The 101,842-nt window shown below is 41.6% G+C and overlaps 2 protein-coding genes across 17 annotated transcripts; one reads left to right on the top strand and one right to left on the bottom strand.

The window, feature by feature from the left end:
* Nucleotides 1–35,264: 35,264 nt before the first annotated feature.
* On the bottom strand, nucleotides 35,265–75,660 carry ZNF207 (zinc finger protein 207). Of its 15 annotated transcripts, none has more exons than XR_008514938.2 (14): nucleotides 75,118–75,660; nucleotides 73,530–73,656; nucleotides 66,872–67,010; nucleotides 64,812–64,979; nucleotides 64,610–64,685; nucleotides 64,063–64,110; nucleotides 62,601–62,671; nucleotides 60,096–60,253; nucleotides 58,820–58,912; nucleotides 57,568–57,810; nucleotides 56,132–56,291; nucleotides 55,804–55,987; nucleotides 52,121–52,175; nucleotides 35,265–47,637 (listed from the first exon to the last, which is right to left on the bottom strand). XR_008514938.2 is itself a non-coding variant. In XM_054535307.2 (13 exons), the coding sequence occupies exons 1-12, from the start codon at nucleotides 75,156–75,158 to the stop codon at nucleotides 55,827–55,829; spliced, it is 1,485 nt and encodes a 494-aa protein (XP_054391282.1). In that variant the 5' UTR covers nucleotides 75,159–75,660; the 3' UTR covers nucleotides 55,245–55,586; nucleotides 55,804–55,826.
* Nucleotides 75,661–84,529: 8,869 nt separating this feature from the next.
* C19H17orf75 (chromosome 19 C17orf75 homolog) lies at nucleotides 84,530–98,403 on the top strand. Of its 2 annotated transcripts, none has more exons than XM_009251491.3 (10): nucleotides 84,530–84,717; nucleotides 85,418–85,498; nucleotides 86,768–86,893; nucleotides 88,369–88,512; nucleotides 88,766–88,823; nucleotides 91,299–91,418; nucleotides 91,901–91,965; nucleotides 92,135–92,271; nucleotides 93,314–93,417; nucleotides 94,858–97,291. In XM_009251491.3, exons 1-10 carry the CDS (start codon nucleotides 84,578–84,580, stop codon nucleotides 95,071–95,073), a joined length of 1,191 nt encoding a protein of 396 aa, XP_009249766.1. In that variant the 5' UTR covers nucleotides 84,530–84,577; the 3' UTR covers nucleotides 95,074–97,291.
* Nucleotides 98,404–101,842: the final 3,439 nt, after the last annotated feature.

Below are 101,842 nucleotides of genomic sequence, written 5' to 3'. Positions count from 1 at the left end.
GTCGTGGCGGGCCTTCTAAGTATTTAACATAATCAGAGATCATATTCACCGTAAGATACAAATGGGGTTATTTCTCACCAGCAGGAATATAATAATAAAAGAGGAGCTTGCTGCCACCAAATGAAATGATATAAATATATCTTTGATATAAATGATATAAATATATCTTAATATTTTTAAGTTGTAGATCTTTCATTCATCTTTGTTACCAGCTCTTAGGGCAAGGCTTGACACCTATTAGCATCTGTTGAGTAGGTAGATAGATAGTACAAGTTTACAACATCTGCCTTTTCTTATCTAATTTACCAGAGAACTGAATAGAAAGAAGTAAATATTATGGATGTTTTGTTAGAGATGTGGCAATATTCAGATAGGAATTAAAGTATCACAATTAGAGCTTGCCCATAAAACTCTATAGAACCAGCCCAATTCTAGTTGGAGTAGGGATAGTCTTAGGATAATCTCTCACTTTTCTACCTACTTTTATCACATTTATTTATTTATTTATTTATTTATTTATTTATTTATTTATTGAGATGGAGTTCTGCTCTTGTTGCCCAGGCTGGAGTGCAGTGGCGCGATCTTTGCTCACTGCAATCTCCACCTCGCAGGTTCAAGCGATTCTCCTGCCTCAGCCTCCTGAGTAGCTGGGATTACAGGCGCGTACCACCACACTCAGCTAATTTTTGTATTTTTAGTAGAGACAGGTTTTCATCATGTTGGCCAGGCTGGTCTCGAACTCCTGATCTCGTGATCTGCCCACCTCAGCCTCCCAAACCAAAGTGCTGGGATTACAGGAATAAGCCACTGCATCCATCCCGCCTATCACCTTTTTTACTTCTTCTTCTTCTTCTTCTTTTTTTTTTTTTAGATGTGGATCTCACTATGTTGCCCAGGCTGGTCTCAATCTCCTAGCCTCAAGTGATTCTCCTGCCTCAGCCTCCCAAAGTGCTGGATTACAGGCATAAGCCACTGTGTCCAGCTACTTTTCCTACTTCTTGACTAAATTTTGGTAATATACACCTTCCTAAAATATTTATTTCATTATGAGTTTCAGAATTATTAGCACAAGATTCTCTTGAGGCTGGGCATGGTGGCTCACACCTGTAATCCCAGCACTTTAGGAGGCCTAAGTGGGAGCATCTCTTGAGCCCAGGAGTTCAAGACCAGCCTGGGAAACGTAGCAAAACCTTTATTTTATTTTATTTTTTTATTTTATTTTATTTTATTTTATTTTATTTTATTTTATGACAGAGTCTCACTCGTCACCCAGGCTGTAGTGCAGTGGCATGATCTCGGCTCACTGCAATCCCCACCTCCCAAGCTCAAGCGATTCTCCTGTCTCAGCCTCCTGAGTAGCTAGGACTACAGGCGTGTGCCATCACACCCAGCTGATTTTGTATTTTTAGTAGAGACAGGGTTTTACCACTTTGGCCAGGCTAGTCTCAAACTCCCAACCTCGGGTGATCCACCTGCCTCGGCCTCCCAAAGTGCTGGGATTACAGGCGTGAGCCGCCACACCCAGCCAGACCTCATCTCTATAAAAAAAATTTAATAATAATAATAAAATAAAATTAAAAAGATTATCTTGAATGTTTTAAACCTCCGCGAAATCTGATCACATTCATTTGTCTCATTACTAATGCAATATATTTAATGCTTCTTTGTATTTAATTTGCTTCTTTATATTTATCTTAATAGAGATTTTTCTATTTCAATGCTATTTTAAAAGACAAGTTCTTAGATTTGTCATTAATTTGATTGTTTTCTGGGTTTTATTCACTAATTTCTGCTTTAATCTTTACTCTTTTTTTTTTTTTTCCAAGACAGGGTCCTGGTCTGTCACACAGGCTGGAATGCAGTGTGTGGTGGTGCGTTCTTGGCTCACTGCAACTTCCAACTCCCAGGTTCAAGCGATCCTCCCACCTCAGCCTCCCAAGTAGCTGTGACTGCAGGTATGCACCATCACACTCAGCTAATTTTTTTGATTTATTTTTTGTTATAGAGGCTGTTTCTCCCAGTGTTGCCCAAGCTTGCCTCAAAGTCCTGAGCTCAAGCAATCCTCTCACCTCAGCCTCCCAAAGTGGTAGCATGAGCCATCACACCCAGCTGATCTTTACTTCTTTTTCTTTTTTTTTCTGGGTTCACGCCATTAACCTGCCTCAGCCTCCCAAGTAGCTGGGACTACAGGCACCCACCACCACGCCTGGCTAATTTTTTGTATTTTTTAAGAGAGACAGGGTTTCACCATGTTAGCCAGGATGGTCTCGATCTCCTGACCTCGTGATCCACCTGCCTCGGCCTCCCAAAGTGCTGGGATTACAGGCGTGAGCCACCGTGCCTGGCCTTTACTTCTTTTTATTAATTTTCCTTTCATTTATTTTGTTATTCATTTTTCAGTTTCTCAAAAATGCTTAGTCCATTTAATTTTATTCTTTCTTAATCATAAAAGCTTCTGACTTTTTTGCACATCAGATAAGCAAAGATTAAAAAGAATGATCTGGCTGAGGGCGGTGGCTCAAGCCTGTAATCCTAACACTTTGGGAGGCCGAGGCAGGTGGATCACCTGAGGTCAGGAGTTCGAAACCAGCCTGACCAATATGGTGAAACCCCATCTCTATTGAAAATACAAAAAGTAGCCAGGCGTGGTGGCATGCGCCTGTAGTCCCAGCTACTCAGGAGGCTGAGACAGGAGAATTGCTTGAACCCAGGTGGTGGAGGTTTTAGTGAGCCGAGATCATGCCATTGCACTCCAGCCTGGGCAACAGAGCAAGACTCTGTCTCAGAAAAGAATGATCTGCCTGGATACAGTAGGTCTTCTAGAGTGAGTGCTGGCCCTAAGAGTGGGAACCTGTCTCATCTTGGAATTTCAGAGGACCTAACCTCCCAGACTGCTCCTTCTCTGTGCATTCTGTGCCTACTACTTGACATATACCACCCTTGTAGAAAGAAACCTGAGCCAGCTTACCCATCCTGGAGTGAGCCTATACTAGAGAAACAGATTACCTACAAGACAGTATAGATGGTCCATACTACATGCCTATATTCTTAAATAGGAATGGACAGCCAAGAACTCCCAGACATTTGAAGAAATAGCAAAGCAAACAGAGCAGAACCAAAGTAAACAAACAGAATTTAATGGAAAGGAACTATTTTGAAATTCCAAATTTCAGAAAGTATACTCAGAAAGTTTTTAGGAATATATTTAATCAGTTTAACAAAATACAGTCTGCTATAGAAAAGGAACAAGCAGAGAACAAGAAAGAGATCTTGGAAATAAAAAGTATGGTTGCTGAAAAATATCTATAAATATAATAAAAATTAAACTATTGTTTTCAGTGGCCGGGTGCAGTGGCTCATGCCTGCAGTCTCAGCACTTTAGGAGGCCAAGGCAAGCAGATTGCTTGAGCCCAGGAGTCCTAGACCAGCCTAGGCAACATGGTGAAAACCTGTCTCTACAAAAAATATAAAAATTAGCCGGGAATGGTGGCTTGTGCCTGTAGTCCCAGCTACTCAGGAGAGTGAGGTGGGAGGATCAATTGAGCCCAGGAAGTCAAGGCTGCAGTGAGCCGTGACTGTGCCGCTACACTACAGCTTCTGTACAGGATCTACAGAGTGAGACCCTGTCTCAAAAAAATAAATAAATAAAAATAAATAAAACTCTGTTTTCAGCTTAGAATTTGAACCTCTACCAGTCAGGCATGAGGGAAAATAAACACCTTTCCAAACCCGCAATAACCAACCTCATTCTGAAAGATAGCATAACTCAAGAAATGAAAGGAAATTACCACAAGTGATTCGTTTTATACAACAATCTAATAATAGAATGAATTATCTTTCTCTTTTTTTTTTTTTTTTTTTTTTTTTGAGATGGAGTCTCGCTCTGTCACCCAGGCTGGAGTGCAATGGCATGATCTCAGCTCACTGCAACCTCCGCCTCCAGGGTTCAAGTTATTCTCCTGCCTGCCTCAGCCTCCCGAGTAGCTGGGATTACAGGTGCCCACTGCCACGCCCAGCTAATTTTTGCATTTTTAGTAGAGATGGAGTTTCACCAGGTTTGCCAGGCTGGTCTCGAACTCCTGACCTCAGGTAATCCACCCACCTCGGCCTCCCAAAATGCCGGTATTACAGGCATGAGCCACCGCACCTGGCTATGAATTCTCTTTTTAAAAAAGGCCCAAAGACAATATGATAAGGCAACTTGAGATGAAGAGGAAGACTGAAGAGACAAGGAAACAGACAGGATCAAAACAGCATCACTAAAAAACTAATAAATAAGACAACTTAAGGAAACACATGAACATATCACAAAGGTTAAAGATAAAGACGATGAGAGCTGGGCACGGTGGCTCATGCCTGTAATCCCAGCACTTTGGGAGGCCGAGGCGGGCGGATCACGAGGTCAGGAGATTGAGGCCATCCTGGCTAATATGGTGAAACCCCATCTCTACTAAAAATACAATAAATTAGCCGGGCGTGGTGGCATGCGCCTGTAGTGCCAGCTACTCGGGAGGCTGAGGCAGGAGAATCGCTTGAACCCAGGAGGCAGAGGTTGCAGTGAGCCGAGATCGCACCACTGCACTCCAGCCTGGTAACAGAGCAAGACTCCGTCTCAAAAAAAAGAAAAAGAAAAAGATAAAAGATGATGAAAGCTGAGAAAGGAGATGATGAAAACAAAGGAATAAGAGAGAAGATAATAGGTATGAAGAACATGGCGTCTGTTATAAAGTTAACTAATGTCCCTGAAGTAAAGGACTTAATGAATAAAACAGGAAAATGAGAAAATTATTCACAGAAATAATCTTTCAAATTTCTCTTTAATAAATAAGGAAATTAGTTACAGATGGAAATAACACACCATGTTCCAAGAAAAAAAAAAATGTCACAGCATGGTAGCTACTGATCTCTATCCCAGTTAAGTCACTAAACATTAAAGTTAAAGAAAGAATTCCTTGAACACAACCAACCAGACAATAAAGCAAGTTGCCCAAAAGGGGTGAAGCAGAGTTGGGAATTGGACTTATCTCAGACCTCTCTGAGGCAAGGTTCAATGCCAGAAAAACATGAAACATGCCACAAATTGCAGAGACAAAATGTGGCCCAAGAAAATGATACCCAGTCAAGATGTTGTTCAAATATAAGAAAAAGAGACAGTCGCAACATGAAAAAATCCAAGGAATTTAAGACAAAGAGCTTTTCTAAAAAAAAAAAAAAAAAAAAAAAAAAAAAAAGAAAGAAACAATAAAATCTAATTTAATAATAAATCAATACAAATAAATCAGTAATGGGAAAGTACTTCTGGTGGTGAGCAGTGATTCCACCTGAATATAGAACTAAGACTACACAGGACCTAATGTAAATGCTATAAATCTCAACAGATAATATAACTACCAAAAAAAATGGGATGAGGAGAGAAGATAGGAAGCTGAGTGTCAACTTCAATTTCTTCATCTTTCCATAGTAAGATGTTAACAAAAGTGTCCAATAATAAAACATGTAGCTAAAATATATGATTCTACTACTTAGTGATTTTCATATCTTTTTTCTTAACTTTGAAGAGATAGACTGAGAAATAATAGCTCTTAGATGAAAATATTTACTAATGTTTAACCATTTCTTCCATTTTACTTTAATTTCCTTTTTTTTTTTTTAGTTGTCCATTTCCAAGAAAAAACATTAAAGGGAGAGAAGTAGTTGGAATTAGGTGGGGCAAAGTGGCTGTCACCTGTAATGCCAGCATTTGCGGAGGCCAAGTGTTCAAGACCAACCTGAACAACATAGCAAGATTCCATTTCTACAAAAAATAAAAAATTTTTTAAAAAAAAGGAAAATTTAAAAAAATATTAGCCAGGCATGGTGGCTATGCCTGTAGTCCCAACTACTTGAGAGGTCAAGGTGGGACGATCACTTGAGCCCAGGAGTTCAAGGCTGCAGTGAATTATGATCGTGCCACTGCACTCCAGCCTTGGCAAGAGAGCAAGACTCTGTCTCAAAAAAAAAAGTAGTAGGAATTATAAAATAAACACCTACATTCCCATCATTCAGAATTAACAATTATAAATATGTCTTTTTTTTTTTTTTTTTTTGAGAGAGAGTCTTGCTCTGTCACCCAGGCTGGAGTGCAGGGGCATGATCTCGGCTCACTGCAACCTCCACCTCCCTGGTTCCAGTGATTCCCCTACCTCAGCCTCCCAAGTAGCTGGGACTAGAGGCGCATGCCAGATGGGGTTTCACCGTGTTGGCCAGGTTGGTCTCAAACTCCTGACCTCAAGTGATCCGCCTGCCTCAGCCTCCCAAAGTGCTGAGATTTCAGGCATGAGCCATTATACTCAGCCAAATTTGATTTTTTTTAAAAACAAAATATTATAAAGAAAGCTAATATTCCCTTTAAACACCATTCCCACTCCCATCCCTCCAATGCAAAGCAAAACCTTTTCCATCTAGCTTTTTTGGTATTTAGAGATATATAGACAGATATTTATTATCAGCAATGATATATAGTATTGCTATGTGTGAATAATGCTTTTTTCTTTACACAATGGTACCATACCAAATATATTGTACTGCATCTTGCTTTTTTTCATTCCGTATTGTTGAGTGAACTGCATATAGAGCTAATTCATCCCTGTTAACTGTGTATATACCACTGTATGATTAGTCCGCATTTATCCATTCTATTAACGGACACTGAGATTATTACTCTTTGATTTTTTGCACTTTCAAACAATGCTACCATGATCATTCTTGTATGCATCTAAAAGTTTCTCAGTATACCTAGAAATATAATCATTTAATTATAAAAACACATTTGTTTTCTTTTTTATTTTTTGAGACAGAGTCTCGCTCTGTCACCCAGGTTGGAGTGCAGTGGCGCGATCTCGGCTCACTGCAACCTCCGCCTCCTGGGTTCAAGCGATTCTCCTTCCTCAGCCTCCTGAGTGGCTAGGATTTCAGGCACATGCCACCACACCTGGCTAATTTTTCTGTTTTTAGTAGAGACAATATTTCACCATGTTGGCCAGGCTGGTTTCGAACTCCTGGCCTCAAGTGATCTGCCTGCCTCGGCCTCCCAAAGTGCTGGGATTACAAGCGTGAGCCACTGCACCCAGGCATTCATTTTCATGAATGATACTGCCAAATTGCTCTTCCAAATGACTCTATATCAATATACCCTATCCCTATCTCAAGAGTTGTGAAAGCTTATCATTTTCTCCACATCTTTGCCCATACTTGACATTTTGGCCAATCTAAAGTGCAATAGTTAACAAAGTAGCTAAAAAAAAAAAGAAAGTGCAATAGTATCTTGTAGTTTTATGTTTCCTTAATACTAATAGTGTGAGACTATTTCTATGATTGCTAATTTTAGGTAGATTCTTCCTTTTATCAAAATAAAATGCTCCTTTAATTTTTTTTCACATCCTATTTTGTCTAGTATTCAATTGCCACTCCCAATGTCTTTTGGTTACTATTTGTCTGATATTATCATTTTTCATTTCTTAATATTTAGGTTTTCTATGTTGTTTTACATGTGTCTTTTATAAACATCATATAGCTGCACTTTGGTATATGTGTGTAATTTTAATCCAAGCTGAGCCTTTTAAAAATTACTGTTTTTACAGCCATAAAAAAAGAATGAAATTGGTTGGGCGTGGTGGCTCACACCTGTAATCCCAGCACTTTGGGAGGCTGAGGCAGGTGGATCGCTTGAGCCCAGAAGTTCAAGACCAGCCTAGGCAAACCCGCGAAACCCTGTCTCTACCAAAAATAAAAAAATTAGCTGGGTGTGGTGGGGAGTGCCTATGATCCTAGCTACTTGAAAGGTTGAAGTGGGAGGATAACTTGAGCCTGGGAGGTCGAGGCTGCAGTGAGCTGAAATCACACCATTGCACTTCAGTCTGGGTGACAGAGCGAGGCCACGTCTCAAAAAAAAAAAAAAAAAAAAAAAGCATCAATTGATTGATAACATATGTCTGTTATTCATTATTTAAGTTATAAATGGTCTCAATTACCTTACATATGCATTTCCTTTCATTTTCCCTCCAAAGTATAAATACTATGTCAAATTTCTGGGTAGAGACAGCAGTTCAATTTTCTTGTCTCCCTGCAGCTGCTGCTATCAGGCTTGAATTAAAGGTACCTCACGGGCAGGTGCAGTGATTCACACCTGCAATCCCAACACTTTGGGAGGACAAGGCAGGAGGATCACTTGAGCCCAAGAGTTTGCGAACAGCCTGGGCAACATGGCAAAAACCCATCTCTACAAAAATTACAAAAATTATCCAGGTGTGGTGGTGCATGCCTATAGTCCCAGATACTCAGGAGGCTGAAGTGGGAGGATCAATTGAGCCTGGGAGGTTGAGGCTGCAGTGAGCCATAATAGCACCACTGCACTCTAGCCTGGGCAACAGAGTGAGATCCTATCTCAAAAAACAAACAAATAAATAAAATAAAACAATAAAATATTCTACAATGTATATGAAGGAGAAAGGTTCATTGGTGGATTAGATAATCTTTAAAAACAAGGGTAAGGCTAGGTGTGGTGGCTCACACTTCTAATCCCAGTACTTTGGGAGACCAAGGCAGGAGGATCACTTGAACCCAGGAGTCCAAGACCAGCCTGGGCAACATAGTAAGACCACATTTCCACATAAAAATTAAAAATAACTTAAAATTTTGTTTTAGTGTAAATGGAGAAAGGGAGGCTTGCTCTATCAAATATTAAGACATACTGCAAGGCCATAATGATAAGGCATCAGTGCGACAGGCCAACGGAACAAAGTAGAGAATTCAGAGAAGGACTCATTTCTATATGGGAACTTGATATAAAATAAAGAAAGCATCACAAATCAATGGGGAAAGAAGAGATGATTTATTAGGTGATGCTGGAAAAACTGATTCACTATATGGAGGAAAATAAAACTAGAATGCGACCTAACATCTAAAAAGGTGAATTCCAGATGAAGTAAGGAGTGAAATGTGAAAGAAAAACTATAAAGTTAACTGAATAAAATGTAGGATGAACTTTGTGATTTAGGGACAAGGAAGAAATTTTTAAAACTTCTAAAGTACAAACCATACAGAAAAACAAATAAAAATTTGATTACATCAAAATTATTTCTACCCATGAAAGACATCACATATACAAATTTGCTAGGTAACACGAGAATCGAAGAAGGTATTTGCATTGTCAAATATCTAAAGTATATGAGGGCCAGGCGCCGTGGCTCACGCCTGTAATCCCAACACTTTAGGAGGCCGAGGCAAGCGGATCACTTGAGGTCAAGAGTTTGAGACCAGCCTGGCGAACATGGTGAAACCCCTGTCTCTACTAAAAAAACAAAATTATGGCCAGGTGCGGCAGCTCACGCCTGTAATCCCAGCACTTTGGGAGGCTGAGGCAAGTGGATCACCTGAGGTCAGGAGTTCGAGACCAGCCTGACCAATATGGTGAAACCCTGTCTCTACTAAAAATACACAAATTAGCTGGGCGTGCCAGCAGAAGCCTGTAATCCCAGTTACTCAGAAGGCTGAGGCAGGAGAATCACTTGATCCTGGGCGGCAGAGGTTGCAGTGAGCCGAGACTGCGCCATTGCTGCCTGCGCCATTGCACTCCAGCCTGGGCAACAAAGCGAGACTTTGTCTCAAAAAAAAAAAAAAAAAAAAGTATGTGAGGATTCAAGAATCATCTTTCTGTTCTGCCTTCTCAGAATTGCTTTTGTTCCCTTCAGGTTGCAAGATGGCCACTGCAGCTCCGGATAGCACATCCAAACACAGGGAAGCAGTTTTTCCTTGTGCTCCTCTTGGTATTGTGGAGAAGTACCTTTCATAGAAATCGCCTAGCAGAATTCCTGTCAGATCCCATTGATTGGGACTGGGTTATCCATCCATGCAGCAGCTACAAAGGTGGCTGGAAAAGCAATTTGTGGACATTTTCAGCCTCTATAGCAGGAGACAGGATGGCCAGCAAGGAAGAGGGGTTACAGAATGACAGTTGCAGAAGTAACAAGGAACACTGGCCATATCTCCCCTCCATTTTCTGCAATGTCTAGCACTCCTATTAGACTGATGTTGTTAGCATTTCTGGATCTTCCCTCCATGTCTCCTAAATTTTCCTTCATATGTCCATCCTTCTCCTTTCCTTTCCTACTGCATTCTGGGGGAATTTCCCTGTCCAAACATCTAGCTCACTAATTCACTTTTCAGTGTATCCACTTTGTAATCAACATTTATTATTTTATTTTAAAAATTACATTTTTCATTTTCAAGATCTCCAATTTGGTTCCTTTTTTTTATAATGCCTATTCTTGCTTCATGGATACAATATCTGTGCATCTCTTTGAGAGTATTATGCTTTTTCTTTTCTTTTTTGAGGTGGAGTTTCACTTTTGTTGCCCAGGCTGGAGTGCAATGGTGTGAACTCGGCTCACTGCAACCTCCGCCTCCCAGGTTCAAGCGACTCTCCTGCTTCAGCCTCCTGAGTAGCTGGGATTACAGGTGCCCGCCACCACGCCCGGCTAATTTTTTTTTTTTCTTTTTTTTTTTTTTTTGTAATTTTAGTAGAGAAGGGGTTTCACCATGTTGGCCAGGCTGGTCATGAACTCCTGACCTCAGGTGATCCATCTGCATCGGCCTCCCAAAGTGCTGGGATTACAGCGTGAACCACTGCACCCAGCCGACAGTATTATGCTATTTCTAAAGGTTTGTTCCAATTCTGTTAGCTGTTTCCTCAAGTGAAGATGTTTTCTTTAAATTCTGTTTCAAAGAGTACTCAAATATGTGAAAATTCTTTACCATACGTGCAGTTTTTTCCACTGAGATTCCTATTAGATTGAAACTTTCTTGACTTGAGAAAGTAACTGGCCTTGGAGTTAGGGTGTAGTTGAAGGAGGTACAGATTTGATTGTTGGAACTTACACTCCCATGTGTTTTTCAGTAAGACTGGAAGATGTGTAGAGTATGATACAAGAAAAGATGCCTCCACAGCTAGTTTTCCAGGCTTAAGTGCTCCTTATTTCTCCCTGGTATTCTCAGCCACTTGAGGCACTGCTCTACCTCTGAGACACTGCTCCTGTCTGGAGATAGTGGTTGTAGACGCATGACTTACAGATGGGAGGCCAGGGCGGGTACAGGGAGAATGGGTCTGCACTGTACCAGCTCCCATAATGAGTCTTCATCCTGCTTCCAGTTTCCACCACCGGCAATGTGAGAATAGAGCTCCCATTTCTTGAGGTAGTACTATGAGTTGAGTTCCCACATATACACTGGACTGCCATTACCCTCTTCAATTCACTCCCATCTAATTTTAGTAGAGAATTTCTCATAAGAGAATTCGTCTTGTTTCCAAATGCTTCTATGAATACATTAAATTCTTTCTTCCTGTCATTTCTAGAGTTTGGGGAAAAGGAGGAAAACTGCAAAACGTACTCAGATCACCACCAATAAAATATTATTTTTGTTAAAAATTATCATGTAAGCTTTCCAATTTGGGCCTGGCAGAATGGTTCCTGAAAAGGGTGGCAAAAAGAACGGGCCATTCTGCATCTACCAGGTGGTGACCCGAGAATACACCATCAGTATTCACAGGTGCCTCCGTGGAGTGGGCTTCAAAAAGCAAGCCCTGGGGCTGGACGCGGTGGCTCACGCCTGTAATCTCAGCACTTTGGGAGGCCAAGGTGGGCAGATCATGAGGTCAGGAGTTGGAGACCAGCCTGGCCAACATAGTGAAACTCCATCTCTAAAAAAAATTTTAAAAATTTTAGCTAGGCACAGTGGTGTGCACCTGTAGTCCCAGCTACTTGGGAGGCTGAGGCAGGAGAATCACTTGAACCCGGGAAGTGGAGGTTGCAGTGAGCTGAGATCACACTACTGCACTCCAGCCTGGGCAACAGAGTGAGACTCTGTCTCAAAAAAAAAAAAAAAAAAAAGCAAAGCAAGCCCCTCAGGAGGCACTTAGAGATCCAGAAATTCACCATGAAGGAGATGGGGACTCCAGATGTGCACATTGATACCAAGTTCAACATAGCTGTCTGGGCCAAAAGATAAAGACTATCCCATAGTGTATCCCTGTGTGGTAATCTAGAAAACATAATAAGGATGAAGATTCACCAAACAAGCTCTCTATACTTTGGTTACCTATGTATCTGTTACTACCTTCAAAAATCTACTGACAGTCTGTGGATGAGAGCTAACAGCTGATCTTCAAATACATCAAATACTTATAAAACTGTCCCTAAAATATATCATGTATGATTTCCTTTATATATTTTATTATTCATTCACCTCTCCATCCATCTGTCTTCCTATCTGTATATACACATAGAGGGAGAGATGTTTGGAATGTTTTCCTTTTTTAAATTGATACATTATATTTGTACATATTTTTGGGGTACATGTGATATTTTGACACCTGTATACAATGTATAATGATCAAATCAGGGTAATTGGAATATCCATTACCACAAACATTGTGCTAGAAACATTACAATTCTTTTCTAGCTATTCTGAAATATACAATAAATTATTTTTTATTTTGTTTTTTTAGAGACAGGGTCTTGCTCTGTCACCCAGGCTGGAGTGCAGTGGCACAATACAGTTATAGTTCACTGTAACCTCAAACTCCTGGGCCCAAGTGATCCTCCTGCCTCAGCCTCCCTACAGGTGTACACCAACACACCCAGCTAATTAAAAAAATTGTTTTTTGTAGAGACAGGGTCCTGCTATGTTGCCCAGTCTATACAATAAATTATTGTTAACTATAATTTCCCTACTGTACTATTTTTTTTTTAAGACAGAGTCTTGCTCTGTCACCCAAGTTGGAGTGCAGTGGCACAGTCTTGGCTAACTGCAACCTCTGCCTCCTGGGTTCAAGTGATTCTCCTGCCTCAGCCTCCTGAGTAGCTGGGATTACAGGCAAGTGACACCATGCCCGGCTAATTTTTATATTTTTAGTAGAGACGGGGTTTCACCACATTGGCCAGGCTGGTCTCAAACTCCTGAACTCAGGTGATCCACCTGCCTCAGCCTCCCAAAGTGCTGGGATTACAGGTGTGAACCACCGTGCCCAGGCTTTTACTTTTTTTTTTTTTTTTGAGACGGAGTTTCGCTCTTATCGCCCAGGCTGAAGTGCAGTTCAGTGAGTGAAGTGAAGTGCAGTGAGCAATCTTGGCTCACTGCAACCTCTGCCTCCCAAGTTCAAGTGATTCTCCTGCCTCAACCTCCCCAGTAGCTGGGATTACAGGTGCCTACCACCACGCCCGGCTAATTTTTTTTTTTTTTAATATTTTTAGTAGAGATGGGGTTTCACCATGTTGGCCACGCTGGTCTCAAACTCCTGACCTCGTGATCTGCCCACCTCGACCTCTCATAGTGCTGGGATTACAGGCATGAGCCACTGTGCCTGGTCTGTACTATTTTTAACTTAATATTAAAATAGTTATTTTGGCCAGGCACAGTGGCTTATGCCTGTAATCCTTGTGCTTTGGGAGGCTGAGGTGGGAGGATCCCTTGAACTCAGAAGTTCAAGACCAACCTGGGCAACACAGTGAGATTGCATCTCTATTATTAAAATAAAAGTTGGCTGGGCACGGTGGCTCACGCCTGTAATCCTAGCACTTACGGAGGCCGAGGCGGGCAGATCACTTGAAGTCAGGAGTTCGAGACCAGCCTGGCCAACATGGTGAAACCCTGTCTCTACTAAAAATATAAAAATTAGCTGGGCGTGGTGGCACATACCTGTATGTGTAATCCCAGCTACTTGGGAGGCTGAGTCAGGAGAATCACTTGAACTCAGGAGGCAGAGGTTGCAGTGAGCCGAGATCACGCCACTGCACTCCAACCTGGGTGACAGAGTGAGACTCAGTATCAAAAAAAATAAAAATAATAAAATAAAAAACAAAAATAAAATAGTTATTTTGGGGTTATTTGCTTTCTCTTTTTTATTTTTATATTTTTATTTACATAATTTTAGAGATGGGGGTCTCACTATGTTGCCCAAGGCTGGTCGCAAACTCCTGGGCTCAAGTGACCTTTCTGCTTTGGCCTCCCAAAGTGCTGGGATTACAGGTATGAGCCACCGTGCCTGGTCTCTCCTTGATTCTTTTTTTTTCCAGAGACAATTTTTTTTCCTGAACTTTTTAATACCTGGATTCATCTCAAGAGTATTTCATTGTCTCTTTTAGAGTTTTCTCAGTCAAATATTAATCTATCTTTATCTGATGGTTTGGTGCAAGCTAGTAAATTTCAGGGATCTCTTCTCTGCCTTGCTTTCTGAGGCCCTGATGAACATTTCTTTAAGACATGTCAACAAATAATTACTAGCATATTGTTAGATCTGTGAAGTCTGGCCAGGATCTTGTACATTTCAAGGTAGGCCTCTCAAACCCACATTTATTTTTAGGAATTATAGGAAGTCTGGGTTTGGTTTTAAGACAAGATCTCGCTCTGTCACCCAGGCTGGAGTACAGTGGTGCAGTCACGGCTGACTGCAGCCTCAAACTCCTGGGCTCAAGTGATCCTCCCATCTCCACCTCTTGAGTAGCTGGGACGCACATGCCATTGTGCCCTGCTAAGTTGTTTACTTTTATTGTAGAGACAGGGGTCTCACTATGTTGCCCAAGCTGGTCTCAAACTCCTGGCCTCAAGTGATCCTCCTGCCTCAGCTTCCCAAAGCACTGAGATTACAGGCATGAGTACTGTGCCCAGCTGGAAGTCTGGAATTTTTTTTTATAGATTAGGTTACTGATTCAGTCAGTTTTAACCGTCTTTAATAATTCACATCCTCCCATGTACTAATATACACAAAGTTGCAAGGTCTCATTGTACACAATGCTTCTGGCCAGTCTGTGTTTTACCATTACCTTTGCCACAGTAACACAGCCTATATAACAGGTGCCTGTTCTCGGATAACATCAGGATTTGCATCCAGTTCTGATTTCCACCCCAGGCTCACTTGGCATCAGTCCATACTACATCTTATGTCGATGGATTCTGACATTATGTACAAAGCCTTGATAGTGCTGTATGATTACTAAGCAAAGCAGTCTGCATCAAGTCAGGTAAATGACAAGCTACATGGTAAGGATTTTTCTCTTCTCATTTGGTTAACTCAACAATACAGATATCTGCCCAAATTTTAAATGAGAATTTTCTATTAAAATACATTTTCTCAATAGAAACTGTTTCTGGTGTAGACTGGATTAAGAAAATGTGGCACATATACACCATGGAATACAATGCAGCCATAAAAAATGATGAGTTCATGTCCTTTGTAGGGACATGGATGAAACTGGAAACCATCATTCTCAGCAAACTATCGCAAGGACAAAAAACCAAACACCACATGTTCTCACTCATAGGTGGGAATTGAACAATGAGAACACATGGACACAGGAAGGGGGGGAACATCACACACAGGGGACTGTTGTGGGGTGGGGGGAGGGGGGAGGGATAGCATTAGGAGATATACCTAATGCTAAATGACGAGTTAATGGGTGCAGCACACCAACATGGCACATGTATACGTATGTAACAAACCTGCACGTTGTGGACATGTACCCTAAAACTTAAAGTATAATAATAATAAAATTTAAAAAAAAAGAAACTGTTTCTGGTGTAAACAGTGGCAGGATTTCCATTATAAATGTATAAGGTAAATGTTATTATCATCTGAGTGACTGGCAGCTTTTCCTACTGTCCCATAGATTCTCCTGGTTCATCATTTTCATGAGGCAGATTAACAGACAGAGATCTTGCATATGACTCCTTATATACCTGGGTTTTGGATTTCATCTGGTATCTGTAAATTTCTCTTTCCAAACTACCTCCTTAGAATTCTTATCAAAGAGTACAGAACAAAAATTCTATAGCATTAGATTATGACCTGCAGATTAGCAGGTTATAAAAGGTACTTTACAGATATAATTTCATTTAATCCTCCCAACAACCCTATGAAAATAAACATTATATGACAAAAAGACACATTGTTGGAAAGGTCAGAGCTAGTACTCAAATCCAGATATTTCCAACCTGAGAACTCATTTTCTTCACACTATACCATGATTTAAGAGACAAATACATTCATGTAACAACACAAACTGTAACATAACATTTTATAAGTATAAATAAAATGCTACCCCAAACAACAGTTCCTTTTGTCTAAAGAGAAAATGGTTCTTGGCTAGGCGTGGTGGCTCATGCCTGTAATCCTGGCACTTTGGGAGGCCGAGGTGGGCGGATCACCTGAGGTCAGGGGTTCAAGACCAGCCTGGCCAAGATGGTGAAACCCCATCTCTACTAAAAAATACAAAAATTAGCCAGGTATGGTGGCACGCGCCTGTAATCCTAGCTACTCAGGAGGCTGAGGCAGAGAATTGCTTAAACCTGGAAGGCGGAGGTTGGGAGAGCCGACATCGCACCACTGCACTCCAGCCTGGGTGACAGAGAGAGACTCTGTCTAAAAAAAAAAAAGAAAAGAAAAAAAAGAGAGAGAAATGGATTCTTATTAGCTAGTAGAAAAACTGAGAAGACTTCAGGGGAAATGGCAACTGAAAGAGGCCTTTAAGGATGAATAAAATGTCAACAGGTCCTGAAAATATAGCCATCAAATAAATTCCCTATGCAGATGCATAGGAATTATCCCCTAGGCTTTTATACTCCTCCTGAAAATTGCTCAGTACTTTGGAACCCTGCTCGTTTTCCAACTTCTCTTTATCCCATCTGCAAGTGCTCCCTGACCTCTACCCCAAACCAAATTTACCTTTACAAATTTTTCAGGACATCTAAGGCTATATCTGTTTAAAAACAGACACTTAGCTCTGAGACATAAGGCTTTCCTTTTTTTTTTTTCAAGAGATGGGGGTCTCACTATGTTGCCTGGGCCAGTCTCAAACTCCTGGACTCTAGGGATCCTCCCACCTTGGCCTCCCAAAGTGCTGGGACTACAGGCATGAGCCACTGTGCCCAGCCAAGGCTTTTCAACAACACTTTGTATCCTACTCATCCTATGCATTCTGATGCTTTTGCATCTACCTAATACTGCCTAATCTTAGTTTATCTTTTATAAGATTTCTTTCACAACACTTACAAATATAGCCTGGTCTCTATTCTTCCTGAATAACAACTTCTAGTCTAAAAACAAAAAGGAATAGAAACAAGGATGCATTTGTTTAACTTTAATACAACATCGACTAAATAAAGAAATTTAACAATACTAAAAGATAGAATGCAATAATGCTTATATTTCCTTTGGTGATCAAATGTTAACACATAATTTTAATACCTTATACAGTAATGTTTTTATTGAAATGTGTCTGTTTTTTTTTTTTTTTTTTGGAGACACGGTCTCACTCTGTCACCCAGGCTAGAGTGCAGTGGTGCAATCTGGGCTCACTGCAAGCCTTTGCCTCCCAGGCTCAAGTGATCCTCCCACTTCAGCCTCCTGAGTAGCTGAGACTATAAGCGTGCGCCACCATACCCAACTAATTTTTGTATTTTTTACAGGAATGGGGTTTTGTCCAGGCTGGTCTCAAACTCCTGAGCTCAAGCAATCTGCCTGTCTTGGCCTCCCAAAGTGCTGGGATTGCAGGAATGAGCCACCGTGCCCACCCATGAGATACCTTTCATTCAAGCTTGATAGCAGCACCTGCAGGTAGAAAAGAAAATTGAACTGCTCTCTCTACCTGCTTCAGCCTCCCAAAGTGCTGAGATTACAGGCATGAACCACCACACCTGGACTATTTCTGTATTAGCAATGGAAACTTAATATTAAAAGAGAATGCATCTTTACTGAGTTACATACCTTTGAGGAGCAAATGAGCTAATAATCGCCCTCCATGTTTATATTATTGATAATAGAATAATTATATTTATTGTATGCTAGGCACCATGCTAATGCTTTATTTTCACAAGACCCTATAAAGTAGTATCGGTTTGTGGGCTTTTTTCTGAGACAGGGTCTCGCTCTGTTGCCCAGGCTGTGTGCAGTGGCGAAATCATGGCTCACTGCAGCCACAACCTCCCAGGCTCAAGCAATTCTCCCACCTCAGCCTCCCAAGTAGCTGGGACCATGAGCACACACCACCATGCTTGACTTATTTTTTACTTTTTTTAGAGAAGGGGTCTAGCTATGTTGCCCAGGCCGATCTTGAACTTCTGGGCTTAAGGGATCCTCCTGCCTTGGCCTCCCAAAGTGCTGGGATTACAGGTGTGAGCCACTGCACCTGGCCAATATTAGTTTCTTTTCACAAATAAAGAAACTGAAATTCAGAGAGGTCAAGTTACTCGCCCAGTGTTATTCTGCTAGAGACAGCACAAATCACTCTGCCAACAAAATTTCTGTTCTTTCAACTCCTGGCCACTTTCACCAGGAGCAGTGGTATGCTCCTATAGTTCTAGCTACTCAGAGGCCAAGGCAGGAAGACTGCTTGAGCGCAGGAGTCCGAGTCCAGCCAGGGCAACATAGCAAGATTCCAGATTTTAGAAGAAGAAGAAAAGAATGCCATTCTCATCCCCAAATCCTGCACAAAAAGGAAGTCGAATTACCCAGCCACTGTGAGATTTTCCAAAACTTACCAATTATCTTACAATGTCCCCACACGTCATGGTTAGTCACTGATAAAATCAGCATCTGAATTCCACAAAAGCAACCAGAGAAAATCACTAGGCCATGTAAACACATGCCTCCTTCCAGGTATTATTATGGAACGTTTATGTTATGCAAAGGCCAGTCCTGGTGAAAAATCTTGTCTTGGATTTGTAAGGTGACAGCAGAACCTCTGGATCACCCTGGAGGCTAGCTTTCCCTGATTTGATAGTAGAGTTGCTCCAAATCATTCCATTATCACATTGAGTAGAAGTCTTCTGTTAGAATCAATTATCAGAATAAAGGGATCCCATTCCAAAAGAAAATCAACCTGTAGCAAAGAAGTTTTTCTTATAATGTTCACAGGGTCAAGTTCATATGAGTAAGAAATTTTATTTTATTTTATTTATTTTATTTTATTTTATTTTTTGAGACGGAGTCTTGCTCTGTTGCCAGGCTGGAGTGCAGTGGTGTGATCTCAGCTCACTGCACTGCAAGTTCTGCCTCCCGGGTTCAAGTGAGTCCCCTGCCTCAGCCTCCCAAGTAGCTGGTATCACAGGCACGCGCCACCATGCCCAGCTAATTTTTTGTATTTTAGTAGAGACAGGGTTTCACCATGTTGGCCAAGATGGTCTCAATCTCCTGACCTTGTGATCCGCCTGCCTTGGCCTCCCAAAGTGCTGGGATTACAGGCGTGAGCCACCACACCCGGCCTGAAGTAAGAAATTCTACACAGCCTACAAAAGAATATGCAGTAAATGTGGATATTTTTCTTTGGTATACAGAATTGTATCCATGTAATTAATGCAAATGCACTATTTTTTTTTTTTTTAGATGGAGTCTCACTCTGTTGCCCAGGCTGGAGTGCAGTGGTGCAATCTCGATTCACTGCAACCTCTGCCTCCTGGGTTCAAGTGATTCTCCTGCCTCAGCTTCCCGAGTAGCTGGGACTACAGGTGTGCACCACCACGTCCGGCTTATTTTTTGTATTTCTAGTAGAAACAGGTTTTCACCATGTTGGCCAGGCTTGTCTCAAACTCCTGACCTTAGGTGATCTGTCTGCCTCAACCTCCCAAAGTGCTGGGATTGCAGGCATGAGCTACCACGCCCAGCCACAAATGCTCTATTTATTCATCGAGGTTTAACTTACAAAAGCAAGCTTTTCTGAGTACATAAGAGACATATCCTAAAGCAATGGTTTCCTTATTTCTCAAATTTTAAAAATATAATTCCACTTAATTATGTCATTGATATCCTGATCACTTCAACATCCCTGTAAAGCTAATAATGATAATAATCACAGATTTCCTGTTCTTCATCTCAAGGGCTTCTATTTTTGTCGATGCTTGATTTGTTTCACGCACTTCAAGCAGTGCCTCCCTCTCCACTTGCCATGTTTTATTCTTCTTCATCTTTTTCAGACCTAAAAATAACACAAAAATCCTACAAAGCATTATCTAAAATATTTCTAATAAACAAAATTGCATTTTGTATGCAAAGGACTAAATTATGCACATAAATTAATCATTCCTTCGACAAATACATTATCAAGGAGTGTAGCTTAGGTCAAATATTCTAACAGATCATCCAGATTTTTCAGAGGAAAGACAGTGTAACTGTAGAAAATGTAATATAATTTTCAAAAGTATATCATCAGGGCGTGATGGCTCACGCCTGTAATCCCAGCACATTGGGAGGCCGAGGAGGATGGATAACCTGAGGTCAGGAGTTTGAGACCAGCCTGGCCAACATGGTGAGACCCCGTCTCTACTGAAAATACAAAAATTTAGCCAGGTGTGGTGGTGCGTGTCTATAGATCCAGCTACTCAGAAGGCTGAGGCAGGAAAATCACTTGAACCCGGGAAGCGGAGGTTGCAGTGAGCTGAAATCACACCACTCCAACCTGGGCAACTGAGCAAGGCGTTGTCTCAAAAAAAAAAAAAAAAAGTATATCATCAGATGTTTGGGCGCAGTGGCTCATGACTGTAATCCCAGCACTTTGGGAGGCCAAAGCAGCAGATCACTTGAGGTAGGGAGTTTGAGATCAGCCTGGCCAACATGGTGAAACTCGTCTCTACTAAAAATACAAAAATTAGCCAGGCATGGTAGCACGCACCTATAGTCCCAGCTACTTGGGAGGCTGAGGCAGGAGAATCGCTTGAGCCCGGGAGGCAGAGATTGCAGTGAGCTGAGATGGTGCCACTGCACTGCAGCCTGGGCAAGAGAGCTAGAGTGCGTTAAAAAAAAAAAAGTATATTATCACCTATGTAATTGTGAAAGATAGTTTCAAAGTGGTGTAAAACACACAATTCTTCCTTGAAACAAAAAATATAACAAAGCCTAGGAAAGCCATCACAACCTACCATTACCACATCCTAATCATATGTGTCTCCCTCCTTAATTATTGTTTCCAAACTTAAACTCCTGGTTGTGCGTATATCCCAGTGTTACCTGTCTATGTTAACTTGGAGTCAAGTTCTTTGTCTTATTGCTGGTTTCCCAAGATCTAGTACAAAACTTGGCACAAAACCTGCTCAATAAATGATCACTGAATTGAAATAAACCTCCTTTAAATACCTTGGAGGTACAAATAACATAAGGTATACAAAAGTACTTTGGAAACTATCAAGCACCATACGAGAACTGGTTGTTACCAGAATGCCACCAGAGAACAGCATCTCACCATTGGCTGTCCTTTGTAAATTCTATTACTGGCATATATAAATCATTGGATCATTAATGCCCATGTCACATATGGCCAAATTTTACTCTAATAATTTTATTCTTCACCTGTCATTTCTAAACAACCTCTCCCAAACAAAAGATGTCCCCAATTTAAAATACTATTTCAATCATGAGATCCAAATAACTAAATCTATAGCAATATAACTGCATAATAGATAGCTCCAAAAATCATGGACTTCTTTCCCATGGAATAAAAGCTTTCCTACACTGCAGCCAATCTGACACCACACTTAATACTGAGTACATTCTTGTTAAAGGCTTGCTGAATTTTAAGCAAACACAAACCCCATACTCAAACTGTACAAGATAAAATTTGCTTAAGGGTTACGTGTAGACAAATGAAACAAATTAGTCAGCTGTCTGTCCCGCCCTTTCTCAGAACTCAACTTCCCTGGTCTTTGCAGTTCTGAGTAACCCTAATCTTCAGGTTCAACCCTTCCCACAACTACCACTTCCAGAGTTAATCCTGACCCCCAAGCAACTCGTTGTTCCACCCATCAGTCTACTGAGCAAACATTCACTGACTACTGTCTGTGTCAGGCGCTATACTAGGCTTGAGAACATCTATGGCTTTACGGTTAATTGTGGTCTCTATAAGGGTAAGTCTCACATTCTTCTTCTTCTTTAACGTTGTCTTAACCATTCCAGGCTCCTGCCTTTTCATATAAACTTTGGGTTAAGCTTTTCAAGTTCTAAGGAAAGTCATTAGGTATACCATTTAATTTATAATTTGGAGAGAATTAATTTTTTTCTTTTTTAAATTTTATAGTATTTATTACTGAAACATTGCATTTCCAAATCACAGTGGTTTCTACTGACAAAGTGCCTACAATTCATTTCTTTATTAATTACAAACATTTCAGAGTAATTACACAGCACTTTATCTTGTGCCAGCGAAACCTCACAACAATGCCAGGAGGTAAGCTGTCACACCTACCGTTTGTTTTTCCCTCTAAAGGAGAAGGCAGAGAAAGAAAGTCTTTTGCAGAATTATACAAATATTTGGCAAAATTCAGAACAAATCTGAGAGGGCTACTGATAAGCAGCTCTTTTCATTATAGACATTCATTCTATCCAAGACTGAGAGAGAAAAGAGAATGGAAGATTTATGCATTACTTCAACTGGAGAAATGAAATAGGAGAGTGGCTAACACAAAAATCCCTAAATATTGTTTTAGAAAGTATGAAAAGTGGACCGGGTGTGGTGGCTCATGCCTATAATCCCAGTACTTTGGGAGGTCGAAGTGGGCAGATCACCTGAAGTCAGGAGCTCCAGACCAGCCTGGCCAACATGGTGAAACCCCATCTCAAATAAAAATACAAAAAAATTAGCCGGGCATGGTGGCACATGCCTGTAATCCCAGCTACTCGAGAGGCTAGGGCAGAGGAATTGCTTGAAACTGGAAGGTGGAAGTTGCAATGAGCTGAGATCGCACCACCGCACTTCATCCTGGGCAATAAGAATAAAACTCTGTCTCAAAAAAATAAAAAAAAAAAAGTATGTAAAGTGGCATTTTTATCCCACTTTGTACACTGCTTATTATCTTACCTATGCGGCTTATCCAATATCTCATTGCATCTGACAATTATTTTTGACTATCTTTTAAAAAGATGGAAGGAACCAATTTCATAATTCATTTACTTATAAATACATCTTTACACAAAGGGGAAGGGCCTAAAAGACTTATTACAGAATCAATTGTTTTAAAAAATTGAAAATTACACATTACCACCAGATAGCATTTTCCCAGATAGGACTTTGAGTAGGCCGGGCGCAGTGGCTCACACCTGTAATCCAGGCACTTTGGGAGGCTGAGATGGGAGGATTGGTTGAGCCCAGGAGTGTGAGACCAGCCTGGGCAACAAGGTGAGACCCCGTCTCTACACAAAAATTTAAAACTTAGGCATGGTGGCACACGCCTGTAGTCCCAGCTACTGGGGAGGCTGAGGCAGGAGGATTACTTGAGTTCAGGAGTTTGAGGCTGCAGTGAGCTATGATGGGATGGCAACACTGCACTCTAGCCTGGATGACAGAGCAAGATCCTGTCTCTATGTTAAGTAAGTAAGTAAATAAATAAATAAATATTGGCTGGGCGCGGTGACTCACACCTGTAATCCCAACACTTTGGGGAGGCTAAGGTGGGTGGATCATGAGGTCAAGAGTTCGAGGCCAGCCTGGCCAACACAGTCTCTACTAAAAACACAAAAATTAGCCAGGCACGGGGGTGCGCGTCTGTAGTCCCAGCTACTCAGGAGGCTGAGGCAGGAGAATCGCTTGAACATGGGAGGCAGAGGTTGTAGTGAGCTGAGATCACTCCACTGCACTCAAGCCTGGGCAAAAGATTGAGACACCATCTCAAAAAAAAAAAATAAATAAATAGGCCTGACGTGGTGGCTCACGCCTATAATTCCAGCACTTTGGGAGGCCGAGGCCAGTGGATTACCTGAGGTCAGGAGTTCAAGACCAGCCTAGTCAACGTGGTGAAACCCCGTCACTACTAAAAATACAAAAAATTAGCTGGGTGTTGTGGTGGGCAACTGTAATCCCAGCTGCTCAGGAGGCTGAGGCAGGAGAATCACTTGAACCCAGGAGGCAGAGGTTGCAGTGAGCCAAGATCACGCCATTGCACTCCAGCCTGAGCAACAAGAGTGAAACTCCATCTCAAAATAAAATAAAATAAAAATAAATACTTCTACTTTGTTTATAACTAAGGTTGCAATAAAAGATGTATAAGGGCTGGGCATGGTGGCTCACGCCTGTAATCCCAGCACTTTGGGAGGCTGAGGTGGGTGAATCACCTGAGGTCAGGAGTTCGAGACCAGTCTGGCCAACACAGTGAAACCCTGTCTCTACTAAAAATACAAAAATTAACCAGGCATGGTAGTGCACGCCTGTAGTCCCAGCTACTTGGGAGGCTGAGGGAGGAGAATTGCTTGAATCCAGGAGGTGGAAATTGCAGTGAGCTGAGATCACACCACTGTACTCCAGCCTGGGCGACAGAGCAAGACTCCCAAAAGGAAAAAAAAAACAAAGTACACTTTGGGAGGCCGAGGCAGGTACATCACGAGGTCAGGAGATCGAGACCATCCTGGCTAACACAGTGAAAGCCCGTCTCTACCAAAAATACAAAAAATTAGCCAGGTGTGGTGGCATGTGGCTGTAGTCCCAGCTACTCGGGAGGCTGAGGCAGAATTGCTTGAACCTGGGAGGCAGAGGTTGCAGTGAGCCGAGATCACACCACTGCACTCCAACCTGGGCGACAGAGTGAGACTCCATCTCAAAAACAGATAGATAGATAGATAGATAGATAGATAGATAGATAGATAGATAGATGGATAGATAGGTAGGCTGGGCTCAGTGGCTCACTCCTGTAATCCCAGCACTTTGGGAGGCTGAAGTGGGTGGATCACCTGAGGTTACAAGTTGGAGATCAGCCTGGCCAATATAGTGAAACCCTGTCTCTACTAAAAATACAAAAATTAACCAGGCGTGGTGGTGCATGTATGTAGTCCCAGCTACTCGGGAGGCTGAGGCAGGAGAACTGTTTGAACCCAGGAGGTGAAGGTTGCAGTGAGCTGAGATCGCACCACTGCACTCCAGCCTGGGCAACAGAGCAAGACTCAAAAAAAAAAAAAAACAAAGTACAAGGTCAGGAATGGTGGTTCATGTGTGGTGTAATCCCAGCAATTTGGGAGGGTGAGGAAGGAGGATCACTTGAGTCTAGGAGTTCGAGGCTGCAATGAGCTGCGACTACACCACTGCACTCCAGCCTGGGTGACAGAATGAGAGTCTGTCTCTGAAAAAAAAAAAAAAACCATGCTAGGCTGAAGGAACCAGAGGTGCAAAGGCCCTCGGGGCAGAACTCTGTATTTTTGCCATAGGAGAATTTTGAGCAAAAAAGTGTAAATATTTTCAAAGAATTAAATTCTTGGACTGGGTGCAGTGGTTCATGCCTGTAATCCCAACACTTCCAGAAGCCAAGGCAAGAGGATCACTTGAGTCCAGGAATTCAAGACCAGCCTGGGTAACAAAGTGAGACCTTGTCTCTACAAAAAATTATACAAAAATTCAATAATTAGCCAGGTGATAATTGTTAGTGGGTGGTATGTGCCTGTAGTCCCAGCTCCTGGAGAGGCTGAGGTAGTGGGAGGATAGCTTGAGCCCAGGAGGTTGAGACTGCAGTAAGCAAAGGCCTTGCCACTGCATTCCAGCCTGGGCGATAGAGCAAGACTCTGCCCCTAAAAAAAAAAAAAAGAAATTATTGCATTCCAGAATAAATCCTCCTTGTCTATTGTATATTATTTTATTTTTATTATTTATTTATTTTGGGACAGAGTTTCGCTCTTCTTGCCCAGGCTGAAGTGCAATGGCACGATCTCGGCTCACTGCAATCTCCACCTCCTGGGTTCAAGCGATTGCTTCAGCCTCCCGAGTAGCTGGGATTATGCTCAGCCAATTTGTTGTATTTTTAGTAGAGATGAGGTTTTGTCATGTTGGCCAAGCTGGTATTGAACTCCAGACCTCAGATGATCCACCTGCCTTGGCCTCCCAAAGTGCTGGGATTACAGGTGTGAGTCACTGCACCCAGCCTCATACATTATTTTAGTACACTGCCAAATTTGTAAGAATTTTGCTTCTCTTCCTTTTTTTTAATATACTTATGAGATTGGTTTCTAATTTCCTTTCTTGAACTTCTTTTGCCCATTGTTTTATTAAAAAGAGACAAGGTCTCTGTCATCCAGGCTGGAATGTACTGGCACAATCACAGCTCATGGCAGCTTCAATCTCCTGGGCTCAAGCAATCCTCCCATCTCAGCCTCCCAAGCAGCTGGGACTTTAGGTGTGCACCAGCACATCTGGTTAATTTTTTATATTTTTTGTAGAGACAGGGTCTCACTATGTGTTGCCCAGGTCCTCCCACCTCAGCTGGGATTATAGGCATGAGCCATCACACCCAAGATATTATCCCTTTTTCTGAGTCTCTTCCTTCCTTCTATTGAATTGATTTCTATATTCCCTTTTTTAGCTGTGCTAATTTGAAAACTATAGATGTGTCTGGGTTTTTTAGTAGTTACTCTTGATTTTAAAGCGACACACTTAACTTTATGTCTACTCTAAATGTCTGCAGCTATGTCTCTCTTCCTGGGGAATGTGAAGAGATTCTTAGCACACCATTGGACAGGTCCTCTCTCACTATTACTATTTAGGGCAGCACTTCTCAGAGTATGTTCCCCAAGGCCTTTTCAAGGGTCTGAAAGGTTAAAGCTATTTTTATGATAATACTACAAATTGTTCTCAATTGATTGACATTTGCATTAATGGTACAAAACTGATGATGGGTAAAAGAGCTGGTGTCTTAGTATGAATCTAGGCAGTGTTATCAAACTGTCCCAGTAGTCACTGTATTCTTCATCATGCACTCACAGAAAAAGCCAGTTTCACTTAAGATTGCCCCAGATGAGAGAATAAAAATAGTTAATTTTATAACAATCCTTGACCCATGAATACACATCTTTTAAAAATTGTGAGTGATAACATGGGAAGCATGCATAAAACACTTCCACACACAAGTACAAGAGTTGTCTCAAGGAAAGACATTTGTGCAATTCTTTGAGTTGGGCTGAACTGGCTACTTTTCTCAGGGAGCACCATTTTTATTTGCAAGAACTGATAGACAACCACGGATCTACAGATGTGGGTATGTGGCAGACATTTTCTCAAAAATGAAGTAACCCTGTCACTTCAAGAAAAACTCAGTATTTGTTGTAACAGAAAACATTTAAGCTTTCAAGTGAAAAAGCTATTAAAATAATCCCTTTCCCAACTACTTGTCTGTGTGAGGTTGGATTTTCTTCGGGTACTTCAATCCAGAAAACACTGCGACATACTGAACACAAGCATATATGAGAATCCAGCTGACTTCTATTAAGACAAACATTAAACAGATCTGCAAAAATGTACAAATAACGCCACTCGTTACGTTTTTGTCTTGGTTTAAATTTTTATTTCGGGAAAAACAAAAACAAAAATAAATAAATTTTTATTTTGGGGCCAGGCACAGTGGTTCACACCTGTAATCCCAGCACTTTAGTAGGCCAAGTCAGATGGATCATTTGAGGTCAGGAGTTCAAGACCAGCTTGGCCAACATGGTGAGACCCCGTCTCTACTAAAAATACAAAAATTAGCCAGATGTGGTGGTGCACGCCTGTAATCCCAGCTACTTGAGAGGCTGAGGTAGGATAATCACTTGAACCCAGGAGGCAGAGGTTGCAGTGAGCCAATACCATGCCACTGCATGCCAGCCTGGGTGACAGAGTGAGACCCTGTCTCCAAAAAAAAAAAAAAAAATCATTTCAGGCCAGGCATAGTGGCTCACACCTCTAAACCCAGCACTTTGAGAGGCCAAAGCAGGAGGATTGCTTGAGGCCAGGAGTTTGAGACCAGCCTGGGCAACATGGCAAAACCCCATTTCTACCAAAAAGAAAAAAAAAAACAAAATTAGCCGGGTGTGGTGGAGCATGCCTGTAGTCCCAGTTACTCGGGAGGCTGAGGCAGGAGGATCACTCAAGCCCCAGAGGTTGAGGCTGCAGTGAGCCATGATCATGCCATTGCAGAGTGAGACCCTGTCTCAAAAAAAAAAAAAAATTATTTTGGCCTTCCATCACAAAAAAGGGTTTAGAGTCAATAAATAATTCAAACTTACTGACCTGTTAAATTAATTCCTATGGTCACATTACTTTATTTTAAGTCGACCACTCCTCCCACTATAGAAACTACCTTTTGCTTCTTGATGCCCACACTTTCCTTCTGGATTAACTTTTCTTCTTGCAGAGGCATATCCTTGAATAATTTTTTTTTTTTTTTTTTAAGACAGGGTCTCACTGTGTCACACAGGCCGGAGTGCAGTGGTGCAATCTTGGCTCACTGCAGCTTCAACCACCAGGCTTATGTGATCCTCCCACCTCAGCCTTCTGGATAGCTGGGACTACAGGCAAGCACCACAATATCCTGCTAATTTTTTGTAGAGATAGGGTTTTGTCATGTTGCCCAGGTTGGTCTCGAACTCCTGGGCACAAGCAATCCACCCGCCTTGACCTCCCAAAGTGCTGGGATTACAGGTGCGAGCCACCATCCCGGTCTGAAGTCTAGAAAATGTTCAGTGATTATCTTCTCAAATGTGATCTGTCATTCCTTTCTTAGCATTAAGTTTTTCAATATCTTTGAATGAAAAGTTAAGGTTTTGTCTTACTTTTTTTTTTTGAGATGGAGTTTCGCTCTGTTGCCCAGGTTGGAGTGCAGTGCCATGGTCTCGGCTCACTGCAAGCTCCGCCTCCTGGGTTCTCGCCATTCTCCTGCCTCAGCTTCCCAAGTAGCTGGGACTACAGGCGCTCGCCACCACGCCTGGCTAAATTTTTATATTTTTAGTAGAGATGGGGTTTCACCATGTTAGCCAGGATGGTCTCGATCTCCTGACCTAGTGATCCACCCACCTCGAGCCTCCCAAAGTGCTGGGATTACAGGCGTGAGCCACCATGCCCGGCCGCCTCCTTACTTTTTAAATCTCTCCCTTTTCTTTCTCTTACTCTATTTTATCTAGAAGATATGCAGTTGGCTCCACCTGTTCCTCCAGAGCCTTCAATCAAGATCTAGGACTTCATAGTATTTCAAACCTTCTGTGCTGATACACTAATATTACAGATTCAGTCACTTGAGCAGACAGCCTACTTTGCTGTTTTTGGTCAAAAAGTCATGTTTTTCTCCCTCGTCCTTACTAGGCCCACTTTCTTACAAAGCAACAGTCCCACACAGACAGTCAACCCTTTTATCAGCCTGCTTTCACAAGCTAACACCCATCCCAGGCCCCGGCTTTGAGGAATACTCCCAGCTCCAGGCATCTCTGCCATGGAGTTCTCCTAAGGATCTGTTTTACAGAAAGAGGTCAAAGTCCCAGCAAACACTGATTCTCCATTCAGAGCTGGAGTCTCACTGTGAGCCTCACTTGCCACTAGAGCTTTCTCTTTTTTTTTTTTTTTTTTTTTTTGAGATTGAGTCTCGCCCTGTCGCCCAGGCTCTAGTGCAGTGGCACAATCTCGGCTCACTGCAACCTCCGCCTCCTGGGTTCAAGCGATTCTCTTGCCTCAGCCTCCCGAGTAGCTGGGATTACATGTATGTGCCACCACGCCCAGCTAATTTTTAGTAGAGACGGGGTTTTGCCATGTTGGCCAGGCTGGTCTCAAACTCTTGACCTCAGGTGATCCACCTGCCTCAGCCTCCCAAGGTGCTAGGATTACAGGTGTGAGCCAATGTGCCTGGCCTCTCTTCTATTTTTAGTCACATGTTTTTCCTTTTTAAACATTTATTTATTTATTGCTACGTGTTTGAGGCAGAGGAATTGTGTTGAAGTTGAGCTCACTTTAACATCTCAATCAAAAGTCATATATCCTTTCTACATTTTATAAAAATAGGAATATATTTTATAATTTAATACGTTTTTTATTTTAAATTTGTTTTACTCCCTTTACTATATATGTATTATAACAGGGGCAAATAAATAGCAGAGTCGTGGAAGCAAGGAAGAGCCAAATTCTGATAGAGGAAATGAATTTCACAGAAGCTCTTGCCACATACAAAAAAAAAAAAGAAAAATAAAAGACTTCACATCATTTCAATCACTTGCTTGCCAGCATCCTAAAATTTTCTGTGGATTCACTCTAATGGGCAGATCACCTGAGCTCAGCAGTTCGAGACCAGCCTGGCAAAACACTGTCTCTACTAAAAATATAAAAATTAGCTGGGCGTGATGGTGGGCGCTTGTAATCTCAGCTATTCAGGAAGCTGAGGCAGGAGAATCGCCTGAACCCAGGAGGTGGAGGTTGTGGTGAGTCAAGATTGCGCCACTGCACTCCAGCCTTGGCGATAGAGCAAGACTCCGTCTCGAAAAAAATAAATAAATAAATAAATTTTTAAAAAATGATTAAGATGGTAAATTTTGTTATATGTATTTTACATAAACATAAGAAAAATATACCTGAAGATATCATCCGGGCAACCAACTTTTTTCTTTAGTAAGAAAAAAACACTTTTGATTTGGAATTTGTGAGGTGAAAGGACTAACAGTTAATGTTTAGACTTGTAAAGAAAAATAAGCATAGTAATAGTAATTGTGGCTACAAAGCAGAATGTAAATGTTACAATTCATGAATAAAGCCACAATAAACTTTCATACAACATTCACGTAGTATTATTTAATATTACTACAAAAAAGTAACCATGAATAAAATAAAATGACACCCTACCATTTAACTCACCAGAAAATAGGGGGAAATACCAAACATGCATAGAGAAACGTGTGCAAGAACTTGTGTCAGTGGCTGGGTATGGTGGCTCACGCCTGTAATCCCAGCACTTCGGGAGGCTGAGGCGGACGGATCATGAGGTAAGGAGTTGGAAACTAGCCTGGCCAACATGGTGAAACCCCGTCTCATATTAAGAATACAAAAATTAGCTGAGCGTGGCTGCACGCCTGTAATCCCAGCTACTCAGGAGGATTGCTTGAACCTGAGAGGTGGAGGTTGCAGTGAGCTCAGATCACACCACTGCAACTCTAGCCTGGGCAACAGAGCAAGAATCCCATTTCACAAAAAAAAAAAAAAGGAACTTGCATCAAAATGTTTACATGGTGGCCAGGCACAGTGGCTCACACCTGTAATCCCAGCACTTTGGGAGGTCAAGGCGGGCGGATCATGAAGTCAAGTGATTGAGACCATTCTGGCCAACACAGTGAAACCCGGACTCTACTAAAAATACAAAACATTCGCCGGGCGTGGTGGTGTGCATCTGTTTTGCTCGTTTCCCAGGCTGGAGTGCAATGGCATGATCTCGGCTCACTACAACCTCTGCCTCCCGGGTTCAAGCGATTCTCCTGCCTCAGCTTCCTGAGTAGCTGGGATTACAGGCATGCACCACCATGCCCGGCTAACTTTGTATTAGAGACGGGGTTTCTCCATGTTGGTCAGGCTGGTCTCCAACTCCCGACCTCAGGTAACCTGCCTGCCCCGGCCTCCCAAATTGCTGGAATTACAGGTGTGAGCCACCGCGCCTGGCCTGCTTTATTTTATATACATTTTTTCCTCTGAGACGGGATCTTGCTATGTTGCCCAGACTGGTCTTGACTCCTGGGCTTAAGTGATCCTCCCACCTCTGCCTCCCAAGTAACTGGGATTACAGGCATGCTCCAGTGTGCCTGCCTTGCTTTCTTCTTATTCTTTAATTTTGACCAGTTTGTTCTCCATCTCTTGACCTTTAGAATTTCTGCTCCTACTGCCTAAGACACTCGTCCTGTGCCTTCTTCACATGGCTGGCTCCTTTCAATCACTTAGATACAGTCACACATCATTCAATTCCTCAGAAAGGCCTTCCTTGATCATCTAACCTAAAGGAGTCCCAACTCCACCAACCACTATTATTTTACTCTGTTTTTTTGTCTTCATGGCACTTTATCAGTATCTGAAATTAAAAGTTATCTTCTTCGTTTAATGTTAATCTCCAAAACTAGAATGGAAGCTCTATGAGGGGAAGGGCTCGTCTGTTTTGTTTACCTAATGTATTTCCCTAGGACCCTGAAACATATTATAGCCCATAATATTGGTTGAAAATGAATATATTTGGCTAATTTTGTAATCAGAACAACAACAAAAAATAACTTTTTTTTTTGAGACAGGGTCTGGCTGTTTTGCACAGGCTGGAGTGCAGTGGTACAATCTTGGCTCACTGCAACCTTGACCTTCTGGGCTGAAGCCATCCTCCCACCTCAGCCTCCCCCATAGCTGGGACCACAGGCATGAACCACCACGCTAAGCTAATTTTTTTGTATTTTTTAATATAGATGGGTTTTCACCATGTTGCCCAGGCTGGTCTTGAACTCCTGAGCTCAAGTGATGCATCCATCTGAGTCTTCCAGTGCTGAGATGACAGGAGTGAGCCAACACGCCCAGCCCAAATTCTTTTTTTTTAATTTTGTCAATCTAAGTCTAAATATAAACCAAATTATTTTCAATAGAGAAAAATAAAAGCAGAAAGACTGAGTTAAAAAAACAGAAAGATTAAACCATAAGATACATTTTATGTACATTTCACTGGCAAAAAAATGTAAAAATGTGAGAAACCTAAATGTTGGAGAAGATATGGATCAATGAGAACTCTTTATACACTGCTGGTGGAGTATAACTTGATTCAACCACTTTGGAAAAGAATTTGACATTTTCTAATGTTTATTATTTACATATTATCCAGCAATTTCACTCCTAGAAAAATCCTTTCACATATGCATCAGGAGACACAGATAATAATAATTTTTACAGCAGCACTTCTCATAAAGCAAAAGACTGCAAATCCAAACATGCATCAAAAAGAGAGTGGATAAATTCTGGTACATCAGACAATGAAATACTATACAGTGGAAATGAATGCACTGCAGCCACAAAAAATAACATGAATGAACCTTAGTATAATTTTGTATTATTCCATTTTTTTTTTTCAGACAGATTATTGCTCTGTCCCCCATGCTGGAGTGCAGTGATACGATCTTGGATCACTGCAACCTCTGCCTCCGGGTTCAAGTGACTCTCCTGCCTCAGCCTCCAGAGTACCTGGGATTACAGGCACCCGCCCCCACACCCCGCTAATTTTTGTATTTTTAGTAGAGACAACATGAGGTTTCATCATGTTGGCCAGGCTGGTCTTGAACTCCTGACCTCAGGTAATCCTTCAGCCTCAACCTCCCAAAGTGCTGGGATTACAGGCGTGAACCACCTTGCCCAGAGCAATTTTTTTTTCTTTTTTTTTTTTGACAGAGTCTCATGCCAGGCGAGGTGGCTCATGCCTGTAATTCCAGCACTTCGAGAGGCTGACAGGGCAGATTACAGGGTCAGGAGATCGAGACCATCCTGGCCAACATGGTGAAACTCCATCTCTATTAATAATTTATAAAAAAAAAAAATTAGCTGGGAGTGGTGGCACATGCCCATAATCCCAGCTACTTGGGAGGCTGAGGCAGGAGAATCACTTGAACCAGGGAGTCGGAGGTTGCAATGAACCAAGATTGCGCCACTGCACTCCAGCCTGGCAACAGACTGAGACTCCATAACAAAACAAAACAAAAAAAGGCAGTCTCCCTCTGTTCACCCAGGCTGGAGTGCAGCAGCATGATCTCGGCTCACTGCAACCTCCGCCTCCCGGGTTCAAGCAATTCTTGTGCCTCAGCCTCCCGAGTAGCTGGGATTACAGGTGTGCACGAACACGCCCAGCTAATTTTTTTTTTTTTTTTTGTATTTTTAGTAGAGGTGGGGTTTCGCCATGTTGTTGGCCAAGCTGGTCTTGAACTCCTGAGCTAAGGTGATCCACCCACCTCGGCCTCCCAAAGTGCTGGGATTACAGGTGCTCCAGTGAGTAAACTGGAACAATTAAATTTAAATGAACAAAATCTTCAATACAATTCAAACTTTTAAGTTATGAGTATCACTTTTTTTTTCACATATTTAGATGTAGTCTGTCAGCAATAAAATTAAGGCAAATATATCAGCTGGGTTCACTTAAATTTTTAAAATTGTACCTGGTACCCTTTACTCATCTTCATTAACATCAAGAAAACATAAAAAGTACACTAGTTGTGCTGGAGAGAAGGAAATTACAAGGAAGACATTGGGTTAAATCTAACAACTTATTAGTAAATGAGTTGAAGATGTAAAGTATAATATATAGGCAAATAAGAGTTTTCAGAAGGACAGTACATTCTTGAGAAAACCCTAATGCATGAAAATTTAAGAAAAAGTTCTAAGATGAAATGGGATTAATAGTTGTCTTTGGGCCGGGCATGGTGGCTCACGCCTGTAATCCCAGCACTTTGGAAGGCTGAGGCAGGCAGATCACGAGGTCAGGAGATCGAGACCATCCTGGCTAACACGATGAAACCCCGTCTCTACTAACAATACAAAAAATTAGCTGGGCGTGGTGGCAGGTGCCTATTCGGTAGGCTGAGGCGGGAGAATGGTGTGAACCTGGGAGGCGGAGCTTGCAGTGAGCTGAAATCGCGCCACTGCACTCCAGCCTGGGCAACAGAGCAAGACTCTGTCTCAAAATAAATAAATAAATACATAAATAAATAATAATTGTCTTTGGCAGGGCACAGTGGCTCATGCCTGTAATCCCGGCACTTTGGGAGGCTGAGGCAGACAGATCACGAGGCCAGGAGTTCAAGACCAGCCTGGCCAACATAGTGAAACCTTGTCTCTACTAAAAATACAAACATTTGCTGGGCACGGTGGCACACGCCTGTAGTCCCTGTTACTCAGGAGGCTGAGGCAGGAGAATCACTTGAACCGGGGAGGTGGAGGTTGCAGTCAGCCAAGATCATGCCACTGCACTCCAACTTGGGCAACAGAGTGAGACTTCATCTCAAAAAAAAATTTAAAAAAAAGAAACAATTGTCTTTGATGATTAAAATATTTTAGAAATCTGAATTACAAATCCCCAGTATAAAGATGAAAAATGTCACTTCAGTAAAAAGAAATAAAAATAAAAATTGATTCATGTACATGAGTAGAAAAAAATAAAAATTAAGCCAGTCACCGTGGCTCATGCCTGTAATCCCAGCACTTCGGGAGGCTGAGGCGGGTGGATCACAATGTCAGGAGTTCAAGACCAGCCTGGCCAAGATGCTGAAACCCTGTCTCTACTAAAAATACAAAAAAGTAGCCGGGCTTGGTGGTAGGCGCCTGTAATCCCAGCTACTCGGGAGGCTGAGGCAGAGAATTGCTTGAACCCAGGAGGCGGAGGTTGTAGTGAGTCGAGATCGCACCTCTCCACTCCAGCCTGGGCGACAGAATGAGACTCCATCTCAAAAAAAAATAAAAAATTAAAATTAAAAGAAAAATGTCCCATCACCTTAGGATGCCTCTGTCCTGCACCTTTTTTCTCTTTTTTTTTTCCTATTTTGGCTGTCTCACTTTGTCGCCCAGGCTGAAGTTCAGTGGTGTGATCTCAGCTCACTACAGCCTCGACCTCCCAGGCTTAAGTGATCCTCTCATTCCAGCCTCCCAAGAAGCTGGAACTACAGATGCACGCCACCATGCCCAGCTAATTTTTGTATTTTTTTGTAGAGATGGAGTTTCGTCATGTTGCCCAGGCTGGTTTCAAACTCCTGAGCTCAAGCCATCCACCTGCCTGGGCCTCCCAATCTCCTCAACTTCTAAAAAGATTTTGAAGTAAATAAGACCAAAGAGTAAGAAACATATATAGCTAAGTTTATAAATAAGGAGAGAGAGAAAAAACAAAAACAAACAGTTCTATTGGTAAATAAACAGTAGCCTAAAATGTTGCACTTACGAAGAACTAAGCATTTTGCTGTTTTTGAGTTACACATTTTTGTTTGAAACAGCGTCTTACTCTGTTGCCCAGGCTGGGGTACAGTGGTGTGAACACAGCTCATTGTAGCCTCCATCTCCCCGGGGTTAAGATGATCCTCCCACCTCAGCCTCTCAAGTACCTGGGACTACAGTTGCGCACCACCATGCCTTGCTAATTTTTAATTTTGGTTTTTTTAGAGATGGGGTTTTGCCATGTTGGCCAGGCTGGTCTCAAACTCCTGGACTCAAGCAATCTGCCTGCCTGGGCCTCCCAAAGTGCTGGGATCACAGACATGAGCCAATGTGGCCAGGGTTACATGTTCTTCTTTGCCATATCCTACAGGTATTACAAGCAAATCTTCTCCCTACAAAATGAGATTAGACTGATTAGACTAGATCTTTAAGGCAACTTCTGGTTCTAATTTCGTACGGTTTTACAAAGACAGTAATTTTAAGTAGGTTTTAAAAATTCAACTCTTAGGCCCAGGTGCATGGCTCACACCTGTAATCCCAGCACTCTGGGAGGCTGAGAGAGGATTGCTTGAGTCCAGGAGGTCGAGGCTGCGGTGAGCTGTGATCACACCACTGCACTCCAGCCTGGGTGACAGAGCAAGACCCTGTCTAAAAAAATTTCAGTCTTCAAACCAGATGCAATCATTCTGATCCTAATGTAAAACTTTTAACCCGTAAACCAAAATACAAGCTAAAAGTGTCTCCCTCTCTTGAGGGGGAGTTGGGAAGAACCAATTCAGGCATCTTGGGTTTCCAGGACTAGGGTTTTTCCACTACTAGGGTAGGGAACAGGGATGTTTCTTACCAGAGCCTCATTCTAGAGGGAACATAACAAAGTGAGCCAGAGAAAGTCTTGTGCAAAGAGGCATTGCAAAACCAGCAATCTGGATAAAGATAGAAATAAACTTCCTGTAATCCCAGATGCTCAGGAGGCCGAGGCAGGAGAATTGCTTGAACCCGGGAGGTGGAGGTTACAGTGATCTAAGATCATGCCACTGCACTTCATCCTGGGGGACAGAGGGAGACTCCATCTCAAAAACCAAACAAAACAAAACAAAACTGAGGCTGCCTAGATGAGGTCAATAAAAAAGTGTCTGTACAGTAGTTCTCCCTTATTTGAGATTTGGCTTTCCATGGTTTCAGTTACCCATGGTCAGCTGCGGTCTGAAAATAGATGAGTACAGTACCATATTTTCAGAGAGGAAGAGAGCCCACATTCACATAACTTTTATTACAGTATGTTGTTATAACTGTTCCATTATTTGTTAGCTGTTGGTATCGGTCTATCTTATAAATTACATTATATTAGGCCAGGCGCAGTGGTTCATGCGTGTAATCCCAGCACTTTGAGAGGCCGAGGCAGGCGGATCACAAGGTCAAGAGATCAAGACCATCCTGGCCAACATGGTGAAACCCCATCTCAACTAAAAATACAAAAATTAGCCAAGCGTGGTGGCGCGTGCCTGTGTTCCCAGCTACGTGGGAAACTGAGGCAGGAGAACCGCTTGAACCTGGGAGATGGAGGTTGCAGTGAGCCGAGATCGCGCGACTGCACTCCAGCCTGGAGACAGAAAAAGACACCGTCTGGGAAAAAAAAAAAAAAAAGTATTATAGGGCTGGGTGTGGTGGCTGATGCCTGTAATCCCAGTACTTTGGGAGGCTGAGGCCGGCAGATCACTTAAGCCCAGGAGTTCGAGACCAGCCTTGGCACCATGGCAAAATCTCATTTTTACTAAAAATACAAAAAATTAGCCAGGCATGGTGGTGTGTGCCTGTAATTTCAGCTTCTCAGGCGGCTGACGTGGATCATCTGAGCCGGGAAGTCAAGGCCACAGTGAACTGTGAATAGGCCACTGCACTCCGGCCTGGGCCTGGATGATGGGTGTGAGACCCTGTCTCATCAAAAAAAAAAAAAAAAAAAAAAAAAAAAAATTTGTAGGTAATTTAGAGATGATTTGAAGTATATGGGAGGATGTGCATAGGTAATATCCACATACTATGTCATTTTCATATCAGGGACTTGAGAATCTGCAGATTTTAGTATCAAAGGGAAGTCCTGGAACCAGTCTTCGGATAACAAGGGGCAAATCTAGTTCTTCCTGGGGACTGCAGCCGGAGGTAGAGCAGAAAACAATTTCTTTTGTTTAATCCACATTAGATTTTTATTTATATTTATTTTGAGACAAGAGTCTCACTCTGTCACCCAGGCTAGAGTGCAGTAGAGCGATCTGGGCTCAAAGAGATTCTCCCACCTCAGCCTCCGCAGTAGCTGGGACCACAGGTACGCACCACCATGCCCGGCTAATTTTTGTATTTTTTAGTAAAGATGGGGTTTCACCATGTTGGTCAGGCTGGTCTTGGACTCCTGACCTCAAGTCATCCACCTGCCTCGGCCTCCCAAAGTGCTGGGGTTACAGGAATGAGCCACCACGCCTGGCCTTAGATTTTTAAAAGTAACATGCAACAATTTAAACATAAAGAAAATGTACTTTTAAGAAAAGGAACAGTATGGACTTTATACAAATTTCCAGAAAGCAACTAAAAGATTATATACTCTTGGTAATTATGAACTACTGGAGTTAAGTATTTTACCTTTTTGTCTCACCACTATTTACTGAGAAACTGAGGACTAAAGTATGCTTTGCCAACACCCTGACCGCTATCAGACATAGCTTTCTTTGATTTGAGGATGGTATCACAGAGATAAACCTACTCAATGTAACAAACACTTACTGCCCACTAGGTGCCAAGCACTATGAATCAGAGGTAAAATAACCTCTTTCAAATCCCACAGTAATAAACTTAGTCACCTATTATGACTATATCCAAGATAGGTCCCTCCCCATCCAAAAATGTTCATTGATTGTTCTGAAATTTTACTTTTGTGATCTCAGTCCCTTGGGATACTGCATTTCCCAAAAGCCCATCTAGGAACTGTAATATCGATGCCAAACAATTTATTTATTTATTTACACCGACAACCTGCAGCTCAATCACAATAGCCAATTACTGGTTCAACTGCACCAGTCTATTCAGTGGCTTATTCCCCAACATCATACTCCATCATCTACCTCTTGTCCATCATCAAACCTTCCTCTCTGGGATTATCTGGCTTTCCTCCTGTTCATGTAAATTTCCGCAAACATCAGCTCTCATCAAAAAAATCCCACACTGGTGATCTACAAGAAAAACTGTCCTGCAGGTGTGATTAGCACAGTGTTTAAATTCTCTTTAAATAACTATGACATCTAACTTCTCTAGAAAAAAACTGAAAGTTGGCCACTGTGGCCAAGCAATGCACCCAGCATGAGCCTCATTTGTAAGGGTCACGAGTTCCCCACTCACCAACTGGCTTCTTTCACTCATTTCTATAACCTATCTGGTTCTTGTAGGTGTTTCAGTTTGCAATCACTGGTCTAGCCTACCTCTATTCCAAACTAAAGCTATTCTTTCACCATAAATAAAATGAGAACCTTTTATTCTAGCAGACATGCCGCAGGAAAAGTTGCTTTTAAAAAATCCTTCTAATCTTAAACAAATACAGATTTCATTGTTTTGTTGTAACAGCTCTGTCCAAGAGACCTTTGCTATTGTCAGGGGTTATTCTTTAGCCAATCACAAGTATCTGTTCTAAAGATCCTGCTCAAAAGGACAGCATCACTGAGTCAGGTTTAAATTGCACAATATTCAAATAAAGGCACATCTCTCTAAACCTCTAGTCTGTTTTGATGAAATAAATTAACCCTGCGGGCATGGTGGCTCATGCCTGTAATCCCAGCACTTTGGGAGGCCGAGGCAGGCAGATCATGAGGTCAGGAGTTCGAGACCAGCCTGACCAAAATGGTGAAACCCCATCTCTACTAAAAAATTACAAAAATTGGCCCAGCATGGTGAGGTGTGCCTATAATCCCAGCTACTCGGGAGGCTGGGGCAGGAGAATCGCTTGAATCCAGGACGCGGAGGTTGCAGTGAGCCGAGATTGCGCCACTGCACTCTAGCCTGGGCAACAGGGCGAGACTCCATCTCAAAAACAACCAACCAACAAACCAATACAAAAATTAGCCAGATGTGGTGGTGTGCGCCTGTAATCCCAGCTACTGAAGAGACTGAGGCAGGAGAATCGCTTTAACCTGGGAGGTGGAGGTTGTGGTGAGCCGAGATTGCACCACTGCACTCCAGCCTGGGTGACAGAGCAAGACTCCATCTCAAAAAAAAAAAAAAAAAATTAATTAATTAACCCATTACTAGCAACTCAATTTAACCCTGCAATTATTAAGTGCCTCTTTTTAAGTGTCGTGCAATGTGCTAAGTTTTAGGAATGAAACGAACAAGACACAGTCCTCCCTCCGAGGTTGCAGTCCAATATAAACACACAAATTGATGGTAAGTACATAATGCAATGAAAGCACATATAAAGGTCATCACAGAGGATCAGGGATTTGGAAGAGGGCATTAACTCTAAACTCGTATTTGGCAGATGTGAGGAAGTGGAAGTTACACAAAAAGTACTACGGGGCAGACAGTGTGTTGAGAGTTTAAGCCAAGTACCAAGGGAAAACGGCAAGAAATTATTTTGGAAAGACAAGCAGGAGTCAGTTTATGAAGGGTCTTTGAGCCAAGAGTTTTCAGAGGTAAAACCTGAGCCTCATTCTTGACTCCTATTTTATCCAAATTTTATCCTAGGAAAGTCATTAAAAGAATGAGAAACAGGCCGGGTGCGGTGGCTCACGCCTGTAATCCCAGCACTTTGGTAGGCCGAGGCAGGCGGATCACAAGGTCAGGAGATCGAGACCCTCCTGACTAACACGGTGAAACCCCATCTCTACTAAACAAACAAAAAATTAGCCAGGCGTGGTGGCACGCACCTGTAGTCCCAACTACTCGAGAGCCTGAGGCAGGAGAATCGTTTGGACTCGGGAGGCGGAGGTTGCAGTGAGCTGAAATTGCGCCACTGCACTCCAGCCTGGGCATCAGAGCGAGACTCCGTCTCCCCCACCCCCCAAAAAAACAAAAACAAAAACAAAAAAAACAAAAACAGGATAGGAAGCTGAAGAAACACAAAAACGAACAAGGAGACCACTACAATGGCAAAAGTTGGATTCCAGAGCATAGCAAAAGAGGAGAGCTGTAAATGGATGCCTAGTACAATGTGATAAAAAAGGATGCAAATACAGATTTTATAGATATGGTAGGTATCTACAAGTTGAGGGCCTTGGCTTTTACCATCTTCATGGATCAGAAAGCCATCAGACCAATGTGTTTATGGCATCAACGGATGAGGAAAAGCAACGATGTGGAATAACCAGGGGAATAAGTGAAAAGGGTGACTATCAATTGCTTCATAGCATCATGATCCTAGCACATATTGAGACATATGGTTATACATTGCTCACTTTCATTGTACATCGTTATAATATATCCACAATGTATGAATATACATTGGTAGAGACTCAGAACCAGCTTTCAGGAAAGTTCCATGAAGAATTCAGAAAGAGGAGTATTCCATTACTACAAAATACAAGTTATGTGGTGATAACAAAGGTTTCTGAGCAGGGGAACAATGTCCTATAATTGTGGGGAATAGTAAAAAATTAAGAAACTTACAGTTTGTAAAGTGACCAAGAACAACAATGGCCTCAGGTATATAAGGCTTCCAAAACACTTTAAACTGGCCTCACTGAACATACGATAGTTCTAGTTTCAACTCACCAAGTCAATAGCTGTCAGGCCCAGTTAGTTTCTAAATTTTATTATTCCCTGTCACCCAGATGGTAGTGATATGGAAATATCTTGTGGTGCCAGGAAATAGTGGCAGCCTATAGTGATAACCTGGGTGCTTCTGAAGACACATTGGGTCCAAAACCACAGCCACTGCTCTACTCAATGTGTTTTTTTGTTGTTGTTGTTTTTTGAGACGGAGTCCCACTCCTTGTCCGGGCTGGAGTGCAGTGGCACGACCTTGGGTCACCGCAACCTCTGCCTTCCGGGTTCAAGCGATTCTCCTGCCTCAGCCTCCCAAGTAGCTGGGATTACAGGCACCTGCCACCACGCCGAGCTAACTTGTATTTTTAGTAGAGACAAGGTTTCACCATGCTGGCCAGGCTGGTCCTGAACTCCTGACCTCGTGATCTGCCCACCTAAGTCTCTTAAAGTGCTGGGATTACAGGTGTGAGCCACCACACCCGGGCAGTTAATGTTGTTTTTATGCCAAGAATCCCAAGACACCCCAACTCCTAGAGAAAATGTATATGCCTAATGTGGTATTCAAGGAACTTTACACTTTAGACTCCAATGACCTCATTCTTTACAACTTTCCTTCATAAGCCTCATACTGTTGGGTTTTCCCATCTTTTTTCTAACACGTTTTTTTCCAATTTGCCCAAATCCTAACAATCCAAGACCTACTTCAAATGCCACCATCCTGAGATCACACAGACGGAATTTGCTTTCTCCAAATTTTACGTCCTTTAAGGGCATTTTCACTTTGTTACTGATGTACCCTTCTTAGACCCTTGAAGAAACTTATTTTTTGCCTCTCAATGTCTTACTCGATCTCCAACAAACATTTCCTAAATAAGTCTTACAGATTAGGTGGAGCCTAAACGGCGTCCAAAAAAACAAATAACAACAACAACAAAAAAACCCCAAACCAACCCACTATATTTCCAATGTTTCCCTTTTTTGAGTTGGGGGTCTCACTGTTGCCCGGGCACCAGCGAGTGCAGTGGCACCATCATGGTTCACTGCAGCCTTGAACTCAAGGCCTGAAGCAATCCTCCCAACTCAGCCTCAGTTGCTGAGTTTACAGGCATAAGCCACTGTAGCCAGCATCAATATTTTGCTTTTTGCCTTTTCCTGTGTTTCACACATTCAAGGTTAGCATCTTCTAACTTCTCCCATGACTATTCAGTAAGTCATTACATCAGTTACTCTTGAGATGTTTGGGGCCAGGTTCTTCTTGCCTTCTAACTGACCCTCCTACTGCCCACCAACCCACCCTGCCCCACTGCCAACCAACTCAGGATAATCTGTTAATCATAAACCATGTATTACTCACCAGCTCCAAGTTCTTCAAAAGACTTCCATTAGAATGACATTCAAACCATGGTCCATTGTGTGACTTGGCCTATCTCTCTCTCCCATCTCCACTCACCTTACATGCACACACACCCATCCCACCCACCATTCAGACCTCATTCTTTGTTCAAGATGTTATGCTTTCCCATCTTATGGTTTCTGCACACCTACTACCCAAAACATTGTTACCCAATGAGACTTTGTGCAAAGGCTGGCTTCTTAAATCCTCAGTTCCAAAGTCTCTACTCAGATGCACTTCCTCTCTACTATGTGCAAAGGATAATATCAAAGCACACTGTGGGCATTCATATATATGTGCTAAATGAAATTTTTTGATTTGCAGTAACCGTCTGCTCCCACCATTTCCTGTGGTCTAACAAGGTTAGCACAAATGTATAGTGTGTTAGTTCTTTCAAGTAAACATACAGAAAATACTGAGCACTTACAAAGTGCCAGGCCAAATTCTTTTACACATATTAACTTGTTTCTCACAAACCTATGAAACTTATGACTACCATTTGAGAAGTAACTTGTTTCAGGTCATATAACTAATAAATAATAGAAAAGCAAGGATTTGGTTGCAAGCTCTAGTTTTATGCTCACTCTAAATCAGTTTCTTCTGGCTCATCTACCTATCCAACTTCAACACAGTATCACACACAAAATATGCACACTAAGCGTGCTCTTTTACCCCTTACTTTTCCCCGTAGACATTCTGTATTTAATAAAAATAATTATTCCTTACAGTTCCCAGGATACAACAAAAACTGCTCAGGACAACTGATGCATATCATAATATCTTCTTAATATATAACTGTTCTGGATACAAATTTAAAAAATGGGCTCAGACAAGTATCATAAATAATAAATGAAAGATTTTATTCATCTTGGTAGATAACAAGCACTCAAAGGTTAATGAGTGAAGGAGATAACCATCTCTCCAAACAAAGAGGCTCTTAATAATGCAGAAGCAAAAATCTTTCCACTTTTAGATGAAAACAAACTAAAAAATAACTTCAGGCTTCAGATATGGAAATAAAGCACCATTTTTCAAATGGCAGACTTGGCTTACTTAAAGTAAGTAAATAGCCCCAGACCATCTGAAAAATAAAAACATTTCGATGCCCCTTGTGAGTTCTAATTACATGGCTACATGTTAAGGAACATCTCTCTGTCTCTGAACCTACTAGTAAACAAAAATTATACAGATATACATACAAATGTAGTCTTCCATTTCATTTTTCATTTGCACAAGCTTCCAGCTATTTAACTAGGTGACAAATCAAAGTGACAAGATGCACTAATATTTGTGAGAACTTTAAATTTTAAAAGCTAGTATTTAATTACCCTTAGTGAGCTCGTTTACTTACATTAAAAATTATGCGATCGGTCATGATTTTTCTTTAGACCATTTAATAATACACATGGACTAACATTTATCATGCTTTGTTCAGGACCTCCTTACAATCATATCCCTTGTACGACCTACTCTTCACATAATCCCTTGCCAGTAAAAGTGAAGACTGAAGATTGACCTGACAGACAGGTCCCTTTACTAACCTTTGTGATCTTGTACCACTTCATAAAATAATGCTTACTCTAAACCACTACAGACTAGTTTGGAAATAAACGGACCTTTTCCTCAGAAATAATCAATCTTTCCTGGTGTAGCAATTGAACACTTCACTTTAACCTTCATTTATTATCACTTTATTATTAATACAACATCCCAGGGAATAGACTCCCAAATCTCATCACCCCCCCCCCCTTTTTTTTTGAGACGGAGTCTCGCTCTCTCACTCAGGCTGGAGTGCAATGGCGCCATCTCGGCTCACTGCAACCTCCTCCTCCCGGGTTCAAGTGATTTTCCTGCCTCAGCCTCCCGAGTAGCTGGGGTTACAGGCACGTCCCACCACACCTGGCTGATTTTTGTATTTTTAGTAGAGACGGAGTTTCACTATGTTGGCCAGGCTGGTCTCAAACTCCTGACCTCAGGAGATCCACCCGCCTCAGCTGGGCCCGGCCCCTTTTCTCTCAATTTAAAAACTGCTTTAAAAACTGCAAATCAGGTATTGGGTTAATACCACTTTACTATTATTAACTGATTCCTCTAATATTCCAGAAAGAGCACAAGATTTTTTCCATTTTTGATAGCTGCCTATTGTCAGTTTTAACTGGAGCTGAAAAACAGAAGACTTAAGTAAACTGAAAGCCATCAATGAGTTTTAAAAAGGGACACTGAAATAATTCTTCTTGAAGGTATTTTCTTTAACAGCCACTTATTTCTACCCTGTAAAAAGCTTGAAATATAAAATTAGTATTTAAAGCACCATACAAAATAAAAAAACCAGACAAAGGAGTAAGGTATGTTCCAATTTAATCTTTATGCACACAAATTTGTAAAAAATGTTAAACACATCTACATTAAGTCGCAAAAGAGATGCAATAATTATTGCTCACTTTTAAACATTATCTTATACTATGGAAATGCAGCTACTTACTCTCATCACTATTACATGCACTTAAAGTTAAATACTTACCAAATTTTCACTGTTTATTCCTGCTAGGAAAGGACACAGTTCCTTAGAAATTTACTTCACTTTAAATCTTAAAGACACAAATTGAGGTTCCATACTTTGTTTAGTGCTTATCTAGAAGAATGCATTGCCACATCACATACTCAGGTATTGATTTTCAGATTTTAGAAAACTATCATTGTTCATACTAAAAAGCATCAGAGTTGAATATTATTGGTTCTCAAAGATCACAGGAGGAAATAGAATGTAAAAACATTCTTAGCATATGCTGGTTTTAATCTAGGATGTAGTTAAAAACTAGAGGGAAAAAATAATCCATGTGTTACATATAGCGAGGCTAAATAAAGCAGGGCATAAATTAGAAATTTACTCAGAAGCTAATTTTCACTGGTATATGTGGTCTCAGAAATCAGTATTTCTAACTCCAATTTTTCATGCAGGGTTAGAGTGGCTTAAATAATACTTTTGAAATTTTTAAGCCTCTCAAAGAAACCCTGTAAGCAACTGGTCTGCATGAACAATTTTGGTAAATCCTTCTTCAACTCTTAACTCCAGCTTACTGCTCATGAATCACTGCAACAACAGCTTCAACAAGAACAGAATGAAGTTCTGGTATCTTAATTTTACACCTATGCAATGTCTCCAAAGCACTAAGAAAAATCTTTTGGCTGCCAACTAAAAAGAAAATGTTTAAGAACTTTCTTAAATACTAGTTTTAAACATTTATTCCATCTCACCAAAATGAAATAATTTATGTGTTAAAAGTTTTTGTATTTATAGTCTGTTATGTGAAGGTCAGAAAAAAGTGAACTAGCAAATTAAAAGGGAAATGCCAGGTGGTAAAATAATTTTCTAATATTCTTGATTCAAGTAATATCCAAAGATGTAGAAATTCAGAGTGCTCACCTCTTTAATCAAAGTGTCCTATTTCAGTTAATTTTAGAAGCTAAAATTATAATATATAAAAGTATAAAATAGTACTCACCAGAAAGGCAGCTTTAAAGAGATGGTTTTAAGGAAAACCATTTCCACTGTATCTACACCATTTCATATACAGATTAAACTGTGAAAGGCAATGAAACTTAAGCCCTTGTGCAATTTTACATTAAAAAACAAGTGGTTATCTTGTAAGATATATTTTATTATCAGCTGATAAATCCATGTTTTAAAATTTAGCAATATGCACAATTTCCATATAAAGATAATCTGTTTTCACAATGACTAATCACCATCCAGCTCAAGAGGAATTCAAGATTACTAGTTTTATGGCTAGATCGTCTCAAATTAAACATCTCACACAAGGTGAAAAGGAAGAAGCCATACATCCTACTATCAGATTAGGATGGTTCAGGCTTGCGAAAATTAGAAATTAACTTGTATGCTTTATTCCTCCCTCCTCAGTGCTTTACGTTTGTTATCAACCTAAAAGCACAACATTTAGAGGTTAAAGGAAATCTTTAGAGGATGGTTCAAACAACAATGAACTCGGGTAGAATAAAGAAAATAATAAAAATGTTAAAACACATCTTCCACAACCCATTATGTCCCCACTGCCCCTCAAAAGTGTTACATGAAGAATCTAGCTACATTTCTTGATGGGTAGTCAACTTTCAATATTAAAAAGGTATGTTATTCTTAGTTCACAGTATAATGAACTCACTGGTACACCAACAGGATACGTTATAGTTTACAAAAAAAGAACAAAAATAGCAGTACTTGTATTTACAAGTGTTGCTAAAAGAACAAAAAAGCATTATAAAAACATATTCTAGCTTATGACTGTACACCACTTATCATTTCTTGATGTGAGGAAACTCGCCTTTCTTAGGTTGATTCCTACTGTAAAAAGTTAAAAGGTGAATGAGAGAACCACCATGAAATAGCTTAAGTAGAAGACCCTGGACCCAAAGCCCTGGACTCCGTATCATCTATCAACAAGGGCATAGCCAACTGAAACTGTCTTTTCCTTTTATGTACAATGTATCTACTTAGGTTGAAGCACAAGGAGATAACAAAGGAGCAGTATTACACCTCTATTACAACTGGGGTTAGCAAACCTAGATCTACTTTGGCCCAAGTACTGAGCGTTTAAAGTGTCCAATGGATCTATTATTAGTTATACTGACATTTAAGTAACCGCACAGCTTTCTTCCTTGTGTGAGTTATATGGATATGTTTGAAAAAAATAGGAACATCAGGTACTTACAGATTAAACTAACCTGTACTGGCAGGGCTGTGGGATTTTTCTTCTCTACCAGTAAGTAGCAAATGCTGAAATTCTGCTGCTAGTTAACAAAAACACAAATTGTATTAAACTGAGGAGTTCAATCCATAGTTTAAAAAGTCAATGTGCATTAAATTTCCTCAGAGCCTGATACTAATACATTTAAAACTTTTCCCTATTTTTTTTTTAACAAAAGTTAAGTTACCTTATATTGTCTATTGAGAATGAGCTAATTAACACTGAAAATCTCTTGGACACATCTCAATTTTACTATGTATTCCAGTATGTGAATTGTGATAGAACTTTTGATTACTCTAAAAAGGGGATGGGCATATATCTTAAACATGTAGGAATTTCTAAATTTAAACGAATATGTAGACACACCCCCACAGACAAGCAATTTTTAAAAGTTTTTAATTCAACTTTCGTAAAAATTGATTTTGTCACATCAGAGATTCTCAATTTTAAAAACATGTACTGAGAAGCAAATTCCATTGTTTCTCCTTGAATAAGTGAACAGGTAAAAAGGGGCTTTGCTCAATAACTAGATGCTCTGTTTTTTTTCTAACTCAGACTTACAGTAACTGTAGTAACTCTTCCCTTGCTCCACTTGGGTACTTAAGCAGCCTCATTTTATTAGTAATGACTGGGATATGATAGTGCAAATCTTTTTTTTTTTTTTTTGACCTCTGTGATTGCTAAACTATTTATGAATAAAATTTTAATAAGAAGCTACATTAAAATACTATGTTGAGACCTCAGTAACAAACGCAAATCATGAGCAAGAATGCTGTTACTTTTCAATACATTTAAGGTTCTTAAGTCAAACAACACTACCCAGTGTTCTCTCCCAAATAACCACCATTGGTCCATGTGTAGTAAACTGGGAAAATATCATTCTTCATTTTTATCCAAGTTGGCCATCAATGAATTTCACTGTTAGTTCCTCAGACTTAACCAATGGTGAAGGAACACAGATTCAACCATAATAGTAAAATGCAAACCAACCAACCCAGACACTAACAATGTCAGAGGGCTTAGAAAATGCCAATAAAGGACTTGATCTTTTTACAAACACAGCACACATTACTGAAGCTGTGCCAGATTACTACCTTATAGACCATTACATCATTTAAATTAATGGGTGGGTTCCAAGTAATCAACCATTAAGACAGTTTACTCACATGTACCTCCTCTGAGGTTATTTTGATAAAAATTAAAATATAAACATTCTCATAACTGATTGTATGCCTCTTAAAGAACCTAACCATCAAAGTTTCCATCTAATTAGCCAGTCTGGATTTATAATAGTGTTCAATTTGCTTCAAATAGGAATAGTTCAAATTAGTTTCAGCGAAGATCTACCTCGTTTGGGCTACAAATTTCTGCCTCAATATGACTACTACTTCCGCTTAGTAAAATAAAGACATTTTCCCCTGAGAATACATGAGACTAATTGAACAGATTTAAAGAGAGATGATTCAGATTTCTCAAACTAATTTAGTTCCAAACTATTATTTTCCAGAGTTAAGAAAATGAAAAGCTTTTCAAGACTAAAATATTATGCAAAAATGTATAGAGCCAAGAGCAAGAAAAATATAGTACTTATTAAAAGCAATTATCTTACTGAAGAATTTTTTCTAATGTTACTTTAAAACTTAAATCTATGTTCTAACAAAAATGCCAGGTAAAAAAGAAAAGATAGATGTTTTAGGGCTTAAACACTTGGAAAAGGTGGATATATTTAAAGTTATTGGGAAGCTCAAACTGAAGTCCTACCTTCTCCATTTCCTACATACTGGTTTGAATTAGATCCATAATAGGGTGCCTAAGAGCTTAAGATACTAGTTTAGAAAATTCAGCACTAATCACAAAATTAATGAATATCTATTATGTACATGACCATACATCATTAAGTGCTTATTTTGCCAAGAAACATCACACAGAAAAGTCAGATGATTTCTTTGCTATAAAAACAAAAGGTTATTATTTAAATGATTCAGTGACAGAAATTAAAATACTGAGAAAGGGTTTTTAAAAAGGAGTAAACTTTACTGTCATGAGATAGTTAGCATAAGTGGAATTGGGGGAATGCTTACTTATAAAAATCTGCCCTATAGCCAAATAGCCTTATAATTGAATCCCCTTTTAAAGGACTTTTCCATAAAAGTTACAATGAAGAGCAAACAAATTTCAATTTGGAATAACGCAGAAAGATTATTCAATATTAGGTCAATAATGACAACCTTTTAAAAAAGACATTCATGTCTGTATAAATTTTAGAGTATCTACTTCTAGGGTACATGTCTACTTTCACCACCTTATTCAAACAAAATTTTGACTCAGTTAAAGTGATGACTTCACCATTTTCTTTCATTTGACAAGTTTTACCAGTGGATGTTACAGACACCTAAAAACTACATAATTCTCGAAATCTTATTTGTCTGAGTCACAGAACTACAAAAAAAAAAAAAAAAAAAAAGGAACTATCTTAGTTATCTATAGATATTACCTTCAACAGATTATGACATTACTAAATCGTTCCCACCCCCAGTACTCAAGCAGATAAGAGCCTGTATTTCCAGCACACTTTTTTCAATTATCACCATTAGAATTAAGATAAGCAACTTAGAAAGATTTCAGCATATTGGGGGATGGTAGGTAATAGAGAAAACAGATCTCCAATTAGGGACTCTTAAATGTTGATTAGTGAGGTTATAAAATAGTCCAATGGAATATTTTGTCATGGAAGCAACAAAATTCTTTAAATATAAAAATCCTATTAGTTATAGTGAAAAACATGTTATTTAACAAGTCAAAATTTGTAATTCATTTAATGCATATTTTGTCTTTATGCTTCCAAGAATGAAAACCATATACAAACAATTCCAGGTTTGCTAAATGCTATACTGTTTGTTCATTGTTACTACTCAGAGTAAACTGCTATCTGGATAGAATTGTGGCTCAAACACAAGAAACAAAAGTAATTCAGGTTTGTTTTTGGCCTCTCTTCCAATTCCCTAATTATTCCCTACAATAAACACACACACACAACTTTTCTCATCAAATAAAAGCAAATTTTAGTTGGAAACAAATGTGGATACTTTTCATATGTGCATAAAACACTGTTCAGTGAGGCTGAAAATGAACCTCAAAATAATCACTCCAAAACCATAGTTTAACATACTTTACCACAGGATCAGGTATCAAATTTCAGTTTTGATACCTGAAAATTAGTAATCCATCCATGCTGAAAGGTCTGTAACACCCAAATTCTGTTGTTATATCAACTATATGGTCTATACCCCCACATACACAAGCACACACATAGACACCACCTTCCCACCTTTACAGGGCTCTACATTAACATTTGCTCTAATGTGGTGAGGCTTGAAAACATTTTAAAATTTAAGCATTTCCAGATGACCTTTTAGCCTTAACATTCAATGCATAAGTTTGTGATTAAGAATGCAGATTTTGGACAAGCGTGGTGGCCCACGCCTTTAATCCCAGCACTTTGGGAGGTCGAGGCAGGGGGATCACAAAGTCAGGAGATCGAGACCATCCTGGCTAACATGGTGAAACCCTGTCTCTACTAAAAATACAAAAAATTAGCCAGGCATGGTGGCACACACCTGTAGTCCCAGCTACTCGGGAGGCTGGGACAGGAGAATCGCTTGAATCCAGGAGGTGGAGGTTGTAGTGAGCTGAGATCGTGCTACTACACTCCAGCCTGGGTGACAGAGCGAGACTCTGTCTCAAAAACAAACAAACAAACAAAAAAAACCCCACAAAACAGAATGCAGATTTTGGCCAGGCACGGTGGCTCACACTTGTTACTCCAGCACTTTCGGAGGCTGAGATAGGTGGATCACCTGAGGTCAGGAGTTTGAGACCAGCCTGGCCAACACGGCAAAACCCCATCCCTACTGAAAAAATAGCCAGATGTGGTGGCGGGAGCCTATAATCCCAGCTACTCGGGAGGCTGAGGCAGGAGAATCGCTTGAACCCGGGAGGCAGAGGTTGTAGTGAGCCGAGATCGCACCACTACACTCCAACCTGGGTGGTAAGAGTGAAACTCCGTCTCAAAAAAAAGAATGCAGATTTCAGTATCCAGTGGCATTTCCAATGATTAAACTTATCCTTGAGGTTAAATTTAATAGTTTATGGAGAAAATAAAACCAGTAAGATTTTCCTAGAAGTGAAAGTAAAAAATTTGAATGAAACATTTCTTGCCTCCAAATCAAAAATATCAAATTTTGTCAATTTACTGAAGTTCAATATAGTAACACAAGCTTTACTGAAGCTGTTAATTATGTAACACAAAGCAAATTACATAAAATTGCATACGAAATACTTATGTTAACACCACAGTCAAACGTGAATATTAATATAGAGCCTTCTCTGCCAAAAGAGTATAAAAATCCTAAGTTTAATTAAATTTAGGGGCCTTCACCAAACTTGCTGCAAGTTTGGGGACATAAATATCCAACAGCCATAAAGCTGTGAAAGCCCCTATAAGGAATAAAATAAATCCCACTTGCCTCAGACTGAACAGGGCAACACTGAGACTCAGCCTCAGCCTGTCCTATGGCAGGGCTATAGGAAGAAGAAAATTTTAATTTTAGAAAAACAGTTCCCAATTAATTTAAAAGACATGCATTAAGTTTTTTTTTTAAAAAATCCCAATGATCAAGCAAGCAAAAGGAGCAGCTTTGTTTTTAACTACTGTCCACTACAATTCCATTCTGAGCCCGTACTTCTTTTTGTTGGGGAATCACCCTCCCCAATTAATTAAGTTTAATTAAGGTGAGTCTAAGTTCAAAATGTAACTTGGTGGAATAGGAGTACAGTAGGAATATTTTATTCATACCTAATGGCAAATGTGTGAGACTACTAAAATACTAAGTATTCAAATCAAGTAATTCCAGCAGCCACTCAAAAATTAATCCTCACCTGCTGTAGTCTTGTTACTGTTACACAGTATGAAAACTTACACAACAGAAACTAGTGCCAGACAAAATGTTTTCTTATTTTTCTAAAAGGGGTGGATGTAAGGTAGAGCCAAAGCTGCCAGCCCTACTAACCTTACAGCTTCCTTAATTATGACAATCACAATGCTTGCCTGAATTATCAAGTCCCAAAAGTTGCCTTCTGTGAGGGCAATTGGCATCCACTTTGACTCAACTTCATCTATTACTTAAGGAAGGTTGAGTCAGAGTTAATTATATGAATACAATTTGCTCCACTCATAATTCAACCACACTATGGACCCCAGAAGCATTTAGATAAAAGGTATTTTCTAGAAGCTTACTTACGTTTGGATGCATGCAAAAATTACACTTCAAATATATTAAATGGGTACACCACCTCTGAGCCTATAGCTACAGACTCAGGAACTCATGAGCTTAAGTTTTATGTGCCAATGCCTAACACTTTGAATTAATTTTTAATTAGAATTATATCCCATATTTAAAAGTTCCATTTTTGCCCATCAGACCTACACAAAGAGCAAAAAACCTTGCTACAAAGTATCAACCTTCTTTGCATAAAATGCAAATAAAGCTTCACATAATTTCTGAAACAGGCCTACTAACCCTATTGCAGTTTGTCAATAACCGTACAAATGAAATTCTTGAGAATTTAGGAAAGCATCCCTTACTTAATTATTCTAAATTTAATCACACCATTTTTTTTTTTTTGAGACGGAGTCTCGATCTGTCGCCCAGGCTAGAGTGCAGTGGTGCGATCTCTGCTCACTGCAAGCTCCGCCTCCCGGGTTCACACCATTCTCCTGCCTCAGCCTCCAGAGTAGCTGGGACTACAGGCGTCCGCCACTACGCCCGGCTAATTTTTTGTATTTTTAGTAGAGACGGGGTTTCACCATGTTAGCCAGGATGGTCTCGATCTCCTGACCTCGTGATCCGCCCGCCTGGGCCTCCCAAAGTGCTGGGATTACAGGCGTGAGCCACTGCGCCCGGCCTATCATACCATTTTTATCTTAAAGATTTTCAACACAAGTTATCCTTCAGCAGTATATTAAGTGTGCTGCCAAATCAAAGCCGCATGTATTAATTTTGAAACCATTTAGGTAAGCAGAGGTTCAGAGGGGAAAGTGGTTTGGGACTTGGCTGCTGGCAGAAGGCAATACATTACTGGCAAAATATGTACGTTTTATTTTCAAACTATGAAAATTTTTGTACCACTATGGTACCACAAGCACAGGAGCCAAAATCATTGAAGCCAAATAATCAGATATTTTAATTTATTTTTTGACAAAGTCTCGCTCTGTTGCCCAGGCTGGAGTGAACATAGCTCACCGCAGCCTCGGAAGAAGGAAGATCCTTCTTCCTCAGCCTCTTGAGCAGCTGGGACCACAGACACACACTAACGCGCCTGGCTAATTTTTAAATGTTTTGTACAGATGGGGTTTTGCCATGTTGGCCAGGCTGGTCTCAAACTCCTGGACTCAAGCAATCCTCCCATCTCAGCCTTCCAGAGGGCTGGGATTACAGGCGTGAGCCACTGCACCCAGCCAATTTGAGTTAAAATAGCATTCAGCTTTATAATACTTGCAATGTTTTGCTTAAAGGTATGACTTTTATCTGTCACATAAATACAAACTCTTTTGTGATGGCTAAATCACTTTTCAATATATTTTCCTTCAAAATTAAAGCCCTTTTTTCCATACAACTTCAGAGTTCATGTCTTTTATCTATACCTTCACAGGAAAGTTATAAAGAAATGTTACCATTTTCTTAGAAGTCTTAACTTTATAATGAGAAAAACTCAATTTGAGTTCATTATATTAATACTTTGCATAGGTTATTTGATGCCTAAAAAATCATAAAACTACCCTGCAAAAGTAAAGATCAGAAAAACAGATCCCAAAAAGGTCAACAAGAGCTATTATTTTAAGAGGTTGCAACACAAAATATTGAACAGCAGTCATCTCTACAGAAAAGCTCTCTGTAAGAACACAACATTCAAAATTTCCAAGGATAAATAAAAAGTTGCACAGTAAGGCTACCTAGGCTTAATAACAGAAGGTACTCAAATGAATAATGTAATCTTCCAGGAACATAATAAAATTAAAAATTGCGAATCCATCTGTTAACCATCCCAACAGAGACACATTTAGATTCTCAGCGTTACACTTAGAATAATATATAACAACCCATTAACAGCACAAGAAGCTATTACTGCATGCACCTAAGCTTCTAGAAGTTTGCACCTGAAAAGCTTCTGAGGTCCATGCAGTACTGAGTCTCAAAAATAATCAAAAGGAAATGAATGGGTCTGGCACTAGGCTCTAAACATCTCAGCAGGAAAGAAAAGTGTTAACATTTACATTTTAAGTATCTATGACACGTGATGTGTACTGACACCATAGAGGGTGGAAGGGTGATTATAAAGATTTCATACCCATTATGTAATGACTCACGTATCTAAGTTTTTCTCTTAACTGAAACATTAACATACAACTCTATGCAAATTCAGTTTAAAACATGCAGCTAATAACCTACAACTCAAAGACAGAATCCAATGATATATCAAAACTGCATTGGTAACTATGAATTTTATTATGTGGACATCTACTGTGGCATGCATCTGTACAAACCTTTCAGGCAGTGGTCCACAGCTGGGTTATGAATAAAAAGGCATAAATTTTTCTCTCATTTTATTACAATGAAGTTTAACAGTACAGAAAAGTCACATGACCTTGGTGGGTCAGATTTCTTAAACCCTGCAACATGAGGAACTCTAAATACATTAAATATTGTTACACATTCAGACTTCCAATGTACAAGTACTTGGAAACAGTTACAGCCCTCACCAAGCTAGGTTGGGGACATGAAGTCCAATAGCATCTGAAATGCTGTGAAGGCAAACTTTACAAATAGCAATGTAAGCTTACAGAACTTGCCTTTACTAAGGTGGTATGTTCATGTAATTCCAGCGCCTTCACAATTTAACGAACCAAATTTACTATACTTCACTTCTAAAAACCTAGATGAAACATGAAAAAGAAGCCATACAGTATAAATTGCAACTTCAGGAAAAGTTCCTGCTTTATTATTCCAAATAATTTTTCCCATGTAAAATAAATGTCCAATAGTTCCTGGTATGTGGGAAGATAATGTTTGTTAAAGTCACAATGAAGCCTTATTGACGGAAGCTTGGCTATATAAACAGCACAAGTTGAGAAAAGGTTTAATCTCCAAACCTATTAGACTGGATGAAGTAAGATCAGTAACGGCCACCTTGCGACATTACAGGAGGTCTCATTCCCATCGGAGGTCGAGGAGGCCCACCCTGGTAAGGGGGCACCATTGGCGGTCCCTGCCCATACGGGGGCATAGCACCAGGAAGGTATCCTGGCATGCCTTGATGATGACCACCATACTGACCTAAAAAACAAGAATTTCAAACACAAAAAAATAGATTGTTACGCATTGTACTTTTAAATGCAACGTATACTGCAGATAAATTTAATATTTTATGCGTGAACTTAGAAAATCCACTAAATATGAAAAACATAAAAAGAGGAATACCGTGAGGTGGCATTGGGGGTCTCATTCCTTGTTGCTGTGGGATGCCTGGCTGTGGTGGCATCATACCTCCAATTGGTCCAACTGGTGGATTACCAATGGGGGCCTGTCCTGGCCGAGGAAGATTACGTTGATACTTAGGTAACTGTGCCCTTCTCTCTTCCTGGGAATAAAAATAAGCACAAGGCTAAATACTCGAATGCAGAGGCTCATCAAGCATAAAGCCATGCATCTAAACTCTTACAACGTTAAGAGTAATTTTCAAAAATTTACCCTTACATCCCAACTATTCACTTTTGCCAGACAAACCAATCCAACTACTCAAACTCCAGATACCTTAAAACTTCACCTATTTGTAAACTTGAAGCATGGCTGACGACTTTCCAGGAATTACAAATTGCTTCAACAAGAAACTATCTAATGAAGTATTGTTATTAACATTCTTTTTTTTTGAGACGGAGTTTCACTCATTGCCCAGGCTGGAGTGCAATAACATGGTCTCGGCTCACCGCAACCTCCGCCTCCCGGGTTCAAGAAATTCTCCTGCCTCAGCCTCCGGAGTAGCTGGGATTACAGGCATGCACCACCACGCCCGGCTAATTTTGTATTTTTAGTAGAGATGGGGTTTCTCCATGTTGGTCAGGCTGGTCTCGAACTCCTGACCCTCAGGTGATCCACCCGCCTCAGCCTCCCAAAGTGCTGGGATTACAGGTGTGAGCCACTGAGCACCCAGCCAACATTTCATTTTTTCTTTTTCTTTTTTTTTTTGAGATGGAGCCTTGCTCTGTTGCCCAGGCTGGAGTGCAGTGGTGTAATCTTGGCTCAACACAACCTCCGCCTCCCAGGTTCAACTGATGATCCCGCCTCAGCCTCCCGAGTAGCTGGGATTACAGGCGCCCGCCACTACACACTGCTAATTTTTGTATTGATGAGGTTTCAACATGTTGGCCAGGCTGGTCTTGAACTCCTGATCAAGTGATCTGCCTGTCTTGGCCTCCCAAAGTGCTGGAATTATAGGTGTGAGCCACCACACCTGGCCATTATCAACATTCTAAACTTTGTATCAAAATTAATTCATTTATATGGGACTTAAGGGATCTGCAGATTCTACTTCACACTTAACGTTTATTCAATTAACATTTGCAAACTTATGTTTAACTAAAATGATTTTTAAGAGAGTTAAGAACCTGACTTACTGTCTTCTTTTAGAAACAGTCTGCAGGAAGGGGAGAGAAAGCATCTAAGACCAAAACATGAAATATCCGTCCACTTTTAAGTATTTTATGATTTCTTAAGAATCAGAATGGCAAAAACCACTTAGTAAGCATTAAACCAGATCACAGACCACCTGAGTACAAAATAACACTTATTTTAAAGGGACGAACTGCTATAATGGCTTTAAATCAAATGCTGCTCGTAGAAAACTAAAAGCAACTTACCAGGGATATATCCTCATCTGGATGGATCAACTTACTGGTTGCACTAGTTGTTGTAAGTGTAGCAGGCTTACTTGTTATTGAAGCCGCTGGTTTAGCTGCAGTACTATTTGTTGTACTAGTTGTTGAAGCTGTAGACTGTGTATAAGCAGGGAATGTAGGCTTTGGGGGTTCTGTACTTGTTGCAGGGGTACTATTTAAGGGTTTGAAATCTGTACCAACAGGTCCTTGGACAGCTGCCTGAGCCTGTAAAATACAATACTTCATCAACAAAACTTCAAAACTTTAAATTAACTATATCTACAACAGTTTAACTTAAAACAAGCCATCAACATTAAATAAAGGACCAAACTTTAAATGAAATTAAAACAAAGTTAACATGTGAGAAACACTCCACAAAATTCAAGATAACCCATTAAAATATCAAAAGATGCTGGGTTAAAGTCACATCCACAACACAAGAGTGGAAATAAGACTGTATATTTAACTTGTTACATGTCTTCTACCTCCTCACCAAAAATTAAATTTACAATGCTTTGTATTTATTCCAGATTGCTGAAATACAGTATCTTAGAATAGCATGTGTTCTATTTTGAATGTTCTATTAATTAGTTATTAATCTATCAAACAGCTGAAAAAAAAAACTACAGAATATGAGTTTAAACTCCAGTTACTAAGTATAACATGAACAATGAGTGTAAAATGGTGACACATTAAAAATACATCCTTTAGTAGTATTTTTTTTTATATATATACACATATATGTATATATAATCCCCTCCAAATTAACAATGGCTGGATAATTATCATGGACAAAACGGTTAATTTAGCAGGATCTTTTAAAGTAGCAAGTTATCAGTAACAAATGTGTTATTTTTCATAATACCACACATCTAAAACATGTAGACTAGACCAACTTTAGAACCAAAGCAGTATTAAATTTTCTTACATTAAATGTGATGCATTAAACAGCATTAAATCAAAATACCTTAATCATGCATCAGGCTAACCATTGGCCACTATAATGCATTTACTGCTTACATGCTTTTAACCCTTTAGAACCACAGGAGTTCGGGGTAGTTTTGTTTAGTATGAATTCAAATTTTTAAATACCATTTGACTTACATAGCATTAATTTTGCTTTAAAAAAGTAAACACAGTATATTTTTGGAAAAATATTCATTTTTTAAGTAGGGTCCAAAGGGTTAAGTTATAAAGCCATTTTAACAATTTTAAACTGCAACTTCCTGCGTACTTGTGCTGTGCTAGGAAACAGAGCTTTAGAAGATGCAGACAGACTTTCTGAATTGGATGAAGCTGTACTTGAGCTTGTGACAGGTGTCCCCATCTGTAGCATAAAAGAAAGGAAACAATGAAAAGTCTCCAAACAAATGGGTCAAAATAAGCCATGTGGTAGACTTTTTAGTAGATTGCATATTTGTAAATGCAAAATTTAATGCAATCAAATGTCACTTATTTTAAAAGGCAGGCAGTTAATGCATTTACAATAAACAAAATTAAAGTATGAGCCTCAAAATTTTAATTCTATACCAATAAAACCTAGTTAACTAGTTTCTTTTCTAAAACTACTGTTTTGCATTATTTCAAGAACGATACCTGAAACTGAGAATAATGATGTACAAATACTGACACTTCAATCCAATTCTGTATCAATGATTCTCTACAAAAGATTTTTGCCAAAAGTTTTACATCTCTCAATACATAAAATTCCCACCCACCATAAACGCTAGGTTAATGTGCTTAACAAAAGGCACTTAAAGAAAATGCTTTTAATTTAGCACCCACAAACAGAAAAAAACAATTTAAAAAAATCTAAGGGATAATCTAAAAAAGAAAATGAATAAACATAGATCCTGATCTAAATTCTGAATAAATTAAATCTGAATCTGCTTAATTCTCAATGAAACGAGGAAAAAAAGCAAAGGTGTTAACCATTATGTGCACACCATATAGAACAGAAGAAGCATCTTTCACTTATGCTCTGGAAAAAAACTTTTAAAAGCTTTGAAAAAAGACCAGTAAGAAATACTAGTGTGCCTAGGTCAAAAGCCATTAAATTACGCCATTTTAGCATAAGTGCGGCATTATAGCTCGTCACTGTTCCGTACTAGAGGCAGAGCCTGACAAATGATTTGCTACCATCTTAAGAATGCTCATCTTTGCCTTTGGTGTCCTTCCATTCACAGTTTAGTCAGTAAAGGAAAACTTCTAAACACTCCAGATATTAAACTTTCATTAGCTTAAAAAAAAAAAAAAAAACAACTAAGAATAAATAGAGGGTTCACAACTATGAAAAAGTAACATACTAACTTTGGCTCCATTCTACCTTTTATGGGTAGAGGAAATCAGTGTGTAAACATGGAAGTGGATAAGCCACCTTTTAGTATATTTAATAAATAATATTAAAAATATTATTTAAAAAATTGACCTATGAAAATTTCAGACTTCTGTAAACAACTGTACTTTATCTTTAAATATAAGTGCACTCCTTTTCAGGATTTTCACCTTACCTGTCCAGCACTGGGGAAAAGAGGCTTAGTAACTGGAGGCTGTGGGGCAGGTACAGTTGCTGTTGGTGCAGGTGGTCTATTAAGAATACCTGGCGCTGAAACAGCCTGTGCTTGGGTCATTGGAGGAATTCCAGGACGTGGAACAGGTGGGGGCATACCTGCAGAGAAGAAATGTTTGGGGAAATTGAGTCACTGAAAAATTTAGTGTAGGAAAAAACGCTTCTATACTACAAAGTTATTAACAATTAACTGCTCAATGACTCGACTAAATCCAAGGAACTTAGGCATTTGCCCCATGCAACATTCTTACCTTAAATTTTCCCTTCCTTTGTACTGCTTCAGAATTTTACAAAGTGGAAGATAACACTAGACCCTGCTGCATGGGCAAAACATTTGGCAATTATGCTTACTGGTCCCACTGATTTAGCAAACTTCTTGCAATATATAAAAGAATTATTTCAATCATCTACAAGACAGATATTTAAATGCTCCCTCAACCCTAATGCAAATTACAGTAAAAACTGATGAATCAAATATCATGAACAATAAAAACTTTTCCAAAGTTAAACACATCACTACTACATACTTTAAACTTCAACATGACAAAACTTTTAATGACTTCACATTCTCAAATGAACATCAGTTATTATTCTGTATTCTTTTAAATACCTAAATATGTATCACAACATAATGTATATGGAACTGCCTCGCAATTATTCAGTTTGTTGATGCTTTATTTTTCCTGTGTCCATTTACATCAACTATCATTTCAGTACTTTAAATACGCTATGGAAGGCAAACACACCAACATAAAAAGCAGGCTAGGGCTGGGTGCAGTGGCTCACGACTATAATCCCAGCACTTTGGGAGGCCGAGGCAGACGGATCACGAGGTCAGGAGTTCGAGACCAGCCTGACCAACATGGTGAAACCTCATCTCTATTAAAAATACAACAATTTGTCGGGTGTGGTGGCACACGCCTGTAATCCCAGCTACTCAGGAGGCTGAGGCAGGAGAGAATCGCTTGAACCCAGGAGGCGGATGTTGTGGTAAGCTAAATCACACCACTGCTCTCCAGCCTGGGCGACAGAGCAAGACTCCATCTCAAAAAACAAAAACGAAAAAAAAACCACAAAAAACTAATAGCCTTGTGTGGCACATCTTGCTGGCCAACCAAATCCCTTTCCTTGTGCTGTATTTCCTGCTTTATAGGCCAAATTCTATATACTTAATTTCCCAGGTTCCCTCACAGCATAATACGTAAGGAGCTAAAGAGCTTCTAGGTAAGTTATTTTGCTTTCAAATAGAAGAAAAAGGAGGCCAGGTGCTGAGGCTCACTCACACCTGTAATCCCATCACTTTGGGAGGCTGCGGCTGCACTGAGCTATGATCGTGCCACGGCACATCAGCACGGGTATCAGACCAACACCGTCTCGGAAAAAAAAAAAAGAAAAGAAAATGGAGAGTGCACTACGACCGACACCCCTTCTTGTCTGAGCTGTCTTATAACCAAATGACGTTTCTGAGAAAAAAAAGCTAAGGTGAGCAAAGTCAAAAAAGCATGGGTTAATAAATATCATTGAGCCACTGAATCTACCACTTTTTTGTTGACTGAGACAATAAATGCCTACACCATTTAATATAGTTTGTTGGGGCTGGGCACAGTGGCTCATGCCTGTTATCCCAGCACTTTGGGAGGCCAAGGCAGACAGATAACATGAGGTCAGGAGTTTGAGACCAGCTAGCCAACATGGTGAAACTCCGTCTCTACTAAAAATACAAAAATGAGCCAGGCGTGGTAGTGGGCGCCTGTACTCCCAGCTACTCAGGAGGCTGAGGCAGGAGAATCACTTGAACCCCGGAAGCAGAGGTTGCAGTGAGCCAAGATCATGCTCCAGCCTGGGTGACAGAGCGAGATTCCATCTCAAAAAAAAAAAAAAAAAAAAAAAAAAAAAAGTTTGTTGGATTTCTCTATTACTTGTCTAAAACATTCCTAACAAATACAAGCGCTCTAAGTATGTGAGATTCAGCACATAGGCCGTGACTCACTTTGGCTGCTTTGAAACCTATCATCTATTTCAAACTTCAAGAAAGGGCCAGCCAGGCGTGGTGGCTCACACCTGTAATCCCAGCACTTTGGGAGGCCGAGGTGGGTGGATCACCTGAGGTCAGAAGTTCAAGACCAACCTGGTCAACATGGTGAAACCCCGTCTCTACTAAATACACAAAAATTAGCCAGGCGTGGTGGCAGGTGCCTGTAATCCCAGCTACTCAAGAGGCTGAGGCAGAAGAATCGCCTGAACCCGCGAGGCAGAGGTTTCAGTGAGCCCAGATATCTACTAAAATACAATTTTTTAAAAAAGGGTCCATATAACACTTCTCACGGGAACTTGCAACTTACAAAAATTTTTAAATTTCATTATATTAATGCCCACGGACGTCTAAAACAACTTAGAAATAAAGCCTGTACATCATATTAAAAGGAAATTGTCTAACATATCATACCTGGTGGCATTCCAGGCATCAGAGGTGGTATTCCTGGTCCAGGTGGCATCATTCCACCCATTGGCATCATTCTATTAGAAAGCAAATTTCAAGAAACAGTAAGTTAATGAACAGCATAAACCATTAAAAAATATTCTGGCTAAAGCCTGAAACAACACTAGATAGAAGACTTGAATCTGACCTCTAATATTGAAATGAATCAAAGCTGAAAGAACACACAACACACTGTAACAATCCTATCAAAATAAATTATCTAAAACCCAGCAAACTCTTTGGTTTACCAATAAAAGAAAAAAAAATGTTGACAAAACATTTAAAGTCATTGAGAACAAATATACTCTCAATATGTACAAGAGGCCTCATCTAAAATATGTGTAATGGGAAAGCAAATTCACCACTTTTTCCACTTGGAAAATATCCACACAGAGTATTAAAGAAAAAGAAGAAATCTCTATTTCAGAGTTGTGTTGGATTTTGAAAAGAAAAAGATTGAATGAATGTACCCTGTGAAATGAGATTTTTTATTTGGCTAGGTGCAGCAGCTCATGCCTGTAATCCCAGAAGTTTTGAGAGGCCAAAGCTCAAGGACTGCTTGAACCCAGGAGTTCAAGACCAGGCTGGGCAAAAAGTGAGACCGTATGTTTTTAAAAAAGCAAAAATTTTAAACATTAGCTGGGTGCAGTAGAGTGCGCCTGTAGTCCCAGATACTCAGAGGGCTGAGGTGGGAGGATCACTTGAACCCAGCAGGTCAAGGCTGCAGTAAGCTGTGACTGAGCCACTGCACTGTAGTCTGGGTGACAGAGTAAGAGACCCTGTGTCAAATACATACACACATACACACACACATTTTTTTTTTTTTTAGAGAAAGGAAATACTACCACCAAAATTAAAGACACTCAAAAGTAAAACCAGATGGCCTATTTACAATAACTACCTAACACTAAACCATGACTTAAAAACACAACCCACTTATTTTTTTCCCCTAAAAGAGCTCACCTTCAAATATCAGTGTCCAATTCACTTAAAAAATGATAAATTGGTCAATTTTCTTTAAAATTTTTTAAATTTTTGTTGGTAAATTCAGTTCTTGATTTAGAATTTTTATCAGAAGATTAACTTCTATTAATAGATTAGAAAATTCCATTACATCCTATAATAATAAAGCATGTAATTTCATAGAATATAGTCTTTCTTAAATACTAACCCTTATTATCAGGTCCCATTACTTTCAATAGTTTGGAGAAAATCACTGCACATTTGAAGTATGTTTATATGGGTCTATTACTATTTCCTAAAAGATGTTTTATTTTCCTTAAGAGACCTGTGTTAATTAGCTTTCAAGTTTTAGTGAGGAAGGTTAGAAAATTTCTGAAGTCAACTGAATAGATACCATTAAACACACACATAAAAAAATGACAGTATGATTATACCTCCTGAATTACATTATGAATGAGATGCTTACATGTTTTCACCGCAAAATGACTGGGTGTATTTTCTCTGATGATGCAATCTGTGAAAATGTATGACAAAATCAAAATCTAACTGTGATTTTCAAAATACAGTGGGAAAGTGTATTGTATACCTCTCACATCCAACAATATTTAAGTAAAAATGATGGGCACAAGCACCTCATATTCATTTTAGTTTTGATGCTTTGACAAATAAATCATTTACAGAGTTTCTCTGCTTCTTGTCACAACTACAAAGTGTCACAGATAATTCTGAATCTCAGAAACGCAAATCTATAAATAACCAACTACTTTAATCACAGTAAATGCAATTGAAGTAGATGGTTGCTTACATATACCCTAAAACCCAAAAATCTATTACTCAGAGGCAAATTTATATTCCTTAAATTTACTGGTTGATCCCTTTATCAGACAAGATTTATAGAGCCCATACCTTCTAGAAGCAAAAAATGGAAAGTAACATTTCATTCATATAACATCCAAATTGAAAAAGATCTTACTAGGCACAAGCCTACAAGACAATTAAAAGAATTTTCTTACCCAGGTGGCATGCCTGGCATAACTGGTGGCATTCCTGGCATCAGAGGAGGAACACCTGGCATTAATGGAGGTATGCCTACAAGCAAGAGTTTCAATCAAAATAATAACACATATTAAAGAATTAGAGGGAAGAAAGTAATACTTCGATACAGTATCAATAATGTCCCAAAAATGTTAGATTTTAAGCAATCCTATGTGCTACCTGGAGGCATTCCTGGTGCTCCTGGTACTGGTGGCAGTCCTGGCTGTGCCATTGGGGGAATATAACCTTGTTGAGGTTGAACAGGCTGTGGCTGAAATGAAGTTGAGGCTGCAGAGTCGTCATCATCATATTCATCAGAATCATCTTGTTGCTTCTTCTTTTGACTTTCTGTTAAAAAAAAAAAAAAACTTAATTATTTCCATAGAGTAAAAACTAAGAAAGTTTATTTACAACATTCAATATTTAAAAATACATATATGGGTAAAATTAGTTCATGAGATTTTTCTTCCCCAAAAATTCAATTAATACTGCTCTATGTTCTTCAAATGTGTTTTCACCCTATCTTAAACAAGATTAACGTTCTTTCTCTGTCCTATAAAAGGTAAAATGATTATCCTCAATCAGTATCTTTTCTTTTAAATTTTTAGTAGGGTCTTGCTGTGTGACACACGCTGGACAGCAGTGGCACAACTGCAGCTCACTGCACTCTCAAACTCCTGGGATGAAGTGATCCTCCCGCCTCAGTCTCCCAAGTAGCTGGGACTGCTGACACATGCCACCACACTGGGCTTTTTTTTTTTTTTTTTTGGGTAAAGGTGAGGTCTTGAACTTTTGGCCTCAAGTGATCCTACGGCCTCAGCTACCTAAAGCACTGAAATTATAGGAGTCCTTCATTTTCATATGCCTTAACACTTGCTAATTCTATTTGGAATTCAATTATGAATAATAACATAAGAAAATGGAATGATCCAAATAGTACTGCATATATACAAATCAAGCATGTCTTCAAAAACAGAGCTCAAATTTTAAATTCCAAATAAATCTATCATCCACCATTCGGTTTTATCTATCTTATCTATCAAGTGATCAATCAATCGATTTATCTAGATAGGATCTCACTCTGTTGCCCAGACTGGAGTGGAGAACTCACAGCTCACTGAAGCCTCAACCCCTTGGGCTCAAGAGATCCTCCCACCTCAGCTGAGACTATAGGCATGTGCCACCACGCCCGGCTAATTTTTGTATTTTTTTTGTAAAGACAGGGTGTCATTCTCTATTGCCTAGGTTGGTCTCCCAATTTCTGGGCTCAAGCAATCTTCCCGCACTGCCTGCCCATAGTGCTGGGATTACAGGTGTGAGCCACTGCAACTACCCTACCATTAAATTTATAATTGAAAATACTAACTCTGGGCTTAAGTTAGGCTGAAAAAAGAATATCATCACAAAGGGAGAGAGATGGTGGCTCACACCTGTAATCCCAGCACTTTGGGAGGCCGAGGCGGGCAGATCACCAGGTCAGGAGTTCAAGACCAGCCTGATCAACATGGTGAAACCCCATCTCTACTAAAAACACAAAAATTAGCCAGGTGTGGTGGCGCACACCTCTAATCCCAGCTACTCCGAAGGCTGAGGCAGGAGAATCGCTTGAACCTGGGAAGCGGAGGTTGTGGTGAGCCGAGATCACACCATTGCACTCCAGCCTGGGCAACAGAGTGAGTCTCCGTCTCAAAACAAAAATAAAAACAAACAAAAAATCAGCTGGGTGTGGTGGCACACACCTGTAGTCCCAGCTACTCAGGTGGCTGAGGCACAAGAATCACTTAATGCTGGGCATGGTGGCTTGCGCCTGTAATCCTAGCACTTTGGGAGGCCAAAGTGGGCAAATCACCACTTAGGGTCTGGAGTTCGAGACCAGCCTGGCCAACATGGTAAAACCCCGTGTCTACTAAAAACACAAAAACTAGCTGGGCGTGGTGGTGCATGCCTGTAGTGCCAGCTACTCAGGAGGCCGAGGCAAGAGAATTGCTTGAACCTGGGGGGCAGAGGTTGCAGTGCAGTGAGCCAAGATCATGCTACTGCACTCCGGCCTGGCAACAAAGCAAGACTCCACCTCAAAAAAGAAAAAAACAAACCAACAATCACTTAAACCCTGGAGGCAGAAGATGCAGAGAGCCGAGATCACACCTCTGTACTCCAGCTCGGCTGGACAGAGTAAGCCTCTGTCTCAAAAAAAATAAAAATAAATAAATAAATAAAATAATACTTATCCCAGTATTTACCTTGTGTTTTCTGTTCAAGAAGTCGTCGTCTTTCATCCATGTCTTTTTCTGGAATACCTTCCATACCATATATTTCCAATTCTATGTCTGTTCTTCCAGGTATCGCATTTGGTACGGCATCTATTGTTTCTTTATGTACCTAACAACAACAATTTCCATTAGATAAAAGTCTTTTTTAAGAATAATTCCAAGTTAATCAAAGACTGCTTAGTATAAAGAATAAATATTCTATAGTGAGGCCATGTAGAGCCAATTCCCAGTTTTGCCATTCACTAGCTCTGTGACATTAAGCATGTCAGTGGACTTCTAAGCCTCAGTTTACTTCACCTATATAATAGCTAACTTCTGGAGTTGTTTTTAGGATTAAATACTGTATATAAAAAACACTTGGCGAGATGTCTAACACACAGTAAGCATTCAATAAACATTCTTTCAAGTTTACCATATAATCTTGATTACTTCAATTATTAGCAGTAACTAGTAGTCCTATCCAAATCAGGGATGTTTCAAGTGTGAATTAAGTAAAGATTATGAAACAGCCTCATATTAAGAATTAGAATATAGCCAGGCGAGGTGGCTCACATCTGTAATCCCACCACTTGGGAAGCCAAGACGGGTGGATCACCTGAGGTCAGGAGTTTGAGACCAGCCTGGTCAACATGGCAAAACCCTGTCCCGACTAAAAATACAAAAATTAGCCAGGTGTGGTGGGGTCTGCCTGTAATCCCAGCTACTCGGGAGGCTGAGAAGGGAAAATCGAAGTGAGCAGATGTCACACCACTGCAATCCAGCCTGCGCAAGAGGGAGAGTACCTCAAAAAAAAAAAAAAAAAAATTAGCGGGGTGTGGTGGTGCACACCCGTAATCCCAGTCACTCGACAGGCTGAGGCATGAGAATCACTTGAACCCGGGAAGCAGAGGTTGCAGTGAGCACTCCAGCCTGGGCCGATGCTGCAAGACTGTTTCCAAAAAAAAAAACAAATAAAAAATAAAAAGTCAGGTGGGGCTGCTCACGCCTGTAATTCCAGCACTTTGGGAGGCCAAGGCGGGCGGATCACAAGGTCAAGAGTTTGAGACCAGCCTGACCAACATGGTGAAACCCCATCTCTACTAAAAATACAAAAATTAGCCAGGCATGGTGGCACATGCCTGTAATCCCAGCTACTCAGGAGGCTGAGACAGAAGAATCGCTTGAACACAGGAGGCAGACGTTACAGTGAGCCGAGACTGTGCCACAGCACTCTAGCTTGGGCGAGAGAGCGAGATTCTGTCTCAAAAAAAAATAATGAAATAATAATAATAATAATAATTAGAATAGCAAATTTTCTAAGTATAGATCTTGAGACAAGCCTCTGGTTACAAACTAGAAAAGTTACATTTACAATCAGTATCACTTGTAACTAATGAGTTAGGTGAGGCATTTTATTTTACTTTTTCTTTTAAGACAGGGTCTCACTCTGCCACCCAGACAGGAGTACAGTGGCATTATCTCAGTTCACTGCAACCTCTGCCTCCCAAGCTCAGGCCACCCTCCCACCTCAGCCTCCCAAGTAACTGGGACTACAGGTGCGTGCCACCATGCCTGGCTAATTTTTGTATTTTCTGTGGCGAGGGGGTTTTGTTATGTTCCCCAGGCTGGTCTCAAACTCCTGAACTCAAGGGATCCACCCGCCTCAGTGTCCTAAAGTGCTGGGTTACAGAGGTGAACCACCACGCCCGACCCTGAGGCACTTTAACATGTTTATTGCAACACACTGAAAATCTGGGATTTTTTTCCATTATATTGTTTTGCTACATAAGCGCTTCTAATCTTCAGATCTGGGTAACTTTTGCCAATAATGTAATATCCCTGCCAGTCTTGGTTTCTTCAGCAAGCCATTTTGCTGAAGTAGATGTCAAAGTATTTTGCCTAGACTATCAAGCCTTTCTGGAAATGCTAATGCATGCTCAAGTTTGAGAAGCACTCATTTAGGCTAATGACTTAGATATATTTGCCCAAATAATAGTCATTTTTTCTTTCCTCCTAAGACATTTTCATGTACGAACAGAAAAGTAACTACAAAAAGCTAAGTAATTTCTTCTTAGCAATGTATCTCACTTAAAGATTTGAAACTGGGGCATGCAAATCAAACTCAGAAATTATCTTAATATCTGATTGTTAAAAGCTATTCCTTATATTGCAATTAAAATATTTATGGATAAAGTGGCTTAACAAGTGACTTAATTGCCCTGTTTCCTAAGGTTTTTTGGAATATTTTGCTATTCTTAATAAAGAGATGATGCAACAGGCATTCTATAAACAATTACATTCACATACACACTAATCTTCACTACATTTATGAGAAGGGCAACAATTAATTTAAAGGTGTATCTATTATGGTACAGCCAGAATTAGATTTCTTGGGACCCTGCCAAGCAAAGTCACAGGGTCTTGGTTGAAAAGACAGGAGCAAGCACTGATGAGAAACTGCAGGGAACCACCCAACTTACTAATAACGTCTTAGGGTTTATCATCTATAAAATTGGTATGATTTAACTGCCAGGCCTATCTCACAGGTTACTGTGAAAACAGGACTAAATAAAGGCACTCAGACAATTAATAATGTTACTAAGTTTCTCAACTAACCTCCTTCCAGCTTCCACTCCACTTCTCTGCTCTTCATAAAGTGCAACTCCCTAAGAGTGCCTCCGCTTCCTCTCCCTTTGTCTCTTCAAAGCACCGTAATCACACTTCACCCTCACCACTCTTGGCAATCGCTCTTTGTCAAGTCACCAACGACCTTATTAACCCAGTCTCAGTCCTCTTACTGAACCAGCATTTGACTCACTTAAATAACTCACTCCTCGAAACACGTCATTGACTTCCAGGGCACTACTCTTGATTTTCCTACCTTTCATCTCCTTGGATGATTCCTTTTAATCTCCTGACCTTCAAATGTTGGAAGTGGCCCAGAGCAGAGAGCACCTAATTTCCATCCACACTATAGTCCTTACAAAGGACATCTAGTAGCACGGCTTAAACTAGCCACCCTTACATTCTATGCTTCCAAATTTCTATCTCCTGTTTTAATTTCTATGAACTCCTGACTTGTACATCAAACTGCTTAGGTAACCTTTTCATCTGGATATTTAATAGACCTCAAACATACCTACACTCAAAATTAACACAGGACTCCCTTATTCTCATTCTTAAGCCTATTATCCCTGTAGCTTTTCACATCTCGGTATATGCTCGGATAAAACATTTTTGAGATAGGGTTTCACTCTTGTAGCTTAAGTTGGAGCTGAGTAGTGCTATCACGGCTCACTGCAGTCTCGTCCTCCCCAGCTCAAGTGATCCTCCTGCCTCAGCCTCCTGAGTAGCTGGGACACAGGCACGCACCGCCATGCCCAACTTTGCATTTTTTGCAGAGACAGGGTCTCATTATATTGCCCAGGCTAGTCTTGAACTATTAGGATCAAGTGATTAGTCCATCTCGGTCTGCCACCGCACCTAGCCAGACCATCTTGAGATCAACATCCTGAGACCATCCTTAACTCCTCACTTTTTCTTATACCCCATATCTAACCTATCAAACTCTGGTCTCTGTCACCATCTCCTCTTGTCTGGAATATTCCAAGTCTTCTAAACTGGTCTCACTGTACTCTGCATTTTACTTTCAACCCTGCAGCCAGAAAAATCCTTTTAAAAAGTCTTACAGGCTGGGCGCGGTGGCTCACGCCTGTAATCCCAGCACTTTGGGAGGCCAAGGAAGGTGCATCAGGAGGTCAGGAGTTCAAGACCAGCCTGGCCAAGATGTTGAAACCCCATCTCTACTAAAAATACAAAACAATTAGCCAGGCACAATGGCAGGCGTCTGTAATCCCAGCTACTCGAGAGGCTGAGGCAGGAGAATTGCTTGAACCCGGAGGGCAGAGGCTGCAGTGAGCTGAGATCGCGCCCACTGCACTCCAGCCTGGGCGAAAGAGACTCCGTCTCAAGAAAAAAAAAAAAGTCTAACAGAGGCCGGCTGCAGTGACTTATGCCTGTAATCCCAGCATTTTGGGAGGCCAAAGTGGACAGGATCACTTGAGGCCAGGAGTTCAAGACCACCCTGGCCAACGTGGTGAAGCCCCATCTCTACTAAAAACACAACTCAGGCAGGCACGGCGGTGCACGCCTGTAATCCTAGCTACTTGGAAGGCTGATGCACGAGAATCACTTAAGCCCAGGAGGCGGAGGCTGCAGTGAGCACAAGACAGAGCAAAACTCTGTTTCAAAAAAAAAAGTGACAGAGCATACATCTCTATTTAAACCTCCATTTCATTCAGAATTAAAGAAAATGGCCGGGCTCAGTGGCTCACAACTGTAATTCCAGCACTTTGGGAGGCCGAGTGGGAGAATCGATTGATCCCGGGAGTTGGGAAATCAGCCTGTGCAACACAGTGAGACCCTGTCTCTACAAAAATAAAATTTTAAAAATAGCCAGGTATGGTGGCACACAACTGTTGTCCTAGGTACTCAGGAGGCTAAGGTGGAAGGATCATTTGAGTAAGGCAGTTCAAAGTTGCAGTGAGCTATGATCTGCACTCCAGCCTGGACAACAGAGTGAGACCCTGTCAATCAATCAAAAGAAAATGTTCTTATCCACATTACCCAATATAATAGTTAGCTACGTGACAGAGAAACTGAGCATTTAGGTATTTATATCATTTTAAATAGCCACATGTAACTAATGGCTGCAACAGTGAACAGCTGTGGGTCTAACATGTAGTAGGTTCTCTAACGCTTTTTTTTTTTTTTGAGACAGAGTCTCTGTCACCCAGGCTGGAGTGCAGTGGCACAAACTCAGCTCACTGCAACCTCTGCCTCCCGGGTTCAAGTGATTCTCCTGTCTCAGCCCCCCGCCAGGTAGCCAGGACTACAGGCACCTGCCACCACGCCCAGAAAATTTTTTGTATTTTTAGTAGAGATGGGGTTTCACCATGTTGGCCAGGCTGGTCTCGAACTCCTGACCTCAGGTGATCCACCAGCCTCGGCCTCCCAAAGTGCTGGGATTACAGGCGTGAGCCACCACACCTGGTCAACATTTTAAAATGAGGATTAAATTGTTGTTAAAGTATCTGGAGTGAAAAGGATCGATATAAATTTATCTTTAAACCTGGAGAAACCGCGTCTCCCTACCTCCCACCAATAGTAGTTTCCAATGATTGGGTATTTGCTCATCTCATATTTCTCTAAGGTCTAATTTAGCAAAAATTCAGACAGCTCTAAGACTAAGCAAAAGTAGAATAATGTTGAATGAGACATGAAGGTACTTACTAGATCTTAAAAAATATAAATTACAATGCTCTATTTATTAAAAGAACTTAAAAAACCTAGAAATTATTGTTGTTGTTATTATTATTATTATTTTTGAGACAGAGTCTCGCCCTGTTGCCCAGGCTGGAATGCAGTGGCACCATCTCGGCTCACTGCAACCTCTGCCTCCAGGGTTCAAATGATTCTCTTGCCTCGGCCTCCCCAGTAGCCGGGATTACAGGCGCATGCCACCACACGCGGCTGATTTTTGTATCTTTAGTAGAGACGGGGTTTCATCATGTTGGTCAGGCTGTCTTGAACTCCTGACCTTGTGATCCGCCCACCTTGGCCTCCCAAAGTGCTGTGATTACAGGCGTGAGCCACCGCGCCCCACCGAAACCTAGAAATTATTAAATGAAATACAATTCTGGGCTGGCACAATGGCTCATGCCCATAATCCCAGGACTTTGGGAGAACGAGGCAGGAAGATGGCTAGAACCCAGGAATATGAGGCTGCAGTGAGCCATAACCATGTCACTGCAATCCAGCCTGGGCCACAGAGCAAGGCCATCTCTTAAAAACAAAAGCAAAAAGTACAATGCTGCCATTCCAAAAGAAGTCCAATAAATAAATTGCTGAAATTAGCCTAGCCCCAAGCTACAAATAATAACAAATCCTTCAATGGCAGTGAGTAATGACTGCTAATTAAGTATTAATTCTTAAGGCCAGACCACCTACAAAATCTAAATCGCTGATCCTTGTTCTCCGCTCCAAGTACTCAGGAAATATTTTGTGATTTCGATCTGTTACCAATCTAACCTAGTAAGGTACTATCAAACTAAATACAAATACAAACCCTCTTTAAACATAAAAGGCCAGTTTTGTTTATTGTCTTGATGGCTATCGAACAAATTTTTTTTTTTTTTTTTTTTAAGACTGACTGGCTATCTTATCTTTTGCAGTAAGTGAACAACAACAACAAAAAACTACAGTTGTCAGAGAAATAAATGATTATTCTTTCGGCCAGGCGCAGTGGCTCACGCCTGTAATCCCAGCACTCTGGGAGGCCCAAGTGGGTGGATCACCTGAGGTCAGGAGTTCGAGACCAGCCTGGCCAACATGGTGAAACCCCAGTCTCTACTAAAAATACAAAAAATTAGCCCGGCATGGTGGCGGCTGCCTGTAGTCCCAACTACTAGGGAGGCTGAGGCAGAAGAATAGCTTGAACCCGAGAGGCAGAGGTTGCAGTGGGCCGAGATTGCACCATTGCACTCCAGCCTGGGCGACAAGACCGAAACTCAAAAAAATAAAGAAGATTATTCTTTCAAATTGTTTCCAAATCACAAGCGGACAATCAATACAGAAGAAAAATCCTTACCTGCATGCAATGAATAGCTAAGCCAGGTCCTGTATACAATTTCTTGTGACATATATGGCATTTAAAATGCTTTGCTTTTTGGTGCTGAATAAGGATCTTCTCATCATCAAAATCTCTATTGCAATACCTGATCAATAATGTTAAGGCACAAAAACAGCCTAATGATGACACTGCCTATAATAAAAACATGGATAACATTACAATATGGGAACAGCTAAAACCAAAATGGTACTGTATAGAAACTCTGCTTTTTATATTTATTACACAATTAGGGACTACACTTGCCATGTTATTTCAGTATTTTCAATTTCCTAGAAGCCCAGCTCTTTTCACCACCCCAAAAAACACATCTCAGTAATCAGCAATATACTTTGTCAAACTCCTATGTTTAACAGAGATGTCGGTGAAACTTTCGTTATAAATATTTCAACATTTACAAATGCACACTGAGGACAGGAAAGAGTTCAGTTAAGAAATCCCCAAGGTTCTGTCAAGACAATTACTTCACTAGATATGAAGACGATAGCAATAACTGGATTAGGAATTTAGCAATATTTAGAATCTAAGATTAACTATATGGTGAACAATAATCACATAATTTCCAATGAACAATCCATAAAGTTGTTTCCAATTCCGTATGAATTTATGTTGCCAAGCAATGTATTTAAATTCACAGATCAATAAAATCAATAAAACAGAATTCTTACTAAATCAATAAAACAGAATTCTTACCTCACTACTCAGATTTTCCTAAAATCACTTTACAAAATTCGTAACTGTATTTAAGCTATTTTTAAAACTGTTACATAAATACACGCAGTACTGTAACAAGCCGCCTTTACGTACAAAACAGTAAATAAAATCAATTTTAATGTAAAGAATATTAACGCTTCCGGAAAAAGCATTAATACCACACTGTAGTAAGTTTTCCTTTCTAATAAGATAGGCACTTTTTAGTCCTACAAAGTTGGGTAACAGAAACTCCACCCTGTGAGAACGCTTCCTGAAGATTAAGGCGCCTCTGGCTGAGACACGGAAGCTAGTTCTCCTCCCGCCCCGAAAAGAAAAAAAAAAAAAAAGATTCGAAACCAGGGTTGACTAACTTGGTTCTTTACTAAACCGCCAATTCGAAAAAATAAACACAAAACACACATAAAGTAAATAAAAACAGAAAAAGTGACAGACTGGGAAGTTGTCCCCAACCCTCCATGAAAGTAATAAGCCTATCGCACTCGAAGAAAAGTCCCTTTGTTGAATCGTCACCAAAACAACGGAATGTGGCTGAATAGTCCCTAGGGGACACTGTCCTTGGCGGAGGGGTCCAGGCCGCCTCCCAGAGTCCAAAATTCGCACCAAACAAGATCCTCCTGAGTCACAGAGTCACACGACCCACAACTGCAAGAGCCTGTCGACCTCGGAACCACATTTTCCTAGAAGCCTTCCCAAGTCCAATCCCAGCCACCAGGCCACCCACGCAGACGCCTAAATACAAACGCTCCACGCCGTAAACCAAATCCAGGCCTCCTAGTCCCAGGCCCCACCAACCGGCACCCCAACGCGACCTCGACTTCAAACCGACAAAGGATACCAGCACCACGGCTTCAGCTGCTTCTTCTTCTTGCGACCCATAACTGTGTTCTACCGGCAAAGTAAAAGGGAGGAGAAAAGCAGCAGGAGAAACGAGGCGAAAAAATCCCTCACTTTCGCGACCCAACGGTTACCACCACGTCCCACAGGAAGCAGACACAAAATGGCCGACGGTCTCGTTCCCCGCTCCGCCTCCCGTCAGGCACTGCGGTAGGAGGCGGAGCCAAGAAGGGGAGGGTCACATGACTCAGACCTCCGCCCTGAGTGGGTGGGACTAAGAGGCGGGAAGAGGTGGCAGCCATCTTGTCCGCTTGAGAGTCTTTCGCTTTCGCTGGCTGTGCTTGCGGAGCGCTTTGGGTTTCTTTTGTAAAGGAGCCGGAGCACTGGGTATTCCAAGGGGCATGCGAATGGAAAACAGAAAACGAAAAAACGGAAAAGATTGCCAGTGCAGTTAGGGCCGATCACAAATAAAGATAGAGACAGCGCCCAATATGAATTTTGTTTCAATTGAACAGTAAATGTTGATTATGTGCCTATTAAATGCTAAACCAAAGAAGTTAGTCTCTGCTTTGTAACTCGCAGATTGGTGACAGACGAGTACACAACGCAGAGTCCTCAGTGCGGCGTTGGGGGAAATGCGAAGTGCTGTAGGACCTCAGAGAGCGGGAGTCCTAGGGCGGCCGTAGTGGTAGTGGTCGTTGGGTTGTCAAGAAAGGTTTTGTTTTTCTTTGTTTTGTTTTATTTTTCTGAGACCAAGTCTCACTCTGTAGCCCAGGCTGGAGTGCAGCGGCGCGATCTCTGCTCACTGCAACCTCCGTCTCCCGGGTTCAAGCGATTCTCCTACCTCAGCCTCGCGAGTAGCTGGGACTGCAGGCCTGCGCCACCAAGCCCGGCTGATTTTTGTATTTTTAGTAGAATGGGGTGTCACCATGTTAGCGAGGCTGGTCTCGAACTCCTGGGCTCGAGTGATCCGCCCACCTCGGTCTCCCAAAGTGCTGGATTGCAGGCTTGAGCCGCTGTGCCCGACACAAGAAAGCTTTCTTGAGGAGTCAACTGGAACAAGCAAGGTGAAGGAAAAGGTATCTCCGTAAGGGAGCAAAGAGTTTAAGTCTTTGAGGCTGGGCACGTGAAAAACTAATCGTGGTAAGACTGGAGCTGATAGAGAAATGCAAATCAAAACCACAATGAGATACCATCTCACACCAGTTAGAATGGCAATCATTCAAAAGTCAGGAAACAACAGGTGCTGGAGAGGATGTGGAGAAATAGGAACACTTTTACACTGTTGGTGGGACTGTAAACTAGTTCAACCCTTGTGGAAGTCAGTGTGGCGATTCCTCAGGGATCTAGAACTAGAAATTCCGTTTGACCCAGCCATCCCATTACTGGGTATATACCCAAAGGACTCTAAATCATGCTGCTATAAAGACACATGCACACGTATGTTTATTGCCGCATTATTCACAATAGCAAAGACTTGGAACCAACCCAAATGTCCAACAATGATAGACTGGATTAAGAAAATGTGGCACATATACACCATGGAATACTATGCAGTCATAAAAAATGATGAGTTCATGTCCTTTGTAGGGACATGGATGAAATTGGAAATCATCATTCTCAGTAAACTATCACAAGAACAAAAAACCAAACACCGCATATTCTCACTCATAGGTGGGAATTGAACAATGAGAACACATGGACACAGGAAGCGGAACATCACACTTCGGGGACTGTTGTGGGGTGGGGGGAGGGGGGAGGGATAGCATTGGGAGATATACCTAATGCTAGATGACGAGTTGGTGGGTGCAGCGCACCAGCATGGCACATGTATACATATGTAACTTACCTGCACGTTGCGCACATGTACCATAGAGCCTAAAGTATAATAATAATAATAATAATAATAAAGAAAAAAAAAAGAAAAAGAAAACCAAAACTATTTTTCAATTATAATGGTATTACATGTTTATTGTTGAAACTGCAAAATACAGAAGCATGTTTAAAAAAAAATTGAAGAACTAAGCAATAATTTCTACTATCCAGAGGCAACCACTGGTTTCTGTTTTTGTCTCATTTTAGTACCATTTCTGTTTTTGAAATACATAAGGGAGATTATATTATATGTACAACTAACTACCCTGGTTCATTTTAGTTACATTATAGCATAAGCATTTAACAATGTCATCTAAAATATGTTACAAACATTTTTCATGCAAAGTTTTTTATGTTTTCAGATGCATTCTTTTTTATACTTCCACAGCCTGCCAAGCTTTTACTTAGAAAGTTAAATATCTTAAAGGGATATTTTATTGGGATTTTTTTAACTATAAAAAATAAATAAGACAATAAAAAAATAACTATTGAAAAAAAAAAAAAAAGACTGGAGCTGATAGCCGGGCGCGGTGGCTCACACCAGTAATCCCAACACTATGGGCCGGGGCCGGGGCCGAGGCCGAGGCAGGTGGATCACTTGAGGTCAGGAGTTCAAGACCAGCCTGGCCGACATGGTGAAACCCTGTCTCTACTAAAAATACAAAAATTAGCCGGGCGTAGTGGTAGGCGCCTGTAACCTCAGCTACTCGGGAGAATGAGGCAGGAGAATCACTTGGACCTGGGAGGTGAAGGTTGCAGTGAGCCGAGATCTCGCCATTGCATTGCATTCCAGCCTGGGTGACAGAGTGAGACTCCATCTCAAAAAAAAAAAAAAAGAAGACTGGAGCTGTCAGTGAAGGTGCTGGTCACAAGAGATAATCCTAGGGAGGCTAGCAAAGGCGGGTTCTGGCGAACCCTAGAAGCATTCTCAGAAGTTGGATTTCATGCCGAAGTCTCTGAGAAGGCACAGAGTGGTTCTAAGAGGGCAACTGGAGGATCATGCAAGTGAGAGGTGATTAAAAGTCCAGTGCTTGGGTTGGTAGTCCACCAGTGCCACTGCCTAGCTGCCTGACTTTGGGCAAGGCACTTAAACTTCATCTGGCTGCACTTAGAACAGAGCTTAGCATATAGTAATAACTAGTAATGTAAATTATGTTACTATTAAAAGCAAAAAATAATAGCAGACATCCATGGAGCACCTACCGTGTGCCAAGCATTGTAGTAAGTTTTAACATTATTTGTCTCAGCCTCGGGTAGGAGCCATTATTGTCAACTTGTTAATAGAGATGAGATAAAAGAGACTTAAGAGAGCTGGAATAATTTGCCCAAAAACACAAAGTATGTGTGGAGCTGAATTAAATTTGAATTTTAAAGGATCAGTTTAGGCTGGGCGCAGTGGCTCACACCTGTAATCCCAGCACTATGGGAGGCTGAGGCGGGTGGATCACCTGAGATCAGGAGTTGAAGACCAGCCTGGCCAACATGGTGAAACCCGGTCTTTACTAAAAATACCACACAAAAAAATTAGCCAGGCGTGGTGGGGCACGCCTGTAATCCCAGCTACTCGGGAGGCTGAGGCAGGAGAATCACTTGAACCCAGGAGGCGGAGGCTGCAGTGAGCCGAGATCACTCTGCTGCACTCCAGCCTGGGCGACAGAGCAAGACTGTCTCAAAAAGAAAAAAAAAAAAGAAGTTCAGGCTGGGTGCAGTTGCTCAAGCCTGTAATCGCCGTGCTTTGGGAGACCCAGGCAAGAGGGTGGCTTGAGGCCAGGAGTATGAGACCAACCTGGGCACCATAGTGAGACCATCTCTATGAAAAAATAAATTAAAAAATGAAAAAGTTTAAAACCATATTGCACTGAATATCCCCCCAACTGCTTGAAACGTAATCACCAATGTGATAGCATTAAGAGGTGGGACCTTTAGCAGGTGATTAAATCATGAGTAAACGGTTGGTGGGGGGATTAGTAATTTTATTAAAGTGCTGGAAGGAGCTAAACTCTCTACTCTCTCTTGCCTTCAACCAAATGAGGATGCAGCAAGAATGCCCTCATCAGACACTGAGTATTAGTGCCTTGATCTTGGATTTCCAAATTTCCAGACTATAAGAAAATAAAATTCACTGGGTGTGGTGGTGGCTCACCCCTGTAATCCCAACACTTTGGGAGGCTGAGGTGGGTGGATCACCTGAGGTCAGGAGTTCGAGACCAGCCTGGCCAACATGATGAAACCCTGTCTCTATTAAAAAATACAAAAAAAATAGCTGGGTGTGGTGGCAGGCGCCTGTAATCCCAGCTACTCTGGAGGCTGAGGCAGGAGAATCACTTGAACCCAGGAGGCGGAGGTTGTAGTGAGCCGAGATTGCGCCATTGCACTCCAGCCTGTGCAATAAGAGCGAAACTCCATCTCGGGGGAAAAAAAGAAAGAAAAGAAATAAAATTCTGGCCAGGTGTGGTGGCTCATGCCTGTAATCCCAGCACTTTGGGAGGCCGATGTGGGTTGATCACCTGAGATCAAGAGTTCGAGACCAGCCTTGCCAACATGGCAAAATCCTGTCTTTACTAAAAATACAAAAATTAGCTGGGCATTGTGGTGGGTGCCTGTAATCCCAGCTACTCAGGAGGCTGAGATAGGAGAACCCGGGCTGAGGCTTGAACCTGGCAGGTGGAGGTTGCAGTGAGCTGAGATTGTGCCACTGTACTCCAGCCTTGGCATCAGAGTGAGACTCCATCTCCAAAAAAAAAAAAAGAAAGAAAGAAAGAAATACAATTCTGTTATTCATAAATTCCCCAGTCTGTGGTGTTTGTTACAGCACCACAAACAGATTAAAACACTTTTACTATGAAAGCAATAAGCAATAAAATATTGCTGTTAGTTGGGAGGCTTAGGCAGGTGGATCACCTGAGGTCAAGAGATTGAGACCATCCTGGCCAACATGGTGAAACCCTGTCTCTGCTAAAAATACAAAAATTAGCTGGGCCTAGTGGCGTGTGCCTGTAGTTCCAGCTACTCGGGAGGCTGAGGCAGGAGAATCGCTTGAACCCAGGAGGCAGAGGTTGCAGTGAGCTGAGATCGTGCCACTGCACTCCAGCCTGGCAACAGAGCGAGACTCCGTCTCAAAAAAAAAAAAAAACTGCTGTTAGAAATTAAAGAAGGCCTGGTGCGCTAACTCATTCCTGTAATCCCAGTACCTTGGGAGGCTGAGGTGGGAGAATCACTTGAAGCAGGAAGTTTAAGGCGAGCCTGGGCAACAAAGCAATGTCCTGTCTTTACGAAAAAATTAAAAATTAGCTGGGTTTCGGTGGCCCAGGCTGGTAGTGTGCAGTGGTGCAATCGTAGCACACTGCAGCCTTGATCTCCTGGGCTCAATGGATCCTCCCACCTCAGCCCACAGAGTAGCAGGGACTACAGGGCCATGCCACCATGCCTTGCTAATTTTTGTGTTTTTTGTAGAGATAAGGTCTCGCTTTGTTGTCCAGGCTGGTCTTGAACTCCTGGGCTCAAGTGATCCTCCTGCCTTAGCTTCTCAAAGTGTTAAGATTAATAAGCATGAGCCACCATGCTGTGCCTCTCATTGTTTTAGTGAGTTTATAGATAAGCAAGGGGAGGAGGCTAGAATGATCCATGCGGCCATGGATTAGAGCTGGAGACACCAGTATGAACTCGTGTTTATTTTAAAACAGATACATAAAGAAATATTTATGGATATGTGTATATACTAAAGTTAGTATAGATACATATATCAGCTGAGAGGGCCTAGAAGCAATAATGTCCCATATCAAGCATACTTTGCCCCGAGATCTTGGTTTGTAATACCATTCTCCAGTAAAAGCAACCTGAGGTCCTTGGAGAAATGGTTGATTCTGACCAGGCACGATGGCTCACACCTGTAATCCCAGCACTTTGGGAGGCCGAAGAGGGCGGATCACGAGGTCAGGAGTTCAAGACCAGACTGACGAACATGGGGATTCTCCTGCCTCAGACTCCCGAGTAGCTGGAACTACAGGCGTGCGCCACCACGCCCAGCTAATTCTTATATTTTTTGTAGAGACGAGGTTTCACCATGTTGGCCAGGATGGTCTCAATCTCCTGACCTTGTGATCTGCCTGCCTCAGCCTTCCAAAGTGCTGGGATTACAGGTGCAAGCCACCGCACCTGGCCAGGGGAATTCTTTTCAACCTAGAATTCAATGTCCAATCATATCAATCTAAAATTCTATTTCTTTTTTTTCCCCCTGAGACGGAGTCTCACTCTGTTGCCCAGGCTGGAGAGCAGTGGCATGATCTTGCCTCAGTGCAACCTCTGCCTCCCAGGTTCAAGTGATTCTTCTGCCTCGGCCTCCTGAGTAGCTGGGATAACAGGCGTGCACCACCAGGCCTGGCTAATTGTTGTGTTTTTAATAGACACGGGGTTTCACCATGTTGGCCAGGCTGGTCTCGAACTCCTGACCTTGTGATTCGCCTGCCTCAGCCTCCCAAAGTGCTGGGATTAAAGGTGTGTGCCACCATGCCTGGCCCCTAAAATTCTATTTCTAAGGAATATCCAATCAAATGTGAAAAGACAATAAAGACGTGAGGATATATTTTCAGACACGCAAGGGCTTAAAAATTATTTTATATATACCCTTTCTTGGATAATATTGGAGGCAGTACTTGAGCAAATCAAGAGAATAAACCATAATCTAGAAAAAATGGGATTAACAGGGAAAAATGTGAAGAAATCCAGATAAGAATAGAAGAAAGGGTTGTTGGGGGGACTCTATTAGTTCCTTTCTTTCTTTCTTTTTTTCTTTTCTTTTTTTTTTTTTTTTTTTTTTCCAGACAGAGTCTCACTCTGTCACCCAGGCTGGAGTGCAGTGGCATGATTTCAGCTCACTGCAACTTCTGCCTCCCAGGTTCAAGTGAGTCTTCTGCCTCAGCCTCCCGAGTAGCTGGGACTACAGGTGTGTGCCACCACGCCAAGCTAACTTTTGTATTTTCAGTAGAGACAGGGTTTCACCATATTGGCCAGGCTGGCCTCAAACTCCTGACCTCATGATCCACCCGCCTTGGCCTCCCAAAGTGCTGGGATTACAGGTGTGAGCCACCGCGCCCGGCCGTATTAGTTTCTTTCGTTGTTGTTGTTTTTTTTTAAGACAGAGTCTGGCTCTATGGCTCAGGCTGCAGTGCACTCTGCCTCCCAGGTTCATGCCATTCTCCTGCCTCAGCCTCCCGAGTAGCTGGGACTACAGGCGCCCACCACCTCACTGGGCTAATTTTTTTGTATTTTTAGTAGAGACGGGGTTTCACGTATTAGCCAGGGTGGTCTCAATCTCCTGACCTTGTGATCCGCCTGCCTCGGCCTCCCAAAGTGCTGGGATTACAGGCATCAGCCACCACACCCAGCCACTGTATTAGTTTCTTATGGCTGCTATAACACGTACCACCTGGGCACAGTGGCTCACACCTGTAATCTCAGCACTTTGGGAGGATGGGGCAGAGGGATCACTTGAGCCCAGGAGTTCAAGACCAGCCTGAGCAACAAAGTGATACCCTGTCTCTATAAAAAATAAAAATACAGCTGTTTCCTGAGTGAGATTTGGTTTTCAGTCTGGGCAAATGAAGACCATTTTGGGGTTAAATAGGCTCTTTTCTCTCGATTCCTTGATATGGACCTGTGCTGGGGACTGGTCAGCTATTCAAGTACAATGCACCCAGTTTTGGTTCTGTGCCAGGATTAAACCCACGATATTTCACAATTTGTATATGAACCCCGATGAAGTGTTTCTAGGAGATGGTTGCCTTGTAACCTATGTTTTGCCAAATATCTACTGTGAGTTTTTCTACCATCCTCATGACTGTGGTAACTCAACCTTTCCAGGAAGTTCTTCTGCTTAAAACTAAAATCAAGTATATCTCAAGAGACTACTGTCCGATCTGAAATGCCTCTGTCATGTGTTGTCCGCAATCAGAATCCTCTTTTAAATGTAGTTGAAATGAGAGATAAGGAAACTGACAATGTTACTGAATGGGAGATAGAGGTGAGGTTACCCATTGCGAATGAAGACATGGCAGTAACTGCTGAAACACAGTCCTTTAAGAATCTGACTGCTATACTCCCTTGTTCATTAAATGAGTACCTTTATTGCAAGAGAAGAAACTGTGCTATCCACTTTGATATTGAGAGGCAATTTGGAATCTCTGCCTTAATTGCTTAGGACTGAGGATTTAATGTGCTATTTTGTGAAAATCTGATAAGCAGGAAGGGGATTTAATGATCTCAACTGTTATCCATCTGAAAAACCTAACTTGTAATTTTAAATGAAATGGCAGGTTGCCTTTTACTATTCCTTTTTAAAAATAGGAACTGCCCCTGCTTGTAACTTTATGAAGTTTTATTTATGAATAAAGTTTGCACTACTAAAAATAAAAAAATACACACAAAACACACACATGCACACACACACGGTGGCTTAAAACAATGGAAATGTATTATTTCACAGTTCTGGAGGCTGGAAGTTGACATGGAGGTGCTGGTGGGGACATACTCTCTTGAAGCCTCTAGGGGAGAATCTGTTCCATGTCCTCTCCTGGCTTCTGGTGATGGCCATCAATCCTTGACATTTCTTGGTTTGTAGACACATCACTCCAGTCTGCCTCCTCCTTCACGTGGCGCTGTGGTTTGAGTGTTTGTCCACTCCCAAATTCATGTTGAAATGTAATTGCCATTGTAAGACTATTAAGAAGTGGAGCCTTTAAGAGGTGATTATAAATTGCCCAGTCTTTAGTATCCTTTTATAGTATCATAAAATGGACTGAGACAGAAAACTGGTACCAGAGAATGGGGTGTTGCAGAAACAAACACCTGAAAATGTGAATTGGTGTTAGAACTGGGTAATGGGCAGAGACTGGAAGGGTAGCTGGGATTACAGGCGTGAACCACCACACGTGGCTAATTTTTTTGTACTTTACTTAGTAGAGACAGAGTTTCACCGTGTTGCCCAGGCTGGTCTTGAACTCCTGACCTCAAGTGATCCGCCTGCGTCGGTCTCCCAAAGCACTGGGATTACAGGCGTGAGCCACCGTGCCCGGCCTTTTAGTTTTTACGTAGTCATTTTTTTAAACGTTTTCCTGTATGATTTCTAAGTGTTTTGTTATGTTTGGAAAGACCTTCTTCAAGAATTAACAAAATTATCCCATATTTTCACTTTAACAAAATTCATTTTAAATTCTTAACTTTTTGATCAAATGGGTGTCTGTGCGTGCTGGCACGCGCGCAAGGAGGCAGACGAGTAGCCTTATTCTTTTCCATGTGGCTAGGTAGTTGTGCCACCTTTATCACATAGAAAGTTTCCCAGATGTCTCAAAGCAAAATAAGTTCAAAATAAATGGTAAAAGCTTTTCAGTAAAGGCGAACTCAGTACGCCTGTCAGCCCCTGTGGGGAGAAGAGACTCCCTTTCCAGGCCAGTCCTTGCCTGCGAACCCGGGGAAACCAGCGGAACGCAGGTGTGCGAGGGCCGGGAGCCTGACGAGCCCTGATACCGACGGCTGCACGGCAGCAGGGGAGCGGTTTGGCGGAGACACAGGGCCGCTCAGAGGCCGCCGCGATGCTCCCCTCCTTGCAGGAGTCGCTGGATGGAGATGAAAAGGAACTAGAGAGCAGCGAAGAGGGAGGCTCAGCCGAGGAGCGGAGACTCGAGCCGCCGTCCAGCAGCCACTACTGTCTTTACAGCTACCGCGGAAGCAGGTGCTGGCGCCCAGCTCTGCCTGCCAGCCCGCCCGCCCCTGCGGCCCCGCCCCCGGCCCGCCGCCCGGCCTAGCACCCCACCCCCGGCCCAGCGGCCCGGCCGCTCCTAAAAGCCATCTTCTCCTCTCCCAGCCAAGGTGTCTGGCCTGAAGGGCGCTCCTCGCCTCTCGCTGCTCTTCCTGGCCCCCATCGTGGACTTGTATGCCTGGCCCAACCATGCCTGTGCCCTTCATCTGCCCCTATATCATCCCAGACCCTTACTCTCGCGGCTGCCCTTTGTTTAGCGCAGTGCTCCGCACTCTCAATAATTTCCTCTCCTGTCCCCTTTCCTTTCTGTCATTATCTCCCCACTTCTCCCATTTCTGTCACACACACCCCCATCCCCACCCTCTGGTTTTCTTCTGTTCTTGCTTCCTCTTTTTCCTGGAACCTTCTTGGCCTTGTCAAGTTTGGTTTTTAAAGGAGTTTTCTTGAACCTTCTGGGTATTTAGCCTTTCCTCCACCCGTTAGGTGGCCTGGAGAGAGAAGGGGCTCTTGTCAGCACTGCTGTATGGGTTTTCCTTGTCAGGAGGATAGGCAGTGCACTTCCACCTTGCAGCATTTTTAGTTGACTCCTTGCCTTACCCTGCTTCCCAGGCCCCCATACTCCTCTTGGTTTAGAGCCCATAATTGATAGCACTATTGATTTTGTGGCTTGTAGATTGGCACAGCAACGAGGGGACAGTGATGACGGAAGCCCAAGTGGCACAAATGCAGAAACTCCCCCTGGTGATGATTTCAGGTAAAAAGAGCTTCACCATAATTCATGCATGTGCTTTCATCTTCCCTGCATCTCTGGCCTGTACATGTCAGTGGATACTCTATTTCCACTGAGCTTTCCCTGAGTCAAACCGTCAATTCCTCCTATCTCCTAGGAACCTCATCCTGATTTCCTCATTGGCTGGTTCATTCAAGGCTGGGGCAAACAAATCCACATACTGATAGTGTGCTTGGTGATTAGCCAGAAAGAAATCCTTTTTTTTTCTTTTTCCTTTTAAATTGAGACAGAGTCTTGCTCTGCTGCCCAGGCTGGAGTGCAGTGGCATGATCTTGGCTCGCTGCAGCGTCAACCTCCCCGGCCTCAGGTGGTCCTCTCACCTCAGCCTCCCCAGTAGCTGGGACTACTGACCACCACACCTGGCTAATTTTTGTATTTCTGGTAGAGATGGGGTTTGGCCATGTTGCCCAGGCTGGTCTTGAACTCCTGCACTCAAGTGATCCGCCCACCTCTGCCTCCCAAAGTGTTGGGATTACAGGCATGAGCCACCTTGCCCAGCCCTGAAATCTTTTTTTTTTTTTTTTTTTTGAGACAGAGTCTCCCTCTGTTGTCCAGGGTGGAGAGCAGTGGTGCAATCTCGGCTCACTGCAAGCTCTGCCTCCCGGGTTCACGCCATTCTCCTGCCTTAGCCTCCCGAGTAGCTAGGACTACAGGCACCCGCCACCACGCCTGGCTAATTTTTTTGTATTTTTTTTAGTAGAGACAGGGTTTCACTGTGTTAGCCAGGATGATCTCGATCTCTTGACCTTATGGTCCACCCGCCTCGGCCTCCCAAAGTGCTGGGATTACAGGCGTGAGCTACTGCGCCCGGCCCCAGCCCTGAAATTTTTAAATCATCAATTATACCTCAATAAAGTTGAAAGATAAAAAAGATAAGAATGTGTGCAGGGGTGTGATTATAATGACTGACCATGGAATTAAGGCGGAATAAGGAGGGAAGTGAGATGAGAAACTTGAGAGACTGAAAAAGAGGTAGGGTCAGTGGATTGGGGGTTCCAGTGGAGTCACAGTACTGGAGAGAATGAGCTGGAAAGATAGCAATATTTTAAGCTATTTGATGTGGTAGATCATACTTAGTGACATACATTCCTAGAAGCCTCACCAATAGAGGTCATAAGGACAGCTTTCCCCAGTCCTTAAAAGAGCCCCTGGCTTTGGTACCATTCTGTCTGACTTAATGTGTGTGAATACACTAGTCCACTGGTAAAGAATGTGTGTCTTTCATTTGTCAAGCCTCTCCTTGGCAGATACTAATCTACCATCCGAAGTGGAGCCAGAGCTGCGCAGTTTCATTGCTAAGCGTCTTTCAAAAGGTGCAGTCTTTGAAGGGCTGGGTAATGTTGCATCTGTGGAGCTAAAGTAAGTGCAAAATGTGCTGTGTCCTGAGTTTTTATTTCTGAACTAAATATGAGAAGTGATGAGAAACTCCAGAAGATCAGCTCCTACTAGACCTGCAGAATTTGTCTTTATTCTCTGGCAGCCCGAGCACTGGGCCTCACACATAAACTTTTGTGGAATGGAATTAATTGAATGGCAGAGACCCTGGCACCCAATTGCACTTTATTTAATTAGTTTTTTTTTTTTTTTTTGAGACAGGGTCTTGCTTTGTTGCACTCCAGGCTGGAGTGCAGTGGCCCGATTACAGCTCACTGCAGCCTTGACCTCCTGGGCTTAATCAATCCTCTCACCTCAGCCTCCCAAGTAGCTGGGACTGCAGGCAGGCACTACTATGCCCAGCTAATTTTTTAATTTTTTTTTTTTTTTTTTTTTTTTAGAAATGGGGTCCTACCATGTTGCCCAGGCTAATAAGTTTTGTACTTAGAAGAAGAAAAGAGTTGATTATTAAAACTAAATTTGTATACAGTTTGTATTTTCACAAACTTTTGTGTAGTTTTCCTTACAAAGGGGAAATATAGCAGATACTCTTATTTTCATTTTCAGATGAGGAAATAAACTCAGAGAAGTTTATGTAAACTTAGGTCATGAGGCTGGTCAAATTGATGGAGTTCAGGCTTAAACATGAGCATTCTTAGTCCAATTCCAACTGTCTTTCCATTACACCTCTACTTTTTGTTTTTTTTTGTTTTTGTTTGAGACAGAGTCTCACTGTGTTGCCCAGACTGGAGTACAGTAGCATGATCTTGGCTTACTGCAACCTCTGCCTCCCTGATTCAAGCAATTCTCCTGCCTCAGCCTCCCGAATAGCTGGGATTACAGGCATGCACCACCATACCCGGCTAATTTTTGTATTTTTAGTAGAGATGGGGTTTCACCATGTTGGCCAGGCTGGTCTCGAACTCCTGACCTCAGGTGATTCACCCACCTTGGCCTCCCAAAGTGCTGGGATTACAGGTGTGAGCCACTGTGCCCGGCCTCCATTATACCTCTTTATTATAGTTCAACTCAGACCGTGAAGTTAGCATACAGGTCCCCTCAGGAGTTTGAGCCCACTTCCCAAGGATGAGGCCACCTTCAGGCACATCTGCCTGAAACATCAATTTGTGAAGGTTTGGGAGAGGGGAGAGCATGCCTTTTTTTTAATATAAACATGGGTATGAACTAGAGTGAAATTTGTGTGAATTTTTCACATAAGACAGGAGAATTCAAAGAAATTTCATGTATGGTAGTGGCTGCTTTAACTAAAGCCCTCCAGGGTATACATTCATTTTTCTTTGCTGCTGCAAGTATACCAACGAGAAGTCTGGGAAGCTCTGAGTTAGTGGGCAGTTTAATGGTGTTGCCAGATCAAGATGACCGGAATTCAGAGCAGTCTACAAAATTATAGATGCATGAGTAACCAAAATAATGCATTTTACATTTTCTTTCTTTTCTAGAATTCCAGGTTACCGAGTTGGTTGTTATTACTGCCTTTTCCAAAATGAAAAACTGCTTCCTGAAACAGTAACAACAGACTCTGAACGTAACCCTTCAGAATATGTGGTCTGTTTTTTAGGAGGGTCTGAAAAAGGACTTGAGCTATATCCTTTCTTTGGTTTTTGAGAACATCAGGAAGGAAAACATGGGAAGGCAGGTGGAAGAATATTACTACCAACCTCCAAAAAGCTTTTCTACTCCTCGTGTATTTAGTTGAATTTCATACCTTCATGTGGCCATTTTGCCTTGGCTTGTTTGCATTTGTAGCTCACATTATTTGAGAGATTTTATATTTCTCATTGAGAGATGAAATACTGTCTTCATTATTCATCCTTTATTGCTTCCTTAAGAACATACTTTCAGGCTTGAATTGGACAAGTACATTCAAGGGCTGAAAAATAACATGAATTGTGAGGTAAGGTGACTGACTTAATGGTTTTTAAAGACTGAAATGGGGCCAGGCTCAGTGGCTCACGCCTGTAATCCCAGCACTTTGGGAGGCCAAGGTGGGCAGATCACAAGGTCAGAGACCAGCCTGGTCAATATGATGAAACTTCGTCTCTACTAAAAATTAGCCAGGCATGGTGGCAGGCACCTGTAGTCCCAGCTACTTGGGAGGCTGAGGCAGGAGAATTGCTTGAACCCGGGAGGCAGAGGTTTCAGTGAGCCGAGATCGCACCACTGCACTCCAGCCTGAGCGACAGAGTGAGACTCCGTCTCAAAAAAATAAAAAAATAAAATAACGACTGAAGTGATTAATATACTGTGATTGCTCTACTTGTCAAATCATATAGGTAGACACAAAGACGCCTATATTCTAGAAACTTGCCACCTTGTGAGCTAGTAGAGAGGTGACTTTTTTAAAATTTTGTTTTAGATAGGGTCTTGCTTTGTTGCCCAGGCTGCAGGGCAGTGGTGCGATCAGGCTCACTGCAGCCTCAGCCTCTTGGGGCTCAAGCAGTCTTCTCGCCTCAGCCTCCAAATAGCTGGGACTACAGGCAAATACCAACACGCCTGGCTAACTTTTGGTATTTTTTGTCGAGATGGGGATCTCACTTTGTTGCTCAGGCTGGTCTAGATTCCTGGCCTCAAGCAATCCTCCCTCCTCAGCCACCCAAAGTGCTGAGATTACAGACGCGAGCCATTGTGCCCGGCCTACAGGTGGTTTCTTTTTCTTTTTCATTTTTTGAGATAGGGTCTCACTCTATCACCCAGGCTGGAGTGCAGTGGCACGATCATGGCTTACTGCAGCCTTTTCTGGGCTCCAGCGATCCTCCCACCTCAGCCTCCCAAGTAGCTGGTACCACAGGCATGCACCACCATGCCCAGCTAATTGTATTTTTGGTAGAGGTGGGGTTTTGCCATATTGCTCAGGCTTGTCTTGAACTGCTGAGCTCAAGTAATCCACCTGCCTCGGCCTCCCAAAGTGCTGGGATTACAGGTATAAGCCGCTGCACCCAGCCTACAGGTGATTTTAAAGGGATACAGGAAACATAATCCTGTAAGTGCTGAAAGTTTCACAAGACTACTTCTGATGTTTTGTATCTATGAAAAATTCGATCTATTCAATGGCATGTAGTAACATGCCTGGCGAGGAAGAGGATGTCCTTTTCCTGATTCCTAGGCATATAAGATTTATATTATGGTCAGAAGTACCGATCCATGTAGCCTCTGGCACCAAAGACATGCTATGCAATAGTATGGCTGTTCTTGAACTCAACATAAAAGATTCTTAAAAACATTCTATTTTCATTAATTGATCTTTTATGAATTAGGCATATCCATATCAACTTATTCAAACCTTTGAAAAACTGGCTGGGTGTGGTGGCTCACACCTGTAATCTCAGCACTTTGAGAGGCCGAAGCGGGCAGATCACTTGAGCCCAGGAGTTCAAGACCAGCCTGGGCAACAAAGTGAAACCCCATCTCTACAACAAATACAAAAATTAGCCAGGCATGGTGGCACACACCTGTAGTCCCAGCTACTTGGGAGGCTGAGGTGGGAGGATCGCTTGAGCCTGGGAAATTGAGGCTGCAGTGAGCTATGATTGCACCACTGCACTCCAGCCTGGATGACAGAGTGAGACCCTGTCTCAAAAAAGCAAACAAAAACAGTGCTTTCAGCTTGTAGCAGTTGTTAGTCATGACTCTCACAAATTTACTACCCATTACATATATAGTAGTAGTTTTACTTTTCACATACTTAGAAGATACTGCAGGAGAGAGGAAGGGATAGTGCAGGAGTGAGCAACTGATGCAAGTCTAATAGAGCCGTTCTCCCAGACTAGAGCTCTTCGTGTGTGACACTAGTCTTCAGGGAGCAGCATAGCCTAGAAAGCCAGATGTGCTCATGGCAGCATGTCTGACATCTGGAGTGGGGTAGAGTGCTTTGATGAGTTACTTGTATCCTTCCCCATTCACATTCTGAATACGAATGAATTCTCTATCTACATGCCGTTAGTCATTCAAAAGGCACTTAATAAGCTCATACTATGCATGTTTTAGACACTGTACCACAAGTGCCAGGGAAATGAGGATTATTGAGTGAGTATCTCCATTGAGTGCACAGTACAGTGGGAGGAGAGGGATTTGTGAGTACCCAACTCTTCCCTGTGAAGAAATAGCATGGAACCCTATTCAGTCTCTTCATTTCATAGAATGCATTTCTTGGTGTGTTTTAAATAAATTCAGTACAGATTTAATCCTCACCCTGCCCAACAAGCCAGGAAAGGTATATCACAATTTCTTTTTTTGAATTGGTGGTGTTAGCTTTAAAAAGGGAGGTGTCTATCCTGGTCTTTTTCACCATCAAGGATATGAAGAAGAAGATAATGAAGTCCACTAAAGGAAAGGCTTATATTAAAGCAAATGATGTTCTTTCTTGATTTAGGAAAGGGGCCTGGAGAGTCACATAAAATCCTATCTGAGCAGCTGGTTTGAGGATGTTGTATGCCCAATCCAAAGGGTTGTTCTTCTCTTTCAGGAAAAGCTTACCTTTCTGCTACATGCTGTAAGTACTGCCAAATGAGAGCATTTCCTTAACTGAGAATCACTTTGGATGATTTAGAAATGTACTCATTTTCTCTGAACGTGACTCCCATCCCTCCCCAAATATTCAAACTATGCTTGCTATCAAGATAGACCACACTTTATTTTCTCAGATCTAGAAAGTGATATTACTAAGGTAGAGTTGAATTTCAAATGCTGAGTCTTCCTAATAGGATAAAACATTTTAAAATAATTACTTTTCCAAGTGATCTGGGAAAGGTGTAGTTTCCAAAACAATTTGAAAAGGAAAACAAAAACCCAAAGCAATTTTGATTCTATAAAATGTTAATGAACAGTGGCTGAACAAGGCTCTGGAGAGCTTGTGCCAGTGCCCGTCAATCGCTGTCCAGTGTGGTAGGGACTTATGGGGACATTTAGTCATGAGTAGCTGCTCAAGAAAAACTGGAATATATGTACTAATCAGGCTTTATTTTTCTCTCATAGGCTTTGAGTTACACTCCTGTTGAAGTTAAAGAATCAGATGAAAAAACAAAGAGAGACATTAACAGGTAAAGAACAGTTTTTTCAAAGAGAAAAGCTTTTCCACAGCAAGATTGACATCTGTGTTTGCAAACTGCTCCTCCCATCCCTTCCCCACCAGCCCAGTGCAAAATAAATTTGTTTTCACCCTTCCGTCCTGCAATATTGTTTGTGGAAATGGACTTGTGTGTGTGGCAGGTTTCTGAGTGTGGCCAGTCTTCAAGGACTTATTCATGAAGGCACCATGACTTCTTTGTGCATGGCCATGACAGAGGAGCAGCATAAGTCTGTGGTCATCGATTGCAGCAGCTCCCAGCCTCAGTTCTGCAATGCAGGTGAGCTACAACCTCTGAAGCAGCCTTCCTACATCTCTTGCGAGTCCCCATCTTTGCACTGAGAGCCTATGATACAACCTTATTCTTCCTGCCTTGTGCAGTTTTACATGGTTATCTCAAACCATGAGAAACCACTTGCTGAAAACAATATAATTCTAGAAACATGGAAATCATGCCATGCCTAAGCAATTCCACACGTAGGTACATAAAGAAATTCTAGTATGTGTACACAAGGAGACGAATTTTAAAATGTCCATAAAGGCATTACTTGAAAAAGCAAGGAATTGGAAGCAATTTAAGTGTTTATCAACAGGAAAACTGATAAGCTGCTATATTCATGCAATGGAATATAACAGAGCAGTGAAAATTAATGAACTAGAGCTACTTGTGTCAATATAGCTCTCAAACATACTATTTAGTGAAATAGCCATAAAAGAAAAAATACATAAAAGTTTTAACATATGCAGAATAATGTAGATAAGGCTTACACGTGCAAAGGTATATGGGAAAAGTTTAAAGACGTCTGCGGGAATGATTATCCTTTCTGATGGGAAAGGAAGGGGGATGTGATTGGGAAGGGGCATACAGGGGGCTTCAGCCATTTTGGTATTCCTTAGCCATGTGGTGAGCACACTGTTTTTTTAGGCCATTATACATGTCTTAAATAATTCATTATAGATGTTTTTATAAAGAAATAAATGGGTCGGGCGCGGTGGCTCACACCTGTAATCCCAGCACTTTGGGAGGCTGAGGCAGGTGGATCATCTGAGGTCAGGAGTTTGAGACCAGCCTGGCCAATATGGTGAAACCCCGTATCTACTAACAATGTAAAAAAATAAGCCAGGCATGGTGGCAGGCGCCTGTAATCCCAGCTACTCAGGAGGAGAATCACTTTAATCCAGGAGGCGGAGGTTGCAGTGAGCCGAGATCGTGCGATTGCACTCCAGCCGGGCAACAAGAGCAAATCTCCCATCTCAAATAAATAAGTAAATAAAGCTTTGTAAAATTTCATTTTATTTAGTCTCTCTGAAATGTTTTATAGGAAGTAACCGGTTTTGTGAGGATTGGATGCAAGCTTTTTTAAATGGTGCTGAAGGAGGTAACCCTTTTCTTTTCCGACAAGTACTGGAGAACTTTAAACTAAAGGTAATTAGTTGGCTGTGTGCCAAGTGCCACATGAAATTTTTGTCTGAATTTTAATTAGTACCAGTGACAGAGTAACAAATCGCTTTATAGCTGTGATGTCTGTTAATTAGGATGTTCTCAAAACTGGAATTATCAGAAGACATTTACTTTATTTTTTGGTAGCTTCTGTATACATATCATTTCTAATAAATTGGGTTGAATGCTTGCTTATATTTAAGGAACATCAGTCTTACAATTTGTGACTTAACTTAGTTGGAAAGCACAAAAAAAGTGATTCAGTGCCTAAGTTTTCAAAATTCTGATGGGGGATGGGCGCAGTGGCTCACGCCTATAATCCCAGCACTTTGGGAGACCATGGCAGGTGGATTGCTTGAGGCCAGGAGTTCAAGACCAGCCTGGCCAACATGGCGAAACCCTTTCTCTACTAAAATTATAAAAATTAGCTGGGCCTGGTGGCGCATGCCTGTAATCCTGGCTATGTCAGGTGGCTGAGGCACGAAAACTGCTTGAACCCAGGAGGCAGAGGTTGCAATGATCCCATATTGTGCCACTGCACTCCGGCCTGGGTGACAGAGTGAGACTGTGTCTAAAAAAAAAATTCTGATGGGGACGTGTTCTCACCTTATTTAGTTTTGTTTGTTTGTTTTAAGAGACAGAATCTTACTCTGTCACTCAGGCTAGAGTGCAGTGGTGCAATCATGGCTCACTGCAGCCTTAACCTCCTGGGTTCAAGCAGTCTTCCTGTCTCAGCCTCCTGAGTAGCTGGAACTACAGATGTGCACCACCACACTCAGCTAATTATTTTTATTTTTTGTAGAGACGGGGTCTCGCTGTGTTGCCCAGGCTAGTCTCAAACTACCGGCCCTTAAGTAATCCTTTTGCCTGGGGCTCCCAAAGTGTTGGGATTACAGACATGAGCCACCATGCTAGGCAGGAGATTATTTTAAAGTATTTTTATCTTATATAAGAGATTTCTGGCTGCGCGTGGTGGCTCACGCCTGTAATTCCAACACTTTGGGAGGCCGAGGCGGGTGGATCACTTGAGGTCAGAAGTTTGAGACCAGCCTGACCAACATGGTGAAACCCCGTCTCTACTAAAAATACAAAATTAGCCTGGTGTGGTGGCACACACCTGTAGTCCCAGGTAATTGGGAGGCTGAGGCAGGAGAATCACTTGAACCCAGGAGGCAGAGTTTGTGGTGAACCGAGATCGAGCCATTGCGCTTCAGCCTGGGCAACAAGAGCGAAACAAGAAACAAAAAAGTGATTTTCTTCTTCTACCAAGGGCAAAGCATACTGCAATTTAAATTTTGGAAATATTTAATATGAAAAGCAAACAATTCAGGAAGATATGTTGAGTTCTCAGCTAGATAGGAGTTATTTTTTGAGCTTCATTATTATTTCACTTAACACATTTTTAACTGGGTAATCTTTTTCTAGGCCATACAAGACACAAACAATTTGAAGAGATTTATCCGACAGGCAGAAATGAATCATTATGCTTTGTTTAAATGTTACATGTTCCTAAAGAACTGCGGTAGTGGAGATATACTTTTGAAGATTGTTAAAGTGGAACATGAAGAAATGCCTGAAGCCAAAAATGTGGTAGCTGTCCTTGAAGAATTCATGAAAGAAGCTCTTGACCAAAGTTTTTGATCATATGTTTTGAGATAATTGTATGATCAAGTTGTATATTTAAGTCTTAGTGTTTGAAATTGCAGCTGTAATTGTTCATAGGATTGCTGTTTAAGATGAGTTGAAACTCAATCCAGATTTTCTTTTCGTATTTTACCAATTTAACTTAAACAAAAATCTGAGGAACATCTTCACTGAGTCCTAGATAGATATGTATGTGAGAGTTGTGGAATTTTAGTGTCTCACTGGCCCCATAAATTCCAGGCTTCAGGAAGTTGTTGCTTAAAAAATTTCAGAGATGATTTTGTTTGTGGCTTTTCTCAGGAAAAGCCTGAGTTTGCTGCAGTATTTAGCAACTTTTCTTCTCAGAAAAACCATAATACTTCCTTTTCAGTGGACTGTAGCTTCTTAAAAAAAAAAATGTAATCCTAGTCTTAGAAGAGATTAATACCACTACACCATTTCAGAGATAGATCCGTGCATCCTGTGGGTGCTTGATACATTTTTTTGTCTAGTTGATAATGGCATGGATGATAAAGTCAGATTTTAAGTCAATATGCAAATCCTGAGTATGTAGAAAATTAAATGAGCTTTACAAATCGATGCACTAGCTTCAAGATAAAATATTATCTTTGAGCTGGGCACAGTGGCTCAAGCCTGTAATCCCAGCACTTTGGGAGGCCGAGGCGGGCAGATCACGAGGTCAGGAGATCGAGACCATCCTGGCAAACACAGTGAAACCCCGTCTGTACTAAAATACAAAAAATTAGCCGGGCGTGGTGGCGGGCGCCTGTAGTCCCAGCTACTCTGGAGGCTGGGGCAGGAGAATGGCGTGAACCCAGGAGGTGGAGCTTGCAGTGAGCCGAGATCACGCCACTGCACTCCAGCCTGGGCAACAGAGCGAGACTCTGTCTCAGAAAACAAAAAATTATCTCTGAGAGAAAGCTACTGCAGAAATCGCCTTCAGTCACCATTTCATTTATTTGTTCACAGGTATTTATGAAGAGCCTGTGTTTTCTTTTAGGTGAAAATGCTGGAGTTTTAAAACAGTGTTGAGAAAAGAAACAAAAAGTACATACAGTTTACAAGCAAACTGTAACATAAGGAATGCAAACAGGTTCTTCCTATTAGAGTTACTCATAGATTTTAGTTTTTTGTACATTGGTTACAAGCCTCAGATTGTTTTACTCTGAATCAATTGAAAGTGCCCTCAGCTAGCCGTTTACAATTCCCATGGAAGCCTATGTAGCTACATACATACAATTGCAATTTGCGTGGCATAGCTCTTTAATAAATTCATTTGATAATGATTTTTGCTTAGAAGAACAGAAGTCTTGTGTTCTCACTTCCCTGAGGATGCTCGGAGGAGCACAAACCCATAAAACTGAGGAATCCTTTCTTAAATGGATCTAAATTCACATTAAGTGCTGAGTTTTAACTTTCAAAATGACTGACAATGGCCTTCTGCTTTCTCCTCTACATAAGCCTCGGGACATGACTCACCAAGCATTTCTTTTCTTTTAATGAGAAATACAATTCAGAATCTTCATAAATGCTTTCATACGGTTTTAAACTTTAATAACTTGGATTGTAGGCAGTATAGAAAAAAATCTAAGTAGCATTTTTCATAGTATTAAAGTGAGAGTGGCTGGGCACGATGGCTCATGCCTGTAATCCCAGCACTTTGAGAGGCCGAGGCGGGTGAGATCAGGAGTTCCAGACCAGCCTGACCAATATGGTGAAACCCTGTCTCTACTAAAATTACAAAAATTAGCTGGGAATTGTGGTGTGTGCCTGTAGTCCCAGCTACTTGGGAGGCTGAGGCAGGAGAATCGCTTGAACCCGGGAGGCAGAGATTGCAGTGAGCCGAGATTGCGCCACTGCATTCCAACCTGAGCAACAGAGCGAGACTCTGTCTCAAAAAAATAAAGTCAGGGTGACTAAGGACAACCAGCAATTTTATGACACTATCCTTGAATCTGACTGTCTTTCCCCAATGTAGTTGGTTCCCCACTTGGAAATCATTTTTTAAAGTAAGCTACATTAGCACATCAACGTTTTAAGTCTGAAAAACATACTTCATTTTCAAATTCATGTCATTCAAGAGCCTATGTTGTAAATGGCATTTAAAAGCAAATGTGTTACCTGCTTCAAATCATTTATGGATATAGGCAATGTGTAATTATATATTCTCTGTGTGGTTGTATATATTTTTGTAATATAGGCTCACTACATTACACAGCTCTATATGATAGTCTTATTTTATCTTTTTTTTTTTTTTTTTTTTTTTAATGAAATGGGGTTTCACTATGTTGCTCAGACTGGTCTTAAACTCTTGGACTCAAGCAATCCTCCCACCTTGGCCTCCCAAACTGAGCCACTGCACCCGGCCTCTGATGATAGTCTTATTTTAAAAAAAGTAAGTCTGGGCCGGGTGCGGTGGCTCACGCCTGTAATCCCAGCACTCTGGGAGGCCGAGGCGGGCATATCATGAGGTCAGGAGATCGAGACCATCCTGGATAACACGGTGAAACCCCGTCTCTACTAAAAATACAAAAAATTAGCCGGGCGTGGTGGCAGGCACCTGTAGTTCCAGCTACTCGGGAGGCTGAGGCAGGAGAATGGCGTGAACCCGGGAGGTGGAGCTCGCAGTGAGTCGAGATCACACCACTGCACTCAAGCCTGGGCGACAGAGCAAGACTCCGTCTCAAAAAAAAAAAAAAAAAAAAAAGTCTGACAAACTCTGTATCACTACTGTAGACAAGGAAAATGGTGTCATGGAACTGAATATCTTGGTCATGAGAAGAAACCACAGAGTTCATGACTAGAAACATGTACTGTATTCAAATTTTAATAAGCTACTATCTTGGCTTTTAAAGTTTTTTTGTTTGTCTTTGTTTTTGTTTTATTTTTTAAGATGGCGTCTCGCTCTGTCACCCAGGCTGGAGTGCAGTGGTGCAATCTTGGCTCACTGCAACCTCTGCCTCCTAGGTTCAAGTGATTCTCCTGCCTCAGCCTCCCCAGTAGCTCGGACTACAGGCATGTGCCGCCACGCCTGGCTAATTTTTTGTATTTTTAGTAGAGACGGGGTTTCACCGTGTTAGCCAGGATGGTCTCGATCTTCTCACCTTGTGATCTGCCCGCCTCGGCCTCCCAAAGTGCCGGGACTAGCCACTGCACCCAGCCAGCTTTTAAAGTTTTAAAAAGGATTTGTTCAGACATGGAATATATTTATGTATATTACTTGTGTGCTGTACACACAGAGGAAATGTATGTTTGTCATGTATGAAGAATGGCTTCAGTTTCTCTGTAATTAATTTGTAATTATAATAAAACTTAGCTTCTCATCAAGACAGTTGTTTTTGTTTAATGAGCTCTGTCCTCAAGCCTAACATTTGTATTCCCAACAAGGTTGTGAGGAAATTATACTTGTTATACTAAGGAATTTGTTGAACAAAATCAAATCTCTTGCTGGGATACACACCTTTCTGCTTCTTGCAGGAGGCATCGAGCAGAGTCTAAGAGCAATTTCCCTCACAATGTTTTATTCATTGTCCAGTAGAGTTATACCCATAGAACTCAATAACCCAAGTTACTTCCTTTCACTCTCATTCATTATTCACCATGACAGAATGCCTGTCCTCTACCAGAGGATCCCTTAGACCAGGTGCCAGGAAAGCCTGCAGGCTTCTTGGAAATAAGATGCAGTTACTAGGACCACACTTTCCTAACAGTGTGTCTTCTCAGTTAATGGAAACCCTGCTGACTTACTTCAATGAAGTCTTTCCACTTGGAGGTCTGAGAGGGCAGTGCAGTTCTCTTAATTGCTAAATTTCCCAAATGTGGCTGGGTGTGGTGGCTCAGGCCTGTAATCCCAGCACTTTGAGAGGCCAAGGCAGGAGGACTGCATGAGCCTAAGAGTTCGAGACCAGCCTGGCAACACAGTGAAATGCCATCTCTACAAAAAATAAAATTAGCAGGACCTGGTGGTATGTGCCTATAGTCCCAGCTACTCAGGAGGCTGAGGCCGGAAGATTGCTTGAGCCCAGGAGCTCAAAGTAACTGAGCTATGACTACTACTACACTCCAACCTGGGCAACAGAGCAAGACCCTGTCTCAAATATAAAGAAATAGGCCAGGCATGGTGGCTCACGCCTGTAATCCCAGCACTTTTGGAGGCTGAGGTGGGTGGATCACCTGAGGTCGGGAGTTCGAGACCAGCCTGGCCAACATGGAGAAACCCCATCTCTACTAAAAATACAAAATTAGCCAGGCATGGTGGCACGTGCCTGTAATCCCAGCTACTTGGGAGGCTGAGGCAGGATAATTCCTTGAACCTGGGAGTTGGAGGTTGCGGTGAGCTGAGATCGCATCATTGCACTCCAGCCTGGGCAACAAGAGAAAAAATACATATATATGGAAGCAGTAATGAATCGACAGCTGTGGTTTTTCTTGTAAATTACTATGAGGGCTGATAAGGTGAAGGTCCTATCACATGAACTCTGAGTGAATGTCCCGAGGTTCATTCCTGTTACTGGATGGCCCCAGGCCTAATGCAATGAGATGGATCTTTAAACAAAGACCCTGAGGCCTGCACATGCTTAGTGCCCTTACAGTCCTGTGCAAATACCTGAGGGCTGACAGCATGAACTTTGGTACCAGCAGTCTTGGGTGTGAAGCCAGCTGTGCCACATACTACCAGCAAGTAACTAAATTTCTCTAACCTTTTCCCTGGTGTGTAAATAGGGGGATATTTATACCTAGTTCACATAAAGTAGCTGTGGAAATGCCTACCTCAGTGCCTAGCACATAGTAGGTACACAGGAAATTGTCTTCATTTCTTTTTTTTTTTGAGACGGAGTTTCACTCTTGTTGCCCAGGCTGGAGTGCAATGGCACGAACTCGGCTCACTGCAACCTCCGCCTCCCAGGTTCAAGTGATTCTCCTGCCTCAGCCTCTCAAGTAGCTGGAATTACAGGCACGTGCTACCACTCCTGGCTAATTTTGTATTTCTAGTAGAGACAGGGTTTCCCCACGTTGGTCAGGCTAGTCTCGAACACCCGACCTCAGGTGATCCGCCCACCTCAGCCTCCCAAAGTGCTAGGATTACAGGCATGAGCCACTGCACCTGTTTTTTTGTTTGTTTGTTTCTTTTTTGAGATGGAGTTTTGTTCTTGTTGCCCAGGCTGGAGTGCAATGGCGCAATCTCGGCTCACTGCAACCTCTGCCTCCTGGGTGCAAGTGATTCTCCTGCCTCAGCCTCCCGAGTAGCTGGGACTACAGGCATGCACCACCATGCTTGGCTAATTTTGTATTTTTAGTATAGACGGGGTTTTGCCATGTTGGCCAGGCTGGTCTCAAACTCCTGACCTCAGGTGATCCACCCGCCTCGGCCTCCCAAAGTGCTGGGATTACAGGTGTGAGCCACTGTGCCCAGCCCTTCATTTCTTAATTACCTTATTATTGGGAAGTGCCTTATTAATGTATGGAAGAATGAGAATCTAGCATTAATAGAAGCGAAGAACCAGGAAAGTAAAAAAGGGAGAGAAGGCAAAGGCAGAGAATTCAACAGCTTCTGGCTCTCCAAGGAGCTTGCCTTTATTATTTATTTATTTATTTGTTTATTTATTTATTTATTTATTGAGACAGGGTCCACTCTGTCACCTAGACTGGAGTGCTGTGGCAGGATCTCGGCTCACTGCAACCCCTGCCTCCCAGGCTCAAGCAATTCTGCCTCAGCCTCCCGAGTAGCTGGGACTACAGGCATGCACCACTATTGCCCGGCTAATTTTTGTATTTTTAGTAGAGACACGGTTTCACCATGTTGGCCAGGCTGGTCTGGAACTCCTGACCTCAAGATCTGCCCGCCTCAGCCTCCCAAAGTGTTGGGATTACAGGCGTGAGCCACTGCACCTGGCAGTTTTTTTGTATTATTAGCAGAGATGTGGTTTTGTCATGTTGGCCAGGCTGGTCTGGCCTCAAGTGATCTGCCTGCCTCAGCCTCCCAAAGTGCTGGGATTACAGGCATGAGCTACTGCGCCTGGCAGGAGCTTGCCTTTAAATGGCTCAGGTACTTCAGCCTGAAGTTGACCTATAAGAGCACTGATGCTCAGAGAGGATCGTGATTTCTCCTTCTAGTGAAGTTGGATCTCCACACGCTAAACAGAAGTGGATTCTTTGGCCCTTAGCCTTAACGGCACTCTAAAGTTTGTTCTTGGGTAGATTCTGCAGCATTTAAATTTTCTTTTCTTTTCCTTTTTTTTTTTTATTTTGAGACAGAGTCTAGTTCTGTCGCCCAGGCTGGAGTTTAGTGGCATGATCTCAGCTCACTGCAACCTTCGCCTCCAGGGTTCAAGCGATTTTCCTGCCTCAGCCTCCTGAGTAGCTGGGATTACAGGTGCCCACCACAACGCCCAGTTAATTTTTGCATTTTTAGTAGAGACGGGATTTAACTGTGTTGGCCAGGCTGGTCTCGAACTCCTGACTTCATGATCCGCCCACTTCGGCCTCCCAAAGTGCTGGGATTACAGGCGTGAGCCACTGCGCCTGGCCTGTTTTTTTTTTGTTGTTTTTTTTTTTTTTTTTTTTTTTTGAGACGGAGTCTCACTGTTGCCACACCGGAGTGCAGTGGTGCGATCTCGGCTCACTGCAACCTCTGACTCCCTGGTTCAAGTGATTCTCTTGCCTTAGCCTCCTGAGTAGCTGGGATTACAGGCGTGCGCCACCACACCCAGCTAATTTTTTGTATTTTTAGTACAGACGGGGTTTCATCATGTTGGCCAGGTTGGTC

This window comes from Pongo abelii, chromosome 19 (genome assembly GCF_028885655.2).
Source record: "Pongo abelii isolate AG06213 chromosome 19, NHGRI_mPonAbe1-v2.0_pri, whole genome shotgun sequence".
NCBI lineage: Eukaryota > Metazoa > Chordata > Mammalia > Primates > Hominidae > Pongo > Pongo abelii.
The sequence above is the reverse complement of the archived record's forward strand: the minus strand, read 5'-3'. Positions and strand labels throughout refer to the sequence as shown.

Coding starts and splice junctions, on each gene's coding strand:
- ZNF207 (XM_024234298.3), bottom strand. CDS start 75,158: ATGGGTCGCAAGAAGAAGAAGCAGCTGAAGCCGTGGTGCTG. Junction 64,980..66,871: donor TCTTGAACAGAAAACACAAG/GTAAATACTGGG, acceptor TTTTTTTAACAG/AAAGTCAAAAGAAGAAGCAA. Junction 60,254..62,600: donor GATGCCTGGAATGCCACCAG/GTATGATATGTT, acceptor TCTTCTCTGCAG/GTATGCCCCCACCTGTTCCA.
- C19H17orf75 (XM_009251491.3), top strand. CDS start 84,578: ATGCTCCCCTCCTTGCAGGAGTCGCTGGATGGAGATGAAAAGGAACTA. Junction 85,499..86,767: donor CCCCCTGGTGATGATTTCAG/GTAAAAAGAGCT, acceptor TCATTTGTCAAG/CCTCTCCTTGGCAGATACTA. Junction 86,894..88,368: donor GTTGCATCTGTGGAGCTAAA/GTAAGTGCAAAA, acceptor TTTCTTTTCTAG/AATTCCAGGTTACCGAGTTG.